A 142,053-nucleotide genomic window follows, 5' to 3' on the forward strand; every position below is an offset into this window, starting at 1 on the left:
TCAGAGGTCTTAGAGAAACTTCCAGCTGCCTTTGAAAGTGCATGTGTAGCGTGAGGTCTCCAGTGAGGCCATTCCGAGTTGAGAGTGGTAAAACGTAAACGTGAGACACCAGGACACACAGCATTCAGCTGCCGCTCCGTGAGACCTCTTCCCAAGTGAATCCCATACTTCAACTTGGGAATATTTGCTAGCAGTATTCTCTGATGAAATTTCTCTCCAGAAGCAACCAGTCAGTGAGCCTAAAGAGCATTTGGCATTTCCTCAGAGGACGTCCTCATCAGCTAGAAACACAGATCAGACTGACCCTTTCAACTACTTATTTTCCTGAAATTGTGGGCTCAGTTTCCAAATGCTGTGGCAACCAGGTAGGTGTGGCACTAGCCACTTTGCTCTGTGTAGTCTGTCATATTTTAAAGTTTCTAACCCCATTTTTTATCTCCATGAATGGGGAAAGTGGAATGTACAGATTGAAGTAGAATACAACGTTGGGATAAAACACTAATCTTTTTTTTTTTTTTTAAGCAGAACACTCAATTTTCTACCTTATTTTCTAATTTTTATTTTATGATTATATTGAACATTGGAAAGTGTATAAGTGTTAAAAACTTCTAATTGCTAAAGAGCACTGAGAAAATGGGAGCTAGCACTTAGAATAATAAAGACAAAGCTATTTTCTTGAAAGCAGACATGTGATTGGGTATTTTAAAAAACCAGCATCATTTATAATCTCCAAAAAATTACACGAGTCAGCTTGTTAAGACAGTAGTCAGTAGGTTCAGTATTTTAATTCACTAATTAGAATTCTAGGTCCTTTATCGCAAGAAGTCCACCTAGTTAGTTTACACGGCACACTACGTATGGAGACGCATAGCAGGTAGTAACTTTGCCTGGCATTAAGCAGCTGTAATGCGTTCCTGTTTGAGCGCAGGCTGACCGAGGCTTATATCTATCCACTCACTGCAGTGTTGCTAGTGAGCACTTGCTGAGCAGGAAGTGGGTTGCGCCCTCCTCGCTCCCTGTCGTCGGTCACTCTTCCTGCTTCTGTGGTGGCTTATTTGATGCCTTGCTAGTTTTACACACTGATAACTGATGGCGTTACATGTTGAAGTCTTAAAGGCTGTAAGGGAAACCCTGACGCTGCTCAGCTCAAACACCCGTCCCAGTGGATGGGCCTGTGGAGCCTGAGCGGGTTGGCCGTCCTTTCCAAAGTGCAGATGACTCCCAAAGAATGAGGCAGGGGACATTTAAAGCCATGGGTTCTGAAGGGGCTCCATTACTGAAAAGCCCCGAGGTTCTGAGTCAAAGTGAGTTATCTTTAATCAACACTCGCAAACTACGTACTGTGCTGGTTGAGGCCAAAGGTCAATGTTACTACACTGTTATTGGAGGGAGGGGCGCGCCTGCCAGGTCACCCCAGTGTTAAGAGGCGCCTCACATGCGTAAAGTTCTTAGATGCACAAAGACAGGCTTTGGTACTGAAACTGAAGACCTCGTGTACACTCAAGAATCTTCACAGCTTCTATTGGACATATTTTCTTTTTAGGAATGAAGGAAAATTCTCCCATTTTTGAGCCATTCTTTTATGTCAATTCTACAAAATTGCATGTAACTTTATAAATATTTTTAAAAGATATAGTTTTGTAAATATTTAATATTCTGCTAATTTGATTTTGAATTGTAAATGTCAAGTATTCTGTTTTTGGGGTTTTTATGTTTTATTATACTTTGTTAAAAAGGAAAAATTGTACATTTTTAGAATGTTTTTATGAGTCAATTTAATGTACTGAAAATAAAAATTAAAAAAAAAGTTTCTTTTTATTAGGTCTTTGTCTCATAGAGTATGAAGCACACACATCCTTTCAAATCACGATCCTCCAAACTAGGGAGTCTGTCCTTTCCGCCTTCTTCCCAGCATTACAAAAGGGACACCTGGTCTTAGATCCATTTTCTATCAAGTTTCCTAGGTTTTTTTAAAATGTCCTTGCTGTGACTAGAAATGTGAATTGATTTGGGGTTGGATTAAAGATGTTCCAGCTCTCAGGTACCCGCGAACAATCAAGGTTATCAGCATTACTAGATCAAGTATCCTTTGGACGTTTCCAAACTCATGATGAATGTGCCCTGCCACCTAAGGCCACGTCCTCTCTGGACTTGGGCTGGTGCTGTGCTCGCCCAGGACTGCGGTGCTGTCCTGAGCAGTGCCAGGCCCCAGAGGGAGAATTCTGGGGCTTTTCCCCCAGCAGGAGTCCCCCATTTTCTCTTGGTCTTGTCGTCAGACCTGTGGTTACCCGGAGGAAAACGTGCACACGGTTCTCGGACTAGTCAGGGCCCCTGTCAGGGAAGTAGCATCAGGAGACACAGCTGGCCACTCCTGGCACCTGCTAGCAGCCCCTCTGGTCACTTCCAGGGCCTCTGAGGGTGGAGGGCATGTGCGCATCTGCTGTTTGCAACGTACGCGGCTCCCGACACGGCCACGTCAGGTACCATGTGCCGCACAAAGCCCCACACACTCTCAGTACTCCTCGTGTTACACTTTTGTTCATTTATATCAGGTTTTCAAGTGCCTGTTCCCAGAAAACACTTAGGTCGCTCCCCCATCCCTTCTCCCCATACTTTGTGGCACATCTGTACCTTTAAGAGAATTGAGTTTTTTGAAGGCAGGGCCTTGACCAATGTGAGCAAGGCGCTTGTGACAAGGCAGAGACCTTCAGAGGTGGGTGTCCCTCCACCCTGGCACAGTGAAGCCAGCCTCAGCACTCCTCGTTAGAAAGGATGTGACCCACTTGGCTTTGGATGGTATAGACTGCAAGGCTCAAATACTAATCCATTAAACTGAACTTTGAGGACAGTTTTTAGTTGTGCCTTTATTCACCTTAGTTCGTTAAAAATGTACTTGTTTTAAAGATCCTATAAATAGGGTAACCACCCACTAATGTGGGATATAAGTAAGTCACCCTTCTCAGCATGGTACTTTTGTCTTTAAAAAGCAGAGTTTCTTAAAGGAATCTTATCGATCACATAGTAGTTACAAGAATGTCAGATATAATGATGTATACAATCTAAACAAGACAGGCTAATTAAGAATTTACATAATGTAAAAATATACATATTAAAAGCCACGTGGACAGATGCATGCATCGGGAAGAGTAGTTGATTGGGGTTGAGGGCCCATATGCAGTAATATTGCTTTTTCTTCCTCAGTTACAATAAATAACCGCCACTAACAGATACAAGTTCTCCACACACATCTAAATACACAAGGGTAAATAAATGGTGACCTGCCACACGTACAGTCTCAAGTGGGCCTGTGATCCTCTGTGATATATTAGCTCTCACGAAAACAGTACATAGTAAACCCCATGCAGGTAGTAGGAAGCACTGGTTACTTATTCTAGTTGGACTCTGAAAATGCTTAACGTTTGACATTAATATCTGTGAAGAACTTGTTTCCTTTTGCTATTTTCAAAACTGACATGCACATGGAGTGGGGGAATTTTGAGGACTGCTTGACCTAACAGTGATAACTGAAATACCCTTAAAGATGCTTTTTAATAACATATTTTAGTCACACACGTAACATAAAACACGGATCATCTACAGCTTTAAGCCAAAAGGTCGAGGAAGTGTATCTGAATTTTAATGCTTTTTGTTTCAGTATCCTGTAGCTTTCTACCTTTGTCCCAAAGAATGAAACCCATGTAACTGCTTGTTTATTTACCAAAGCAGGAACTATTTTGAGCTATTAAGAGAATATTCAAAACAAAAAAAAAATGTCATTCTCTTTCTCTAGGTCTTTTGAGAAACTTGACCAAAATTATAAATTATTCAAGGCTCCTGTTGAGCAGTGGTATTTTTCTGCGTTACTGCCTAGAGAACAAACCAAATGAAAACTTCGTGACAAAAGCACTGATGTGAAATACGCTTATTAGCAATCAGGAACCCTGGACAGCAGCTCAGCTTGCTTATTTCCTATACACCCCCGTCCACCCTGCTTTCTGCCAGCTATTATGGCAAATGGGCTGGGGGTGGGGGGTGGCTATGCCTGACAATTTAGGCTTAAAGATCCTCTTAAGGAGATTTCTCTAGTTGAGCAGAAACCCTTCTATAAAAAGCTGGCAGGTTCTGTGAACCTAGAGAGAAGACTGAATGTCTCTCTGAATGCTCAAATTGCAAGTTCCTTTTGGGGGAAAAACATTAAAATAACTTGAAGGTCTATTTTCTTGGCAACTTAGAATGCAAAGTATTTTATTTTTAAACTTCTAAATTTGAAAACAAGACAGCCTAGGTTAAATAATGAAGTTTCCCAAAGCTGAACGTGCTCATTTGGAGCTCAGTTTTTCTGCCTGAAGTACAAAAAAACAACTTCCTAAAAACTCCTAGGCAGGAACACTACTACTGTTTTGATGATCTGTGATTAGGTGAACTGATCAATCTCAGCTGGTAACATCCCTTTTTTATTCCTTGGTAAGGGTTTAAATTCTAGAACAGACACATATTTTTTTAGTCTTACACAGACAGTTTCATTCCAAAAGTCTCCTGAGAGGCGTATACCATATACAGGAATCCATCTTCATCCTTCTCGCTTTCATACACTTCACAAATTGGCGTGGACACACTCACCATGCTATGTCCATTCACTAACAGGAAGAAGGCTTGATTAGCGTTGAGCTGTAAGCGCCTTCTGTTGAAAGAAAACATGTGAAGAAATATTGATATATCAATACCTAGGGAGAATGTGTAAAAAAATATCACCCACCCTGGATCAATATAAAAGTATAAAGATTTTGTAAACGCTGCTTCTGGCAAAATGAAATATATGCCTTACTGATGATGACCTGAAGATTTCTTCTCATAAAACACAGGATGTTTTCTACGACTATATGCATGGTAAGTATTAATGATAATCCTTGCTAGATCATTCTTACTACTTTCCTGAGGCCAGTTTTATTTATTTATTTTGCTAATTAATTATTTATTTGTTTTTGGCTGCGTTGGGTCTTTGTTGTGGTGCGCGGGGCTTCTCGTTGCGGTGGCTTCTCTTGTTGTGGAGCACAGGCTCTAGGCACGCAGGCTTCAGTAGTCGTGGCTCGTGGGCTCCAGAGCGCGGGCTCAGTAGTTGTGGCTCACGGGCTTAGTTGCTCCGCGGCACGTGGGATCTTCCCAGACCAGGGCTTGAACCCGTGTCCCCTTCAATGGCAGGCGGATTCTTAACCACTGCGTCACCAGAGAAGTCCTGAGGCCAGTTTTAAAACTAGTATGCTATCTGAGTAGTCACCAGTGTCTAATGTGATAAAAATAGTTCAAAATATAATTTACAAACTAAGATCTAAGCTGATGCAACTTATTACCATTGGACCACGTCTACATTCTCTTATTTTCCTATATAAAACTTTTCGATTAAGAGACATCTACATAGATGTTATGATGAAAGGATCAGAAAGGACTTGAGATCCAGCAGGTAAGAAATAGAAAAACTCAGAAATGAAATGTCTTACAGTTTTATTAAGTTGCATAGATTTTTATCAGAGCTAGACTGAAGATTTATCTGTAAGCCTGATAAAGAATGAGAAGTTACCCAAAGCAATAAAGTAAAAAGAGGATTAAATACCTAATTATCTTGATGAGCTCACTCATGTTGACATGATCAGGCACCAGGAACTTTGTTTTATCCAGGACTGGAAGCTGCTTCTCACCTTTGTATCGTTCTATTATTACCTAGAAAAGAAGCCAGAAAAGTGATTTAAAAATAGCCGTTAACAATGAAAAACCAATAAAATAATTCCTATGTTGTAGCTGGCACATGCCAAAATGGGGTTTAAAACAGCACTTTGGTTCCTTCTGAAATATGGTGCACAGGACAACATGGCTGCCATCAGGGAGGGGCAAGGTAGCCCTGAGGTGGGGAGAGAAACTGCTATAAATTCTGTTATTTGGAACCATGAAAATATACTACCTAGTCAGAAAAAGACCCTAAGCCTTATAACAGCAGAGACGCTGGGTACCAGCTTTAAGTGTAAAGATCTGAATCTATGCCAATTCTACTATCACCGTTTCCTGTGACATGACAAGAGTCTTTTAATAAAACTTTTATTAAAAGTGTAAGTAAGATCTTAACTCTGGTAATAGAGTCAAATCCTAAGTAAATATTTGAGAAGGAGAGACCATGAGTAGCTGGTCTGGAGATATATTTTTTTTTTGCATAAGTCTCGAAGATCCTGCCATTTTGATAAAATAGCCTTGATGAACTATGCAGGGAACAAAAATAGTTCCACATTATGACTTGAAATAAATCCATTAGCTCCTTGCCATACATCCTCCTTTCCATAAAGGAAAAAATCTTTTCTAGTTCTAAGCCACTTTATGTAGGCTCTGACAGCAAACTGGTGACTGCCCTTGAGCCTCACTACTACCTATTTACTGAGCACCACAGACATCCTTCTCGACATACAGCAATGCTTTACCCTGTCATGACAATGAGAAGTTGGAAGATAGGAATGGAAAATCTTCAGAAGAGGGAAAAATGCTTATATGTACATTGTTGCACTGCATGGGGCCTACATGAGGTTCTGTGTAAGGCCAAGTCAGGCTGTCATCACCTTCCTTGGTAAGATCAATAGTTTTATCTATGAGGTGTGTTCAGAACGTGGTATCTACAAGTATGAATGTGACTTCTGTAAAAAACTTAAAACTATTAGCGGAAAAGATGACTGTAGATATATGCAGATATTCACATTTCAGAAGGAGGCTATGGAACAAATACTGGCAGACTGTTGGGCTGGCTATTTGTTTCCAGTGACTGATGAGTACCTGCTAGCAAAGAGACACAGCAGGTACTCCAAAGTGAAGAAAAACCTTGAAATTAAGGAAATTACCCAGAAGCCTCATCCCCAGGCCGTATGTTGGCCCTGAGTGTGAAGACAGACTGAAATTTACAACCAGTCCAAGAAACATATCTTCTAACTACAGAACCCTACAGTCATGACACTGCTGAGCAGACCCATCCTATTCTCCCTTCTGTGCACCTCACAACCCCAGCCCCACACATCTTCCCATCTTCTTTTCCCCCACTTTGGTATGAGATGATCAATCAGAAAGCCAACCATGAAAGCTTCTGCAGAATTTAGCAGTGGAGTTTCTTTGGAAGTGGTCTGTAAGAGGTAACAATCATGTCCCCAGAATTATGCAAAATTTTCCAACCACATGGGTGGATTCTCTTCCCATTGTATAGATGAGGATATGGCAGCTCCTCTCAGAATTTTGGTAATTAGCCCAAGATCACTTAGTAACCTTGAACCTAGGGCCTGAACTCAGCCACTGTCTGAAGCCAAAAGCTCCTTGACCATTTCTCTCTAGACCTAGTGCCTCAGCAGAAACCTATTTAAGATCCACCACCAAAGGATCCAGGGCACAGGACACTGTTGGATGAGGTCCCTACATAGGACAGGAGCAGCATCCTTCCTCCATCTCCTGCAAAGAAATAAAATATAAGGAGAGACTTCTTTCTCTGGGGCATCAAAGTCAGGCAGCCTGGAATGTGCAGTCACATTTAAATCTGGAGGGCTACTGATTTTCCCACAGCAGTCGTCTCTGCGTGCTTCAAAAGAGGGTGGATACCAACTTTCACGGATAAAATACCAACAGGTCCAGCCCCTCGATCCCTTCCCCCGCAAGGAAAACACCCTTGATCTGTGAAGTGTGTAACACTAACACAGTAAACTCAGACTTAGGAGGAAACACAATGTGATTAAACTGTAGATTAACGTATCTCCCTTCTAGGTCATGAACCTGACACACCAGTTGCATAGCTGAGGATTCCTATAGAAACCCATCAGGTAGGGACTTCCCTGGTGGTGCAGTGGTTAAGAATCTGCCTGCCAGTGCAGGGGACATGGGTTCGATCCCCGGTCCAGGAAGATCGGTCCAGGAAGATCCCACATGCCACAGAGCAACTAAGCTTGTGCGCCACAACTACTGAGCCTGTGTGCCTAGAGCCTGTGCTCCACGACAAGAGAAGCCACTGCATGAGAAGCCCGCACACCTCAATGAAGAGCAGCGCCCCCCTCGCCGCAACTAGAGAAAGCCTGCGTGCAGCAACAAAGACCCAACGCAGCCAAAAATAAATAAATAATCAAACAAACAAATAAAAAATAAATAAATATAAATTAAAAAAAGAAGCCCGTCAGTCGGTCGCACACAGCAGCGCTGTACTGAAGGCGTACTGAAGCCGTGCTCTCTTCTGCGCACATTAGTAACGACTGAAGCCCAGACCACCTACCGGGATTTTGGTGGGATGCTGCTCTCGGATAAGTCGGACATCTTCTACTCTTTGTTCTGCAAAGGAAAGGAAGAAACACAGGCATTATTAAGGGCCAAACATGCAGCTTCTTTCCTGCATTTTTACTGGTGACTTCCACATCTGAATCCACCTATCCTTAGCTGTGGCAGGGCAAAGCAGTAAAGACATCTTCCCTAGAACTGAGAGAGACCAAACACTAACACTTCCTACCTGGCAAAGGTTGGTACACAAGATTAACATACAGAAATTGGTTGCATTTCTTTACATTAACAATGAGATATCAGAAAGGGAATGTTAAAAAACTACCTCTTAAATCACACCAGGGACTTTCCTGGTGGCTCAGTGGTTAAGAATCTGCCTGCCAGTGCAGGAGACACAGGTTCGAGCCCTGGTCCGGAAAGATCCCACATGCCGCAGTGCACCTAAGCCCGTGAGCCACAACTACCGAGCCCACGTACCTAGAGCCCGTGCTCTGCAACAAGAGAAGCCACCGCAATAAGCCCACGTGCTGCAATGAAGAGTAGCCCCCGCTCGCCACAACTAGAGAAAGCCTGTGCGCAGCAACACAGACCCAACGCAGCCAGAAAAACAACAACAACAACAAGAAAAAAACCCCCACACCTTAGGAATAAAGCTGACCAAGGAGGTGAAAGACTTATACGCTGAGAACTATACAACACTAACAGAAGAAATTAAAGATGATTCAAAGACACAGGAAGATATCCCGTGCCCTTCGATTGGAAGAATAGTGGGTTTTTTGGGGTTTTTTTTTGGCTGCACGGCATGTGGGATCTTAGTTCCCCGACCAGGGATTGAACGTGCACCCCCTGTATTGGAAGGGCAGAGTCTTAACCACTGGACCGCCAGGGAAGTCCCTGGAAAAATACTGTTAAAGTGGCCATACTACACAAAGCGATCTACAGATTTAATGTGATCCCTATCAAGTTACCCATGACATTTTTCACAGAACTAGAACAGGTAATCCTAAAATGTATATGGAACCATAAAAGATCCAGAATTGCCAAAGCAATCCTGGGGAAAAAGAGCAAAGCAGGAGGCATAACCCTCCTAGACTTCAGACAATACTACAAAGCTACAGTAACCAAAAGTGTGGTACTGGCACAAAAACAGACATATGGATCAACGGAACAGAGCAGAGAGCCCAGAAATAAACCCACACACCTATGGTCAATTAATCTTCAACAAAAGAGTCAAGAATATACAATGGAAAAATGACAGTCTCTTCAGCAAGTGGTTCTGGGAAAGTGGGACAGCTGCATGTAAATCAATGAAGTTAGAACACACCCTCACACCATGCACAAAAATAAACTCAAAATGGCTTAAAGACCTAAATGTAAGAGAGGACAACCATAAAACTCCTAGCTAGAAGAGAGCAGAGGTAAAACATTCTTTGACATAAATCACTGCAATGTTTTCATAGGTCAGTCTCCCAAGGCAATAAAAATAAAAGCAAAAATAAACAAACGGGACGTAATCAAACTTACAAGCTTTTGCACAGCAAAGAAAACATTAAAAAAAACCCGAAAAGACAACCTACAGAATGGGAGAAAATACTTGCAAATGATGCGACCAACAAGGGCTTAATTTCCAAAATATACAAACAGGTCATACAACTCAACAAAACGAAGAACCCTATCAAAAAATGGGCAGAAGGCCTAAATAGACATTTCTCCAAAGAAGACATCCACGAAGACATCCAATAGGCACATAAAAAGATGCTCAACATCACTAATTATTAGGGAAATGCAAATCAAAACTACAATGAGGTATCATCTCACACCCGTCAGAATGGCCATCATCAAAAAGTCTACAAGTAGGGCTTCCCTGGTGGTGCAGTGGTTGAGAGTCCGCCTGCCGATGCAGGGGACACGGGTTCGTGCCCCGGTCTGGGAAGATCCCACATGCCGTGGAGCGGCTGGGCCTGTGAGCCATGGCCGCTGAGCCTGTGCTCCACAATGGGAGAGGCCACAGTAGTGAGAGGCCCGTGTACCTCAAAAAAAAAAAAAAAAAAGTCTACAAATAACAAATGCTGGAGAGGGTGTGGAGAAAAGGGAACCCTCCTACACTGTTGGTGGGAATGTTAGCTGGTGCAGCTGCTATGGAGAACAGTATGGAGATTCCTCAAAAAGCTAAAAGTAGAGCTACCATATGATCCAGCAATTCCACTCCTGGGCATATATCCGAAGAAAACTCTAACTCAAAAAGATACGTGTACCCCTATGTTCGCAGCAGCACTATTCACAATAACCAAGGCATGGAAGCAACCTAAATGTCCATCGACAGAGGAATGGATAAAGAAGATGTGTTACATACATACAATGGAATACTACTCAGCCAAAAAGAATGAAATAATGCCATTTGCAGCTACGTGGATGGACCTAGAGATAATCATACAAAGCGAAATAAGTCAGAAAGAGAAAGACAAATACCATATGATATAAATTATACATGGAGTCTAAAATATGACACAAATGAATTTATCTATGAAACAGAAATAGAGTAACAGACGTAGAGAACAGACTTCTGGTTGCCAAGGCAGAGCAGGGTGGGGAGCGCTGGACTGGGAGTTTGGGACTAACAGATGCAAACTACTATATACAGAATGGATAAACAACAAGGTCCTATTTTATAGCACAGGGAACTATATTCAGTATTGTGTAATAAACCATAATAGAAAAGAAAAAAGATTCAGTGAGAATGTTGGTACGTCCCTTGCAAGTATCTGGCACATAGTAAATGCTTAATAAATGCTAGCTGTTATTAAATAAAAAATGAAATAATGCCACTTGCAACAACATGGATGGACCTAGAGATTATCATACTAAGTAAGTCAGACAGAGAAAGAGAAATATCATATATGGTATCACATGTAGAATCTAAAAAATAATACAAACGAACTTATTTACAAAGGGTCTGGAGAGCTTCTAGGTGGCAGGAGAGTGCAATCACCAAACTCCATGGAGACAGAAGCTCCTGTGCTCAGCACTCTTCAGGACCTTACCCCATGTATCTCTTCATTCAGCTGTTCACCGCTATGCTTTAATATCCTTTGCAATAATCTGATAATCTAGTAATTAAAGGCTTTTCCTGAGCTCTGGGAGCCACTCTAGTAATTTAATCAAACACAAGGTGGTCTTGGGAAACTGATTTATAGCTAGTCAGGGCAACGACCTGTACTTGCAATTAGCCTTTGGTGGGGGGCGGGGGGGGTTGTCAGGTGGGACGGAGCCCTTAACCTGCTGGATCTGAGGCTATCACCAGGTAGTGCTAGAACTGAGTTAAACTGTATGACAACTAGCTGAATTGCTTGTCTGGTGTCAGAAGTGAGCTGGCAGTGTTTATGGAGTACTGCAGAGCAGAGGCGACACAAAGGAAGAGTCTTCCTTTCTCTCATCCTTAGAACCCCACTCTATTTCTAGGGGTGTCATGGATACTTCAGCATTTCTCTCAGCTCTAAGACCTGTCCCTGTGTCTGTCCTACCCCAGAAAAGATGCTCTACCATCTACACTTAGCTATCAGCCATCTTCACAACAAATACCTCCATCTTGTCAGAGTAGATTTCACGAGCAAGGGGAAATCACAATTTAATTAATTCACTGTAGCCAATAAATAGTAAGTTTAATATACCCTGAAATGTTTCACATTTAAAAGCTCATCCAAAAAAATTTTAAAGGTTCAAGGAATCATTCAGGCATAAGGGGGAGAGAATTTTTTATGCAAGGAAAACAGGTTTATTTTGTTAAGTGGACCAGGAAAAAACAAAATGGGCTCTAAATGTGGGGCTTCAAAGTCAAACTACAGTGTCAAAAGTTTTCTTTATCTTGATTTATCCCCAAAATATGGTCCAAAAAGGAAGGCAAAAATGATTATTTTCATTAAAGGTGGGACAACAGAGGAAGAAAAGTGACTTCCTTAAGGTGAAAAGAGTAGTACCAAAGTCCTGTAGGAATGTCTTTAGCATCCTGGCCAGTTGTAATGAAAATCCAGTGATGAGCCCAGAGTGATTAAATAAATATGGTATATGCTGACGCCTAACTCTGAATAGAAGGCTGTTTTCAGAAGCCAACAGTATATTTAACAAAAGCATTACCAACGCCACTGGATCAAAGGCACATGAGAGCACTTCTTTTACTCAATTATTTCTTAATCCTGTGATGATCTGTTTATCATTTGCCTTTCTCAACAGACTGCCCCTGGCAGTCAGGGGATCCAGCTCTAGTCATGTCTGTATTCCCCCAGGGCTCAGGCTTGTATATGGATGATATACTTCCCCAGGTTCCTCTTCCTGTCTCTAAGAACGCTTATAAGCCTTACAAAAATAGAGACTAGGAGTCTAAGGTGTCTTATTTGCAAAGATGCTTTGAGATAGATTCCCTAGGGCATTTAAAGTAAGGCTTACATATATTTTCCAGGATTTAGTTCACTGAAGTGGAAGCATAAATATTTTCCCCAATACGCCTATAAATAGAAAACATAAAATCCCACCCATCAGTGAGTGACACAGCTTAAGAGCAGGGAGTGTTACCTAGCTGTTGGCATAAAGCTACTTCTCCAGTCTCCCTGTTACATAGCTGGAGCTATTTATTCTAGACCATCACATGAACTTGCAGACCTTTTGTTATTGATGGTGAAGCTTAAGATCTAGGTTCAACATTGAATCTCAGCAGAATGATGTCTAGGAGACAGATCTGTTATTAGACAAACTAGGGCAACCCTAGAAGAAAATGGGAGTGAGATTATGACATTTGAGAAGACTGAATCCAAAAATATTTGCTCAAATACAACTTCTGAAGTTCATAAAAATTTTCAAAGCATTTAAAAGGAAACACTATTGCCTCTTGGCTCAGTGTTGGTCCACTTCATGTACTGGAAATGATGGCTACCTACTGGAGGACAGAAGAATTCCTATCGGAAGGGTACAAGTCCAGACTCTGCCACTAGGTGGACCATGATTTCCACCTCTCAGGGCCCCACCCAGTTTCTTTGGCCACAAAAGTAAGCGGTTGTTTTGGGCGAGCCCTAAGATTCATCTCAACCCTTTCAACCCTGGTAGAATATATCGCAGCAGAGCTATACTCAATTTTTAATTAACCTAAACTCACTCACTTGGGAAGAGTACTGCTCAAGCTAACTGGGGCTGGTCTTAGTTTCTATAAAAAAGGTATCTCCAGGGCTTCCCTGGTGGCACAGTGGTTGAGAGTCTGCCTGCCGATGCAGGGGATGCGGGTTCGTGCCCCGGTCCGGGAAGATCCCACATGCCGTGGAGCGGTTGGGTCCGTAAGCCATGGCCACTGACCCTGCGCATCCGGAGCCTGTGCTCCGCAACGGGAGAGGCCACAGCAGTGAGAGGCCTGCATACCGCAAAAATAAAAAAATAAATAAATTTTAAAAAGGTATCTCCAAGCAACTTATTTCCCTCATTTACTGTGTTACAAATCTCTGAAAATTGTCCGTGCTGATTACCATAATCAGTAGCAAGGAAAGGCAGTAGCCATTAAATGATGTGATATTTTTCTGCAAAATGACTACTTATTTAAAAATTATTTTAATTTATTTATTTGGCTGCGTTGGGTCTTCATTGCCGTGCGTGGGCTTTTCTAGTTGCAGCGAGCAGGGGCTACTCTTCGTTGAGGTGCGCGGGCTTCTCACTGTGGTGGCTTCTTGTTGTGGAACACAGGCTCTAGGCACGCGGGCCTCAGTAGTTGTGGCACATGAGCTCAGTAGTTGTGGGTCTAGAGCGCAGGCTCAGTAGTTGCGGCACATGGGCTTAGCTGCTCCGCGACATGTGGGATCTTCCTGGACCAGGGCTTGAACCCGTGTCGCCTGCATTGGCAGGCGGATTCTTAACTACTGTGCCACCAGGGAAGCCCTGCAAAATGACTATTAAAGAGCCCTTTTAGAAAAAGGGGGGGAGGGGGGTAATCCTATGAGTTCTCTTCACAAGGAGAAAATTTTCCTTTTTTATTTTATCTGTGAGAAGATGCATGTTAGCTGAACCTATTATGGTAATCATTTCACAATATATGTAAACCAAGCCATCATGCTGAATACCTTAAATTTATACAGTGATGAATGTCATTTCTCAATAAAAGTAGGAAAAAAAGAATCAGAGTCAGGAGACCAGGGAGAAAAAACGGAGAAGTGGGAGTAAAGGTGAACAAAGAGGAAAGCCCACAAATACACTAATGGAGAAAAAAATGAGGCATACCTGCTGGTTTACCCTCAAGGCCACAGGCACCAGGGGAATTCCTTCTAATTCGCTATTTTATTCTCATTTATTCTCACTTTTATTCTAGTTATTCCTCACCTTTCCTACTCTTACCATCTACTCTTATTGAGCGATTTTTTAGATAACCTAAAAATACCCTAAGCAAAAAGAAAGTAAGTATAGTATTGGTCATGAGAAAATGGGCATCTTTCCCTACAAATGTCCCCAGTTAGCTTTCAATGCCAGAGTCTGTAAGGACAGAAGCCAGATACAATGGCAAATCTGCTCTAAATGCTGTTCTCATGGCTGCATAAAAAGTAAGCAATATTCATGAGTATCAACTTGAGTTCATGAAAGTCACTAAAGAGAAAACTTCTTTTAAAAAAAAAGACACGTCTAAGTTTTGCTAACCAACCGCTTCAAGAGGCTAAAATGCTATGCTCCACAGGTCAACGTGAATTTCATCTACTGGAGCTTCCAAGGCACAAGAAACAATTATCAATAACGAGATCTACAAAACCATATCCTAGGTCAAGTGAATGCTCGGCTCTTTCTAGACTCCAGGAAACTAGACAAAAGTAGACGAAAGCGATACTGCTCAAGCTCCTGAAGATTAAGGCAGGAAGGAACGCTGGTCCCGCCGTACTCCACCTGGCCTTCCAGGGCTGAGATAAACAAGCCCTACACAGCGATGTGCAAGGAGGCCGCGTTGTTACTGCGGAACTGTCTTGCTTAAAGCGGGCACCAATCACTTCCTTCCCATCGGTTTTGTGGAGGAGTAAGTATTGTGATGGTGTCACCTCCAGTTTCAACCAAATGCCAGCAAACTAAGTGGGGATTCTCGCCTGAACTGGGAAAGAACGGATTCGCCGCTGCTGTCAAAGAATGCTGTCGCAAGCCAGTTCCAAGAGCCACCCACCCTAGCTCTTGTGCCACAAATAGGGCCAAGACGTCCCGGCCACGCGGGGCTGCAGGGGAAGGGGCAGGCGTGAGGAGGCGCGGCCTCGGAGTCACTCCTCTCCGCGGAGGTCCTGACGCGTAACTGGACCAGGTGTGACCCGGACGGCGCACCAGAAGACGACTGCCTTGCATCCCCGGTGCTAGCACTTCGGAGAACCCGTCCCAGGCCGGCGCCCGGGCCAGCCTCCCCTACAAGGAGGGCACCCCCTGCGCGGCTCCCGCTCGTCTTGTCGGGGGACCCAACGCCCCAGGGCTGCAGGGCTGACGGGCCCCGAACCCACAGCCTGCCCGGCCTCCCGGGGCCAAAAGGTGATTCAGCAGCTCCGCGCCAGTGCGCCCTCGGCCCCGGCCCCCGCACTCCGGCCCCTCGGGCCCGCAGCCCCCTGGGCCCGGCAGCCCTCGGCCCGTCAGGCCCCCGCCTCGGCCCTTCGGCCGCCCGGGCCCGGCCCTCCCGCAGCCCCCGCCTCAGCCCGGCTCAGCCCCTCAGCCCTCGGCGCCTCGGCCCGTCCGCCCTCGCCGGAGCCCGTCCGCCAGGGCCGGCCCCGCCGCCTCGGCCCCTCAGGGCCCCGGCCCTCCGTCAGCGGCCGGCCCCGCGGCACCCACCGAAGGTTCGGCGCTGTTTGAAGGTCTTCTCCGACGGCATGGCGCGGCAGGCTGGGCGGGGGCGGCGAGGTGGAGAGTCCCGGCGGCTCCAGGCGGTGGCTGAGACGGCTCCGACTGTGGCGACAGCGACGGCTCTTGTGTCTTCTCAGCCCGCAGCCGCGTCAGGTGACCGGCGCGGCGTCCCGGGAGGCGGGGCCAGGAGCGGGCCTCCGCCGCCGCCATGGTGGGCGTGGCGGAAGCAGGACGAGCGCAGCGCCCGGGGAGGGGTCAGGGCTGGCGGGGTGGGGGTGGGGGGGCAGCCGGCGACCCGCGTGGGGAGCGCGAGCGCTGGACCAGCCTGTGACCCGCGGAAACGCGCCGCGCAGACACGCACGGTGCTGCCCCCGCGGCCGAGCTGCCGCGGCTCGGCCTCGCTCCTGTTCCGGGTGCCTGTTCTGATGCCTGCTGATGTTTGCACCTGGAAATAAAGGGGTGTTGTGCCCCTGCCTCCTTTGGAGCTGCTGGTGCTTTTCCGCCGGCGGCTTTTTGTGTCTTTGTTTTCGTTGGCTTCCACGTCAAGTACGTCTCAGTTTTCTCTTCTTTTTTAAGGAAACTGTCCACTGGTAACTTCCGGCACGCACTGTCCCAACTAGGAAAAGAACCGCAACTGTGTTATTTCAGGTTATGGTCGGTAGAGTCCGGCCCTGGAGAAAGTCCGTGCCCTGGGCTCGGCATCCGGCCTCAGGTAACTCAGGTGGTCGAATGAGCCCTGGGCATCACCTGCGCTGACAGGGCGCGGGCCTGCCCACACCTGGCAGGGTTCACTGCCTTTCATTCATCTCTGCTGGTCTCAGATACGGAGTCTTACCCGTGTTCAGACCCCTCAGTCTTTCAAATACTAACTAGCTGAGCTACCTTGAATACGTAACCATTTTTCTCAGTCTCCGACTCGTGTGTAAGAGGGCAATACTATTTTAGAACTCCAAGTGCTTTCTGAGGAGCAAATGAAAGGGGCCTGGTAGAATATAGATACTACGCAACGTTTAGTTATCAAATCAGTTATTGCCCAACTCAAACATCTGATAAACATGTATCGGAATGAACACGTGATTCTTTGGCAGTTTTTGCTCTTTAATATTTCATACTTTGAAAGTATTTTCCCCTTTTTGAGTTTGTAAAAGGCTTTCTTAAAATGTCTGTTTCATGAAGTAATTGGATTGTGCTAATATACAGTTATTAAACAAACATACAAAACCTACTAAAATATATATATATATTTCTCAAAGGGGTTCCAATGCACCTGGAATTTCTTTCTTTACAGAGTAGCCAAGTATCTTCTATAATTATCTGCCAGAACAGTGATGTTAGTTAGTTAGTCTGTACTGTGCCACTGTTTACAAAAGAAAAGTGCATTTGTGCATATGTCACTTTCCCAGGTTTTTTTTTTTTTCTCCTTTCTGTCACAGTTCTTTACCTTGAAAAATCTCTAATAGTGTACAGTTAATAAAGATGACTTAAACATTCTGTCTGCTTTCCACTGTTCCAAAGGAAGGTTTTAAGCTCCAAGTGTACTATCTTGGTTGTTTTTTATTTATTCTGTGAAAATTGGGGGGGGAAAATCCAGTAAGTGTACCTACCTTCTGCCACACACAAAATGATCAGTTTCGAAGTCTTAAATGAGAGTGTGGACTGTGTATTGCTTTCTTTTCTGGGTATTTATGATATTGAGTATTGACTGGTGAGTGCTTTTTGGCTTAATTGCTAGTTTGTAAGAAATGGACTTTTTGTTCCCTTGCTGGACAACTGTTCCAAATGCAAGAGGAGTGAAAAAAAAATCAATATCAGGCATCTGGAGCTGGGGGGAGGGGAAGGAGAGTTTCATATTTTCCTAGTCCCTTAGGCATCCATAAAGCTTTACCAAATAACCTCAGGCCTTGGGTTCACTGCCCCAGGGATTACCTCAAGGGCTGTGATAGAGATGGGACAGGATTACTCTTTGTGATTTTCAAGAACTGAAGTCCACATAGTGATTGCTATGCTCTTATCTTCACTTCCTACTTGAATCCAAAACCACACTTCCCTATAGGTGTCTCAGAAAATCATCCAAAGCAGTTGGTGTTAAAGGTGTCTCATGAGCATGTAAGAACAACATATTGAAAAAAATATAAATTATAGTTTACTAATTTAGTCATATGCAAATAAGTATCAATTAAGAAGTACCATAACTTCATGTAAAATTTGAAAACAAGTGTGCTTGAGTGTATGTGAAAAATTTCATGTGCCCCCAGATTGCAGTTTTGTTTTTGTTTATTTTTGGCTGTGCCATGTGGCATGAGGGATCTTAGTTCCCCGACCAGGGATGGAACCCGTGCCCCCTGCAGTGGAACTGCAGAGTCTTAACCACTGGACCACCAGGGAAATCCCCCCAGATTTCAGTTTAATATATGTTCGACATAGTAAATGATATTCAGAGTGGTAAATTAATATCATGATCTATTTTAAGCTAGTTAATATAAGAATAGTACGATTTATTTTTAAAAGATTAACAAATATTACTCTTCTTTGAAATAATCCACATAAAGTAGAAAAGACCGCATCTGCCATGTGAATTTATTCAGTGTTTTCTCCAGAAATCTCATGGTACTTTTAAGCTATTTAATAATCATTCTAGAAAGCCAAGCAGTGTCAGTTTTAAGTAACTCTTGCCTTATTTCTTTCTATAAGGTAACAGCTAGAAATTGAATATGATGTCCCAGCATTAGTGAAGTAACATGCTGTAAATCATGCTGTCTCGCTATTTCTAGGAATCTGTTAAACGAGGCATGAAAAAACACACACACAAAGCATGAAACATTAACTGGCAGTGCAGAACACGTTAGGGTTATTTTGCCACACTCACTATGGAGGGCAGGTCACACTGAGAGTTAGTTGAGCTCTTCAGGCCTGCCCGGCCTGTCCTGCCTCTCTTCTTTCTGATTGGGAAAGATAGTCCACCCTCCTTGTTGTCTGGGCCACTATTGGCCAGTGGTCCAATCAAGCTTGTGTCATCTCTGCTCTTTAGCTAAAGTAAACAAACAAGTATTGCTCAAGAGCAGTGTTCCTGCTGTTCTCAGAAAGGACTCAGCCAGGGGGGGTTTGCAGTTGATGCTCCATAGCTTGCAGTCTTTAGGAGTGTCTTCACCAGGTCCAGGAGGGATTGTCCGAAGCGAGAAAGGCACCATGTGGGAGTGCTTCCTCTCCCAGGACGCTCTGGCTCTGGTGTACAACTTCAGAAACCAGCACACTGGTGCATGCAGGAAAGTGATCTCAAATCACTCCTAAAACCTAACATTGTCTTTTAAGTGAGCGTGTAACAACTAATGGAGCTGGCAGGCATTCCACAGGGTTTTTTCTCTGTTGTAGTTTTTTGCTTGTTTAATTCCAAACAAATTCTGAAGGATTGCTATTTTTCCAGCTTTTTGTCCATGTATGGGACTAAAGGATGTAATCATTGAGACTCTTATTTCGCACCTCAAACCTCTTGTTTAGCCTTTGACTATTTTCCCTTCTTTCCATTCACCTTGACTGTTTCTTCTGAGCAGCAGGCAAGACGCCATTTTTTCACATCTGGATTCTGAGAACCAGCATGGGGAAAGTTAACAGGGTTTTCTTAAGTTCAAGAACTACTACTTTCAGGGGCAACCTGAAAGAACTACTTTTGAGGCAACCAATTGAGAAATGCCTCGTCCTGTACTCTACTAATTTCCTTAGTTGTTATCAGTTCTCACTAACAAAGAGTTCATTTTTATATTCCCGGCATACTGTTAAAACAAATGATCTCTTGGTGCAGCCGCTGTGGAGGACAGTATGGAGGTTTCTCAAAAAATTAAAAATAGAACTACCATATGACCCAGCAGTTCTACTCCTGAATATATGTCTGAAAAAACCCCACTAATTCGAAAAGATATATGTAACCCAATGTTCATAGCAGCATTATTTGCAACTGCCAAGATATGGAAGCAACCTAAATGTCCATCAAGAGATGAATGGATAAAGATGTGAGATACACACACACACACACACACACACACACACACACAAAGTGGAATACTACTCAGCCATAAAAAAGAGCAAAATTTTGCCATTTGCAGCAACATGGATGGATTGGAGGGCATTATGCTAAGTGAAATAAGCCAGACAAAGACAAATACTGTATGATATCACTTATACGTGGTATAAGTAAAAAATACAACAAACGAGGCAGCTACTCACCTGAGTCTGCCCACTCTCCCACTGAAATGGTACTTTCGCTTAGTAAATCCTCACTTTGCTTTCTTGAAAAAAAATAATTAAATTAAAAATACAACAAACTAGTTGAACATAACAAAAGAGAAGCAGACTCACAGATACAGAGAACAAACTAGTGGTTACCACTGGGGGGGGCAATATAGGAGTGGGAGAGAGGGAGGCACAAATGTTTGGGTGTCAGACAGGCTCAAGGATGTATTGTACAACACGGGGAATAGAGCCAAAATTTTGTAATAACTGGAAATAAAAAGTAAGCCTTAAAATTGTATAAAATTTTTAAAAATTTCCATAAAAAAGGGCCTCTTCTATCTAGGTTTTCCTCATTTATGAATGTATCCTCCTTAGCATCTTTATAAGGGATACCGTTCTATATAAGGGATTGTAAAAGTTTCGAGGACACAAAGCTTTCAGGGTTCAATGTGTAATAGTTCTCTGCTACAGCCTAACTCTTCCCCTCTGGTTCTGGTTCCTCTCCACCGATATGGATTACCCAAGCTTTCATGGCCATCCTTTTCTTTCTGTTCTGATGGTCAGCACAAATTCCATCCTTTCACACCTTTGTGGGTTATTGTACACAGCCCTCTGTTGTTCCTGCTGTCAAGAGTATATAGATTTAGAGGTATCTTTTCACTGAATTATGCATTATTCAAATTATGAACATACGTTAACCATTCTTCTAAAGATGGAAATTTTTGTACATTTTAATGTACTCTAAACTGTATTTTATTAATACTGTATTTTATTAATAGGACCTGAGAATACTGTATTTTATTAATAGGAGAATACTGTATTTTATTAATTGTTGAATACTGTATTTTATTAATAGGACCTAGTAGGGAGTAGATAGATTTAAAAAACAAACTGATTGAAATATATAACAGCAAAGCTCATGATTTACAATCCATGGGTCCACACAGAACATAGCATGTAGGTTAGTCAGGCATTCTATAAATATTTATTACATTAGTTAATGCATTTGTTTGCTGTTTGCTGGGAGACTTGCTAGCTTGGATAGTTCAGGTGATAAATCCACTAGTCTTCTCTAAATCTGGTTCATGTTCCTCACTTTTTAGCCTCTAGCCAGTTTATCATTTGTTCCTTTTTCATTGAACAAACACTTAGTCAGTACATATTTGCCGATTACATGATGTGTGTTAGCAGGTCTATCATGTGACAGGAGATACATCTAGTAAGGCTGCTACCAAAGGAAGCAAATGTTTGCAATAAAACAAATGATGGTGCTGTAATAAAGGGACATTCTGAGAAGGGGTGGCTGTTTACTGGCATAGACTGGGGAGAGGGTTCTCCTGGCAGAGGAGACAGCTTGAACAAGGGGCAGACATGGTGAGTTTCAGTAGAGACAGGAGATGATGCCAGACTGGGAGGTTAGGACAGGATTGTGAGGTACTTGGTGTGATGTCATAAGAAGTCAATGGGGCCATTAAATATTTCTAAATAGGTGAGTGAAGTGATGAGTATGCTTTTGTTTATGTGTTGCTATTTGCAGGAAGAGAGTTCTGATAACAGGGTGGAGGACAGTTTGAAAAACCGTTGAGATACAGGGAGGGCAGTTACATGTTTTTCTTTTTTTTTTGAGTGCGGAGTCTTTTTTATTTTAAATTTATTTATTTTTATTTTTGGCTGTGTTGGGTCTTCATTGCTGCATGCGGGCTTTTCTCTAGTTGCGGCGAGCTGGGGCTACCCTTCGTTGCAGTGCGCGGGCTTCTCACTGGGTGGCTTCTCTTGTTGTGGAGCACGGGCTCTAGGCGTGCAGGCTTCAGTAGTTGTGGCACATGGACTCAGTTGTTGTGGCTCACGGGCTCTAGAGCACAGGTTCAGTAGTTGTGGGGCACGGGCTTAGCTGCTCTGTGGCATGTGGGATCTTCCCGGACCAGGGATTGAACCCGTGTCCCCTGCATTGGCAGGCGGATTCTTAACCACTGCACCACCAGGGAAGTCCCTACATGTTGTTTTTCAATTGCCTGGAGGGGAGATGGTCAAGGTTTGAAGTACAGAATGGTTACTTCTGTCAGAAGATGAACTTCCCCGTTTATGGGATTCTGTGGACTGGGGTAGGCAGCCCTCTCTTCCGCTTGGAGACCTCCTTAGGGAGGTAGTGAATGAATAGCCAGGACCTTGTGGAGGCTGGGCCCAGGGAACTGGCGCAGTCACTATTTTCTATTTGAGTAGAAATAGAAACACTGACCAGAAACACTGGGGTGGTCTGTGTATTCTTAACTTCCTTTTGGGCTCTGGTTAGTCTTCCTTTTGGGCTCCTGAAGGGCTCTCCAGCACTTCAGGGCGTTGAAGTCAGTCTTGACCAGAAAGGAGTTGGGCCCACCCAGGCGGAGGCTCCTATAATCCTGTAATCTTGTAATCACATCCATACCCTTGGCCCTCCTCTCTGGACAGTTTCTTGTTATCAGTGCTCCTTAAGGTGAAGCCACTGTCAGGAGAAGGTCTGCACATTCTCCACCCCCGCCCTAGGCCCCAGTCAGCCTCCAGAACCCAGTAAATAAGGTAACTAGGGCACAGCAAGATCAGACAGACTACACACCTAGCGTGAAGTTCTTGGGGTCCTCTGGGGAGTTCTGGTGGGCTCCTCCAAGCCTTCCTGGGAGGTCCTCGGAGCAGTGTCCTCTGGGCTTTCCTGGAGGATTCTTCATGGAAGGGTGCTCAGGGGGGGTTCTTGGGGGGCAACTTTGGGCCTTCCTGGGGGGTTCTGCGGGGGCCCTTCGGGCCTTCCTGGGGCATTCTGGGTTGGGGGGAGGTGCCCCGTAGGGTGTTCGGGGCTGATCTCGGGAAGAGCGCGTCAGCCCCATACTCGGGAGGTGGTTAAGTTCGGCCCTCACACCCGACAGCGCGCCATTTGCTGCCCAGGCGCCGGTCCCCCCGGGGGTCGTGGGGCCACGGGGAGACGGTCCCAATGACACGGGAGGGCGGGGGTAGGCGGGAGGCATTCGGGTTCGGCCCTGGTCTTTGCAGGTCCCTCCTGGTGGGCGGGGCCAAGCCCTAGACCGCGAGGTCGCCTATGCATTGGGGGCGTGGCTTGACAGTCGGGAGGGGTGTGGCTCGAATCCCAGGGGCGTGTCTTGCTTTCCTGGGGCAGGGGCTCGGATCCTTTGGAGGGCGGGGCTAGGCTCTCCAGGGGGTGGGGCTCGACTCTCACCGGGGCGGGGATAGGCTCTCCGGCGGCGCGTGCGCACCGGCTGCGGCGGCGGCGCGGCGGCCGTCAGTCGCCGGCATGGCGGTGTGCGCTCGCCTCTGCGGCGTGGGCCCGTCGCGGGGATGCCGGCGCCGCCAGCAGCGCCGGGGCCCTGCCGAGGCGGCAGCGGCCGACAGCGAGCCGGACACGGACCCCGAGGAAGAGCGCATCGAGGCGGGCGCGGCGGCGCTGGCCGGGGCGGGGGGCGGCCGGAGCGCGGGCCCCTCGTCGCCCCCGCGCTGCTCGCTGCTGGAGCTGCCGCCCGAGCTGCTTGTGGAGATTTTCGCTTCGCTGCCCGGCACCGACCTGCCCAGCTTGGCCCAGGTCTGCACCAAGTTCCGGCGCATCCTGCACACCGACACCATCTGGAGGCGGCGCTGCCGGGAGGGTAAGTGCGTCGGGGCGGGGCCTGGTGGAGGGGGCTTGGCTGGGGGAAGCTCTGGGCGGGGTCACCACGGGCTCTAGAAGGGCACCTGCTTCGGAATGGTGCTCCAGAAGGAGGGTCCTGGCCGCCGGGGCGTGCTGTGACCCCGGGGGGCCCTGCCACAGACCCGGGACCGCGGGTTCCGGGCGCGGTGGAGTTCCGGGTGGGCGGCGGACCGGGTTCTGCCTGCATGGGGTGATCAGAGGGGGCTGAGGGGTCCCCAGCTGCGGGGACCAGGACGCCGAGGGCAGTGACGCGAGCTGGGGCTGGGTTTAGGCCGGGGAGCAAGCTGACGTCTGTCCCTGGTCCTCAGTCCTTGGGGGCGGAGCTGACGGGAACGATGAGGGTGAACTTGAATAGTTAGGGGAGCCCGAGGGTTTGGAGTGTCCTCTGAGGGCGAGGACCTGGTCTGTGGAGCGGTAGGTGGAGCCGGGCAGTGCTGCAGGGGACTGATGCCCCCGTCAGGGATGGTGGTGGCCGAAGTGAGAATAGTGAGTAGTTTTGTAACAAATCCCAGGAAGAAAGCTTTACCTAATCCACAGTTCCAGTCTCTGTTCATTTAAACGTTGATAGATCTTTGATGTTCAGTAAGCTCTCATGTTTTGGTAAAAACAATAGGTAAGAAAAAAAAATCAAACAGTGAAGGACAACAAAGGGAAGAAAGTAAAATATCTTCCGGGACCCCTGCAATCAAAGATAAGCCACTCCTAAAATTTTGGAAAGATTTAGTATAAAAAAGCTTCATAGTGTTCCACTGTCCGTGTATGCCACAGACTAGTCCCTTACTGATAGACTTCTAAGTTCGCAGTTTTTTCTTGTTGTAAACAGTGCTATCAAGACTGCCTTTGTGCATTTTATAGGAGTTCATGGGGCTTACATGTACCTTTCAGAACTTCTGAGATTATCTTCTTGGAGTGTACTTCCCAGAGTGGGGTTGTGGGCAGTAGGGTGTGCACGCTGATAACACCTTAGATACTCATTGCCCAGTTGTTGGTATTTGCACCCCCAGGAAGGCTGCATGAGAAGACCGCTTTCCTGACATCCTTCCCAGCAGGGGGTCAGTCAGTCATCTTCTTTCTGCCATAATGCTCAGTGGTCAAGACTGATTTGTAATCTTTTTATCTGCTCTGAGATCCTGGAGATGCTGCTTCACCTTCCCAAGTGTTATTGGCAAGTGCTGCTCACATAGGGTGACTTTCAGGGTTAAATGGGATGATGCAGGTGAAGCCCTCACCCCCTAAATGGTTATGATGCTTCTTGGCCATTTTAATTTCACCTCTTTTTTTGTGTTTTGTTTTGGTTTTTTTGGTCTCTTTATTTCTTAGGGAGTTTATTTTTTTTTATTTTTATTTTTTTTGTGGTACGCGGGCCTCTCACTGTTGTGGCCTCTCCCATTGCAGAGCACAGGCTCCGGACGCGCAGGCTCAGCGGCCATGGCTCACGGGCCCAGCCGCTCCGCGGCATGTGGGATCTTCCCGGACCAGGGCACGAACCCGTGTCCCCTGCATCGGCAGGCGGACTCTCAACCACTGCGCCACCAGGGAAGCCCCTTAGGGAGTTTATTTTGTCTTACAAATTAGTAAGAGCTTGTTGAATATTAGCAGTATTTTTTTTTATTATTATTTTTTTTGTTGAGGTAGGTTCCCTCTATCCCCACTTACTGGAGAGTTTTTATCATAAATGGGTGTTGAATTTTGTCAAAAGATTTTGCTGCATCTATTGAGATGATCATACGGGTTTTTTGTTTGTTTGTTAATTAATTTATTTTGTTTATTTATTTTGGGCTGCTTTGGGTCTTCGTTGCTGTGTGTGGGCTTTCTCTAGTTGCGGTGAGCGGGGGCTACTCTTTGTTGTGGTGCGTGGGCTTCTCATTGCGGTGGCTTCTCTTGTTGCGGAGCACGGGCTCTACGGCGCGCGCGGGATCAGTAGTTGTAGCTTGCGGGCTCTAGAGTGCAGGCTCAATAGTTGTGGCGCATGGGCTTAGTTGCTCCACAGAATGTTGGATCATCCCAGACCAGGGCTCGAGCCTATGTCCTCTGCATTGGCAGGCGGAGTCTTAACTACTGCGCCACCTGGGAAGCCCGATCATGTGGTTTTCATTTTTCAATTTGTTAATATGGTGTATCACATTGATTGATTTGCGTATATTGAAGAATTCTTGCATCTCTGGGATAAATCCCACTTGATCATGGTGTATGATCCTTTTAATGTGTTGTTGGATTCTGTTTGCTAGTATTTTGTTGAGGATTTTTGCATCTGTACTCATCAGTGATATTGGTCTGTAATTTTCTTTTTTGTAGTATCTTTGTCTGGTTTTGGCATCAGGTGGCCTTGTAGAATGAGTTTGGGAGTGTTCCTTCCTCTGCAGTTTTTTGGAAGAGTTTGAGAAGGATGGGTGTTAGCTCTTCTCTAAATATTTGATAGAATTTACCCGTGAAGCCATCTGGTCCTGGACTTTTGTTTGTTGGAAAATTTTTAATCACAGTTTCAATTTCATTACTTGTGATTGGTCTGTTCATATTTTCTATTTCTTCCTGGTTCAGTCTTGGAAGGTTATACCTTTCTAAGAATTTGTCCGTTTCTCCCAGGTTGTCCATTTTATTGGCATAGAGTTTCCTGTAGTAGTCTCTTATGATGCTTTGTATTTCTGCGGTGTCCGTTGTAACTTCTCCTTTTTCATTCCTAATTTTATTGATTTGAGTCCTCTTCCTCTTTTTCTTGATGAGTCTGACTAAAGGTTTATCAATTTTATTTATCTTTTTAAAGAACCAGCTTTTAGTTTTATTGACCTTTGCTATTGCTTTCTTTGTTTCTATTTCATTTATTTCTGCTCTGATCTTTATGATTTCTTTCCTTCTACTAACTTTGGGTTTTGTTTGTTCTTCTTTCTCTAGTTCCTTTAGGTGTGAGGTTAGATTGTTTATTTGAGATTTTTCTTGTTTCTTGAGGTAAGATTGTATTGCTATAAACTTCCCTCTTAGAACTGCTTTTGCTGTATCCCATAGGTTTTGGATCATCATGTTTTCATTGTCATTTGTCTCGAGGTATTTTTTGATTTCCTCTTTGATTTCTTCAGTGATCTCTTGGTTATTTAGTAGCATATTGTTTAGCCTCCATGTGTTTGTGTTTTTTACATTTTTTCCCTGTAATTTATTTCTAATCTCATAGCATTGTGGTCAGAAAAGATGCTCGATATGATTTAAATTTTCTTAAATTCACTGAGGCTTGATTTGTGACCCAAGATGTGATCTATCCTGGAGAATATTCCGTGTGCACTTGAGAAGAAAGTGTAATCTGCTGTTTTCAGATGGAATGTGCTATAAATATCAATTAAATCTATCTGGCCTATTGTGTCATTTAAAGCTTGTGCTTACTAATTAATTTTCTGTCTGGATGATCTGTCCATTGGTGTAAGTGAGGTGTTAAAGTCCCCTACTATTATTGTATTACTGTCGATTTCCTCTTTGTAGCTGTTAGCATTTGCCTTATGTATTGAGGTGCTCCTTTGTTGGGTGCATATATATTTATAATTGTTATATCTTCTTCTCGGATTGATCCCTTGATCATTATGTACTGTCCTTCCTTGTCTCTTGTAACATTCTTTATTTTAAAGTCTATTTTATTTTATATGAGTATTGCTACTCTAGTTTTCTTTTGATTTCCATTTGCTTGGAATATCTTTTTCCATCCCCTCACTTTCAGTCTGTCTGTGTCCCTAGGTCTGAAGTGGGTCTCTTGTAGACAGCATATATATGGGTCTTGTTTTTGTATCCATTCAGTGAGCCTGTGTCTTCTGGTTGGAGCATTTAATCCATTCACATTTAAGGTAATTATCGATATGTATGTTACTATTACCATTTTCTTAATTATTTTGGGTTTGTTTTTGTAGGTCCTTTTCTTCTCTCTCTTTTTTTTACATTAAAAAAATAGTTATTTATTTATTTTTGGCTACATTGGGTCTTTGTTGCTGTGCGCGGGCTTTCTCTAATTGCGGTGTGTGGGCTTCTCAATGTGGTGGCTTCTGTTGTTGCAGAGCATGGGCTCTAGGCTCGTGGGCTTCAGTAGTTGTAGCATGTGGGCTCAGTAGTTGTGGCTCATGGGCTCTAGAGCACAGGCTCAGTAGTTGTGGCGCACGGGCTTAGTTGCTACATGGCATGTGGGATCTTCCCGGACCAGGGCTCGAACCCGTGTCCCCTGCATTGGCAGGTGGATTCTTAACCACTGCGCCACCAGGGAAGTCCCTTTTCTTCTCTTGTTTCCCACTTAGAGAAGTTCCTTTAGCATTTGTTGTAGAGCTGGTTTGGTGGTGCTGAATTCTCTTAGCTTTTGCTTGTCTGTAAAGCTTGCCGGGTAGAGTAATCTTGGTTGTAGTTTCTTCCGTTTTATCACTTTTAATATATCGTGCCACTCCCTTCTGGCTTGTAGAGTTTCTGCTGAGAAATCAGCTGTTCACCTTATGGGAGTTCCCTTGTGTGTTATTTGTCGTTTTTCCCTTGTTGCTTTTAATAATTTTTCTTTGTCTTAATTTTTGTCCATTTGATTACTATGTGTCTTGGTGTGTTTCTCCTTGGATTTATCCTGCCTGGAACTCTCTGTGCTTCCTGGACCTGGGTGGCTATTTCCTTTCCCATGTTAGGGAAGTTTTCGACTATAATCTCTTCAAATATTTTCTCGGGTCCTTTCTCTGTCTGTACTCCTTTTGGGACTGAATAATGCGAATGTTGTTGCGTTTAATGTTGTCCCAGAGGTGTCTTAGGCTGTCTTCATTTCTTTTCATTCTCTTTTCTTTGAATATTAGCAGTATTAACCTTTTGTCATCTATTTGGCAAGTGAGTTTCTTTTGACTTTTTAAAACAGGCAAAGAGAGTTCCACCTTTTCATTTGCTTTGTTTTGCATTTTGTACACCTGTGAGACTCATGTTCATCACAGATGTTCCTTTGTGCTTTGTGGAGTTTCTCCATCAGTCAGCCAAACCTGTGTGGTGGTCTCCGGGTGTTGTCTCTGGGGAAACTGTAAGGTATGTAGCAAGAGAGAGTAACAGAAGACTTCTGTATAATCAGAAAAGTCGAAGGTATGCCACATAGTAAAATTAACTGGAGGTACAGCTCAGGGCAAGTTCTCAGCATTGCTAGTGGAAGCATAAAAAGTCCTCATGAAGATGTAGAAAGACTTTGGGGGGGCAGACAGAGAAGGACTCTTCAGTCCTTTTTTTCCTGCTTCTGTGCTTCTCAGTTCAGCTTTCCTGGGACAGCAGACACCGTGATGGTAGGATCAAGGTCTCTCCTTCACCAAGGTGGCTTAGCAGCTAGGAGAATTTTCACTTTGAGAAATTAAAAAAATGAAAAACAAACATGGTAAAACAGGCATATTCCTAGTCATCCCCAGTAAATAACAGTTAAGTCTTCTGTCATATTTGCTTTTGAAATCTCTACCTTTTAAATTTTAAAAATTTTTTTAAAATTATTTTTTTCCTTTGTTGTATGTGGGCCTCTCACTGCTGTGGCCTCTCCCGTTGCAGAGCACAGGTTCCGGACGTGCAGGCTCAGCGGCCATGGCTCACGGGCCCAGCCGCTCCGCAGCATGTGGGATCTTCCCGAACTGGGGCACGAACCCGTGTCCCTTGCATTGGCAGGCGGACTCTCAACCACTGCGCCACCAGGGAAGCCCTCTACCTTTTTTAAAAGAAAACCTCTCAGCCAGCATTTAAGTCCCTCCTGATCACCCCTGACCTTCCCACTCCCAAGAAGCAACCACTATTGTGGGCTGAGTTTACTTGTATATACATATTCCTGTAACATCCCCAATGTATAACATTGTTTTATGGTACTTTAATTTTAAGAAATATATCATACCATAAGTATTGTGCATCTGCCTTTTGCCCCTGTCAACTTGTGTTTTTAAATTCTGTCCATGTTAATACATTTAAGTCTGGTTCAGTCTTCTTGAACACTATGTGGTGGTTCATAATTTGAAGAGGCCACACGTGTTCCTTTGCTCATTTTTATTTTTTTCATACAGTGTACACAGTGTTACAGCAAAGAAGCTCTTACGTGTCTTCAGACACAGATAAATTTGTAAATTTCTCTAAGGAATATATCCAGAAGTGGTGTTGCCGGCATAGTGGGCTGTGAGATTTGCAGTTTTACTAGATACTGACCAGTTATTTTTTTGGAGTGATTCTTCACTCCAAATATAACATAGTTGTATTTTCTTCTTTGCACACCTGTCACGAGGGTGTGCACAGGCAAGTCACTGAAAGTGACAGGAATGCTCTGTGTTTATTCACAAAGTAGCTGTCTTTGTGGTCTGGGTCCTTTAAGTTATCTCATTTAATCCAGCGTCCTCTAAATTCTTTCTAGTTTGAATGATTCATTTCTAAAAATCTGTGTCAATCTGGGTGAGAAACAGCATCTCATTTTAATTTGCAGATGGCTGATAACTCGTGAAGATGCACATTTAAGAAATAAAATTATAGGCAATTTGGATTTCTCTTATTCTCGTATCCTTAATCTTTGCCCTTTTTCTCTATCATTATTTTTTCTTATTGATTTGCAGGTTTTATTTATTTAATCTGGGTCAATTTCTGTTTAATATACGCAAAACATTTTCTCGTAGTCAATAGTCCTTTGCTTTTTAACTTCGTTTACAGTGACTTTTGCAAAAGTTACCGCGTTAGTCAAAGTGACTTCTGTAAAAGTTACAGCGTTAATCAAAGTTACGAACTTTTAACTTTGGGTTTAAGTAATCATTGTCCTCCCGAGGTTATGAAGGTCTTCAGTTTCACTAGTTCATTCTGGTAGCTTTCATTTCCAGCTCATCTGGGTCCAACATTGGATGGTTGGCAGTTCCGTGCGTAATTCATAGGCATCTCATAGGGTTAGTCTGGAATATGTATAAGAATAGTCATGTGCGAGACAAGTCTGATCTTATTTCCCTGAGCCCCAAACTTCTTCCATCCTGAACTAGACATTTGGTTATGGTGGGTGTTAAGGCCAAAGTCATGTCCACAGAGGCAAAAACCAAAGTGCTCCCAGCCTTGGTGAGCAGGAGGTGGGTGGTCCTAGCCCAGCAGGTTTCCTGGCCCAGAAGCTCCAGGTCCGGCCCTGACACGGCACGATGGTGCTTCCATTTGTCAGTGTCTTGGGAAGGTGAGTGAGACGTTAGTGAGTCTGCCCGTTTACTACTCAGTGTTTACACGTTTGCTTTCTGTATTTTGATAATTGGGTTTCCCAGAGGAGAAGACAAGCCACAGAAAGGGGCACAGGGAGGAGGGTGCCACGCACCTGTATTTTATTGCTTCAGAGTGTTTTGGGCCGTGATGGACTTCCAGAGCACAGGCAGGGCGAGCATGTCTGTGGCTCTTCGTAAAATGAGAGGATGACTCGGGGTGGGGGGTGCGTATGGACACTACAAACTTAAAGTGAGAAGCTTTAGCGCTTGGTGAGAATCTCACAATTTTCAGTGTCCTCGCAATAATAAGTCAACAATAATAAATCAGTTGTTTTTATAGAATTTGGTCTTTTGAGCCCCCTGCCTGTTGGAGCTATTTGATTAACTATTTTCAGGTGGTATTTCTGTGGGCGGGTGAAAGAAAGTTGAAAAAAGAAAGCCCAATCTGTGCTCCTGTTTTGGGGGCAGATACACCAAATAGGCGCTATTTCCCCTCTTACAGGAAACCAAACCAGAGCAACCCCAGCCTGCAGTGTGGGCACGGGGTCAGGAGCCGAGCAATGTTTTGATGCATTCCTCCTTTGGCTTCAGGCCTCCTGCAGTTACTGGCATGTGGGGCTATAAATATGCCATCATTTCTCAGAGCATAGCGTAGAAGCCGAGTCCGTTCTTTGCCTTTGACCCAGCGGAGGCTTTTTTTGGTTAACACTTCACTGTTTAGTTGGTGAATTTTGAAATGCTGGCTGGTCTACCTGAGGCTAAGTTGTTTAGAAAATTCAGACCATGGTTCTAAATCAGAACATTCAAATAATAACAAAAGAAACATTTAAAAGCAAAGGAAATGCAAAGGAAGTACTCCCACGTGTATTTTCCCTTCTACACCAAACTCTTAAATATTGAGACATAGAGTGAGGTTTTGAATTTATAATATACAATTTGTCCATTTCTCCACTTGATGGTAAGTGTTTTAATGACACCTGGAATAATATTTGTATAATATTTTTATCAGTTGTAAGTCTAAAGTGGGCTTAAATTCCATCATAATTAGAAATACCCTTTTCCCATAATGTATGAGCTTTATGACAGAAATGGGAAGTTAAAAACCACTATGTAATTTTGTATTTGCATGCAGAAGAAAACGCTTTCTATTCTGTTTGATATGCTGATGTGAAATGTGAGAAATGTGGCTTTTGTTAAACATGGCTGAAATTGGAAGGGTCATCTTGGGAAGAGGTGAAATGGGCAAGTTGTTGGCTTTGAAGCCGGCTTGGGCATATTTTATGATTCTTGTTAAGCAGATGCTTGTTGAGCCTTCCTGTTTTGGGGCTGGGGTGGGCGATGTTGAGGTTGTAGAAGCGTACCTGCCTCAACCATGAGAAGAGGAAAGCAGGCCACCTCCTGAACATACAGCAGGATCTCAGAATTGTAGGGAACATTTATCCTTTTCTTCTGCTTTGCTATCGTTGGGACTACAGTCCCTGTATTTTTGGAAGTCGAATCTCATGTGCTGCTTCACAGAGAAACCTAATCCGTCCAGTTAGCGAAGTAGGAAAGGGTAAAGGAAAGCGGTGCCTCTGGAGGGACATTGCTGACCTTATGAAAGCGAGCTGGACAGTGGACCTGGCCCCCAGAAAGCACCGAGTGAAGATTTCCCCTTGGCCATGCTTAATTGGGCAGATATGGTTGCCTTGCCAGGAAGCACTGATGGGCCGTTTTCACTGTTTCTCTGTGTTTACAAAGTGATTACATAATGCATTTGAGGATCTTGGTTTGTCTTTCTGGCTGGAAAGAGTGTGCAAATACAAGGGCGTCTTTGGGACTTTGGAGGAACAGGTGTCCTGTGAGAAACCCAGGCCCGGTCAGGAGGCGGCCTGGGTTCTAACTCATGAGTCAGCATCCTTTGCCAGTGACACCCTCACTCTCCGCCCAGTGGTGATGGACCCGGGAGGAAACCCAGAGTAGCCAAGCCTGTATGAGGAGTTTTAGTGGGGAGTCGGGAAGTATCTGAAATCTGAGAAGGGGTCCGGGGTGAGGTGATGGCAGGGTCAGACTCTGCTTGCCTGGTCTCACGAGTGGGTGGCGAGACTGAGCAGGTGTGCGTGCACCAGGAAGAAGTGTCCGGGCATGACAGGTGGGCCTCAGCTGGAGTGGGGCTCCCTTGGCCAGGGATACCTGTCGTGGAGCTGGACAGGGTCAGCGTCCTCTGGCTGGCAGGGTGAGACTTCTCGAGGCTGCTCTTGGCACCAAAGACTGTTCATCATTGCAGGGGTGGAGCTGGTTGGGAAGAAGTCGCACTGAGTATGTAGGCGCTGTCAGCTGTCCTTGGGAACTATTGGTTAGCATCCCGCATATTCTAGGTGTTGAATAGGAGATGCCTATGGGCTGTATCCAGGTTTTGGTTTTTACATTCTTCCCATCCTGAGATGAGCTGGCTGCACAATGTTCTTCCATATCTGCTACATTATTAAAAAACAAACAGGCATTTCATGCAGTTATAGCAATAGCTAAGGAAAGCAGCGAGCTGGGGGACACTCGGGGCTTTGGAAGCGGCACCCTGCTGTCGCAGGGGTGTCCTCGGAGCAGCTGTGTCAGGAAGCCTGGGGGCCAGTCGCCTGACACCCCTGAGCCTGGCGGAGCCCCCTCCCCACCAGCTCCCACCCCTGCGTCTGCCTCCTTTTTCAGCTTCAGAAGTAAAGTTTTTATTTATTTATTTTCCTTATTTATTTTTTTGGCTGCGTTGGGTCTTAGTTGCGGGGACCTCTCATTTTGGTGCGGGCTCTTCCTTGCGGCGCGAGGGCTTCTCTCTAGTTGTGGCGTGCGGGTTTTCTCTCTCTAGTTGTGGTGCGCAGGCTCCAGGGCGCGTGGGCTCTCTAGTTTGCGGCCTGCGGGCTCTCTCATCGAGGTGCACGAGCTCAGTTGTTGTGGTGCACGGGCTTAGTTGTCCCGTGACATGTGGGATCTTAGTTCCCCCACCAGGGATCAAACCCGAGTCCCCTGCGTTGGAAGGCGTATTCTTTACCACTGGACCACCAGGGAACTCCCTCGGAAGTAAAGTTTTAACCATATTTTATTAAGGGATATAATTATCCCCTAATTTAGTGCAAACAAAAATGCGCTAAATTTGCAATCAATACTGCCTTTTGGTTTGATTTGGAAAACTGTGTGAGTTTACAGCAGGTGGGAAACAAGCCCGCAGCACTCCTCCACTCTTCCTTCTCCCACTCTCTCCTGCCTGCCGGGGGCCACAGCTGGGTTCCAGCTGGGTTCCCCCATCCTTTCCTGCCACCTCTGCCTTACCTGGTGGTGCAGTGGCCTCCTCATGGGACCCCCCCCACCTGCGTCTCCAGGTGTGTCTCCGCTGGCTCCACCCACAGGTTACCCAGTCCAGGCTGCTTTTCTACCTGAGACTCTTCAGCGCTTCTGCGTTTCCTGTGGACTCTGGCTCTGGCAGGACCAGGAGACCACCCCCTTTCCAGCCTTATCTTGTGTGCCCACCAACTTGCTTCAGAGACTGTCTTAGTGCTGTGCCCTTCCAACGTGGCAGGGACCCTCATAAGTGGCATTTATGGGGAGCATGGGGCTAAGTTCCCTCTAATTGCAGGTACCAAGGCTGGTGCAGTGCATAGAATTATGATGTTAACTTCGTCATCTTCCATTCCGATGCAGAGACTGTGCACATCTCAGCCACGGCTGGCACAGGTGCTGCCTCCGTTCATCTCCGTTAATCTTCTCTTCGAGGGAAGGAGCCTCAGGAAGCAGCGTGTGTTCCTTAGGTTCTCCTGTAGGGGCAAGAGAGTGGGAAAGAGGGAGAGAGAAAACTCTTCTCACCCATTCCCACCCGCAGAGACTGGATAGACTTCCTGCACATTCAGACACATGCTCTGGGGGCAGGGGTTTTCGGTAATGACCGTCACACAGTACTGACCTCACTGGACAGGAAGTGTGCCCTGGCAGTCAGGTCACCAGAGGATGGAGCTTCAGTGTCGACTTGGCCCAGATTCCTGGGCTGTTTTTCCGTGTTGGCAAAACATCTGTTCAATAGCTTTCTGGAAATTTTCTGATTGGAGTATTTGAAGTGGCAACTTAATTTTTTATTGTGGTAACATATACACAAAATAAAATTTACCACTTTAACCTTTTTTTTTTTTTTTTTTTCTTTTTGTGGTACGCGGGCCTCTCACTGTTGTGGCCTCTCCTGTTGTGGAGCACAGGCTCCAGACACGCAGGCTCAGCGGCCATGGCTCACGGGCCCAGCAGCTCTGCGGCATGTGGGATCCTCCCAGACCGGGGCACGAACCCGTGTCCCCTGCATTGGCAAGCAGACTCTCAACCACTGCGCCACCAGGGAAGCCCACTTTAACCATTTTTAAGCTACAGTTTAGTGGCATTAAGTATGTTCACATTGTTGTGCAGCCGTCACCACCGTCATCTCCAGAACCTTTCCATCTTATCCAGCTGACACTGAGTCCCCATTAAACACTGACTCCCTGTTTTCCCTTCCTCAGCCCCTGCACTCACCATTCTACTTCCTGTCTCTGTGAAATGTGACTATTCTATAGGGACCTCATATAAGTGGAATCATACAATATTGTCCTTTTGTGACTGCTTATCTCACTCAGCACAACGCCCTCAAGTTCGGCCAGGCTCTAGCAGGTGTCAGACTCTCCTTCCTGTTTAAGGCTGAATAATATTCCATCGTGTGGATGGACCCTGTTTTGCTTACCCGTCATCCATCGATGGGCACTTGGGTGACTTCCCCTTCTTGGCTATTGTGAATAGTGATGCTATAAACATGGGTGTACAAACATCTCGGAGTCTCTGCTTTCATCTCTTTTGGGTATGTACCCAGAAATAGGATATAGCTGTATCATATGGTAATTCCATGGTTAATTTAAATTTCCTCAAGTCCAGCTGACCCACTTCTCTCCGCCTTCCCAACTGTTTTTTACTTGCTGCCATTTTTGGAGTAGACACTTTCAAAACAGACTTTCACAAGCTACTTTATGTCATAGATTAGCAAGGAAAGTATTTGAATCGGCAGCCTGCAACCCAAATTTGGCACTTAGCAAGCAGCTGTGGGCAGCACGGTTTGCTGAGCTAACTTTAACCATCTTGGGCAGGGCGGCGTTGACGCTGGTCTTGGGTGAGGTTTTCTAGGGGGAAGGATCCCTGGTGCTGCATGTACACGGGCCTTAATGCTATTTTAAGGGCACTTTCCCTGATGACTTATGGGAAGGTTTATGGAACAGTCAGAGGATGTGGAATTGTTCTGAGCCACTGTTTAAAAAAAAAAGATTTTTCCATCATGTGAAAAATACTGAACATTTCTTGAAGGAGCAGTTGGGTCAGAATGACGTTGTTCCACTTTGGTGAATTGATTATCTTTTGGGAACATTAAGAAAAACCCACTAAGCGTTGCTGTATTTATTAGCACTGCATCATACTTTTGCTTTTCTTCTGATTGTTAGTGGCGTTTCTGTGGGTGGTTTGTCTGCTCGTGCAGGTTCATCTGTTGTGTGATGTTACCAGCACCTTTTCTTGACACGATGTGCAGAGATTCTTGACAATTTGGTCATCCTGGCTAAAAACCTTAGAATCGCTTGGAAGTCTGAGCGGGTGCGGGGAGGTGGTGCATCGTCTCTAGCAGGTCGGAGGATGACCTGGGCTCAGATGCGAGAATCACCCACTGGGTCGGCAGGTGCTGTGGGGCAGCACTGCTGCTTCAGTGTGCTGCAGGCCGCCGGCGCACACTCGGATGTGCCTTGGGTCTGTGCCCTGCGTCTCACCGGCAGAGTGTCCACATGTATCACAAAAGCGCGCAGTTCAGAGAAGACTACCCCCCGCCCCACCCCTACCCCGGCTCCCAAACCGTCTGGTCAGCGAGGCGGCAAGAGGCGCATCCCGTCTATCCCGTGCGCTGGTCGCTGCTGGAACCGGGAGAGGAGCTGTCCTGTAGCACCATGTAGGAAACAAACCGAGGCACCAGTCTTGTGTGGTGACGGTTTTGGAGCGCCCGGTTGGTGCGAGGGAAGGACGCTGTTTATGGAGAGCACACGACGTGGTGACAGCCGCTGTGGTCGTCAGGAGGGCCGCCTGGCCGTGGTGGACATCCCAGGGCAGACGGGGAATCATGAAGACAGCTCATGGTGGAGCGGAGCTCTTCTCAAGAGCACGGGTAGACCAGCTCCAGCTTGGTCGCCAACCAGGGGGCGGGAGTGGCCCTTCCAGCTGGTCCCTGGCATGGTCTGCAAGGATTTTGACAAACCAGGGCCTCTCAGGTGCTGGTGACTCATGTGACATGCAGGTGTCACCCCGTCCAAGGTCACAAACAAGCACATTTTGTTATCTCGTTCCTCACAAGTTCTTGTAACTTGCGTAACACTCCAGAGTGGAGCCCACATTCTTCCTGGCAGGAGGATAAAACGTGTGTTTTTGTCTGGTGATGAGCAAGGCCATGGTCTGCTCATCAGCCGTGGAAGCAGGGAAAGCGCCCTGTCGGGCAGGCCCATCTCAGGGAGGTTTGCCAGGTGCTAACCCCCTTGGCCCAGCTAGTTTCTCCACCGTCTGCATCTTGAGCTTGGCTTGGATATGGTCAAAATCGTCACAGAAGCGTTGGGTTAGTGTCATCATCCATTCCACTGAAAAGACCAGGCCTTGGGGCCGGGGTGGGGTCTGTGATGTGACGAGGTGGGCAGCCTTTTGCTGGCCATACTGCAGTCCCCCTTCTGGAAGGACTGCTGCGTCACCAACCTCTCCGCGCCTGGGTTTCTCTCCCAGAGGTGGGGGCAGAGTACTGGCCGTGGAGGTGGGCGTCAGGGATGTGCTTCAAGGCCGTCCTGGGCAGCTCCAGCTGTGTCTCCGTTTAACAGAATCAGGAGGGGGTTGGGGGGCCTTTCTGGAACCCTGACACCAGTGATGGTCTCATTTCCAGGGGAACTCGCATTGTCTCCAGTCTCAGTTTCTGCCACACCGTGGTTATAAACCAGGATGTTTGGTTGTGGGTTTGAGCGATTAGGTTTCTAGAGCTTATCAGAATAGACATGGCAGGTTGCTAGTTCATTCGGAGTGGAGTTGCCTAAAAACAGAATCGTGGCTTCCTTGGTGAGTGAGGGTGTTGACTGAATGTGGAGAAGGCCCATGAAATCTCCACAGTGAAAGAAGGGTCAGGCTGAGAAGACAAGGCCAAGGCTGAGGCATGCCTGCTCCACACCCACCCGCATGTCTGTCTATTAATATTTCTGCTGCTTTATGAGTTTTGGACTGTAATTTCCAGCACACGTTTCTTGTTGCAGAGTACGGCGTTTGTGACAACTTGCGGAAGCTGGAGATCACGGGCGTGTCTTGTCGAGACGTCTACGCGAAGCGTAAGTTAATCTGTCACCACCTTCTTTTAACTTGTTCCAGAAGCAGGTGCTCAGTGACATCAGCCATGGAAAGTGAAAGTCCCTGGCCCTCAGCCCACAGGTGTGTTCTCGGATGCCCTTTAAATTCAGTTTTGACATCGTAGAGACAGTGCTGGTAGTAACAGCACTGAGAAGGCCGGGGGCTCTCTCCTCCCTTTTCTGAGTGAATCATGACCCTGATTTTGCAGCGCAGGTGGATGAAGGTGTCTTTCCTCTGGGAAACGTGGCTGCCCTGGAAACGACTCTGGTGTGCTTGGAGGTGCCAGTCTCTCTAGATCCCAGGCCCGCAGCCTGGTTGGAGACGTGGACACCAGGAGCGACTGTGACATGCAGCTGTGACAGCTGCCAGGGCTCCTCCCCGCGACCCTGACCGCACCAGCCCCGGCCCTTCCTTGGCTTGTTTCCTGCAGGCACGTTGAGTCTCCCAGCGCCCCCATTTCCTGTCCCCGCCCCTTTGCTTTCCAGAGTCCGTGATGCTAGAGCCCCCGGCCCCAAGCACCTCTCTGCCGGCCCTTCCTCAGGGCCCTTTGCGTGAGGCTGTGAGGGTGTCCGTTGGCACTGACATCACCCAGGGGCAGTGGGCACACCATCCCGCGGGGAGCAGCCCGCCTGTCCCTGCCCAGCGGCGTGTGGCGTGTGTTGTTAACACTCGGGGCTGGGTAGTAAAGGACGGGGAAAGAAGGATCATGACGGCCCACTGCTCTTTGGCCTGAGGTTGACCTGCTGACCTCGCTGAAAGGGACCTTAAGTGTTCATCTTGACACCATCTTGGTGGATTTTGGCTTACACATTCTTTTGAACTCTGCACCAGCTCTGCACTGAACACTTAGACCAGATGGTGCTTCTTACTTAAACACCCAGAGGCTGGGGACCGGGCTCCTGCTCGGAAAAACCTGTGATTCAGGATGGAGGGACTTCCCGGGGGCCAGGCTGCTGGGTGGGAGCCAGCGTGCTGGAGGCTTCCTTCCAGTGTCAGGGGCTTGCTCGTTGGTGTCGCTTGCTGTGTTCCCTCTTTTCAGTGGATTTGCTGCTCTCAGAGCCCCCCTGGGAGACGCCTCTCCTCCTGTGTCCCGCATCCCCCGCACAGGTAGAGTGTGGACTTCTGCGGAGCATCAGCTCTGTGGGGAGACAGCCCGGGGGGGCGCAGTTGGTCCCTGAATCTGGGCTGATTTCTTCATCCCATCAGACTTCTCTCCACCTCGATCCCGTGGCCATTTGGGATGTTGGATTGGCCAGTGTTCCTGGGTTAGAATTTGCTCACGAGTGGGGAGATCTCCTGTTGGAGGCTCTCAGTTCTTCGTGGGCCTTCCCCGGCTGCCCTGGGCACGTGTGGTTCTCGGTGTTGGCGCTCGGCTGTGCCTTCGAGGCTGTCGCCCCCTCCCACCTTCTCTGGCAGCCCTGTGTGTCCCAGCCCCACTTCTGCCACCTCCCAGTATCCCCTTCTCCCCACTTGCCGAGGGGCTCGGGCTGCATCCTCACCTACCCTCAGACGCCATCCCAAGCCAGCACCCCACTCCACCCCCGTGCCTCTGTCCTTGGTCCTGAAGCCCAGGGCAGGGCTGGTCTGCGCAAGGCCTCCCGCGCCTCCTTCCCTGTGCAGCTTTGCACTTTGGTTCCTTCTCTGGCCTCTGCTTCGTGTCCCACCCACCCAAGAGAATGCGTGTCTCCAGGGGAAGTGGGTCTTGGGTCCCGAGTGGTCACGTCTTGTGAAAATGTAACTCCTTCCTGTCTTGTGGTTTCAGTGGTGAGAACAGTGCCACTTTGAACCCTGCAAAGCCTGGAGTTCCAGGGGTGGAAGGGTGGTTGTGTCCCCTTCCCTCCCCTCCCACCCTCCATTCTGGGGGTGCCCCCAGGGCCCTGCTCCACTCTCGGCTCCAGTGTTGCTCCCCAGTGTCCGTGTCTTAAGTCTCCCAGAGCAGAGAATCCAGGAGGCCCCCCTTGCTATGGGTGTCGTGTCCAAGTCAGAGGCACACTCCCCACAGGAGTCCCTGTGAGCGCACAGAAGCGAGAGGTTCCTGGCTTTTGGGACGGTCAGCTGTTTCCATGAGGATCTAATATGAGAAGTCCTTATCATCTCACTGCTTTTTGAGTTTGTTAGGCCATTTGATGATATCATCTCAAAGCAACTTGAGTTCTGTCTAAGAGTTGTAAGCCCTCAAAATACTCCTGGAGGGAGGCAGGTGCTCATACCTGCTAGGTGGTGGGGGCTGAAGCACCCAGAGGAGAACACGTGTGAGAATGAAGGCCCCCACAGAGCTCATCTCAGCTGTGGGCGGAGGGGTTGCCCGGGCCTTGGGGGCATCTGTCCTGTGGAGGGGACGTCTGGACACAGATGGATGGGCCGGTGAGTAGGAGACGGGGAGGTCCAGGTGGGCCAGGGAGAGGGGACAAGGGCCATGATGAGGTCACAGGCAAAGGAGGACATCTGGAGACTTCTTTGACTGCTGGTTTTCAACTCCTTGAACATGGTTGCCAAATCCAGAGACTGATTCATATTATCTGTTATCAGCGCCCCAGAGCGTTTGATCTGCCCCGGCCAAAGCGAGCTTCAGTTTTCATTTTCACAGTGCAGGAACTGTGTTTTTGTGAATTTGCTTTGAAGGCGTTATCCAGGAGAAAATCACTTAGCTTCTGGAATAGGTGGTAGAAGACAGTCACCCCTAGTTCCTAATTAGATGGTAGAGTCAGCTACCTCAATCCAGGGGTGAAGGGGTCTGATTGAGTTAGGAGGCTGGCAAACACCGTCCTTTGTCAAAAACAAAACACACACGTGCAGCAGGTGAAGGACAGTGCCAGGTGTGCAGCGGGCAAGCTGGGGATCCTAGTTGGAGCACAGGGTTCCCTATATAGTCACTCCAAATATCTGTGAGCTGCGACCTCTGCCCTCCCACCTCGGTGAGCCCCGCTGATAGTGGTGGGTGATGGGGGGAGAGCCCGGAGGGGGTCCCGAGCGGGCCTGCCATCATGAGTTCCTGGTGTGGATCACTGACTGACAGGGACACCTGTCACCACAATTCCTTCTGGCCAGGCCTGCCTCCTTGGCAACCGCTTGCCTCCCAAGGTTCTGGGGGTCGAGGATGTAGGGAAGCGTGTGATGTCGGTGAGGGACAGGTGTTGGGTCCTGTGAAAATGGTTTCTACAGTCGAGGAGGCAGAACCGTCTTCAGCCCTTTCCCTGCTGTGTCTGTTCAGGTATAAACCCTCGTGTGAAGTCGGGCCGTTTCATGAAAATTCTTCCCGATTACGAGCACATGGAATACAGAGATGTTTACACCTGCCGTACGTATCTCCTGCTGGCTTCCGCTTTTGTGGGCGAGCAAGACTGAGAAGCTGCATGGATAGGGCCTCTCACTGACAGCACGAGACAGCTTTGGTCCCGACAGCGAGCTGACCTCCTTGGCTTTTGCTGGTTTTCACTTTGCTGCAGCATCCTCCGTGGCTTGGCACAATCAGGGTCACTCTCGAGCGGCGACTCCAGGGCAGCTGCACAGACGGGCTGGGTGTCCGCGGCAGCTTTGGGTTTTGGGGTTGTGCCAAGCAGGATCACCACGTTGCTGTGCATTTTAGCATTTATCGCTTCTTGAGGCAGAGTAGAAGCCTCAAAACCTCTCTATTCCAGAATGGAACGCAAGCATTCACATCTAGGCTTTATTAGTCAATCACGTTTTCACAGCATTTGTCAATTCAAAAAGTTTACATACACACACACAACAGAAGTGTGTAGAAACAGTTGATTATTTAGGTCCTAATTCCTCCTTTGATTGGCATTACTTGAGCTCTGGAAATTTTCTAAGCCACGTTCCATAGGTGATGAATGCGGTCCCTGCCTTTTTTTTTTTTTTTTTTTTGCGGTATGCGGGCCCCTCACTGCTGCGGCCTCTCCCATTGCGGAGCACAGGCTCCGGACGCGCAGGCTCAGCGGCCATGGCTCACGGGCCCAGCCGCTCCTATCTTCCCAGACCGGGGTACGAACCCACGTCCCCTGCATCGGCAGGCGGACTCTCATCCACTGCGCCACCAGGGAAGCCCGCTGTCCCTGCCTTTTGTTGGGTTGAGCCGAGATGCACTGAAAGCTGTTTTTTTTTCCTTTAAGTTATTAATTTTATTTACTTATTTTTGGCTGCGTTGGGTCTTCGTTGCTGCGCACGGGCTTTCTCTAGTTGCAGCAAGCAGGGGCTGCTCTTCATTGCGGTGCGCGGGCTTCTCATTGCGGTGGCTTCTCTTGTTGTGGAGCACGGACTCTAGGTGTGCAGCTTCAGTAGTTGCGGCACGTGGGCTCAGTAGTTGCAGCCTGTGGGCTCTAGGGTGCACAGGCTTCAGTTGTTGTGGCTCTTGGGCTTAGTTGCTCTGCGGCATGTGGGATCTTCCCGGACCAGGGATCAAACCTGTGTCCCCTGCGTTGGCAGGTGGATTCTTAACCACTGAGCCACCAGGGAAGTCCTGAAAGCTGTTTTTACGTTTCGAGAAGCACAGGGACACCCCTTCTGCTCTTTACTCCACCCCTCTGAGTGCTCCTCATGTCAGCATTGCCACCGTGGAGCAGACCCACTCCTGGGTCTTAGAGGTGCACGGTTTCGGGACTTCCCTGGTGGTCCAGCGGTTAAGACTTCGCCTTCCAATGCAGGGGCTTGGGTTCAATCCCTGGTCAAGGAGCTAAGATCCCACATGCCTAGCGGCCAAAAAAACCGAAACATAAAGCGGAAGCAATATTGTAAGAAAGTCAATAAAGACTTTAAAACTGGTCCACATCAAAAAAGATCTTTTAAAAAAAAAAGAAGTGCCCAGTTTCTAACAAAACCTACTCAGAGTAGAGGGAATAGAGTCGTTTGTGGATTTTCTCCTAACCCCCATCAGACTCCAGCCACCTAGCTGCCATGTGCTGGCTGGCCCCGTTTTACTCAGGGGGTTATCCTGGGGTCCGGACAGGGCTGCCCGGGTGTGGGCAGCATGCTTTGGGGTGGTGTCTGGGCTAACAAACCCACCTTGTGTGTCACCCAGGCCCCGGGGGGATGGGTGTGGGAGCCATCACCACAGGTCTGGGGCTGGGCCGGCTGGCTATGAGGACACAAGTTCTGTTCTTTTCCCTGCCATCTCGGCAGTAGGCTCTCTAGAACATTTTGTCACGGACTGCGCTGCTCTCTCTGCTTAGCAGTCAGTGAGTCCCGGAGCCTTCTCCAGCCCCACGGGAGAGACGGTGATGTAGTGGGTATTGATGAGAACAGCGGATCAATGACACTGGCTGTGCTGACGGGAACTGGGTGCCGGGGGATTTTCGATACAAGCAGACAAGCACTTAGAGGTCCATTATGTCACACCGCTGTCACAGGCTTCTTGTGGAACAACAGCCTATCTGGAACTTAATACCATAGGGCTAATGTGGAATTCTGACCCACCTCTGGCGGTGGCTGGGACCTAGGAAGCACCTAGAGTTGTTTTGGGGGGTGTTCTTTTTGCCCCCAAGCAGTGGGCAGAAACTCCTGCAGCTGATGAGGACAAGTTCTACGTCCAGACTTTCTACCATGCTTCTAGGAGACCACGTCCAGAGTGTCTGGACTAGAGCCACATACCGAGATGCCCCCCAGTTGCTTGTAGCTGTATTGCAGACTTGTTTTAACTGGGGACTACTGTCCCATTGAGGTGTGAGTGTAGTTATAAAAATACAGTAGAAGACTTGAAAGATCTAGAAAACATAATGAAAATAACCAGTTGTCAGCATTGGTTGCCTTTCTCTGTGGACTGGTCTGTTACCTGGATGGTCTCCTAAAACATCAGTGAAAAACTTACATGCATGAACAAAAAACCAGTTTCAACTGAATTTGAAACCTCTGTATGCCCAGGTGTTCTGTGTTCCAGTGTCCTAGTGTGTCCTAACCGAGGGCAGCTTGGAATTCATCCTCTGACACTCGCCAAAGCTCCAGAGACGTGTGCTGTGATGACTGGCTTGTAAGGAACGAGGCCCTGGGGCTGTTCCTCATCCACTTGTGCTCTTCCTAGAGCCGTGGGGCCTCGTGTCCCCTGGTCCCCTGAAGTCCTCTGGGCCACGTTCCCTTGGACCCAAGAGATGATGTCTCCCCACAGCCTTGAGGCCCAGATCAGCTGCTCTTGATGTGTGTATGTAGCTTCCTGATGGTCTTGATAATCCATGTCTGTAAGGCGTCGGGAGTGTCCTAGGGGATTGCCTTTACGACGGGTCTAACACGTGTCTGTGTGTGCTAATCGATGGTGACTGTCTGAGTGCACTTTGAACTTAAAAATAACGTCATGTACCTGTAGGGCTCTGGGTTTTGAGGTTCACACCCAGCATCTGGGCAGTGCTTCAGATTGCTCGAGTAGATACGAGGAATTTGGTGGAAACCCGCCCCCTCCACTGGTGAGGAGATGGACAGACCACTTTTAATCCTCAGGTGCAGATAACACAGGGTAGAGTCTTTGGAGGGGAAGGCCCCTCCAAAGTCCAGTCTGCCAAGTGGAGCCAAGAACACATTGCAGGATGGTTACTGAGGAAGGAAGGAGACCATTGGTAAGAATAAAACAGAAGGGTGCTCCTGGAAAGGGCAGTGGGGCACCAATGGTATCTATGTCTGAGAGAGGAGAGACCCCCTGCTGATTACGTGTCTATGGAATGTTTCCCCTGATTTTGTTCTGTGTATTGATTTTGTATCTTGCAATGTTACTGAATTCTCTTATTAGCTCTAATAGCTTTTTGGTGGTGTCCTTAGGATTTTCTATATATAGTATCATGTCATCTGCATATAGTGACTGTATTACTTCTTCTTTTTCAATTTGAATACCTTTTATTTCTTTTTCTTGCCTAATTGCTCTGGCTAGGACTTCCAATCCTACATTGAATGAAAGTGGGGAGAGTGGTCATCCTTGTCTTTCAAAAGATTTCAGCTTTCCATTTTGAGTGTGATACTGGCTGTAGGTTTGTCATACATGGCCTTTACTGTGTTGAGGTACATTCTCTCCATACCCATTTATCATAAATGGATGTTGAATTTTGTCAAAAGCCTTGTCTGCATATATTGAGATGATCATGTGATTTTTTAGCCTTCATTTTGTAAATGTGGTGTAGTACATTGATTGATTTGTAGATGTTGCACCATCCTTGCATCCCTGGGATAAATCCCACTTGATCATGGTTTATGATCCATTTTTGTTTGCTGATATTTTGTTGAGGATTTTTGCATCTATGTTCATTAGGAATATTGGCCTGTAATTTTTTTTTATCGTGCTGTGTCTGGTTTTAGTATCAGGGTAATGCCGGCCTCATAGAATGAGTTTGGAAGTGTTCCCTCCTCTGATTTTATTCTAATTACTAAAAGCTCCTAGCAAGTGGCAGGAGATACCATTAGTTGCATGTATGATTTTCCTTTGGGCAAGAAACCTCAGTTCTGCAGTGACAGATGTGGTGATTCAAGAATGATGTTATGGCCTTGCTGGGTGGTGGGCCACTGTCCCCAGTGTGGTGGGCAATGGCAGCTGCTGGTAGGACAGCAGGGAAGCGACTGCTCAGTATCAGAGCATGCTATGCAAGGAAAGCTGGATCTTTTGGGTTGGGTGTTGTCCAGTGTATCGGAGTTTCCCACTTGGCTTGTTAAGTGACCCTTCCTGTTGGCAGATGAGAACCCTGACTAGGACTCTTTTCCTGTTAGCTCCTGAGCTGAGCCATCCCTTAGCCATCTTGGACTATTGTTCCTATTTTGGGGAGTAGGAGGGTTGCGTTAGAGTCAGGGATGGTTTTCTGAACACAGCCATGCTGACCTCGGGGATCAATGGTTGGAAGAGTCTCTGAGCTGGTGTTCATTCTGGAAGGCCCACGTCCCGCTTCGTGGGGCCGAGAGCAGGAGTGTTGTTGTTATTCTGACAGAGTTTAAGTGTGCTTCTCTGGTGTTTGGGTCCCCTTGCCCACGAATGCCTGCCTTCTGTGGTCTCCTGAGAGCTGGGCCCTTTGAGCACACCTGTCTCTGACAGGAAAGCACCCGAAGGGTCTGACCCAGTCCACTTGCTGTCTTAGGTCCCAAGCCCGCCGTCTGCACCTGAGCCGGTGTCACTGGGACTTAATCCCATTTACTCTCCTTCATGGTCAGTGGTTGTTTGGAAACAGCGTCAGGAGGGCTTGTTGAGCTGGGATCTTCTTCCAGGCGAGGAGCCCTGGGGTGTGGTCAGTGCCTGGGCCAGGAGGTGCTGTGGGTTCTGTCTTAAGCCTGCAGGCCCCTTGTGTGCCCTAGGCAGGGTCCGGGTGCGGGTCAGAGGAGTGCACAGGGGCCGGTGCCTGAGCTCATCGTGCTCCGTACCTCCTGTGGTGGTGACGCCTTAGAGCTGCCCTGCCCAGCAGGCCCCGGGCACACAAGGTCGCCGTGTGGACAGGCTGCCCTTCCACTCCTGACACCTAGAGTTTCGTGTGACTCAAGTGGACTCCTTCTGTCTGAGTGCTGCCTGGACTTGCTGAGTCTTTCAGGTCACTTCTGCCGGACTAACTCTGAGACTTCTTAAAGAACACGTTATAAAACACAGGTGTTGCGTGGCCTTAGGAAATCCTGTGCCTCACAGTCCACCTGATGGCGTTGGTCTCTGACTTCCCCTCGGACTGTCCTGGGTGGGCCCAGGCTGGGCGAGCCAGCGTCGTGTCAGTGGGAGCAAGGGGCACACCCGAGTCTTCTAATGGGCACAGAGCTTAAAATCCAGAGACAGTTGCTGCTCTAAGCACACATGGGAGGCTGAACTTTTATTTCAAAGAGATGTTGCTTTTAAATCAAAACAAGGAACTCCCCTTTGGGAATTGCTGAGTCTGTGGCATATTCTTTGAACAGTCTTTCCAGGGGCTTCGAGATCAGATTGATTGATCTTGAAAAGAACCAGACGTTGCCAGCAGTCAAGTTGGGAGATGAGGGGAGGGGAGACAAGAGAAGACCATGCTATAGGGTCCCATTTAATTTTTTCTCCACTATTTTATCGTGAAATTTTAAAAACACACAGAAAAGTAGAAAGAATTGTGCAGTGAACACCCCTTTACCCAATTCCATAGCACCCTGCTCCACTTCACTCCCACACACCCATCCATCTGTCCCATCTGTCCATCCTGTTCTGCGATGCATTTCAAGGTAACTGGCAGCCATCAGTCAATTTCACCCCTAAACACCTGAGTGTGTATTGCACTGTCTGAGTTCAGTATTTGTTTATGGCTCCTGACCCTGCTTATTATTGCTTGTTTAACAAACACAAAACCCATCAAGGTATGGCCATAAAATAACCACTGACTTTAATGTGTGTCTTGTAAACCAACTCAGAGGATTGCACTGGGCATGAGTGGCAGGCGCCCTGCAGACCATCAAGGCTCCTTTAGAGAAGTGTGTCTTTAGGCTGAAACCTTGGGGAACAGTTGGTATTTTCCCACCAGCCGTCTGCATGCCTTGCAGGCTTGGGATGGTTCTGGCCTCACATTCCTCTTCTCTGTACCTCAGACCAAGTGGTGGCTAGAGAACTGCTGTCTGGGCTCAGGTCCCTCTGGGCCCTGCTGCTTGGTCTTCCTTCCTGAAGTCTGTTGTGATGATGCAGCTCCAGCACTTGGAGACCGTCCATGGCTCCCACTATTAGCCAGGGTTTTCAGACACAGAACCAATTTCTTCATATATAAAGAGATTATTATAAGGAATTACATCACACAGCTATGGAGGCTGACAAGTCCCAGGATCTCCAGTCAGCAGGCTGGAGACCCACAGGAGCTGATGGGGTAGTTCCAGTCCGAAATCCGGCAGCCTCCAGACCCAGGAAGAGCCCATGTTTCAGTTCGAATCCAGAGGCTGGAAAAGACCAATGTCCCAGCTCAATGCAGTCAGGCAGGAGAAAATTACCCTGTATTTGTGGGAGGGTTAGCCTTTTTGTCCTCTTCAGGAAGAGCCCATGATTTAGTTAGATTTCAAAGTTAGAAAAGACTGATATCCCAGCCTGTAGCCAGGCAGCAGGAGCGTCTCTTTACTGGTGGGAGCACCAGCCTTCTTCTACTCGGGTCTTCAACTGATTGGACAAGGCCCACCACACTAGCGGGGGCAATCTGCTTTCTCTGTCCACAGATTTAAATGTTACTCTCATCTGGGAACACAGACATACCAGAATAATGTTTGATTAAGAATGTCTGGTCCCCCCATGGCCAAGTCCAGTTGACATATAAACTTTACCACCACACACTGGCTGCAGAGAGACCCCAGACCCTGAAGCTGGCCGGCAGGGCCCCGCATGAGCTGGTTGTCTTCTCTGTGCAGTTTGCTCATTCTTTCACTTGTTCACTGTTCACTCAACAGATACACATGCAGAGGAAATGGAAGCAAAGGACTCTTCCCCAGGGCATTTACTGTGCTGGCCATGGCTGTGCAGTGGGGTCTCAGGTCGGCATCAGGTGCCCTTTTCTCCCGTTGCCGTCAGTGAATATACATGCACTGCTTTTGAAATAAGGGGGAAGGTGTGTGTTTGTGTGTGTGTGTGTGTGTGTTTAAAAGAAAGACAGATGACCCAGTTAAATCTTACTCTACAGCCCCATGATGTTTTGGACTCTGCCCCTGGTAAAGAATCCCACATCTCCTCCGTTGTGTAGACTGATGGGAGGGGAGGTTCATTGCTTCACAAGGGCGCCCACTGCACGTTCTTCAAGGCAGCAGTTCCTTGTCATTGGAGCTGATACGCAGAGGCTGGGTTTCAAAATGACCCAGTTGTTTGTTACATTTTTACTCTTAGAATGATTTAGACACTTGTAAGATTTGCTTGAATCCACATTTGTTTGCAAGGCTCTGTTACGAGCCTTCGTGAGGGATTTCTTCACACGTCCCTCCTCCTCTTTCTCACGCCCTTTCCTCCAATTATTGACTGTAAAGTGAAGATCAGCTGGCTCTACAATGAAGTCCTGTCCTCTCTCTCTCCCTGTAGTGCTTCACCGATACAGACACATTCTGGGACTGTGGCAGCCGGATATCGGGCCGTATGGAGGACTGCTGAATGTGGTGGTAAGTCCCAGAGCGTCTGGCCTGCGTTCTTGCGGATGGGACTGTGTTCTCACTCCAAGGGGCAGGCCAGTCGTTCACAAAGGCTCATTGGGCCAGATTTTATTTTCTAAATGAGCAGAGATTTATTTTAAGTAGCCCTTGGCTTCTGCCACACCCACGAACTTCGTGATGACGGGATGCCTTCCCCGGTCCCTGCCTCTTGGACACTGAGGGCCATCGGCCTTCACACCTCCAGGACACTCCAGTGTTGGTTTGTGCACTGGTTCATTGCCCTAAATCGGGTCTGCAGGCTAAAAGAAAAGGATGCCGTGTGGGGCCCTTGGAGGCTGGCCCTAGACAGAAAGCCCACGCCAGGCCCGCTCCACCCGGTTACCAAGTGGCGCAGGCTTGGTGTCATGGCAAATGTCTGTCCCTTCTCTTCAGGCTTGCCCCCTGAGGTCTACAAGCAGCATTTTAACTTTACTTTATTCAGTCTTTATAGCTGGTCTCAGCAGGAGGGGCTGTTTGATACAAGCTCCTTGGTCGTAGCCAGGAGAAGAGTCTTCTGGTTTTAATTTTTATATGCTTCTTGGTCACTTGCTTAGCAGCATATAATAGCTGCTCATTTTGGGGTCCATTTGAGAAACTCAGATCTGACTTTTCTTGGGCTTAACTGGTGTCAGTGTCTAGCAGGATGCAGCCCTCGCTGGTGCTCTTGCCAGGCACGAGTGGTGCCTCTGGGACAGAAGCCGGGACCTGAGTGGGGCCATTGTACTTGCTGAGCTCTGGGCAGGGGCCTGGCCTCGATGTTGCCGCAGCTGATGATGCAGGGAAAACACAGCCAGGTGCCCTTTGGCCGGCGCTGCACATGCGCTCGGCAGGCCAGAAGCCAAGTCCAGGGGACTGGCCGCAGCTCGTGTCACGGCTAGCGGGTCTGCCTCTCTGTGGCCTTTGGGGCCCCCAGGGAGCCTCATTGTGGCCTCCCCCGAGCCTGGTTCACGTAGGCCACGGGGTGACTGGTTACTTCGTCACTCTGTATTTTGCTCACCAGGTGGGATTTGGGCAGGGATAAATATTGCTTCATATTCTTTATAATTTGTTGGAAACATCTGTTAAGAAACTTGCTTTACATTTGTTCTGTTTAATATCACTGGGGAAGCCTTGCTTTTAGAACATTCTCACAGGGGCCAAGACAGACAGCTCCCAGCGTGGGCAGGTTCTTTCCTTTCTTTTAGTCGGGGAGGGTGATAATTGTTTGTCTTACTGGCAGTGAGTAATAGAGTTAAAAAAAAAAAAAAGCCTTCTGAAAGCAGGGGATAATTAGGGGAAAACAGAGCCCATGACAGAACACCACCAGTTGGCTATTGTCTCAGACGGTAAGCGATTAAGTTCTCTCCTCTGTCGCTAGAGCTGGAAGCTGTGGACCCAGGCTCCCCCAGGAAGGCAGGAGCGGCTGCTGGGGCATCCCAAGTGGGCTCCAGAGGCCACCCCCTCCCCCCCACTGAGAATGTGCCTGGAGACTGCCCCCTCCTTTGACCTGATCACCACTTCTATCATTTGCCATTTTGAACACATACAAGGGTAGTGGGAATGGCAGGGTGAACGCCCACAGACGCCCACCTCCTGGACCCAGAGGTTGGCCGTAGCGCGCCAGGTTCACAGTGTCTGTCTCTGCCCCATTGCCTTTTCTTCTCAGTATTTTAAAGCAAATCCCAGGCCCGTGTCAGTTCATGTTTGTACTTCAGTGTGGATCTCTAACCACGTGGGTATTTCCCACGTTCCCACACATGTGAGGTCCTGACCACACCTCACAGCAGTGGTAGTAATTCCTGGATTACCTGAGACCCAGTCCATGCTTGAGGCTCCCTGACCGTCTCAGAACTGCCTTCGACAGCTGGCTTGTTCACGTGAGGATCTAACCAGACCCTCGTGCTGCCTGGTTTGTTTTGCCTCCTGAGTCTCTTCTGTGGAAAGCAGCACCCCCATATTCCTCCGGTCAGTTGCCCTATTGGGTGTCGCACTTTCTGGATCATTCCTGCTTCTTTCTGATGTCTTTTAGCTTGTGCTTCCGGCACCTACCCACCCCCACTTCATAGCTGGAAGTTCTCTCTAAAAGGTTTGCTCGGATTTGGGGCTAACCACTATATTTTCTATTAAAACATTTAGTTACTTTTTCAGCTTTATTTAAGTATAATTGACAAAACTGTAAGATATATAAAACGTACCTTGTGGTGATCTGATTTGATGTACAAGTACACACCGTGGAAGGATTCTCCCGTCTAGTTAATTAACGTACCCATCACCTCACATTTTTATGTTTTTTGAGGGGTGGGGAGAGCACTGAGTTCTATTTCTGAGTAGATTTCAGTGGTATAGCAGTGTTATCAACTTTAGTCACCGTGTTTCATGTTGCATAAACCACTTTTCGATTAACACACACTGGTGGGCGGGGCCGTGCTCGTCCTGCTGCGCTAGATGGGACCCTAAGGTCCCCGCGGGACCAGAGTGTGGAGACGGGAATGGTCCTCGAGGTGATCTGGGGGGTGCGGATGCTGAGCCTCCGCCTCCCCCTCACCCGTGTGTGGACCTCTGCACAGGTGGATGGCTTGTTCATCATTGGCTGGATGTACCTGCCTCCCCACGACCCTCATGTGGACGACCCGATGCGGTTCAAGCCCTTGTTCCGAATCCACCTGATGGAGAGGAAGTCGGCCACGGTGGAGTGCATGTACGGCCACAGGGGGCCCCACAATGGCCACGTCCAGGTGAGCACGCGGGGCAGCGTGTGCAGGTAAGGGGCTGGGTCTCCTCACTTTCTCCCGGGCCTGCTGCCAGCTGTTTGCCAGGGTCTTCCCAGCTGTGCACCGCGCCCATGCCGGTCAGCAGGAACGGGAAGCGGGCCCTGGCCCGGCCCTTCTGTGCGCTGTTTATGCCGCTGTCGCTCCTCAGGGATTCACTTGCCGGAGCCTCCCCTGATTCTGCCTCTGGTTAGAACCAGTTGTCTTTCCAAGCGAGATTCCTCACTGTTCCTTTTTCTCCTCTTCGCAAGGGCATCAGCTTGGAACCAGACGTTCTGCTCTCGGATGTGGGCCTGGCAGGTGGCCAGCCTGAGAGCAAGCCTGTTCTCTGTCTCAGTAGGAGAGCGCCAGCCCCTTTGTGCTGCTCTCAGACGCCCCGGGGGACAGCGACGCCTGGCCCCCTGGGAGGGAAGCGTGTGCTCAGGGGGGTTCCAACCTTCCTTCTTAGACCAGCCGCGATCTGGCAGCCTCTTGGGCTCCTGTAGATGAGTGGGATGCATGGGTGCAGGAGGGACTGGTGCACGCCTGCTCTGGTGGGGGTCAGGGGCTGACTCGTTACCCTTTCTCCTTGTTGTGGACCCTCAAGATTGTGAAGAAGGACGAGTTCTCCACCAAGTGCAACCAGACGGACCACCACAGGATGTCTGGTGGGAGGCAGGAGGTGAGGCTGGACCCTCCTGTCCTGCGGGACAGCCGAGAGGGTGGGTGGTTTGAAGGGAGGGTCACCTCCCGGGCTCATGCTGGCGCTGTGGGCGTGTGTGCTGGGCCCAGCTTCTGAGTCCCCACCACCCCCAGGATGAACGGGCCGAGTAGAAATAGTTCTCTACCTGGTTCTCTGTTGCCCCTTTGACAAGAGGCCCGTGGGCGGTGGGGTCTCTTCCTGGATGTGAATTGCAGGGAGACCAGAGGCCTTTATTGGCGTGAACCCCGTGGTGGAGGTTCCCAGGTCACAGCCATGTGGTGGGTGAGCCTGCGTGAGTGTCTTCGGATTTCCTTTCGACACGAATGATCTCACATCGCCTTTGAGTGTTAGTTACACCACCATCTTGAAGCAGTCTTAGGAAAACCTCGGACCTTTAAATACAGGATGCTCGTTGCAGCTTGCATTTATTTGTCGGGTGCATCTCTGAGCGTTTCTGAGTCTGCTGGGTCCCTGGTAGCCAGGGGTCTGCGGGGAGACAGTGCAGATGGACAGTACACACGTGCTGCTTGGAATCTGTTGAGGGTAAACGAGGCCCTTGTTTTCCCAAACGCATGGTATGCGGAGGTGATGGTAATGACGTGCTTCCTTCCCTAATGACACCGTCATTCACGGTCTCACATACAACCACATACCCATCAGTGGCTGCTCCAAGTCCACATTTAAGTGAAAGACGTCAACAACATATTTTCCAAGAATAGAACCTCCTCAGCTGTCGAGACCTTAAAAGGGCCATGTAATGGATTTCTGGAAATGTGCACTCTGGGATCAGAGAAAGTTCCTGTGAGCCAGCTACCGTGTGTGGCCTCACCAATTTGGAGACGGAATGGTATTTTTTCTCATTATGAAGGTAATAACATGCTCCTTGTGGAAACTAGAAAAACACCTAGAAGTTAAGGTGAGAATAAAATGCTTTGTTGGAATCCTGACTTTGGTGGTTACTTTGCATTTCTCTTATGTCTGAGGCTAAGATTAGTGTCCTGTGGTTCCTTTTCTGTGAAATCTGTGTTCATATCCTTTGCCTGGTCCTGTTTGGTGTTGTTATGTTTCTAACTGATTTGTAGGAGCTTTCATCCTGTGAGGAAGTGAACCCTTCAAGATACGAGATGCAAATATTTTTTCCTCCTTCATTCTTTCGTCTTTTGGTTTGATATGAGGTATGTTTTCACTTGTAGAATTTAGTTTTTAATTTTTATATTTGCAGTTGTATCTGTCTTTTCCTTTTTTTTTTGGCCACACTGTGTGGCTTGCAGGATCTTAGCTCCCCGACCAGGGATCAAACCTGGGCTCTCGACAGTGAAAGCGCAGAGTCCTAACCACTGGACCGCCAGGGAGTTCGCCTTCCTTAATAGCTTCTTAGTTTGATGTCATCTTAAAATCCTTTCCCCACTTTGAAATTATACTTACAGACGAGCTCATGTTTTCATTTTCATGTGTTTCCCACATTTATCGCTGGTTCTGTGGGTTTATTCTGTAGAGTGAGCTTCAGCCTGCCTTGGCTATAGTGCAGGTACCCCTCAGTCACCCCATCACTGGTGCTGAGTGATCCAGATTTTCTCTACGATTCAAAATGCCATCTTTGTCCTGTGCTGCCATTTGAATTTGATTTTCTTCAGGTAGATCTTGCACGTTTGTTGTAAAGTTTCTGGTCTTTTGTTGCTGTTGTAAATGGACTCTTGGCTCTCGTATCTTTCAGCTGGTGATTTTATATATAAAAGCTGTTGCATATTAATTTTGTACCCACCCATCTTACTGCCTTCTCTTTCCTTTATGAGCATCTTTGAGTTGATTACCTTGAGTTTTCCAGGATAATACTGATTATCTGCAAATAATGACATTTCCTTCTTCCTCGACCCCTTGTGGTGAGGACAACACCCTTGTCTAGTGGTGGGTGTGGTTCACATGGTCCTATCACGAGGCAGCAAGGTGGCCTCGGGTCAAGATATACATTATTATGCTAGGGATAGAGCTGTTTATTCGTGTCTTATTAAGAGGGCTTTGTTTGTTTTAATTGAGAAATGATGTTGAATTTTCCAGTTTTTTTGAGCATCTGTGGAAACCATCAGGTGATTTTTTTCCCCTTAATCTAGTAATGAGCTGACTTATGTTAATAGATTTCTAACCACATTGAAGTCGTGAGAAGAGATCTCGTTTGATCGTGGGGTACAGTTCTCTCTGCTCCTGGATGCTCTTTGGTCCTGTTTCATTTAGGACTTCTGCATTGACGAACGGGCTTGGTCTAACGTTTTTTGTGCCGTCTTTGGCTTTAGGAGCAGTCTTTCGCTGGCTTCTAGAACTGGGGAGCCTTTCTTTTGTCTCTAGGCCTCGGAATCATTTAATAGTGGACTTGGGACTCCTGCTGGGCTGGGGTGGGGAGATGCCGCACACCTGCAGGCAGAGCAGGGTCTGGGCTGCCTGAGGTGCCGAGAGACCGTCCTAGAGTCGTGGGGGCAGGGGGGCCTGCTGTCTGAGGCACAGTCTGTCTGTCCATCTCAGTTGCCCGGGGCCGCTTTGCCGGCTCCTCGTGTTGTCTCCCGTCTCCCTCCCTCTCGCCCTCCAAGGGGGGAGCTGGGGGACTGGGGGACGGGTTCTCCCATGGATTCCTGTGTCAGCCTGAAACATCTTCACTCTCTAGCTGAGTCTTTCAGACCCAGAGCCTGGCTTCAGGCTCCAGGGAGAGAGGAGGAGCTGTGAGGTGGGCACTGCCGTGTGTCCTGACAGCTCTGAAGAAGAGGTGAAAGTCAGCCCCGGGTTCCAGGCTGCTCTGTGCTCTGATGGTTGATAGTCACTTAAAATTCTGGGCCACAAGGGTGCCTCCCAAGGGAATGGAGGACTCCTGGTGGCCTAGGAGGGTAGGAAGGTGAACGGGCCTTGCTTATCACTGTCTCCAGGCAGAAGGCTGTCCTTGGTACCGTGGAGAGATGTGGAGATGCCCGCCCCAGCCCCTGCAGGCCGTGCTGGCTGTGATCCCTTCGTCAACACCCAAGGCCAGCTCTGCATAAGCTGCATCCTGAGGCTTGCCAACCACCCCACTCCCTGTCCCAGTCCCCAGTTCTGGGACTTCTGCCAGCTCTGTGCACCTTCTAAGGCCACGTCCTGCGGCAGGATCTGGCCCCTCAGGACTGGGGTGTCCTGCTTGCTCCTACGTGCCCCTCCAGGGGGCCCTCCCTGTGCTGCTCAAACTGCAGCTTCATCTCCTGGGCCTCTGAGAGCAGCTCAGGCCTTCGCCCGCCCAGACCCCAGCAGTGCGTCTGCTCTTTGGCTCCCGCTGCAGACGCTGCCTGCTCTTCTTCCTGGATGATGGCGTGGCTGAGCCACCATCTTCCCTCCCTGCCCGTGCCCGTCCAGGCCCTGCAGCCTGACGCTTCTGGAAATCGGGGCCGGGGCGGGGGGCGCTGTGAGGAGGAGCAGAGATAAGGAAGGGCGTGTGGCCTGGCCCTACCTGCAGTGTGCTCGGCCCTGCAGAGAGGCTCTGGCGCTGGACTCCCCTCAGTTGCACACAAGTGGCTTTTATTTTGCTTTCCTTTGTCTTATGTACTTTCTTGCCACATTCCTAAAGTGATACCTCGTCATCATCAGATACGAAATCCCCAGAATTGGGAGGGAAAAGAGTGCTGACACAGCCCCACGAGGAGCGGCCTCCATGCCCGTCCTCCATCATCCCTTCAAGTTTCCTTCAGCCTTCGTGATGTAATTGCAGTCTAACTATCTAATTTGGATAGTTTTTCTTTTTTTTTTTTTAGCTTAACCGTTATTCCAGAAACATTTCCCAGTCTCATTAGAATTCTTTACAAACTTTTTTTTTTTTTTTTTTGGCTATGCTGTGCAGCATACTGGATCTTAGTTCCCTGACCAGGGATTGAACCCATGCCCCCTGCAGTGGAAGTGTGGAATCTTAACCCCTGGGCCACCAGGAAAGTCCCTACAAACTTTATTTTTAATGCAGCGTTCCATCTGTCATCTGCTGCGCTCTAATGACTGTAGGTGTGTAGGTGTGTGACCGTCCTGCAGTTGGACTTGGGGTTTGTGGTCAGATATTCCCCTGTTACCCTCCTGACCATGTGCCTCAGTGACTTAGCCTCTGGGAGCCTCAGCCCTTGTCTGTAAAATGGGGCCATGAGATTACCTGCGGTGCCGAGTGATTCTGGAGGGTTGAGTAAGACGCTGCAGGTGAATGACTTAGTGCCAGGCCTGGTTGGAGCCACCCAGGAGAGATGCCGGGCATTATTACTGTGACCCGTTGCCTGAACTCTGGAAAAACGTTGTGGTTTTGGATTGTACAGAAATGGAATTGGGTAAAAGGCCCTGAAGATGTTCCAAATTCTCTTTACATGCTGTCAGTTTGCTGGTCCCTATTTACAGCCCACCAGGGCACATGAGCCCCCTGCCTCACCATGTTCCTGCCAGCCTTGGCATTGGCCCTGGCAGAGATGAGACCGGTTAGCACGTGGCCTTTGGTTAGGTTTAATTCTGCCACCTGCTAGCTGGGTGGCTCTGGAAAGGTCTGTTGACTTTTCCAAGCCCCAAACCTCTGTAGAACAGGGAAGATGTTAGCACCCAGCTCCTAGGCCGCTGTGCAGAGTGAAGCAGTGATGGGGCTGTGTTGGCCGTGGTGGACGAGCCCTGGGTCCATAGTGGACTTACTCTTGTCTGATATGTTCTAGGCCCCTGTGTTTTTCCTTGTGGATACATATCTGGTAAGATAATTTCATAGTAAGCATATTTGTTCTGAGTAATTGGGTCTGCTTGGTATTCTTAATGACTGACCTTCTCATGCAAAGTAAATAAGATTATGATTGTTCACAGGCCAGCTTCATGGTATTTAGCTCAAGTCTGATTATGCACCATGGCAACACTGAAATCACTACATTCTTTTACTTCCATTTTTATCTGTTATTTCTCTATTTGATTTTTTTTTAAGGGACTACCCTCATGAGTTAAGCCACTTAAGTGGAAGATTTTGGTTTGGGTGAAGTCTAATTTGTCAAGGTTTTTCCTTAGGGGTTATTGTTTTCTGTCTTAAAACACTTTGCTTACCCTCCAGTTGCAAAGAGAGTGTCTCTCTCTCTCTCTCTTCCTTTTAGAAGTTTGGTAGCTTCACTTTACTTTTCGATCTGTGACCCATCTTGAATGGTCCCTGTGTGTGGTGTGAGGTGGCATCGGGGCTCCTTTGCTCCCTGTGGTTGTGCAGTTGTTCGAGCACCATTTGTGTAAAAGACTTTCTTTCCCTGGGGGGTGGCTTGGACACTGTGATCGAAAGTCCACTCCTGAGACACACGTGGGTGTTTCCAGGCTCGCTCTCTTTCTCTCTTTTTTTTTTTTTTTGGCCACACGGCTTGCGGCATCTCAGTTCCCCGACCAGGGATCGAACCCAGGCCATGGCAGCAAAAGCCCGGAATCGTAACCACTAGGCCACCAGGGAACTCCCTCCAGGTTCTGTCTTTAGCTCTGCCCTCTTGCTCAGGTACCATCTTGGTTACTGTCGTCTTGTAGTGGGTCACAGTGCACGCTAGTGTACATCCTCCAACCTTGTTCTTTTGCAAGATTGCTCTGGATGTTCCAAACAAATTCCAGAATCAGCTTGTCAGTTTCTACAGAAAGCATGGTGGGATTACGATTGGCCTGATGTTGAGTCTGTAGATCAGTTTGGAGACAGTTGCTGACCTAATACCAAGTCTCCCGGTTCGCAGGTGCCTCTGCTCTGTAGGCCTCTTCCCCCGCCTTTCAGCAGCATCTAGTGGTTTTCGGAGTAGAGGTATCACACATGTTCTGTAATGTTTATTCCTAAGTCCTATGTCTTTTGAGGCTGTTGTAAGCAGGATTTTTAAGTTTTTTTTTACTTTCCGGTTTTGTGCTGCTAGTATACAAAAATTCAGTTAATTTTATATGTTGACCTTGTAGTTCTAATAGTTGTTTATTTCAGTCACTCGTAATTTCTCTTCTTTGCCAGGGTTTGGGCAGTAACATATTAAAGCAATTGACAGATTGTAGCTTTTTTTTTGTAAATTGCTTTTGCTTCTGTTTGTAGAGCTAATTCTAAATATTCATTAGAAATGCTGTGTTGAGTCAGGATCTCAGAGCTGTGGATTAGTTATGTTAAGTGTACAGAATGAAACTGTTAAGCACTAACGATCCTTCATTGTTCCATTCCATAATGAATTATTGGGCTTTGCGGATGAGGTGTTTATGAAAGTTTTCTTTTTACAAATATACTTACTGAACATAACTGTGAAGGCACATTTTATTTTATTTTATTAAAAAAATTTTTATTGAAGTATAGTTGATTTACAATGTGGTGTTATTTCCTGCTGTACAAAGTGAATCAGTTATACATATGCATATATAGCCACACTTTTAAAAATTCTTTTCCCATATAAGTCATTACAGAGTACTGAGTAGAGTTCCCTGTGCTATACAACTAGGTCCTTATTAGTTATCTGTTTTATATATAGTAGTGTGTATATGTCGATCCCAGTGAAGGAGCATTTTAAAAAGGAAAATCCGCCCACACTCTCCGCCCCGCGTGTCCCTATCCTGTTCCTCATTGGTGGCTGCAGAAAGCAGTTCTGCTGACTTGGCCGGCACGGGCGTCTGCTGTGCCCACTCCCCCAGAAACCTGAGAACCAGGCTCAGTGTAGATGCCACCTGTGTGGGTGGCACAGAAGTGAGGCTTGCACAGCTGCCTCCTAGGTGCTCTCGACACGGGCTGCGGCCCCATCCTCCCCGAAGGACCCCCATGGTCCCCGCGCTTCCTTCCTGTTGAAGTCGGGGAAAGCGGGGACCAGAGCCCCTGGCGCCACGCCTCAACAGGAAGGGAGGCCAGGAGCTGGGAGACCAAACACACAGCAGCTCCCCTCCCTCCTGCCCAGCCTCTGTCTTCATCCCATGCACTCAGCATCACAGCCTCTCCGAGCCCTAGCGTTGTGGCGGTTTTCGTGACCTGTGTTCTCTCGAAGGAATTCCGCACGTGGCTGAGGGAAGAATGGGGGCGGACGCTGGAGGACATTTTCCACGAGCACATGCAGGAGCTCATCCTGATGAAGTTCATCTACACCAGTCAGTACGAGTAAGTGCGGCCCCTCTCTGGGTGTGAGCAGCCTCTGTCTCAGGTACTGTGAACACGGTCTCCTGGTGGGTGCTGTGTGCACAGTCCCTCTCTCCGCATACTGTGAACACGGTCCTTTTCTCAGGGTACTATGAGCACACTCCCTGCCTCCTGGCCCACCCCGGTGTCTGTTTTCTGTCCGTTGGACTATCATCACCCACCAGCGTGTGCTGTCACGGGCCTGGCCTGTGTGTTAGAGCCTCATAGTTGCTTTCCCACATCCACCTGGGGGGCCTCTTAGCCTCCCTGCTGCTGTGCCCTCTGCCCCCGGACCCTGTCCCATGGCCCCTGTTTAGCCCCTTTGCAGTCTCAGGGGTCCCTGCCCCAGGGTGATGGAGAAGGTGTGAGGTGTGCTGTGCACATGTGCGTTGGGGGGAGCGTAGCTCAGGAACGAGGGGTGCCCCTAGTGGGGAGCTAACCCTGGCTGCCCTGGGCCACCCTGTGCAGCATGGCCGGAGGTGCATGAGCTCTGTACTCCTGCCCCTGCTCCCATGCGGCTCTGTGGCCGAGCTCTCATGCTGCCTGCTCCCCCTGCAGCAACTGCCTGACCTACCGCCGCATCTACCTCCCGCCCAGCCACCCGGACGACCTGATCAGGCCTGGCCTCTTCAAGGGCACCTACGGCAGCCACGGCCTGGAGATCGTCATGCTCAGCTTCCACGGGAAGCACGCCAGGGGCACGAAGATCACGGTGAGTCCAGGGGCTGCCCTGGCAGGCCCAGCACCATGTGGACTCCATCACATCGGCGTGGCGTAGTGTGACTCGGGCCGCACCCTGGCTGCTCAGTGTGGGCTCCGGACCGTGGCACCGCTTTCCCGGGGAGCTTGCTGGGAACGCAGGCCCCACCCAGACCTGATCCAGGGCCCGCCTTCCACAAGATCCCCCGGCGATTCTGAACGTTTCCAAGGCAGCCTTACCACACGGCTCTCAGCCCTGGCCACACCCTGGATCCCTGGGGAGGTGGAGGAGACACTGATGATGGGGCCCCATCCCAGAGATTCTGATTTAATGGGGGTGGGCCGGGTGAGGGGCTCCAGGAGCTCCCTGGGTGACCCTGAGGTGTGGCCATGGTGGACACCCTCTGCATTAGCACTCCGGCCCCCGTGGCCCGTCCTGGCCTCAGCAGCTGGGGAACGCACTGGGAGGATTTCTGAGCTGAGTGGGGTTCTCGGATGACAGGCCCTCTGTCACCCGCTCTAGGGGCTGCTATTCACGTGCTTGCCTGTCGCTGTGCAGGTGTTGGGGGAATCTCTGTGGAGGCGCAGAGCAGGCCTCTTCCTGGTCCTCACAGGGCACTGCTCGCAGCTCCGGCGGCCGGGCTCCCTGTGGACGAGGGCCTGGGACCAGGCCGCGGGGCCTGGGCGTTCTCCCAGGTCCATGCTGGGGAGCTTTCGTGTTCCAGGCAGACGGTCTGGGCTGGTGTTTCCGGCCTGCCCCCATCTGACCGGGGAGGGTCCGTGGACCTCTCTAGGCCGCGCATCTCTTCAGCCGTCACGCAGGCTAGCTCCCACCTGAGGTCTTCGGGTGCAGATGTGCCTGCGGGCCCTCCCAGGGTCACTCGTGGGTGCTGCTGTTCCCTGTCCTCAGAGGTCCTTCACAGAAGGCTGCCTGCGCCGGGTGCTGCTTTTTAAGGGCTTCTAGGATCTTCTGACTTGTAAGGGGTCGCCACCCAATCAGTAGGAAGGCTGAGCGAGCGCCCTCGGCCGGAGGTGTGACCGGGGCTGGAGGCCGCGGTCTCTGAGCCTGCTGACCGCCGCCCGCTGGCTCCGCAGGGTGACCCCAACATCCCTGCCGGGCAGCAGACGGTAGAGATCGACCTCAGGCGCCGCATCCATCTGCCCGACCTTGAGCGCCTCCGCGACTTTAACGAGCTCTCGCGCGTCGTCCTGGAGGTGCGCGAGCAGCTGCGCCAGGAGCAGCCGCAGGAAGGCGGGGACGCCGTGGGCCTTGGCCGGCAGAGCCCCCCGTCCTGCGCGGAGCCGCCCGCCGAGCAGGCCGAGGGGCCCGGGGATGGAGGGGCCCAGGCCGCGGCTGAGCCGCCCGCCCAGTCGGGGCAGGGGCAGCCGTTTGTGCTGCCGGTGGGCGTGAGCTCGAGGAACGAGGACTATCCCCGGACCTGCAGGATGTGGTAAGGATGCCGCGGGGCGGGCAAGACGGGGCTTCGCGGAGGGGGGCTCTGCCCGGCCAGCAGGGAGGTGGCCTGGGGTGGGGCCGACCCCGCGTTGGGGGCCCTGCACCGGTGGGGAAGCTCTGCCTACTTGGGCCGGGTCCCAGCCCGGGCCGAGCAGACTGTGAGGCTCCTGTCCCCTCACCTCTCTGGGGGCCTCAGCTGCCAGGCAGTGGGCCTCCTCCCCAATGCCTCTCCCCGCACAGCCACTAAGGTCAAAGGTAGACAGGCAGACAGGTGAGACGTCGGGCAGCGCTGAAAGCAGGCCGTGGCGTCCCTCCCTGCGCCTCCCCTGGAAAGCCTGCTCGCAGCGTCCTGGATGGCCTTGCAGGGAAGGCCTGTCCTGGGGTCTCCCCGCCTCCTCATTGCTTCGTGTGGTTTCTCCCCGGCTCTAACAGCCTCCCCACAGAGGCCGTGGGCCCCGGTCTGGGACAGAGCCTGCCCGCTGCTGCCAGCCCCTCCCTTGGCGTGCTGTTTGCACGGTCCTGTCTTAGAGATGCACGCCCTGCCCTGGTCCCCTGCACTCCAGGGCTGTTTAGTTTAATTACAGAGAATAAAATGAAAAATTCAGGTCCTCAGGCACACTGGTCACATTTCACGTGCTCAGTGGTCACTCGTGTGTTGGACAGTGCAGGTCTAGAACATTCCATTGCCATAGAGAGTTCTCATGGACAGTCACCTCGGGGTTCATTGAGGGAGGAACCTGTCAGTCTCCTGGCAGATTATCACAGCCGACTTGTCTCTGCCTTTGTCACGTTACGTGTGAAGGTTTCTTTCTTTACCTCTGGGCCATCTGCTACCTCTCGTGTGCCCGCAGTGGTCTCCTTGGCTTTTCACATGTAGGCGGGTGCACGCCAAGCTCCCCAAAGGGAATTTAGGCGTCTGCATGGACTTGATGGAAAAAATTCATTACATTTTCTTCATGTTAATACTGTTGTGATAAAAGAGGCTGAATTTGGGTTTTTCTGGAGGGAGATGTACACATAGTGAATGTGTGAATTTTTGAAAGGTCATAAAGGAAAAGGCTTTGTCATCCCTGGGAAACTTGACAACTTGCAGCATCTCAGGGCCAGCTCAGAGCCCTCTGGCAGCGCCGGCCTGAGAGCTCTGGCCCAGCCCCCAGCTGTGTCATGGGATGGTCCTCCACCCGGTGCTAAACATCAGGGGCTCGGCTAGGAGGGGCTCATCGTTCTCTGGCACTGCCACAGTGCCTGTGCAACACACGTCTCTGTGTATCTAAGCTTGGTGCCCCACCCCCCCGAAACTCTCTGAGCCACGGGCCCTCAGGCGCAGGGCTACTGTCCCCCTCCCGCCAGGCAGAGCCTCAGCATGGTGGGCGGAGGTGGGCGTCCCAGTCACCATTCCACTTATTGGGAGGTTCAGGCCAGCCCCTAACTCCTTGTCACCTGTTCTTTGCAGGAAAGAAATAAACATATTACAGCCTGAGTCTCAAAACTTGGCTGTAATGGGTATTTGAAAGTTCTGCTTCTGGTTAATGTCAGTTGCATGCCAATAAATCATTATTGATTACATTTGAGTTGTTCATACGTGGACCTAACTGTCCCAGGGATTGAGATTTCTGTTACCTGGGTCTGCACCATAAAGACGTGTACTTTGGGATAGAGATACGAGGTGGGGCTGCCTGGGACCCTCGTGCTTTGGGTGAGCTGGTAGAGAGAGAGCAGTGGTTGGTGGGGTGAGCCCGACCGTGTGGGGTGAGCGCCGGCCTCCCCGAAGGCACAGGGCCCCACCTCTGTGCAGAGCAGCCGGCAGATGGTGGAAGTGGCCTGGAGGTGGAATGGAGAATGTTCCAGAACGTCCAGGACCACAGGTGATGGGCTTGGGACAGCACGCGCCTTCGAGGCCCCGCTCATCCCCTCTCCCCGTGCTTTCCCTCTTGTCCTTGTTCAGTTTCTACGGGACGGGCCTCATCGCCGGCCACGGCTTCACCAGCCCCGAGCGCACCCCTGGGGTCTTCGTCCTGTTCGACGAGGATCGCTTTGGGTTCATCTGGCTGGAGCTGAAGTCCTTCAGCCTGTACAGCAGGGTCCAGGCCGCCTTCCGGAACGCGGACGCCCCGTCCCCACAGGCCTTCGAGGAAATGCTCAAGAACATCCAGTCCCTTGCCTCCTGATGGCCCGCTCCCCCGTGGCGGGCGGCCCGGGCTGGGAGGGCAGCAGTGTGCGCTCAGGAGACGCGGCCTCTGACCGGAACACCCACCTCCTCATAGGAGCCTCAGCGCGGCCTCCCCAGCTGCTTTCCATGGATGCCCACATATCTGCCAGTAGCAATGGGAAAGCTGAGCATGTCTGAAACAAACAACAGAACCAGAACAAACCGACCTAGAGGACGGGCTGCAGGGCATGTAGGTGACTGAACCAGAGAAATTGGCCATTTTCTAGGGAAAACAAAATCCTCCAGGGAGGTTCACAACGCAACAGAGTCTGTTGCCTCCAGCCGATGGAAGGGATCATGGGTGAGGTGTGCGGGCTCCACCGTCCCCTCTGCAGGAAGTGAGCCAGAGGGCCTTGGTTACTTCGACACAGCCTGGGCAGGTGGGGGCACTGTGTGTGGAATAAGAGCTCCAGGAAGTCGGGCTTGGGACCCACTTCTCTACCGACTTGCTTGGATTTTGGACAAAGGCGTATCACCCTGATCTCAGTTTCCAAATCAGTGAAATGGGCCAATGATACGGGTCACTAGGGAACGCCACTGCAGGCCTTCCAGCAGCTCGGATGCCCTGCAAGCACCACCCGACCCTGGTCCCTGCGGTGCCGTGTGCCTGCCCGGCCTCTCTCAGGCTTTAGAACCTAGACCTTCACTGCAGCTGTTCAGACAGGCATTCACTTAGTTCACGCCCTGCCCCTGCCCCGCACCCACTGGTGTCAGACCTTGAGCTGCAGCCGCTGGTCTCAGAACCAGGACAGGGCACCCTCTGAGATGACCTGCGTCTGTTCCTCCTGCTTGGTTTACACAGGTGCCGCTCTTGAGAGAGGCAAAGCAGCAGAAGGGGTTGTGCCAGGTGAGCGTGACGTCCCTTTGTGGGGGTCCGGGGGCTTTCTGGACGCTGCACGTAGGGAGCGCACCTTGGAGACCAGGACCCTCGGGGAGCCTCCAGCATGCAGACCCTCAGCGCTGACCCTTCTGCTGGCATTGTCCCTGTGTCATGTTGACCCCTGCATTTGGGGACCCCTGTGAGCTCTGATCTTGCTGTCTCCTGAAGAGCGGAGCCCCACGTGCCTGTGCACAGACCTGCTGGAGTTCTGTTCAGCCCTCCCTCCAGGCTGCAGTTGCCTACCAGGGCGTGTGGCTTCCCGAGGTGGACGGACTCTGTTCCTTCCCAGTTGCTCGTCCTTGTCGGCTGGACTGCGCTGAGCCCTCACACTGGGGGTGGGGGCCCCAGGGAAGGGGCAGCTTTGTGGTGCCTTCATGTAGAGACCAACCTGAGGTGTCCCACGAAACGTGGCCTGTGTCTCGTGATAGCGTTCTCCCTGACTGGCCCTTTTCTAAAATAACACCCCCGTACCGCCCCGCTTCAGCACATTTGGCGACTCTGGCCTCCCCTTGCTCCCAGAATCACAGAAGCAGCAAGCTCTGGGCATGCCCTAGAAACGCAGACTGGGCCTCCCCGGAAGCTCCATGGGGCTGCCCTGGGCACGCCGGGCACTGTCGGCCGTCTCGTCCGAGACACGTAGGCCCACCTCCCAGACCCTTCCACCAGGACCCGGGGTTGGGTGGGAACGTGGTCCCAGCTCCTGCGTCTCTCGAAGGACTGAGCCTCAGAGCCTGAGGCTGCTCCCTCCCTCTCACAACGTGGCTGTTCTTATCTCGTGCCAAGCATGGCCTTCCTCAACGGTGACAACTGGCCGCAAAGCCTTGAGGACCGTGAAAACAGAGGACAGCTGGGCTAGGCTGTTCCTCTCTAGGTTTCATCATTGTTTAAATAAAATCAAGAAAATGCGTATTTTACCCAGAGCTAAGGGACCGTCTCCGTCTGAGGCCCCTAGCGTTGCAAAGCGCACACAGATCGAAGATGAGCACTTCTGATTAAAAACCAGTCTCAAACTAAATGCTGTTCTGCCTCTAGTGTCTGGCCTATGCATGCTTTCCACTAACAGTGACTAAAATAACCCTGGTTTCTTGGCCACGTTCACGTTGGCCTCTGTGTCTGGTGTCAGGCGGGGCCCCCGGGCCTTTGGGTGGGGTCTGTCTAGCTGGCAGTGGCCTGGGTGACGCCAGGCAGGTCAGCAGCCGTGAAGGGTGAGGGCTTGTCATCCGCACAGCCGGTCGTGCAGAGGTCTCCCAGTCTGACCCGTGCTCAGCCAGCTCTTGATGTCAGTAGGTGAGGTGTAGGGACAGTGGCGGTTCTGTGTGCAAAGCCGGCAGTGGCCGCTCCCCTTCCTGGCAGACGGTGAACCAGATCAGGAGGGGAACTTCCAACCATTTAACTTGTAGGCGAGGATTCAAAAAGGCTGACGCCATTGTCCGAGGCCTAAAGGCAACCGGGCTTTGGAAAAAGCAGGTTCCAGTGGTGCACTCGACCCAGGTTAGGGACTGGCAGCGTCCACGTGGGGCTTGATCTGGGGGTGGTGGGTGGACCTCGGAGGGTCTTTGGATGTTTCCCATGGTTGGCACAGCCTTCACTGCCACTTTGCTGCCGTGAGGTTGGGGAAGGAAGCTCAGGTGCACCTCTGCGTACCTGGGCGGGCTCCACGCTCTGCTAGTCGATTGGAAATGATGTGATTGGAGATTTCAGACACGGGTCACTGGCGATTTTCCCTGTTGGGGCTGAGCGTTTTTTGGTGTGAAGCTGTGGGAAATGACCTTATTTTTTGGCCGTGGGACGTGGGCCTGGCCCCTGCTCCAGTACAGTCCAGCTCACTGTGGGTGATGCTCACAGCCACAGCTGCCCTGCTCCACCCCTTGCCCCCTCCTGCCCCTGACACCAGGCTGCTCAGTGCCAGGTGCCTGCGTCCCTGGCCAACGCGGAGGGCGGGAGAGTGCACAGTGGTCTAACTAGCTACATTCCCGCTTCCTGCAGAACAAGCGCAGGGGTGCAGTTGTCCTGCCAGACTTTCTTACTGAGTTGTTTCTAGATGGCCAGACCCCTCCCTTAGCCAGCTGCCCTCTCAGCCCGACACCTTCAGGGCTGGTTGCAGTTTGCGGCTTGCCCAGGTTGCACAGCTGCTGCTGTGAGGTCACTTCAGTGCTTGTGAGCTGAGCTGACGAGGATCAGAAACCTGCTCAGCCCTTTGTCAGTCGGGGAATTTCCTAAGTTCCTTGTGACCACGGTGTCTCCAGTGTAGACTGGGAGCACCTGACTGTGACTCAGTAGCCATGTTCTTTTGGATACTTTCAAGAATGCCTACGGGAATGTTGTCATATAACCCTCACCTGCCTTGAGGATAAGATGACCCAATTCATGGTCCATCCCGGTGTTAACGTAGGCCAACTTCTCTGTCTTTCCTTTTGGGAGATCTGAAGTGTAATTTGTATGTTCTCGGAACAATTTAGAGACAGAAGAAAGCCACAATGCCGTCCGTTTGCCTGATGCTGTGCATGGGAGCCATACGGAGCGGTGTCATTTACAGTTCGGTGGCCTGCAGGCCACCATGGGGCCAAGGTGACCAGCAGTGGCACCTGAGGCTCAGACAGAAAGGCAGCCCCTCTTCTGGGTCCTTTCTGGGCTTGCCGGGAGACCAGCCAGAACATGTGAAGGGATCAGAACATGTTGCTTTTTAGCTTTAATTCAGTACTTTTGGTTGTTGTTTGAGATCATATAGCCCGCGTGGAGAAGAAAAACATTCATCCTGTGTGATCTTGAAACCCCACCCCCTGAGTGAGAAAGACAACAGTGCAGATGGAGAGAGTTGTGGTCGCCCTCAGGCATCCGCTGGGGCTTGCTGGGTGCGGCGGGGGCAGGGCCGGGACCCGAGGAAGCAGCTGCCGCGAGCCTGGGTCCCGGCTTGTGACCCGGACACGACAACCATGCGGGGTTGTTTCTCCATAAAGCAGCTTCTGAAATCTTGTCGTGTGCTTTGTAATTTGTTTCTTTTGGAATGTGGTTCAGATGGAGGCTGGAGCCGTAAGCAACATGACCTATGGATGTGGACAGGGGACGGTCGTGGGAGGGGACTGGGGCATGGGTGGGGGCCTCCCCAGGGGCCTGTGCTTTTCACACTGGATCTTGACAAAAGTTTGATTTTCCCAGTTATGGAACGGAGTGGTGAGTGACCCCCAGGGAACCCAGACAACCCTGGGTCCCTGGATCCCTCCCTTTGACCCAGCAGACATGTGTCCCCCTCCCCAGCAAGGCAGCCCTGAGGGCAGGGCCGAAGTGGGTTTTCTTAGTCCGAAGTCTAAGTAAGTTGCTGTTTCTGAGAACAGAAGGGCAGGACAGATAGGGCAGGGGATGTGCTCAGCGGCTGGGCATACAGCTGAGGAGCTCATTTACGTGTTATTTTAACCTGTTTATAAAAGTAATCTTGTGAAAAATTCAAATATTTTATGTAGGAAGTAAAAGTACCTCATGTTCCCATCCAGCTGGGCCTGGAGCCCTGAGAAGGGTTGGGGCTAGGTCCCCTCCCCGATCTGGGGCGCCGCATCACCCCCATCCCTGAAGGCACCGTGCTCGCCCTTCCCTGCGGCAGGAGACTGCATTGGTGGCCCTGGGGAGTGTGCTCCCCTCCAGTCCGGCGTCCCTGTGACCGGGTCCCTTTGTAGCCCGGCCTCTAGTGGGCACGTAGAGTCACTACATGCTGCGTGACCCCAGCCAGCAAGGTGAAAACAACAAAGAGAGATACGCCACTTGGGTAAAGTGTTCAGACCTTTCCCCCCACTTTGACTTGAAACTCCATGAGGGATGGAAGGCTGCCTTTCAGAACACTTGGGGGAGGGGGAGCTGGCAGCTCTGCCCCGCCCTGGGGTGAACAGGTGCTTCCCGGGGAGCGGACTCGCAAGCAGGCAGCAGGTCACCCGGGACACCCGCGGGGGCCCCAGAGGCGGACCTGAGCAGCGGGCCGGAGGTCCACCCGACGGTCCTGCTCTCGGGGCGCGCACACACCCCCGCAGCCTAGGCCGAGCCCCAGACACAAGACCGTTTAGGGGAAACCAGCCCCGCTGCGGCCTCGGCCCCTAGAGCTGCTCAGTCCCCAAGCCCGGCTGCTTGCTTGGGGCGGGGCTTCTCCACCAGGCATGAGGTCTCCACGTTGGGGGCCAGGTGATTCTGTGCTGGGCCACCCCGCTTGCTGTAGCGGCTGAGCCGCATCCCTGGCCTCCCCCATCGTGACAACCAAAAAAGCCTCCAGATGCGGCCAGAGTCCCCTGGGGACTGTCACCTGGTGGAGAAACACTGGGTAAGTACCTGCACCTCCATGCCCCAAACAGGGTGCCAAGTGTTGGGGACACAGCAGTGAACGGGTGGCAGGGTCTCAGTCCTGCACAGGTCACAGAACAGAACATCCCCCAAGTGGGCTCAGGTAGCCTCCCCTTGATGCTTGGGTGCCCTATCAGGTGATGATCTGTCTCCAGTGCAATGAGGGGTCAAGGCTGAGATGGAAGCTGGTGCAGGTGGTCATGTGGTACCTGGCCTGCAGGGCCCAGACGGTGGGCGAGGTGCTGTGTCCTCACCTGTCTCCCTCTACCCAGGAGGATGTCACTCCCAGAACCTCAGCAGGGGCCCAGGAACGGGGTGTCCGCAAAGCTCCAGAGCCATGGGCTCCTCCCTGGTACCGGCACCGTCCTTGGCACATTTCCCCGGCTCCTGGTGGGCAGGAGGGGGCAATGGCTGTTGTGTCAACAGCAGCACTGCCTGCCACTCGAGCTGGTGGCTTGGCTTCCCGAAGGGTGGGTGGGTGTGAAGCTCAGCGTCACTAGGTCCTCAGCAGGAGGGAGATGCCTGCTCAGCCCTGGCATGCTGAACTGTGATCTCTGGGGAGAGGGGTTGAGCAGTCTAGTTTTGCAAACCCCCCAAAGGATTCTGATGTTGCACAAATACCTCCTTTTCCAAAATCTTTTGGGAAGAGGATTCCAGAGAAAATACCTCAAGGAACATGATTTTAAACACATAGCTGTTCTTGGCACTGTAGTGGGAATCACTGGACTGTCCTTTTTTATTTCATGGTTAGGTTTTTTGAGATATAAATTATGTCAATTTTTAGTGTAAGTATATTTTTCAGTGGACCAACACATAGAGCTGTGAACAGGCACCACAGTCGAGATACAGAATGTTCCATCTTCCTCAAAATCCCTGGTGTTGCCCCTTCCTGGCCAGCACCCTGCTCCAAAACCACTCATCTGTTCTCCATCCCTAGTTTTGCCTTTTTTAGAATGTCAAACTGAATTGCATAGTATGTAGCTTTTTTAGTCTGGTTTCTTTCATCAGCAGTTTCTCAGCCTTTTATTCATTATCATTGCCCTCCAAGGAGCCTTTTTAGACATTTTTTCCCCTAATACTCCCCATGACAATTTAACACCACAGATATAGTTTATATGTACTGTATGCATTTGTGTGGGTCTGTGTGCTTGTGTGAGCCCAGGTGGATGGCCCCACTGCCATGGAATGTCTCTTCTGTTCCCAGCGTTCCACAGTTCTATTGGAAGGCAAGCTCCCACGGGGCGCCGTGGGTGCAGGGAACGTGGTGCCGAGCCCTCTCCTAGAGGACGCTTCAGTGATTTCGGGGAAAGCACTAGGATGGGGCCCTTGGTACCTTGGAGGTGGGGGTGAGACAGTGACAGAGGCACCTGAAAACGAACAGACTCTCCTAGCCTGGTGGCCTGGCTTGGCTGTGCCGTTTCACAGTGCTCTGACAACAGTGAGGAGGAGGATGACAGTGGTCCTGTGTCCCCCAGCAGATTGCAGGAGCTCGCAGTGAAGAAGGGAAGGGAAGCCAAGACGCTGATGTCACAGCCACCGAAGAGAGAAGTCTAGGTGTCTCGGTCAGTGAGGGTGACGATGAAGCCTATGGTCCCACGAGGAAAAGGTGAGGTTTGGGGCAGCAGAGTTGACATCATGCTGTCCACCGGTGGGAACCTGTCACCTCATGCAGGGCCCCCATCCGTGTAAAAAGTGAGTCCTATGTCCAGGGCCGTGGCGACAGTGGCACCTGGTGTGATCTTGACCAAAACCGCTGTGCGGCTTGGGCTGGGAAGGGACTTGAGTACTCAACATCGGAGAGACCCAAAAAGTCATGAGACATGAGAACTGAAGAATTACAGTTCCTATTTAGATTTTATTTGAAAATCATGATGTCACTTAACCCGTAGGATTCAGGTTTGTGGAACTCCTATGCCTGTCACAGGTCAGTTAGGCAAGGCTATCCTGAATATACATTTTAACTATTTTTGGTGGGGATGGGGACGGTGATGAGTCACTCTTGACATGAGATGGCAAGTCCCAGGGGTGAGGGCCAGAGTTTCTAGCGGGGGCACAAACCTGTCTTCTATGCTACCACGATGTTCCAGTGGGCTCAGGAGGAGAATGGAGAGTGCAAGGAAGCCAAGGGCCCTCCAAGGCTGGCAGAGACGAGCCAGCCATAAATAAAATGCTAGGCTAATGGTGAGATTCCTGGATAATTTTGTCATTAGCTATTAAGAGACCAGTGGTGACATTATTTATAGACACACATGCGGTGGGGGGTGGTGTCTGAAATAATTAGCAGCCAACATGGTGGGGTGCTGCCCAATCAGCGTCGGTACTGGCCCGGAGAGCCTGCGTGGGGGTACTGGCTGGAAGCTCAGCCCTGTTTACACGTCATGAACTTACCAGTTTAATAAAGGAGCTAAGAATCCTGAGCAGTGCCTGGGAACTCCTGTTTGTCCATGGCTAGAACGCAGCACGTGGAGATGTGCCCCCCCCCACAAAAAAAAAAAGAAAAAAAGAAAAACAAACACTGAGAAGTCTGTTTCCAAGAAATACTTTTTTTTTTTTTTGCCCCACGGTGTGGCTTGCAGGATCTCAGTTCCCCGATCAGGGATTGAAGCCGGGCCAAGGCACTGAAAGCTCGGAATCCTAACTACTAGGTCAGCAGGGAACTCCCATGCTTCCAAGAAATACAAATACGATCTTGTGATAAAGATCACAGGCAGAAAACATTCAATTTTACTAAAATGTGAAGACAAACATCGTGTCTTCATTTCGGAAACTGCCCAGAGCGCACACGTGCGAGGGGGAGGAAGGAGAGACCAACGGGTAGAGAAACGGGCCGAGCGTTCAGAACCGCACGGCATCTCTGGATATCAGTTGTTTTGAATTCCACAGCCTTCGAACCGCCAGGTTGCTTAAGAAACACACATTCTCTAAAGTCGCAATTTGAGCCCGATTCAGCCAGTGACATGCGGGGCGCCCGATTAAATCTGAACGTCAGAAAAACAACGACTTCAACTACAAGTACGTCCCGGGCCCTGCGTGGGACACACTCCTACCGAGATGCTCCCCGGTACCCGGAATCGGCCCTGGGCCGGCACCGCGCCCCTGCGGCCTCGGGGGGCGCGTCCCACCTCTTTCTCTCCTTCCAGGGGACAGAGGCCCTGGCTGGTGCGCACCGCAACCCCGCAGGCCCATCCATCGGAAATGGTGAGTGGGCATTCCCGGGAGTGGGGGGGGTGTCTTCCGGGGCCGATGCCCATCCAGGCCAGGCCGGGGCCACAACCGAAACGCGGTCAACCGCGTCCTGCCCGACCTCCGCTCCGTCCCCGAGCCCCGCCCCGCCCCGCCCCGCCCCGCCCCGCCCCGCCCCGCTGACCCCGAGGCCCGTGGCGCCAGGGCCCAATCAGCTGCCAGGTAAGTGCCTAGAAGGCAGCGTCTGATTGGCTGAACGAGGGCCAGTCAACGGCTTGCGCAGAGGGCCGTCGCCGGAAGAGCCTGGCCTCTGAGGGGCGGGGGGGCGGAAGAGGAGGGGCCTTGGGGGTCGGAGGAGGCCCCTGGGAGGGACAGGGCGCAGAGAGGAGGACGGTCTGTGGGAGGAGTGACACGCGTGGGCCAGTCCCCGCTTTCGTCACCGCCGTCATCTTGAGCTTCGTCAACTCCCTCACCACGACTTAGAGTCGCGGCGGGCACTTCCGGGAGCCCTCGGGTGTCCGTTCGGTCTGTCAGCGCGCACTCACCCCGAGCGCGTCATGACAGGCAAGTGCCCCCTCAGTCCTAAACTCTGGGCCACCACTCCACACCTGGGGGCCCGGCACCCGAGTCACCTGAGGGAAGCCGGACCCCGAGTCACCTGGGGAAGCCGGACCCCGAGTCACCTGAGGGAACCCAGACCCCGAGTCACCCGGGGAAGCCGGACCCCGAGTCACCTGAGGGAACCCGGACCCCGAGTCACCTGAGGGAACCCGGACCCCGAGTCACCCGGGGAAGCCGGACCCCGAGTCACCTGAGGGAAGCCGGACCCCGAGTCACCTGAGGGAAGTCGGACCCCGAGTCACCTGAGGGAACCCGGACCCCGAGTCACCCGGGGAAGCCGGACCCCGAGTCACCTGAGGGAACCCAGACCCCGAGTCACCTGAGGGAACCCGGACCCCGAGTCACCCGGGGAAGCCGGACCCCGAGTCACCTGAGGGAACCCGGACCCCGAGTCACCCGGGGAAGCCGGACCCCGAGTCACCTGAGGGAACCCAGACCCCGAGTCACCTGAGGGAAGCCGGACCCCGAGTCACCTGAGGGAACCCAGACCCCGAGTCACCTGAGGGAACCCGGACCCCGAGTCACCCGGGGAAGCCGGACCCCGAGTCACCTGAGGGAAGCCGGACCCCGAGTCACCCGGGGAAGCCAGGCCCCGAGTCACCTGAGGGAAGCCGGACCCCGAGTCACCTGAGGGAACTCGGACCCCGAGTCACCTGAGGGAAGCCCCAGGACCCCGAGTCACCCGGGGAAGCCGGACCCCGAGTCACCCGGGGAAGCCGGACCCCGAGTCACCTGAGGGAACCCAGACCCCGAGTCACCTGAGGGAAGCCGGACCCCGAGTCACCTGGGGAACCCAGACCCCGAGTCACCTGAGGGAACCCAGACCCCGAGTCACCCGGGGAAGCCGGACCCTGAGTCACCTGAGGGAAGCCGGACCCTGAGTCACCTGAGGGAACCCGGACCCCGAGTCACCTGAGGGAAGCCGGACCCTGAGTCACCTGAGGGAAGCCGGACCCCGAGTCACCTGAGGGAAGCCGGACCCTGAGTCACCTGAGGGAACCCGGACCCCGAGTCACCCGGGGAAGCCGGACCCTGAGTCACCCGGGGAAGCCGGACCCCGAGTCACCTGAGGGAAGCCGGACCCCGAGTCACCTGAGGGAAGCCGGACCCTGAGTCACCTGGGGAAGCCGGACCCCGAGTCACCTGAGGGAAGCCGGACCCCGAGTCACCCGGGGAAGCCGGACCCTGAGTCACCTGAGGGAACCCAGACCCCGAGTCACCTGAGGGAAGCCGGACCCTGAGTCACCTGAGGGAAGCCGGACCCCGAGTCACCTGAGGGAAGCCGGACCCTGAGTCACCTGAGGGAAGCCGGACCCCGAGTCACCTGAGGGAAGCCGGACCCTGAGTCACCTGAGGGAACCCAGACCCCGAGTCACCCGGGGAAGCCGGACCCTGAGTCACCCGGGGAAGCCGGACCCCGAGTCACCTGAGGGAACCCGGACCCCGAGTCACCCGGGGAAGCCGGACCCCGAGTCACCCGGGGAAGCCGGACCCCGAGTCACCTGAGGGAAGCCGGACCCCGAGTCACCCGGGGAAGCCGGACCCTGAGTCACCTGAGGGAAGCCGGACCCTGAGTCACCTGAGGGAAGCCGGACCCCGAGTCACCCGGGGAAGCCGGACCCCGAGTCACCTGGGGAAGCCGGACCCCGAGTCACCTGAGGGAAGTCGGACCCCGAGTCACCCGGGGAAGCCGGACCCCGAGTCACCTGAGGGAAGTCGGACCCCGAGTCACCCGGGGAAGCCGGACCCCGAGTCACCTGAGGGAAGCCGGACCCTGAGTCACCTGAGGGAACCCAGACCCCGAGTCACCCGGGGAAGCCGGACCCTGAGTCACCTGAGGGAAGCCGGACCCCGAGTCACCTGAGGGAAGCCGGACCCCGAGTCACCCGGGGAAGCCGGACCCTGAGTCACCTGAGGGAAGCCGGACCCTGAGTCACCTGAGGGAAGCCAGACCCCGAGTCACCCGGGGAAGCCGGACCCCGAGTCACCCGGGGAAGCCGGACCCTGAGTCACCCGGGGAAGCCGGACCCCGAGTCACCTGAGGGAAGTCGGACCCCGAGTCACCTGGGGAAGCCGGACCCCGAGTCACCCGGGGAAGCCGGACCCCGAGTCACCTGAGGGAAGCCGGACCCCGAGTCACCTGGGGAAGCCGGACCCCGAGTCACCCGGGGAAGCCGGACCCCGAGTCACCTGAGGGAACCCAGACCCCGAGTCACCCGGGGAAGCCGGACCCTGAGTCACCTGAGGGAACCCAGACCCCGAGTCACCCGGGGAAGCCCCGGACCCCGAGTCACCCGGGGAAGCCGGACCCCGAGTCACCTGAGGGAAGCCGGACCCCGAGTCACCCGGGGAAGCCGGACCCCGAGTCACCTGAGGGAAGCCGGACCCCGAGTCACCTGGGGAAGCCGGACCCCGAGTCACCCGGGGAAGCCCCGGACCCCGAGTCACCTGGGGAAGCCGGACCCCGAGTCACCCGGGGAAGCCCCAGGACCCCCAAATCACCCTGTCCCCTGGAAGCTTGTGCCAGGTAGGCAGGACAGATACCATACCTACGTCATGTGAGCCCAGAAGGGCACTTCATTGTGTCTCCTGAGGGTGTCAGGAGTAGGTCGTCAGGAATGGGTGTATCCAGATGCTCAAGACGGTGGCCAAGGGCTGTTTGTCTCCATCTTCGGCTTTGCTTTCTTCCCCTCCTGGAGGCCAAATGACCACCAAGGCCTCCGGAGGCTTACAGCCTCGACAGAAAAGGACATGCCCTTTCCCAGTGATTTTAACGAGGTCCCAGGATGGGTTTCACTGGGTTGACTTGGGTTCTAACACACTTCTGAGCCAGCCTTGGAAACTAGCTGGGGTTGCGGCCCCCCGCAAGGAAACAGCAATGCTGTGCAGGGCAGCGTCCCCCGTCCTGTGTGGCCACGGGTCAGCTGGGGGACTTGAGCTCCGTGGCCTGCAGCTCTTGCTGCAGTGAGGCAGCCATAACAGTGGGTATTAAGATGGCATCGCGGTTACCATTTCCATGTTACACGTCGCTCTCAGGGAAGCTGGTCTCTGCTTTGTGTTGGTGTCATGCCCACCGGACACTCTCCATACCGTGGCCAACGTTCTAGCAGCTTGTCTGGGGGAGAATGGGACGAGTGACAGAGTCTGTGCAGCCCCAGGTGCTGTGTCATCCCAGGGACAAAGCACCCAGGTGTTTCTACTGCCAGGACTTTCATTAGATGTGGAGCTTTGATGACGTTTTCCTTCAGTATTCCAAGTGTGCTCAGGGTGTCTGTTAAAGCATCGCATATGTTGTGGTTGGCAGCTCCGCGTCTTGGAAGATGCTCACCAGGTTGGAAAGTTCCTGTCTTTCCCAAAGGGCCTAGCACGGGTTTAGCTAGAGTGTGCCTGAAGCATGTAGGTTTGGGGATGCAGGATTCCCAAATAGCTTGACACCTGGGAACCCCCAGACCTTAGCATGTGAGTGTGCACATACCTGCTTCTGTTGTCACCCCCTGCCCCCTCTTAGGCTCAGAATGATAACCCCTTCCACTCTTGGGGTTTAATGGTATGAGCCAAGCTGGCCCAGGCCCTCACCCTAGTGCTCCGGCTCCCACTTTACACAAAGCCCAGAACTTTCTAAGCCTTCCTGTTCTTTTCTAGGGAAAGAAGCACATTTCAAACTTTTGGGGAAGAAGTGTGTCCCATAGATGATTCGGTAAGGAAAGCAAATCTCAACTACTTTGCCCCAACTCTGACACACCCCTGTGGGGTGGGGAGAGCAGAGAATGTGGGTCCAGAAGCAGCATCTCATGAGAGGGTGTGTCAGACAGGGGAGTCCGTGGTTTCAGGGACCATGCCAGCCCCCAGATCTCTATGTAGGGTTACCCACCGCCTCCCCCACCGCTCCGTTCTTCATGACAGGGATTCAGGAGGCCTGGGAGAACCAATGTTGCCCCTTGAAGTATCTGCTCTGGGCATCAGCTCCATCTGCCCCTGGAGAGGATGACTTTTCCTCTCCTCCTGCCTGTGGGTGTGGTGGGATCACATGGGATGGTTGTGGAAGCCTTTGCAAACATAAAGCACGGTATGCAGATTGACATGGATTACCACAAAAAGAGCAATCATTCCCCCCCCAACCCCTGCTAGAGTTGGTTGTACTTCCTCATTTTTAGGGGGGAAATCCAAGACTTGCTCATGGTAATGTGGCTGTAAGTGGTCGCACATCCCAGCATACCTGGTCTGCAGGCTCTGGTGGTCCCCCTCTAAGTGACTTTGGAGGGCCTCAGGGCAGGCCGAGATAGCCTGCCTCTTTGTGAGCTTCGGGAGCTGCGGCTCCTGTCCCTGCACCTGCCCCTGGGTGCCCTGTCTTAACCTTGCTCCCTCTGAGCATGGATTTACTATTTCACAGAGTACCTTGACTCACATCACTAATGCAGCATCACATTCAATTCTCTTTTTTCTGCCTCTTGTTCAGATGTGCCCTGTCCCAGCTCTGTTCGCCGAGAGCCCATCTGCTGTGAGTGCCAGGCCAAATTTGGGGGCCGCCTGCTGGTGCACAGGGCTGAGGCAGTGCTGCCTTACTGGGTCCCTCTGTCCTTGAGACCCCGAAAGCAGGTAGGTGACTGGGATCAGGGGTTCAGATTTATGGAGATACGATTGGCATATGATAAATGGCACATATGTAAAACGTAGTGTTTGATAAATCGTGACATATGCACACACCTGTGAAACCACCACTACAATTGTGACAATGTACAGTCATCTCTAGGCATTCAAAGGTGATTGGTTCCAGGAGCCCTGTGGATATCAAAATCCAGGGCGCTCAAGTCCCTTGTATAAAATGGAGTAGTGTAGTACATGTACGCAACCCTAAAAGGTTTCCTTGTGCCCTTTTGAAATTCCACTCAACCCTCTCTGCCCCGCGGTCCTCAGGTGACCGTGCATCTGTTTCTGTCACTATAGATTCATTTGCATTTCCTTGAATGTTATATAAATGGAAGGCAGCTATGCTCACCACTGTCCACCAACTCATACTATATAAATGGAATCATCTAATATGTACTCTTTTTGTCTGGCTTCTTTTACTCAGCATGATTATTTTCAGATTCATCCACGTGGTTGTGTGCATTGATAGTTCATTACTTTTTACTGCTGAGTAGTGTATCGTTATATGGGTAAACCACAGTTTATCCATTCATCCAATGAAGGATGTGTGGATCATTTCCAGCTTTTTCTATTTTGTCCAACAAATAAAGCTGCTGTGAACATTTGTGTACAAGTCTTTGTGTGAACAAGCCTTCATTTTTCTTGGGCAAGTACCTAGGAAAGGCATTGCTGCATCATATGGTAGGTATCTGTTCAACTTTTTAAGAAACTGTCAACTGTTTTCCAAAGTGGTTGTACCATTTCACAATCTCTCCAACAATGTATAAAGTTCCAGTTTCTTCACATCTTCACTAACGCTTGGTTTGGTCAGTCTTTTAAATTTTGGCCATCTTATTAGGTGTGTATCTCATTGTGTGTGTGTGTTTTTTTTTTTTTTTTTTTTTGGCCGCACAGCTTGTGGGGTCTCAGTTCCCAGAGCAGGGATTGAACCCATACCCTTGGCAGTGAAAACGTGGAGTCCCAACAACTGGGCCACCAGGGAATTCCCTCTCATTGAGGTTTTAACTTGTATTTCCACAATGACTCATGATGTTGAGCATCTCGTCATATATTTTTGCCATCTGCATATCTTACTTGATTTGTGTCTTTTTTGCCCCTTTAAAAAACTTGGGCTGCTTTTTTTAGATTAGTGAGTTTTGAGAGTTTTTTATATATCTGAATACAAGTTCTTTACCAGATATTTAATTTGCAAGTGTTTTTTCCACGTCTTTGGCTCGTCTTTTAATCCTCTTATCACTGTCTTTCAAAGGGCAGAAGTTTTAAATTTTGATGAAGTCCAATTTATCAATTTAATCTTTTCTGGATCTTATTTAGGCATGCCTGTCCCCAGCACAACAATGGATCATGCTTTCTATGCATTTCTAAGAAAACCTTTGCCAACCCAAGGTCAGAAAGGTTTCCTCTATGCTTTCTTCTGGAATTTTTGTAGTTTACTGTTTATATTTAGGTCTGTGGTCCATTTTAAGTCAGTTTTTGTATATGGCATGAGGTATGGACTGAAGTTCATTTTTTGCACATGGATGTCCAGTTGTTCAAATACCACATATTATAAAGCTCATCCTTTCTCCGCTGACTTGCCTTTACACCTTTGTCAAAAACCAATTGTCCATATACACGTGGGTCTGTTTCTGTTGCGGTATTCTGTTTGCTGATCTGATTGTCTATCCTCGTACCGGTACTACACTAACTTGATTACTGTGGCTTTATAATTATAAAAAGTCTGGAAATCAGGTAGTGTTAGCTCTCCAGCATTGTTTTTCAAAGTTGATTATTGTAGGCTCTTGGCATTTCCACCTGAATTTTAGAATCAGTTTGTCAATTTTTTACAAAAATGTCCTACTGGGATTTTGATTGGGATTGTGTGTAGATCAATTTGAAGAAATTGTCTTCTTAGCCATATTGAGTCTTCTGATCCATGAACATGGTAATTTCTATATTTATTTAGGTTTCTTTAATATTTCTCAGCAGTATTCTGCAGTTCTTAGTGTACAGGTCTTGCACATCTTTTGTCAGTTTTATTTATAAGTATTTCATATTTTGATGACATTGTTCTTAAAAGTCAGTTTATGTTTACGCATTGCTAATATTTAGAAATACCATTTATTTTTGTATTTTGATCTTGTATCCCACAATATTGTTAAACTCATTCTGGTAGCTGTTTTCTGATTCCATCAGAATTTCTGCATGGATGATTATGTTATCTCCAGATTGAGATGGTTTTATTTCTTCCTTTCCAATCTGTATGCCTTTTATTTATTTTTCTTGTCTGATACGTGGATAGAACTTCTAGTAAACTATTGAAGTGGAGTGGGGAAGACAGACATCCTTTTTTCCCCCGATCTTAGAGGATACGTTTGAGTTTTCACCATTAAGTATGATGTTAGCTGTAAGTTTGGATGCCCTTTATCAGGCTGAGGAAGTTCCCTTCTATTGCTAGTTTGCTGAGAGCTTTTATCAGAAATGAGCATTGGATTTTGCCTGTGTCTATTGAAATCATTTTATAGTTTTTCTTTTATGGTTTGTTAATGTGATGAATTATATTGATTGGTTTTCAAAAGTTAAACCAACCTTTCAAACCCATTTAATTATGATGTATTAATCCTGGCATCGTAGAATCAGTCGGGAAGCATTCTTTCATTTTCAGGAAGACTTTGTGTAGAATTGGTATTATTTCTTCATTGAGTGTTTGGTAGAATTTGCTGGTGAAGCCATGTGGGCCTATAGCTTCCTTTGTGGGAAGGTTTTCAACTACAAATGTAATTTCTTTCATAGATACAGAGCTATTTAGTTTATCTATTTCTTCATGAGTGAGCTTTAATAGTTTATACCTTTCAAGGACTTTGTCTATTATTATCAGTGTTGTTGAATTTATTGGCATAATGTTGCTGATCCCTGGGGCCTGGCCACTTTGCCCCATGAACAAAATTGGTTTCTTTTAAATTTATTTATATTTTATTCATTTATTTTTGGCTGCATTGGGTCTTCGTTGCTGCACACGGGCTTTCTCTAGTTGCGGCAAGCAGGGGCTACTCTTTGTTGCGGTGCATGGGCTTCTCATTGCAGTGGCTTCTCTTGTTGTGGAGCACGGACTCTAGGTGCACCGGCTTCAGTAGTTGTGGCACGTGGGCTTCAGTAGTTGTGGCTCATGGGCTCTAGAGCTCAGGCTCAGTAGTTGTGGCGCACGGGCTTAGTTGCTCCGCGGCATGTGGGATCTTCCCAGACCAGGGCTCGAACCCGTGTCCCCTGCATTGGCAAGCGTATCCTTAACCACTGCACCACCAGGAAAGCCCCCCTCCCTTTAAAAAAATGTAAATGGTAGCATACAGTGCTGCATTTCCCACTTAATATCACGTCTCTATGCTCATTCTGTGTCAGGACAGACAGGTCTGCCTCGTTCTTTCCAGAGGCCACCCATTCTGTCTGTTCCCACGTCCATTATTTATTGTCCCTTATTATAGGCATTCAGGCTATTTGGTCACTACAGCCAGTACTGTACTGAGTGTTCTTGAGCAAATGCACATGTGTCCTCCTGGGATACAGTCCCAGGAGTGCAATTGCTGGACCAAAGACTATCCATTTTAGACTCTGACCAATGTTGTCAAGATTCTGGCAGAGCCCTCTCTCTAGCCGAGAATTCTGAGGCTCAGAGAGGCTAAACGTTGTGCCCAAGGGTTGTTCCTGGAGGCCGCCAGGCTCAGGACAGAGCCAGGCCTCCCAGCTCCCACCCATGTGTCCCGCCACAGTACCTCGCAGATGCCCCACTGCAGAGGTGCAGGTGGTGGGTCGTGAGGGTGCCGGCCACTCCTGGGAATATCGTGAAGTGGGGACCTGCTCCCTCCGCTGGGTTGTAGGGGTGTGTGGGTGGGGCATAGGAGAGGCACTCTCCAGGGCCCTGTCCCCGAGGCTGAGGTTGTCTGGGGTGTGGCTCTACCCCACTTTGGACCTTCTCTTCCCTTCCTCTGTTAGATCCAAAAGATGGTCCAGTTTTATGTCCCCAAAACCACCAAGGCATGCCCCTGCCCATGCCACCACTTTGGGGGCCGCCTCCCGATGCCTAGGGATCAGGCCGTGATGCCCTACTGGGTGCCCCAGGTCCTGAGGTCTCACAAGAAGGTAAGAGGGAGGCTCGCATGGCAGCGAGGCCTGAAAGTGAGGGGCGGGCTAAGGAGGGACCCAGAGATGAGGGGAAAGGGTGCTGGGTTCTTTCCCCACAGTGGCCTCCATTGATGCCTGGGGGCCTTCTGGAAGCTGTGGCCCAGGGCAGCAGAGTGCAGGAGGCAAGTGGTACTCAGGGCAGGCCCAGGCCAGGTGTCCCGGTGGTGTTGGGAAGGGTGGGGTGTACTGCTTTCTGATGAGGGTGCCCACCGCTGCTGTCACCTGTCTGGCCATCTCTTCTGTCCCCTCTCCTCTCCTGCCTTCTCCTCCCTCTTGCCTCTTCTTCTCCACCTCCCTCACCTCCCTCCCTCTTCCTTCCCACCCCTCCTCCCTCTCCTTGCCTCCTCTCCCCCTCAGCTCTCTCTGCCTGTCTGAGCATTCTGCACTTGTAGCCCCAGCCTGGCAGGCCTGGAGGGAGGGTGCTGGGGAAGGACCACTGCTCGAGTGTCTGTCCTTGCTCTTTGGCTCTGTCTGGTACCTCCACAGCTCTGGGTTCCAGGTCAGCAACTGTGGTGGGAGATGGTCAGCCAGGCCCAGCCCAACTCAGCTCCAGGGCCACTTCTCTCCCTTGCTTTCTGAGTGTCCTGGAGTTAGAGGCTTCCTTCTGCCTTCACCCACATTCCAGCTGCTGGTTTTCTGTCATCAAGTAGCATAATGCCCCCAGAATTAAGACCCAGAGGCTTTTTAAAAGGAGAACACAACTTGCATTCTGAGCTGGCCATGGACCCCTTCCAGGGGGTTTCCAGGCCAAATCACTGGGACCCCTTCTTGGTGGATCACTGGGGCTGACACGCTTGCCCATATCCTTATCTTTTATCTTAGGTGGTGAAAAGGCAGCAGAGTTTTAAAGGCATCCCAGGTAACTCAGTGCTCATGTGTCTCATCCCTTCCCTGTCCCCAAGGAAGGCAGGGGTCTCATGAACATCATGATGGGGTGGGGGAGACTTCTGTCATCCTCAGATGGGTGTAACACAAAGAAGACCACAGACTGGCACACTCACCACTTCTCCCACACCTACCCTCACCAGGCATCACTAATCATCCCCCATGTTTTCCCAATGAACCCAGAGAAGACTCAGACTCTACCAGTTATCAACATTGGCTCTCAGGATGAAACCAATTTGCAACCTGGGGTTAGGTGGTATCTGAAGTGTTTTTTAAGCTCTAATCTTCTATAATTCATGATATGGTATGTGTATGTATGTGTTGTATATAAATATGTATTTATGACATAGTATATATGTTTGTATGTTGATGTATTCCTACTTTCATATATTCATGACACGTTATATGTTCATGGCACCACATTTATGCATATATTCATCATACAGTATATTCATACATTCATATGTTCATGACAGGCATAGCACATACTCTCATGTTCAGATGTTCACAGTGCAGTGCGTAGTCGTGACAAGGTGTGTTCGCATATCCATATACCTGCGGCCTGATGTATGCATGTACTCACGTGCTCAGTCATGGTGCACCAGGAGGTGGTGTCTCCACCCACACCTTTACTTTCTTTGTCTCTAAAATGCGTGGAGGTGCTTTCCCTTGCAGATGGCTGACACGTCTGCTTTCTCTGCATTGCATGTGAGCAAAGGAGTGGACGTTTTGTTGGCTCAGATCACACCCTCCCCTTTTTGTGCTGGGGCCAGAGGGCATAGTGAGTCCCCTTGATGGACTCTATGAAGGAGGGACTGGACGGGTACCGAGAGGTTGGATGTCTGACATGGGGTTCCTGTGATGTGCAGGTGATTTGAGAGGCCCGCCCAGGGGCACTCAGCTAAGGGGGAGAGTGCTTGGGAAACGAGCAGCCACAACCCCACACGCCTACCTCTTCGTGCAGAAGATACCTAACTCTTACCTGATTTTAAAAGTAGCACAGTTAGGAGGAGCACGATTTGTCACAGCCTTTCGCGGCAGGTTTGGAGGTATCTATCAAATTTTATAACGTGCACAATCTTTAATCCAACAGGCCCACATCTGGGTAATACATGTAGACATTCCATGCACGTCTGTCTGCAGCAGTGATTTCCTTGGCAAAGAACTGGAAGCAACTTAAGTGTCTCTCAGTGGGAGGATGGACATGAATGGGGGTGCATTTGAAATGTGGCACCAGCTGCCTAGAGTTCACAACTGTTAGGGACGATGAAATGGACTCCCACACACATTGCAGTGTAGGAAAAGATGTCATTGTAGCCCAGGCAATAGGACTCCATTAATGTCAGTTTTAAAAAGGAAAGCTCTGTTTGTGCGTAGATGAAGGCTGGTATCATTTGTCTCAGCTGACAGTCACAGGTAACTCCTGTGGGTGGGGCAGGGGGCAGGTCAGGCCCAGCAAAGAGAGGCTGTTGGTGGGGTGCATGATGAGCAAAACAGGTAGCAATACGTTGCCTCAAGCTGCAGGTGGAAGAGCCAGAGATCACTTTATCAAAAACAAAAACCAAAAACTCAAAACCAAAAAACAAAAAACAGGCAGTAGAACGAGAACCACCTGAGAAAGTACTCTTCTCACCCTATAATCACCGATTTATGGGCTTATTTTTATTGGTTGTTTTTGGCTTTGAACACTCTGCATCTTTAAGAAAGTCTAAAAGCTCAGTCAGTTTATTGTTGAATAATGCATCCACTGATACGTTGTTAAAAACCAGTATTAATTTTTACTCCAGCCATTGTTTCATAGTTCAGGTGATTTATGTTAATGTTTCAAGCCTCAAACCCATTCAAGCCAGAAGGTGTTCACAGGACAGGAGTGAGAGTGCGAGTCTCACTGCTGCCAGGAGGATAGGGATCCTTCTCTCCTTGAGCTGAGCTTTGTACAGAGTGACTTAAAAATATGGGATGGTTCCCTTGGCCTCAAATCCAGCTGATTTCCATTTTAAAGAGAAAATCTGTGTTTCTGATCTTGTATTTTCCTTGTAAATAGAGGGCTCATGTGCTTTTCTTCTTTATGCTTTTGTGGTAGAATTTTTTATAAGGAAAATATACTTTATATTGAGCATATTTTATATTAGTATAATTAGAGTGTACATTTTATAGTAGTAACATTAATAGTGTAATAAAGTAAATAAGAGATATAACATCAAGAAGGTCACATGTGACAAAAGCAGGTCTTGAAAAAGCTAAAGAGCATCAAGGAGATGGAGATGTTTGAATTCTGTTTGTGGATGTGGTGGTTGTTAACTTCTTATTATGGGAAATTTCAAATACTCCACTAAAGCCCAAGTTCCCGTCACTCATCTATAGCCATGATCAGCTCCTGGTAGATCTGGTTTCATATGTGCTTCACCCACTCCATCCCCAACTCCAAAAAAAAAAAAGAAAAAAGAAAAAAATGAAAAAGATTAATGTGGAGCATATCCCAGCTAACTATCATATCATTTCATTCATAAATATTTCAGTAGGCAGCTCTAAAAGATAAAGACTCAGCAAACACAGCCACGAGGCCCCGCAATCACCCTAGTAACAAACAAACAGCAGTGCTCTCTTCATCTCCGTGGGTGCCGGGTCAGCGCCCACACCCCTGGGCTGTGACCTGCCTTGTTGGGACACCTGGTTTCCTTGCCCTGGCTTCCAGAGGGCTCTCTCATGGGTGCAGACTTGAGAGCATCCTGTCCGCACACCCCACCGAGGCCTGACTCGCTTCCTCTGCCTAGAAGTCCCCCTGGACGTGCGCTCTGGGTACCACCACTGGCAAATGTGTGACGGCGAAGGGCACCGTCTCCTCAAGTGGCAGCAGCTCCAGGCCCTTCACCAGCCTGAGCCGGTGTCCCCGGGGCAGCCAGCAAGCCTCCCGGCCTCCCTCCTGCCCCTTAGCCTCAGCCTCCTGACCCTCCTCCAGGCCCTACTGAATGTCATCATGGTCATCTGGTGAGCAGGTGCGGGTGGGGCAGTGGTGGCCTTGGGCTCATCTCACTCCCAGGGTTTAGTTGAGTTGAGGATGTGGGAGAACTTGGTTGTTGCTCAGCAGAGGGTGAGAGATGAGCACAGCCATGATTACTGTTATGTTGTTACCATTGTCTGGACTCTTGCTCACACCTGACACAGGTATCTTCTTCCAGAAAATGCAAGGAAGAGCAATCCAGATACGCCAGGGCCAGGGCTGATAGTGGGGAGGTGGGGCATCTTGGGACCACCCACTTTTCTTTCCTCACCTCTTCCCCGTTCCCAAGTTCCCAAATTCCCCTGCCCCCAAAATACCATTGGTTCCAGTTTCTGCAGATTTGTGTTGTGTTGGGGTTGGAAGTGGATTTTAAGCCAGCTCGACCAGCCAGCCTTCTGAGGTCTGAGCGCACCGCACCCTTGGGGTACCTGCTGCCTCTCCCCCAGCCCAGCCCCAACCATCAAGGCTCCATATTGAAAAGCCCTTTCTCTGGCCTCGGACCCACTGTCCTTGCCCAGGCCTGTGTTTCTCACCTGGAACCCCACTTAGTCCCCCACCACCACCCAGGAAGCCTCTAGGGTGACTTCAGTTTCAAGACAGGATGTCCCCTTACCTGGTTGTTTGCTTTAGTTTTCTTGGAAAACACTCTCCTCCTCCTTCTCCTCTAAACTCCGCTGCCCCAGTTTACCCATCTCCCCAACCATTACCCCCATCCACCCCCTTCTTCCTGTTTCTTTTATCACACCTATATGTAAATACGTGCAAACACACACACAAATATGTAAATATGCAAATACATATCAACAGGTAAATGTGCACAATTAGAATTTACATATATTGACTTGTTTGCTTTCTGTCTGTCTCCTCCACACAGTTGTAAGGGGAGTATTTTAGAAAATGTCCAGTATCTGAAAACAGTTTCAGATGTCTTCTGCCCAGTTTTCTAGTTGTTCAGACGGGAAGGTAGCCCTGTCTTTGTCCCACCATCTTGTCTGGAAGTGGAAGTTCCTCTCCCAGCATACTGCTTGTCCACTCTCCTAGTATTGGGCACTCCCTGCGGTCACATATGATGTTGTGATGCACATCTGCATACAAGTGCCTCTACGGACCTGCGTTGCAACTTCTCTAGGGCGAGTGCCCCCAGGAAGGGGCTGGGCGGGGGTCCGTCAGCTTTGCGTGACCTGTGAACCTTAGTGGGGCAGCATTGTGAGATTTCCTTCTTTTTTTTTAAATTTTTTTTTTTAAGTTTCATCTTTCTGTCTGTGTTTGCCATCTCAATGTCAAATTTAGTTGGACTCCCTGGTTCCCACTCTGGGAAGAGCAAAGAAAGAAACTTGTCTGTAGATGGTCTGTGTTAAGTAGTTGGTCCAGGTGGGCCAAAGGAAAATTGCTAACGCTTTTATAAGAGGTGTTTGCTTCAGAGCCAGGATTTTAGGGCAGAGGTCAGGCACCAGTCACCTGTTTAGGAGAAATATCTTACCTGCCTGAGGTGTATGTGGGGTGCCCTGTGAGATCCCCCAAAGCACATGCCCAGCTTATCTCAGGAGAAGCTGCTGGCCCATCTGCTGGCCTGGCAGAGACTTGCTAGAACTTCAGAGGCCTCAGGAGATTAGGTGAGCTCTGAACTGCCCGACAGGGATCCCTGAAGAGTAGTGATGAGTCAAGCACTTGCCTTCTTGGCTGGACTTGCCATAGCCTTCGTTTTATTTGATTCTTTCCACAGTTCTGCAAAGCTGGGATTCTCCTCGGAGTTCCAGAAGGGGAGAGTAGGCTCAGGGGGTTGAGTGCGTCGCCTCAGGTCCCACAGCTGGAAAGTGAGCCAACCAAGGCTGCACCCTGTTTTCTGCCTGGGCTCCTCAGGGACCAATTGTACATCCCGCTCTGTGGTGGGGTTTCCTTCACCCTCCACCCCTCGGAGGTTCCCCAAACAGGCCCTGCAAGGGCAGTGTGGTTTCAGTTTGGGGGGCAGTTCCTAGTAATTGCCTTTCTCTTTGCTTTCTAGCCAGTATTTTGGGGTTTGAAGTTGGAATCAACAGCTACTGTCAAGAACATCAACACAAATGTCAGTCATACTCAAGGTCTTTAACGAAAGCCATCACATCAGGAAGAGTCTGTAACAGCCACTGTTTTCTCAGATCATATAATTCACACCCAAGAGTCAATCCAAATTATTTATCATCAGGTGATTCTTGGTTGTAGTGGAGTTGTGTGAATGCGGGTGGGATTCCATTATGAATACGGTCAATAAATGTTATTTGTGAAACTCTTAAAATGGCTACTTTTAAAATGATAACCTCTGATTTTCCTTTGTGAAGGTGGGACTTGTTCTTCACCTCTGTGTCCCTGTGGGAGGGGGGCCATCTCTGAGTCTCTCTTCCCTTTGCAAGGACAGCAGATCCTCTGGACGAGGATCTTGAAATGGTTTTAGCACCTGTTTCATGTGGGTCTCACTTTAAGTAACATAAAATTGCATGTAATTTGAATTTTTAAAAACTGAAATATCATTCATATACCATAAAATGCACCTTTTTACTGTGTATGATTTAGTGGTTTTTGCTCTATTTACAAGGTTGTGCAATCATCACTACTATCTAATTCCAGACCTTTTTTGCCCCCAAAAGAAACCCTATACCTATTAAGCACTCACTCCCCCTTCCCTTCTTTCCCCACACCTGGAAACCACTAACCTACTTTCTCACTTTTCCGACTCTGGACATTTCATATAAATGGAATCATATAATATGTGTCCTTTGTGTCTGGCTTTTTTTTGTTTGGCATAATGTTTTCAAGGCTCACCCACATTGTAGCATGTGTCAGTGCTTCATCATTCCTTTTTGTTTTTGGCTGCGTTGCGGCATGTGGGATCTTAGTTTCCCGACCAGGGATTGAACCAACACCCCCTGCAGTGGAAGCGCAGAGTTTTAACCACTGGACCACCCAGGAAGTCTGCTTCATTCCTTTTTATGGCTGAATAATATTGTATTGTAGGGACACGCCACATCTTGTTTATCCATTCATCAGTTGGTGGACATTGTTTTGTTTCTACTTTTTTGGCTATTATGAATAATGCTGCTGTGAACATTTGTTTACAGATTTTTGTGTCAACACGTTTTCATTCCTCTCGGGTATGTACCTAGGAGTGCTGAGCCATAGGTAACTCTCTTTAATGTTTTGAAGAGCTGCCTCAATTTTCCACGGTGGAAAACTGTACACCATTTTGTATTTCATATCCCCACCAGCAAGGTATGAACTTTCTGATTTCTCTGTGTCCTTGCCAACACTTGTTATTATACGTTGTTTTGATTTTAGCCATCCTTGTGAAATGGTATCTCATTGTGATTTTGATTTGCATTTCCCTAATGACTAATGACACTGAACATATTTTCATGTGCTTATTGGCCATTTGTATAGCTTCTTTGGAGAAATGTCTGTTCAAACCAATTGTGTATATTTTGATTGGTTATCTATTTCTTTGTGTCACTGTTGAGTTTGTGTTCTGTATATATTCTGGATACTAGATCTTTATCAGATAGATCCTCTGCAAATATTTTCTCCTCCTCTGCTGGTTGCCTTTTCACTTGCTTGATGATATCCTTTGAAGTACAAAAGGTTTTAATTTTGGTGAAATCCGATTTTCAGTTATTTCTTAGGTTGCTTGTGCTTTAGGATATATGGTCATATCTAAGAAATCATTGCCTAATCCAAGGTCACAAAGATTTACTCATGTTTTCTCCCTAAAGATTTATAGTTTAGCTCTGACATTTAGGTCTTTGACGTATTTTGAGTTAATTTTTGTATATGGCGTGAGGGTAGGGGTCGGGGTTCATTCTTTTGCATGTGGATATCCAGTTGTCCTATATAACATTCCTGAAGTGATAAAATTATAGAAATAGAGAACAGATAAGTGGTTACCAGGGATTCAGGAGAGGGTGAGGTGGGAGGGATGTGGGTGTGACTATACAAGAGCAACATGAAGCATCCTCGAGATGAAAGAAATATCCTCTATCTTGACTTTATCAATGTTCTGCTGTGAAATTGTATTATAGTTTTGCAAGACTATAATTGGGGCAAACTGGAAAGGGTAACATGGGATCTCTCTTTTATGTAAATCTACAAATATCTCAAAATAAGTTTAATTTAAAAAGCAGTACAGTTTGCTTTGGAAAATTCTGAGAATAGAGAAACGTGTGATATACAGATTTTAAAAGTACTAAATTATGTACTTTTATTCCTGGGACCTCATTTTTTTAAATTTATTTTTATTTTTATTTTTTTGCTTTATAACAAATTTAATCAGTTATACATATACATATGTTCCCATATCCCCTCCCTTTTGCGTCTCCCTCCCACCCTCCCTACCCCACCCCTCTAGGTGGTCACAAAGCACTGAGCTGATCTCCCTGTGCTCTGCGGCTGCTTCCCACTAGCTATCTACCTTACGTTTGGTAGTGTATATATGTCCATGCCGCTCTTTCACTTTGTCACAGCTTACCCTTCCCCCTCCCCATATCCTCAAGTCCATTCTCTAGTAGGTCTGTGTCTTTATTCCTGTCTTACCCCTATGTTCTTCATGACATTTTTTTCCTTAAATTCCATATATATGTGTCAGCATACAATATTTGTCTTTCTCTTTCTGACTTACTTCACTCTGTATGACAGGCTCTAGGTCCATCCACCTCATTACAAATAGCTCAATTTCGTTTCTTTTTATGGCTGAGTAATATTCCATTGTATATATGTGCCACATCTTCTTTATCCATTCATCCGATGATGGACACTTAGGTTGTTTCCATCTCCGGGCTATTGTAAATAGGGCTGCTATGAACATTTTGGTACATGTCTCTTTTTGAATTATGGTTTTCTCAGGGTATATGCCCAGTAGTGGGATTGCTGGGTCATATGGTAGTTCTATTTGTAGTTTTTTAAGGAACCTCCATACCGTTCTCCATAGTGGCTGTACCAATTCACATTCCCACCAGCAGTGCAAGAGTGTTCCCTTTTTTCCACACCCTCTCCAGCATTTATTGTTTCTAGATTTTTTGATGACGGCCATTCTGACTGGTGTGAGGTGATATCTCATTGTAGTTTTGATTTGCATTTCTCTAATGAGTAAAGATGTTGAGCATCCTTTCATGTGTTTGTTGGCAGTCTGTATATCTTCTGTGGAGAAATGTCTATTTAGGTCTTCTGCCCATTTTTGGATTGGGTTGTTTGTTTTTTTGTTATTGAGCTGCATGATCTGCTTATAAATTTTGGAGATTAATCCTTTGTCAGTTGCTTCATTTGCAAATATTTTCTCCCATTCTGAGGGTTGTCTTTTGGTCTTGTTTATGGTTTCCTTTGCTGTGCAAAAGCTTTTAAGTTTCATTAGGCTGGGACCTCATTTAATTCTTACAATTCTCACATTTAATTCTTGGAAGCTGAGATAATTATTGTTATCCTGTTTTTGAAAAAGGGGAAACTGTTGCCCCAGAGAGGGTCTTTTGTGGCTGCACAGACCACCCGTGGCCACATGGGGTCACATGGGACTACAAGGGACCACACAAGACCACACAGAACCAGGATCTGTCCCATAACCCTGTTTCTTTTAAATGCTGATACCTTCCTAGCCTATATCTCAGCGTCACTATTGCTGGAAATTTTCCAGATAGCAGTTCTTTCCAAAATGCATTCCACGGAACATTCACTGTGTTTGGTGCTCTTAGAGGGTTCCACTGTCAAATACATTTGGGAGTGTGTACTGTAGACGTGTGTCTGAAGAGGCCTGTGCACACAGGGCATTGCCATGAGTGCTGGTTGTGCGGTGACTCCTGTCTGCTAGTTCTGTGACACAGGTGTATCGATGTTTCCCAGAGTGCCTCTATGATGTGACCCTTCCACACAGCAGTGAAAGGGCCTCCCTTCCCCATACCTGCGCCGGGCATTCCTCCTCTTTTGAATCTCTGCCAGCCTGAGAGGTGAAGCATGCTGTTGCTGTGTCATTTTAATTGGCATTGTTTAATTGAGGCGTGAGCAGCTCCTCACAAGTTTGCTGGTGTTTGCACTGCCTCTGCTGGAAGTGGTCTGTCCATAGCCTTTGTTATCCCATGTGGTTCCAGCTGAGAACAGCTGACAACGCCAGTCAACATACTAAAAACAAAACAAGACAAAAGAGCGAGGCATCTTTAACTGGAGTGTCCTTGGACTTGCAGCAGTAATGGGGGCTGAGGTCATGGCCAAGGGCATGTGTGAAGCATGGAAAATTAGCCAGGCATAAAACTCAGCACATGCTGACTTGTGTGGGTCCCTGAGTCACTAACATTTATGAGCTGGGACGGCAATGCCTAAACCCTCGTGGGCCTCCAGTTGTCATCAGTGGACAAAATTGGGGACCAAGATGTGCCATTTCATAGACATTGCTTTCTTCTCAAGCAGGTCTGACTCAACAGAAAGTGAAAGACAATGAAATATACGTAAGCAAAGAGATGGTCAGGTGGTGACGGTGCTAGGAAGAAAGGCACAGCAGAAAAAGGATGGGTGGTGATTGGGTTGGGGGCCTCTCTAAAGAGGAGACCCTGGGCAGAGAATTGAATGGGGCGAGTGTGGGGACAGAGTGCCAGACAGAGGGGTGGCAGGTGCGAAGGCTCTGAGGGTGGACATGCAGGGAGTGTGAAGAAGTTCAGGAGCCCAGTGTGGCTAGAGTGGAGAATGAAGTGGACTGTGGTCAGGAATGGAGGTCTGGAGGTCAGCTCAGGTCCAGTCCCGAAGCCTTGGCATCATGGGAGGGACTTCGGGTTTATTCTGACTTGGGAAAACCCTTTGGAAGCTCCTGGACTGAGTGGCCCCAGGCTGGATTCTAACTCGCTCCCTCTGGTGGCCATGCTGAGAACTGGCTGAGGAGAGGTGGCCTCGCGACCTGGGATGGTGGGAATGAGCCTGAGATACTGGTGGATTGGCTGGGGTGGGAGAGCAGGGGGGAAGGAGTGGGAGTGGTGGGCACTGCAGAGGAGCCACGTGGAGGTGCTGGCGTGGCTGTTAGAACCGAGTCTGCGTGGAAGGGTGAGGTCTGGGCTAGACGTGTAAATCCGAGTTACCAGCTGGCTTGTTTTGGAGCCCTGTGGCTGGATGCAATCACCTGGGGAGTGGGTGTTGGTGTGGGTGGGGAGGATGGAGACTGAAGCAGAAGGGGGGCTGGCTGCAGTGGGTCCTGCCACCTGCATGTTCCAGGTCATCCAGGGCACCAGCAAACGGGACGTTCTCTACCACTGGGATTTTTGGATGGCAGAAAGTTGAGAATACACACCATGCAGGAAGACTGTGATCTGGTCACTAAAACGATACTTAGGTATTCCTACATGATTGAACATGTGCTATAGCAATAAAAATGGGTTCTGGTGTCATTACCACCACCACCCCCCTAGCCACCACTTCCTCCCTCTTCTCCTCTCGCATTTCCTCATTTCCTCTCCTTCCTTCTCCTGCCCCCCTCTTACCCACCTTTCTCCTCCCCGCTCCCCTGACTCTTGTCTCCGGGTCATCTTCTGCCATCAGTGATCATGTACTAGAGGCTCTCTACAGCCTAGGAGGGCCAGCTTTGGGATCCCACAGTCTGTGTTCTTCTGGTGCAGAACCTTGGAGGACCTCCTCCTCGCCACTCCCACCACTGAGGAGTTGTCAGGGTGCTCTGTGGCTCCATCGTCTAAACATACTAAATTCAAACCCAGCCTTTATCTCTCACTAATGGTGTGGCCCTGGGCAAGTTTCCTAAGTGTGTGTACCTCAGTTTCCCAGGGGAAAGATGGGTTTACAAATATCTACATCATACAGTTTGGGGAAGGATTAGGTAATGTGGTAAGTCTAAAGTGTCTGTGATATGATAAATATTCAACCTGCTGACCTCTCTTCTGCTTCCTGGTCATTTCAAACATGGACTCTGAGCTGGGTGGTCTGGTTTGAATCCTAGTTCTACAGCTTACTGTGTGTTTGGTCTGTGCCTTGGTTTCCTCATCTATAAAATGGAGATAACAATAGTTCCTACCTCATAAGGTTGCTGTGGCCGTTAAATGAATTAATAATTATAAAGCAGTTTCAACAGTTCCTGACAGATAAGTGCCAAGGAATTATTTGTTAAATAAAAACAACTGTCATGATAAAAATGCTCAACAAATGAGGAATAGAAGGAAACTAACTCAACGTAGTAAAATCCATATATAAAAACCCCACAGCTAACACCATACTCAGTGGTGAAAGATTGAAAGCTTTTTCTCTAAGATCAGGAGCAAGGCAAGGATGCCCGCTTTCACCACTTTATTCAACGTTGTACTAGAAGTGGTAGCCAGAGCAACTAGGCAAGAAAGAGAAATAAAAGCCATTCAAATTGGAAAGGAAGAATTAAAATGATCTCTCTTCACAGATGATATGATCTTATATGTAGGAAATCCTAAAGATTTCACAAAATTGTTAGAATTAATAAATGATTTCAGCAAAGTAGCAAGATGCAAAGTCAATACACAAAAATCACTTGCATTTCTGTACACTAACTATGAACAATCCCCAAAGGAAAGTAATAAAACAGTTCCATTTACAGTACCATCAAAAAATAAAATAGTTAGAAATAAAGCTAACCAAGGAGGTGAAAGACATGTATACTGAAAACTAAAGCCATTGGTGAAAGAAGTTAAAGAAGACACAAGTAATTGGAAAGATATCCCATGTTCATGGATTGGAAGGCTTCATATTCTTTAGATGTCAACACTACCCAAAGTGATCTACAGATCCAACATAACCCCTATCAAAATGCCAATGATGTCTTTTGCAGAAATGGAAAAACACATCCTAAATTTCATATGGAATCTCAAGGGTCCTCAAATAGTTTCAGCTGGTGAAGTTGAACGTGGTCTTGATATAGATGGTGGTGATAATATCACATTACGCATGTATTTAATACCAGTGAAGTATATACTTAAAGGTGGTAAATTTTGTTTGTGCATTTTACCGCAATAAAAAAATAAATGAAAACAAAACCTGAATCATTGGTATTTATCATTGGTGTAGATCATTTGCTTTTTGTGCTCACAGCTGTTCTTAACTCCGAGTGCTGTGGTTTGTGTCTCATGCAGCCTTGGGGACCTGTGGGCTGGGATCCAAGACAGAGCATGTTGGTGGAATCAGCTAATCTCCAGGGCAGGGGGATCCTGTTGACTTGCTCTCTGTGTTTTACAAGGTGCCTACTATGTGCTGGGGGATGTGCCAGTCACTCGTGTGGTTCCAGCGCCTAGTGTGAGGCCTCTTAATTGGCTTCAAATGTAGCTTGCGGTGTTCCTGAGCCGCTTAACGACCTTGGGTAATGAGGTGTCTCAGGCTCAATATTTGTTTAATGCTTTATTCATGGGCACAAAACAGTGGTAACATTAACTTCAGGGGAACTTTAATGATGTATGTGTTTGGGTAAAGTCCCCAGCTCCTGACCCTTAAGGTGCTAGATCTGTTTGGGGCCATGTAAAATGTTTTACCTCACTTACAAGAAAGAGAAACGAGGTGCTGTTTTTCCTCAGGAAAAGATGAAGTATTTCACAGCCAAACCTTGTTCTCCTGTGGAACATTTTCAAAGACTGCAGAAAGCAAACACATGGAAATTTCCAATACTTCTTCTAAGGGAAGGAGTTGGACTTGTCACAACCAGTACAGTGGGCCTATTCCTCCATTTGCTAATCCATTCATCAATCCACCCATCCACCCATCTACCCACCTATCACAGGCTGAGGCCTGCTCTATTCTACCAGTCCTGGGGTCAGTGTGTGTGTCCAGCCAGCCAGTGGGTGAGGCCAGTGATTTCACCTTTCTGAGTTCCCTTTTCTTCACTTGCCAAGTGAGGCTGTGTTGGTGACAGGTTTAGCCCAATGCCTGGCCTAGAGCAAGCAAGTCTTCAATACATGTAGCCAAGTTACAGCCATGATCAATAATAATAATAATAATAATAATAATAATAATAATAATAATAATATACTCTGAAATAGACAATTTTCACCCCATTTTACATAGGAGGAAACTGAGGTAGAGTGCTCTGGTTCTGTCCCCTCTCAGAGCACAGATGTGAAATGTGCAGGAGCCTCACCAGGCTGGACCCCTGGAACTGCTACTTGAGTGGTTGTGACTTCTAGATTCCTGGGCGTCCCTGAGGGCCTGGGTTCCAAGGGCTCACCTGAGAGGAAGCCACAGGTTGTAATTTCCTACCTCTGGACACAGTGAAAAGATTAAAAACAAAAAGATTAATTACCACTTCATTTATTTTCCTATTAAAATAGCTGCTTTCCTTCCCACTCTTCTCAAAGCACTCCAAACAAAGTTTGCTCGGGGTTTTCAAGCTTCTCTCTGGTTTCTGTACTCCCAGGTGAGAGAGAAGCTGATTACGACCCGGTCGGTCGGGCACAGGTGGCCGCTGTTTATGCAATCCCAAATTCTTCCTTCTTAAATAAAATTTAAGACCACTGAAAACGAGCTGCAGGGGTGACCTCTTGGCTTTGATTCTTGGTTGAGTTTCTGAAATGCATATGAGGCCGAGCCTGCTAATGTGCTGAAATAATTACCCTCCGCTCGAGGGAGGTGTTAATGCCTAAGGTATACGCCTGCCAGTTGTGTTGCAGCTAGTGAGAAGCAGTGTCAACCTCTCCCATTTACTGTCAAGTCGCAGCCTTCTCATCCTTTTCAGGATTGGTTTCCGTCCTAATTGATGGCAGCCACTTGACCATGCCCCGGAGGATGACGTAGGCACCCCCATTTGTGCTCCCAGACGTTGTCCTTGGGAACAAACCTCAGGTCGTGACAGCCAGCCTCCATGATGCCCAGTGGTTCCACCTCCTGGAATTCACAGCCTTGTGAATCCGCCCCCCCCCCCCGCCCTTCTTCCTCCGTCTCTCTGTCTCTTTGTCTCTCTATCTTTCTGTCTGTCTCTCTGTCTCTCTCCCTGCCCTCTCCCCTTCTCTCTTGGATCCTTTCCTTTGTGGAAGCTGGCGGCCATGTCCTGAGCACCCCTATGGAGAGGCCACATGGTAAGGAACCTCAACCTCAAAAGCCACTTGAGTGAACCTGGCTGAAGATCCTTCTGCTCCTGTAGAGCCTTCATGACTGCAGCCTTGGCAATCTACTTGGTTGATTCTTCCTGCAGGAAAGTATCTTGGATCTAGTAAGAGTTGGAGATGTTCACTCAGTTAATACCCGCCTGTCAGGTGGGAAGATGATCATGAATGTGCTCAGGAATGTAGGATGTGAGAAGATGCTTCTATGAAATGAGCTAGACAGCCTTCTTTGCTGCAGTTACTAATGATTACATCAGAACGTTTTGCTTTTCTGTGATGGGAAAGGGGAAGGGAAGTGAACTGATGTTTTTTGAGTGCCAACAATGGTGATAGCTACTATTCACTGTTTCCCACCTCTACCTGCTCCACAGAGTTTTTACATGCATGGTCTTAATTCAGCCTTCAACAGGTGAGGTAATGGAGGTGCTCAGAGAGGTATAGTGATTTACCCAAGGTCACACAGCTGGTCACTGAGTGAGTGGGGGTTCAACCCAGGGATGTCTCCTTCCAAAGGGGTGAGTAGTGAATGGAACAGATGTGAAGAGACAGAGCCTCAGAGCTTGAAGGCACTGAGGATCTATAGACTGTGTTCATGTTATCAAACAAAGAAAAATTGAGACCTACAGACTGACAAAATTTTTTTTCTCAGATGTATGAATTTATGAGAAAAAAATCTTAAAAGATAGTCAAATAAGTTGTTTGTTTTGAAGAGTATTCCATGAAGGGAAACCAAAGATTATACAGGAAGTTTTATACCTATCAGTGTTAGTCAGTATCATATCTGAATATTGGAAATTGGGAAGATCCTAGAAAATCGGGCACTTACGGTTGTCATGGTTACATGACATGGTTATTCCAGGTTAGCTCTGGGGATTGAAGCTTTGGTCACCTTGTCTTCCAGGTGAAGCAGCTAGCTGGGTTTCAGGTCCTGGCTATTCCTGTGTCAGACTAATTTTTTTTGTTTGTTTTTGACGTACGTGGGCCTCCCACCGCTGTGGCCTCGCCCGCTGTGGAGCACAGGCTCTGGACGCGCAGGCTCAGCGGCCATGGCTCATGGGCCCAGCTGCTCCGCGGCATGTGGGATCTTCCTGGACTGGGGCACGAACCCGTGTCCCCTGCATCGGCAGGCAGACTCTCAACCACTGTGCCACCAGGGAAGCCCAGTCAGACTAATTTTTAAGTAAAGTTTTAATTTTGTAATAACTTTAGATTTGCCAAAACTAAGGAACATTGCTCTTAAGTAAACTGTAGATGGTATTCAAATTTCACCAACTTTCCCATTAATGTCCTGGGACTCAATTCAGGATACCTTACTGCATTTCTCACACTTTTTGAGTGAACCTGGATTTGCTTTTAAAACCTTGGACCCTGAGCTAAAGTTCTGCTGGCTAATCAGGAATCCATTCAGCCTGTCCCTTAACAGATGGCAGCCCAATTACTTCTTGCAATTTAAGCCCATTGCCTCTAGTGGCATGGACGTCTCAGTGGGTAGATATGTTTCATCTCCTGGGCCACTTCTGATCTGTTGGTGGGTCTGAGTGGTGTGTCAAGAATGAGGATGAGACTGCATCTGAGCTCTGTGATCAACTAGCAATGTCTGTTGAAGGCATGGAGTAGAGAGGGGTGATGCATGCTGAGTATCTGCCTTCAGTCCCAGAATGTTTCACATTTGAGCATTTCTACCCCCATGTCCAGGAGGGGAACCTGTATTTGAATGTTGCTACCATCTAGGCACACTTAGCTATAGGGTGGTCCTAGTGGTGATGGTGATGATGATGATGTAAACATAGCTAGGTACCATTTATTGAATGCTTCATATGTCTCAGGCACTATATTAACTGTGCCACATGAATATTTCACTTATTCCTTAGAACAGCTCTGAGGTAGGTCACAGTTGTCATTCCCATTTTACAGGTGACAAAACTAAGATAAGGGACTTTTTCTCGCTCCCGCAGCTGTAAGTTTCCTTTAAAAAAATTTAATTAATTTATTTATTTTTGGCTGCGTTGGGTCTTCGTTGCTGCGCACGGGCTTTCTCTAGTTGCGGCAAGTGGGGGCTACTCTGTTGCAGTGCGCTGGCTTCTCATTGCGGTGGCTTCTCATTGCGGTGGCTTCTCGTGGAGCACGGGCTCTAGGCACACGGGCTTCATTTCAGTAGTTGTGGCATGCGGGCTCAGTAGTCGTGGCTCATGGGTTCTAGAGCACAGGCTCAGTAGTTGTGGCGCACGGACTTAGTTGCTCCGCAGCATGTGGGATCCTCCCGGACCAGGGCTCGAACTCTCCCCTGCATTGGCAGGCAGATTCTTAACCACTGCGCCACCAGGGAAGTCTCTGTAAGTTTCCTTTTAGAGGAGTCATTGTTTTTCACCAAGGCAGGGGTTTGCCAAGTGCTCTCCACTCAGGTTCACTGTCTCATGCCACACATCACACCCTTCTCCTAATGTGCTGGTCTTCACCAGATCAAGTAATCCGTATTGGGTTCTGGCAACCACAGCATTCTGTGAGATTTATTCAAAGGCGTTTGGGGCTAGAGCAGGATTGAGTGCAATTTCACAGAGGTGACAAATAGGGAGGACCAAGATCTACATGCCCAGGAGAATTTCTGCAGGATTCAGGAGTTCAGAAACTATTTCCTTAAATGGGTAATGTATATCCGTGCCAGTGATGCAAATTAAAATTTGGAGTTTCAAAGGAAAAATTTCCATCCCCCTAAAGGAAGTCTTTCATTGATTGCAAGAATAGATTTTTTTTCTGTTGGTAGGTAAAGTCCTCAGTCATCTGAGCCCTATGACCTGTGAAACCCCATCTGCCACAGGCTTTTCCGGCCCCCACCCCAGCCAGACTGGTCCCCTAGTTTTTATTTCCAGCTTCCTTTACTTTGCTCCTCTCACTCTCTCTGCCAGGAGAGCCCTCCCTACCTGCGCTTCTCCCTTTCAGAGTCCCTTTCTTGTGGATGCTGCTCCTCTTCCCTGTGCCCCTCTCCCTGCTGTGTCCTGGCTGGAAGCCTCTGGAGGGCAGTATTGTGTGTGATGTTCTCAGTGCTTTTGGCCCAGGGCTTGGGGAAGAGGTGGTGCAGGAAGGTTCATACACGAATCAGTGTCTCTTAAAAAGTGACCACATCTGTAGCCAAGAGGAATCTTCTGTCTTCCAGCTACGTCTTCAGAATTGCAGGAGCTCCTTAGGCAATATTTGTGGCCAGAGCAATGACTAAAGCATCCCATGTTTATCATACTCTTGCTGCACTGTGGGCTGAACACATGCCGTCTTATCTCACCCTCACTGAAGTCCTCTGGCTGGGGTGGGGGTGGGGACTTTCCCCCTTTTATCGAGGAGGTTATGGAAACTGAAGTTATTTACCCAAGGCCCCACAGCTGTCAGGAATTGTTGCTGATACTTAAACCCGGCAGCCGCCCAGAGCGCAGGCTCCCAACCTGGAAGGATCGTTAGGGTTGAGGAAGATGGTGGGTCCAGGATGCAGGGTTTGGGGCAGCCTCCTCCCCACCACCTCACTCTGTCTCCTACTGCCCGCCTGGGATCATCAGCCCAGGCTGTTCTGTGTGCTCGTCTCCTGGTTACCTTCTCCTTCTTGCTGGAGAGTTGCAGCTGCATGTTCCTTAAAATGCTATCATGAAGACAAAATAAATTAGCTACCTAAAGCTTTGCAGAATCTTCAAAATGTATTAACAGTGTTCCACCCAATACAAATCACTTTAAATGTTATAAAGAAATAAACAAAATTTTGGTAAATTGTTAAATTTGGTAAATTCTGAAAGTTAAGTTGGTCATTGAGCAAACCGATTCTTTGGGGGAAGAGGCGTGAGGCGGTTTGAGCCCGGTCAGGGCTGCTGCTAACCCATGCAGTGGGCGATTGGGCTTGATTCTGTCGGGGCTTTCTGAGGAAGTATGTAGAATGAGCTTAGAGATTGTCCACTGAGCCTGAAGGGGTGAGTGTTTACCCACTGGCTCTGATCTCTCATTGGTGGAGGGCAGTCCCACAGGGTGGTACGTCTTTGGCTCTTCCATGACAGGACGGGCTTCTGGAGGCAGTAGGCAGAGAAGCTGGGCAGAAAGCAGGGCACGCACAGTGCAGTGAAGTGTGCTGCTGCTGGACTGCATCTGTGCACACAGCTGGCTGCTGCAGAAGAGTGGTGCAGAATGGTGGGCTGGGAAGAGTAGCCTACGGGGCATGAAACTTCCAATATGCCAGCCTCAAAGATATGCTGGCTCCACCCAGACATGCCCTGGGCTTTCACATCACCTCCTTTCCTCAAGCAGTTCCCCTTCTAAGTTGAGTCACGTTTCTCCCATGCAAAATGGAAAATGGGTAATTCCTTTGACCAACATCCCGTTTAGATATCATTCTGTAGGCTTTATTTGCTGCTCTTAGCCTAGGATTTGGACACAAAACCTAATGGAAATTGTTATTCCATTAGTGATTTATTAGATTCACAGCAGTATTATCTAATATTAGATTCATAGTAATATTTACATGTCAAGGGCAGATTGGAGAATGTTTTGGCTGGTTTGCTGTGGAGTTTGTGTGTGGTTTATACATTCATCTTCAAACCAGCCAGACTTCTTAGGGTCTTCCCAAGGTCAGACACAGAAGTGCCGATGCCCATCACAAGGTAAATGTGCATTACAGATGTCGGGGGGATTACAGAATTCCTTTTCTCAGCATAAGCTGTTTGTGGTTCTCTCTGTCCCTTTCTCTAGGTAAGTTTATTTTTCCTGACTGCCATTACTGACTAAACTCTGTCTGCCTCACTTACAAGCTCCTGGGAGGTGGGGAGTTTCTGGAGGTGGAATTGATTATAGATTATATTACAGACCAGGACTTGAAGACACAGAGCTGGCTGGCAGTTAACCCACTTCCTTGTGAGCCCCAAATAGGAAGTCTACATTCAGCTTTTTGGGGGTCTCTGCTTTGGCAGAAATCCTGACTCTGTCGTGTAATGAATGGGATATATGCTACTGAACATTCACGCATTCATTCAACACTTACTACACGTCAGGGCTGGGCTCCATACTGCACACATGTAATCTCATTTAGGTCTCTTCATAGCCCTGTGAGGTGGGCAGTGTCCTCATTTTATAGGTGTGGTTGGTTTGGTCAAAGAGATGTGAGTAAAAATTTCCTGCAACCCCAACCGTGGTGTTAGTTTTCTCATACATTTTATTCTACAGATGTTATGAACTCTACAATACATTGTTATTATATCATTAAACAGTTAATGATATTTTATTAGCTGTCCTAGGGTTTAGAGTATACATCTTTAATTTTTCACAGTCTACTTTCAAATAATATATCACTTCATGTCTAGTGTGAGAATTTTGTAACAGTTTACTCCCAGTTTCTCCCATCTTTTGTGCTATTCTTATCACCTATTACTTTTACATAGGCTATAAGTCCACAATCCTTTGCTTCTATTTTAGCTTTAAACAATCTTAAAAAGTTACTTAAAAGGTCTTTTATATTTACCTTCATTTATACAGTTTCCATTTCTCTCTGTAGATCTATGTTTCTGTCTTGTTTCATATTCCTTCCACCTGAAAAACTGAACTTTAATATCTTGTAGCACAAGTCTACTGATAATTCATTATCTCAGATTTTGTTTTTCTGAAAAAATTTTAAATTTTTCTTTCAATTATGAAAGGTATTTTTTCCTGGGGGTAGAATTCTGTGTTGATAGTTATTTTTTTTCTCAGCACTTTTATGACGCCACTTCACTGTTCTCTGTGTTGTATAGTTTCTGATGAGAAGTTTGCTGTTGTTCTTACATTTCCTTAATTCCTTAATTTCTCTGGCCTGCCTTTAAGATTTTCTCTTTGTCTTTCAGTATTTTGAATACGATGTGTCTGTTTTTATTAATTTATTTTTAATAATCCTGCTTGGGGTCCTGTGATCTTTTTGGATTTGTGACGATATATTTTATTACTTTTGTAAAATTCTCAGCCGTTACTTCTTCAGATATATCTTCTACACCATCACGTCTCTCTTTTTCCCTCTGGGATTTCAGTTACATGTATATTAGGTTATTTACCTTGTCCCAAGTGTATTTAAAGCCCCTCATTGTCATCACCCTCTTCCTCCCTCTCTTTTTCTTTCTCCCTTTCTCCCCCTTCTCTTCCTGCTCCTTTTTCTCCTCCTTCCTCTTTGTTTTACAGTTTGGATAATATCTATTGACCTAGCTTCAGGGATCCTTTCCTCAGCTGTATTGCATCTACTGATGGTCTCAGTGAGGGCATTCTCTGTCTCTATTACCATGTGTGTTCTCTCATGAAACTCACCTCTGTTTTCATGCTCCCAGGCATGACTCTCTTGAACTGAGATTGCTTGCATATTTCTTCTCTTTTGTGTATAAGGTAGGAGGATAAATCTGGTGCTTATTACTCTGTCCTTGCCAGAACCATCCTTTTACTTCAGATATGTCCATGTCTTTAAAGTTTATTTCTTGTAGACAGCATGTCACTAGTTTCCTACTTACTTGGATCAGCAGATCGAGTGTGGTTTTTCTGAATCTAGGCCAACACTGAGAATAATATCAGGTATAGTCTGTGTCCATGTAGTCACAGGGATGAGGACTTGATGTCCTTGTCTCTAGGGGGTGATATATGGGTAGCACCCTGACTATAGACTTTGGGATCATACACACCTGGCTTCACATCCCAGTTGGCCAGATTCCTTAGCCTCTCTGAGCCCTGGTTTCCTCATGTATAAAGAGGAATAACAGATGATTGTACTAGGGACTAAGTGCAATGGCCCTGTCTCTCTCTCTGTCCCCTTTACCACAAGGCCTGGTACGCAGTAGGTGCTTATTAAATGCTTTTGAATGAATGGGTGCTTTCTTGAGTTCTGCTGGCTCATTAAAATAAATAAATAAATAACTGCAAACCGTTCATTCCATTCCTTAAGATCCTATATCTGGAAAATGATTCTTGCCCTGACCACCAATTTCACTGCCTCCCCTCATTCAATACAATGTTTGCTTTCTCCAAGAAGATTTTCCAAATTAATTGGAATACATTGATTTATGCAGTTGCCATCCCACAAAATGCCATTTGTACTTCGATTTTTCTCTCAATATAAACATTCAATTTAAGAGACCTATTAGAAAGGAGCTTGATTTAGGAGTCAGGAACACAAACATTTCTTGTCAGCTTGGTTGCCATATGACCTTGGACAAACCCTTTAACCTTTTCTGAGCCTTAGTTTCCTTGTCTGTAAAAGAGGGATAAGTGGCTGAAGATAAGTGTGAGAACCAGACATAGAATTGGTCTCAGATATTAAGTATCCTCCATTTTCTCTCTTACCTTTTACTCCCCCATCACCTGTTCCCTCCTGTGACTTCACTAGATGTAGGCAGGGGCTCCAGCCGACTTTAAAGGGTACCCAGTGAGGACAGGTAGGGTGATGTGAAGGATTCTTTTTCTGGTCCTCACTTGGCACTAGCTGTTGCTTTTGGTCTCCTCCTTCATGCCCAGCTAAACCTTTAAGTCAGTTTTTCTGTTTGCCCTGAATCCTGAAAAGAGTAGAATATCAGCTTTGGAATACACAAGAATTGCAAAGTTTTGCCTCTCCATAAGACAGTCTCTTTTTAGAGATGAGCTCTTGGGGTGGGGAAAGGACTTTGCCAGTGGTCCATGGGCCCCTCCTCTGCCCCATCTCCAAGTTCTAGGTCAAGTGGACAAGCCCCATCTACCTGGCACTGCCTTCAGAGGGAGGCAGCCCTTCCCAAGGCCCTGGGCAGTGCGGGGAAGGGAGTGGCAGAGGCGAGGAGGACTTCTTGTCCATTTCTTGATACAGTGAACAGGTCTTCTGTTACCTTGTGACTCAAAGTGTGGTCCATGGGCCAGAGCAGTGGCATCCCTGGTGCTTCTTAGAAACACAGAAACAACCTCACCCCGACCCATGGAATCAGAATCTGCAACTTAACAGGCCCAGGTGATTCGTATGCACGTTAAAGTTTGAGATGCACTGTCTACATGATCAATGAGGAAAAGTCGGGGCAGCAGAAGCATCAGGTGTGTGCAGTAAGCAACATTTGGTGCAGACGATGGAGCTGTCAGATGGAAAGGGCAGGAGGTTCATGGGGGCCTGTGGAGAGGCGGCTTGAGCTGGGGATGTCTCCATACCCTACACGGCTTCAGTCCAGAAGAGGGCCACCTCCTATGGCTCCCCTAGGTATGGGGTTGTCTCTTCACTCCTTGATAGTGTATTTTGAAACTTTAAAATTTTAATCAAGTCCAATTTATCTAATTTTTTTCTTTTATTGCTTGTGCTTTTGGTGTCACATCTAAGAACCCACTGGAAATTCCAGTGTCATGAAGATTTAGCCCTATGTTTTCTTTTAAGAGCTTAAAGTTTAGCTCTTACATTGAGCTTCTTGATCCATTTGGGTTAATTTTTGTGTGTGGTGTGAGGTAGGGGTCCAGCTTCATTCTTTTGCATGTGAACAGGCTTTGATTTCCTTGTTCAAAGGATCTCTCTAGCTACTGTGTGGAGAAAAGCTGGGGGCAAGAAGGAATCAGGGAGACTAATTTCCCACTGTTACGTGGTAATCTGTCTCTGAGAAAAGGTATGCTGCAGTGCCAACCAATAAAGTTAGAGGAAATGGTTAGAAACTCACCACTGGACAGCCATCATAGCCATAATTGATTCAGGCAAGAATCATTACTGGATGCTAGTGTAAAGTTTTCTTGAGTAACAGAGTATCTATGTGGTCTCAAAGGACCTCCCCATGAGAAACTAATCACAAAGGGTAAAGAATGAACTTCATAGTGAAGAAGCCTGGCAGACACCATCTTAATTAATCCATGGCCTGGGGGTTGGGAACCCCTGCCTTATACAGCCTTTCTTTCTGAACTACTCATACAAACAGCCACTTCTCTTGGGTGTGTCCCGGGTGCCAGGTATTCTTAAATCTTCACATCGGCCCTACTCTTATTTCCATTTTACAGATGAGGAAACTGAGGTTCAGAAAGAGGAAATCAGAGCCAAGTTTGAAAGTGGGTCTGTCCAGCTCTGCTCTTGAGCAGTTTGTCTCCCTCAGCCCCCTGCATCTCATTCTCTTGTTCGCTTGCTTATCATCTGTCTTCCCAGGCTCAGCTCCTTGAGGGAAGGGCACTTGTTCTGTTCTGCTCACTGATGTATCCTGAGGAACTGGCTCAATGCCTTCCCCATGACAGGAACTCAGTAAATATCTCGTGAATGAAGGACCATCATGGGGCTTAGCACACTTAATACTTGGGCATTGGGCTTGAACTTCAGCTCAAATCTGCTACTGAGAAGCTGTGTGATCTTGGAAAAATTAATTAACTTCTCTGGAACACAGTTTCTGAATCTATGAAATACAGATTCTGCTCCTGCCTCATAGGGGTTGTGGTGAAGATCTAATGCACCAAAGTGCTTATTGCAGTACCTGGCATTGTGTAGATGCTCAGTCCATATTTACTGAACGAACGAATGAGTGGAAGTTTCAAGTGGCCTCTGTCTCTGGGGGACCCGTCTCCTCCTACAGCAGTGTTTGTTGGGAGCAATATGGAGGGCCTTACCTGGAGACTTTAACTTACTGTAACAAACCACGTGGGACTGTTATCTATGTATTTATTTGTGTGTTTCCAGGGTCTCCTTCTACCATGTGTGTGCTGGGCTGGCGGGGACCCTGTCTGCCTTGTTCAGGCTGTACCCCTTGTCCAGGCTGTACCCCCAGCATGCCCACAGCTGTGGCTCAGGGCAGGCAGGCCTGCTTGCTGATTGACTCAGCTCGTTTTGCTTCCTGACGTATTTACTGGGGCTCCCCCTGTTCCAGGTCCTGTACTGGACGCTAAGCACTTGCCTTCCTGCCCTCGATTTGTTCCCTGGGGCCCTCAACCTGGCTCATGGTCGGGGCTCGCTTGGCCTGGTTGCCTTCCCCCAAAGCCTGCCTTTGGCTGCTCTCCCAGTCCCGGGAACCCCTGTGTCCTCTGGCTTATGTGCCCGTTTGGTACTTGACCTTTGAAATAGGCTGCTGGGCAGTCCTGGAAGCTCCTGTGTTATCGCAGCTCCTGCAGCAGATAAGCGAGTGCACGGAGGCCAATACAATTTCCCTCCCACACCTCGTTTCCATGTTTATTTCCTCTCCTGATTGGGACTGAAGAGGCTAAACTGCTCAGGAGATCACAAGGACGGCCTGCTCGCTGGACACCTCGGCTGGACGCCTGCTGTCCTGTACCCTCTGGCCAGCAGGTGGCGCTGTCCCACATTTTATAGGTTGGGAGGTGAAGGAGAGCAGAGAAATCCCCGTTTTTGTCCCCCAAGTGGGACTTTAAGATCAAGGGAAAATCATGGGCATTTGGACTAGTTTTCTGGAAGAAAAAAAATTCCGAAAATAAAATGATGAGTTAAGGCTTCCATTCAGGTTCTGTGTCTGAGTTTTGAGTTCTGCTCACAGGAGGACCCATCTTAAGTCAGAAGAGATTTTTTTAGCTCTGCCTAGAAATCCTGCAGGAAGGGCTGGTGGGGCTGAGAACCCAATTTTGTTTTTCTAAGTGCCGGAGAAGGTGGGCTCTGGGCTGTGCCCCTTTCTCTGTGTCCCTGGGCAAGTTGCAAGAGAGAAGTGGAGATGAAAGTCCCGACGTCCATGGGTGGTTGTGGTTGTGAGTTGGTGACTATAAAGCGCTTGCCCGATGCCCACTGTGTAGAAAGCAGCACTGCGTCTGGGCTGGTGGGTCTTGGTGCTGAAGTTAAGATGGTGGGCGCCTCTGACACACTACTTTGACCGAGGGGTTTTGTTGGGGAATGCAGCCCTCCTTATTGTTGTAGAGAGGTGGAGCTGGCACTTCAGAGCACCGTCTGTGCACAGGGAGCTGGGGGGACACAGGTGAGAACCCCCAACCCCGCCTCGTGGGCCTCAGAGGGGAAAGTGAGTGATAGTCGTTCTGGAGATTCTGACCAAGGTGCTCGGGGGACAGGGACGGAGAGGGACCTGGTCTGCCCGGGTGAGTTGGCATAGGGCGTCACAGAGGAGGTGACAGTGGGATTTCTTCAGGAGAGGACATATGGGAAGGGTGTTTAGAGCAGAGAGCACAGTCCAGGCAAAGCCATGGCTATGGAAAAGCTTCAGGCTTGGCGGAGGGCGGGCCAGGGGTGCAAGGTGGACCCATGTGGGTGTGGACTTCACTCCCACAGGCCCATGGGTTCTGGGTGGGGCCTTCGGAGGTGACTTTTAAATTACCGTCTGCTCTCCTGAAACGTGGTGAGATGTGCACCGTGCAGCTGCCCAGTGGCTTTCCTCAGAGCCCAAATTTCAGCCTTAAGCTGTATAAAAGGGAGAGTGATGGATTCACAGTTCTCCTATCTCCTGCTCCTTACCCGATGGCTCCCTTCCTTCTCAAGGCCGGGCGCCTCCTCAACACGCTCGCTGTCCAGCTGCTCACTTGGGCAGAGGCCTTGCCGTGCCTGCCTTCGCCTTTTATCTCCAGGACGCAGAGCTCACAGAGCTGGGTCCTTATGCCTCACTTCCAGCCTCCCGGGCTCCCACCCGGCAAGGTTACGTTTGAGTGTCCAAGGGTTTTATCTGGAGGACCATTCAACTGAAGTTTCAAAGACTGTTGGCTGAACTCAATAAACAAATGCAGGGACTCTACTTCCTCTGCCATTTCTCCCCAGAGTGTGAACGCCTGCAGTGCCCGCCATCCTCAGGGGCTCTTTCACTGGAACCAGCACACGGTCCAGTCTGGAGCCCCTCCTGGTTGATCCTTTGTGCTGCATTTGGCTTTCTGTGGAGGGGGCCGCTTGGGCTGAGGCCACGTTGGATCTACTGTGGCAGGGACGGTGCCAGGGGAGTTGGGCTCAAGACCGGGGGCATCACAGCTGCCTGTCTGTGTCCAGATGGGGATGGGGGGATCCCACTGGTGGAAGCACCCTTGTATTTCAGTGTTTTGAGGTGAAGAACAAGCCAGATGCATCTGCCCCAGCCATGGAACCGTGTCACTGGAGCTGGGGGCAGGGTAGGGGCCCAGCGTTGGGCCGCAGAACATTTTCGTTTTCACCCTTGGCACTGAACAGCCGTTAAATGGAAAGGGGGCCTGTGTCCCTCCCTCAGCAGCCACGCCGGCCGCCATCCTGGCACCTCACAGAGCAGCTTTTGTTTGGGGTCCGGAGGGTAAAATTGGAGTGGCAGGTTGTCGGTGCGCACATTTTGAATTTCCTGGCTTTTATCAGCTGCACCACTCAAAACGACAATATTTAATCCCAAATGTTTCCTTCCCTTCCCCTCCCCCTCCTGTTTCATAAACAAGGGGGCTTCCCCCCTTTTCTGCCCAGTAGACTTTGCTGCCATTTCTTCAATCACAGTGAAAAGTATATTTGTGATTCTTCTCTCATGTATTTTCAATTACACATACCAGGGGGCTTTAGGAGAACCTGACTTCCTGGGACCTGGTTTAATGTAACCTTCTTGCTGAGCCCTCCAACCCCAAAAGCCACCTCATGAGGGAGAGCCGAACACATTTTACTTCCAGGGGTCAGATGGTGTAGCAACAACTCCATGCCATTTTATCCTCCTGGGTGTGGCTGGGGTCACATTGCCCATTGGTTTTTCCGTTACAGGGATTTTTCGTAGTAGTCATTTTATTAAATAATTCTCCTAGGTGGGAGAATTAGCCCCCTGAAATTTAAAACTTGAAGTTTCTTTTTTGTTGCTTAGTAATTTTGAGAAGCAATTGCTGAGCAAGACAGCTCTTGTGAGACAACCAAAAGATTCTGGCAACATCCTGTCTGGATTTTCTACGTGGGTAGATACCCACGTGTGTGTAAAGTCACTGTTTGCGTCTTGCATGGTGCGCTAGAGTATCCCAAATCATGTTTCATGTAGAGAAACAGCATGCTGTCCTAAGATGAAGCGTTTTGGAGTGAGAAGGAGCAGGTGTGACACCTGCTTGTGTCTCAACTATGGCTTCTTGGCGTGTGCAGCCGTGGGTGGGTCTGAGGTCTCGGTGGGGTCTGACACCTGAGCAGGATCTGCCACCTGGCTGAGACCCCCATGGGCCATGGGTTGGTCAGTTTTGTGTGTAGACGTGGTCAGGCTCTAGGACCCAATTATCTGATCAAGTGCTAATCTAGGGGTTGCCGAGAAGGCTTTTGGTAGCTGTGGCCAATCAGTAGGCTGTGTGAGTAACCTGGAGAATCTGGGTGGGCCTCATCCAATCCCGTGAAAGGCTTACGAGCAAAAGCCGAGTTTTCTCTGCGATGAAGAATTCTGCCTCAGGACGGCAGTATCAGATCCTGCCTGACTTTTCAGCCTGCAGCTGCCCTTATGGATTCTGGGCTTGCCCTGCCCCACAGCCACGAGAGCCACTTCCTTAGGACGAGTCTCATCATATACACACATCTCCTGTTGGTTCTCTTTCTCAGGGGGGGCCCTGACTGCTAACTGGCTGAGCTACGTAAGAGAAGAGCAGTCCCAGGCTGCCGGCCGAGGGTCTAGAAACGAGCTTCTCTGTGCCTCTCTAGGACCTTCTAGGAATCTCGAGTTGTTTTCCAACGAGCGTGTGTGTCGTGGTGGGGGCGCGCAGTGATGCGAACACGCAGGACCCGCATCAGTGTATGTGTGCTCTGCTGGCAGGTGTGCCCACTTCACTGGAAACCAGCCACCACAGCTGAATTCACGGCCACGGGCAGAGGGTTCTGGGAGAGGGTGCTGCAGGTGGTGAACTTCTGGGGTGGACCACGGAGCTTATGGGCAAGGGGTGAATAAATATTGATGAGGTATACCAAGAGGTATAGTAGAGGCATGTGGCATCATGTCATGCAAAGAAACGCAGAAGGCATTCAGGTGGATTGTGCCATCCTGTTGCCCACCCCAGCTCATCCACCAGCTGGCAGTGGAGCAAGCAGGTTAGCCCTTCTGGGCTACAGGTGTAAAAGGGTGTCAACTTAGTACCTGCCTTTAGGGTTCTGAGGCACAGATGTGTTGATGCAGGTGAGGCCTTCAGAAAAGTTTCCCCACTTTGGGACACTAGGTAAGGACAGATACTTTCATTATTAAGATAAGCTCCTGCTCAGTGACCATTTGGCATTGAGCCCAAGCCCCAGTGCTGCCGCACACAAGCTCTGTGGCTTTAGGTAAGTTCCTTAACCTCTCTGAGCCTGGTGTGTAGAGGAAGGGAGAGCTGTCTCAGGCTTGCTGCTGTGATTAACTTGAAGGTATAAAGCTCTCTGTGGTATGCTGCCCAGTCTCAAACACCAGGAAGCCCTGGAACATCAGCCTGCCCACTGTGCTGGCTGCACGATTTATGTCCTGTCAGGACTGGACCAGGTGAGGGGAGTGAGGCCCAGCGTGCAAAGTTTAAGGTGGTGCCCACCCAACCCTGCATGTACACCTCCCTGAGAGTGACCGACCACCGCCTTGAATTATGCACCCTGGGCGCCTTGCTCCCCTCGCCCGAATCCTGGCTCTCATTTTGTCATACAAATGCCATGCCAACTTCGCCAGGTAAGGGGATGGGCCCATGTCGCAGAGCAGGACAGAGGCCTTGCCCCAGCCCCCCTGGGCTATGTGAGCTCTTGGAAGGCAGTGGCTGCCCCTTGTTCATCTCATGTGCTGGCATACAGCACCTGGCACACAGTTGGTGCCACATAAATGCTTACAATGGAATGAAGGAAGGAGAAGACAGAGGATTCAAACTCCGACAGGGTTTCCCATGATCAAGGCCGTCCACTCCAGCTTCGGTGAGCAAGCGGTTCATTGTGAGGAGAGGACTGAAAGCCGCTTTTATCATCCTCCCATGGAGTGCTTTGTCAGAAGGAAGGAAGCCATCTCCCACTGAGGGCAAGTGCTGCTTCAGGACCACCCGAAAGCCAGATTCGGACAAAAGGTCCCATGTTGTATGAGTCCATTTATATGGAATGTCCAGAGTAGATAAGCCTATGGAGACAGAAAGCCAGGGGCTGCCAGGGCCTGGGAGGAAAGGGGATGGGGAGTGACTGCTAATGGGTACAGGGCTTCCTTTTGGGGTGATGAAAGCACCTTGGAACTAGACAGAGGTGGTAGTTGTAGAGTCCTATGAATGTACTAAATGCCACTCAGTTGTACACTTTAAAAATTGTCATAGTGGTAAATTTTATGTTACGTGTATTTTAACACACACAAACACACAAGCTGATTTTGGCAGGACTCTTTGGGTGTATATGACAGAGACAAGATTCAAATGAAAGGTCAGTTACTGCTCATGGGATGGAGTGGAGGTTGGTTGCCGGGTGGCTGGACGCCAGGTCTGCACTGTCTCTTGGAGTAAATGTTGCTCAGTCACACCACAGCTCTCCATGGGCTCTCTGTCTGTGTCTTCTTCAGGGTCATGTAGAGTAACTCCCCTTTCCTCCCCGCCAAGGCCTCCTGGGTGCATATGGAAGCCTGGACCAGAGCCCCGACATGGTTGTTTGGGGAGGGAGGAGGCAGACAGGGAGCGGCACACCTGGGAAAGCTGTCATGATGGCAAATTTGGGAAGGGGTCGTGGGGGTGCTTCTGAGATTAAGGCCGAACAGGGCGATGGACTAGGTCCCACAGGCCAGCCTCCACCACCCAGTGGGTTCCCCGGAGAACTGGGCAATTAACGGGTATCTCGGTGCCACGTAGACTTGCAGTTCTGACCACCTGAGTCAACGTGACACCACAAGTGTGGGCATGAGTGTCGGGGTGCATGTTCTGTGGGTTTGCAAGTTCATAAGCCGCGACCAAATAATGGGTCTTGGTGGCTGGTTCTGTAGTTGATGGAACATCTGTTCAGCTTTTGACTAAAAGCCAGTGGGAGATCTCTTTGTCTGATCCCTAAAGATAGTTTCACCTACTGTTCAGGAAAGAGACTGTGATAGCTCTAAAACAAATAAACAAAACCCAGCTTCAAACATGATTGGTGTCCTGGGGGAGTTTCCTTTCCTAACCTTAATTTTGGGATTAATTTGTTTTAGAAGTTCCTTGGCTGCTTATGTGTGTACACGTGTGTGCATGTAAGAAAAGAAACACTAAGAAGAAAACGTGTCATGTTCCTCTGAAACCTCCTCCGGCTGGGTTCCCTCTCTGTACCTTGAGGATAGCCTGGCCTGGGGCCTCTCTCATGTCCACAGTCTTCTTTGAATCTGGCTTTGAAAGAATGAAAGGAAATCAGGCCACTCCGAGCCTTGCTCCCATAGTGGCTCCATGCCAGAACTGTCCTCACCTGTGTATTTTGAGTGTTTTATTATAAACCCAAAGTGATCTTGGTTAATAAAAATACAGAGGCAAAAGCTGGGTGCTCTCTGGTTTCCAGTTTTGGTCCTTTATCATGCTCATTAAGGTAAAATAGCTCGCTACTTTGATCCCCCCCACCCCCGTTCCTGCTCCTGGAGGTTGGGGTCAATGCTGAGCAACTCTCTCCCCTGAGCTTACAGATTTGAATTGCAAATTATGGGGCTCCAAAGACTCGTTCTGTAATGGTTCCTGAATTCTTGTCATCCAGTAGGAGGTATTAGTTATAAATGAGTTTCGTTTTTGTTTTTCTTTATTACTTTTTAGAGTATCCAAGCTATGCAAGAGTATATTTTCAGGGTTAAATATTCAAATGATTCTGAAGTTCAGGGCAAAAGGTGCTGCCCCTTCCCTCCCCAGGGAATCACTCTCCATGTAACAGAGTATCTCAGTTTCAGATCCTCCTTCCAGGTTCCTTCCCAGGCACTTATATATGTGTATAGATAGTAACACTTCTGTCATTTAATACCACATTCAATGGTAACCAATATATTCAATGTATAGAATAATTCTATACATATTTATTGGTTCAGCTAATATTTCTGAGCACCTGCTATGTGCCAGGTATGATACTGGGAGCTGCAGATTCAATAGTGAGCCGTCACACAGCTCACAGGCTGCAGGCATGTTGTGCTGGGACTTAGTTTCCCTTCCATTTAACAGAGTATCTAGGCATTCTCTCCATGGTCATCCTTATATGTCTGTCCTGTACTCTTCAATGTTGAGAGAGGACACTGACTTTTGATGGACAGCAAATTGAGTTCCAAATGATTTTCCATTATAAAAAAGGAAGCAGTGAAGGTCTCGTTGAGCACCTCGGTGTTTTATAAGATTTAAAGATTTTGGGACGTCCCTGGCAATCCACTGGTTGAGACTTCGCTTTCCGATGTAGGGAATGTGAGTTCGATCCCTGATCGGGGAGCTAAGGTCCCAAATGCCTCCCGGCCAAAAAACCAAAATGTAAAACAGAAGCAATATTGTAACAAATTCAATAAAGACTTTAAAAATGGTCGACATAAAAAAAATTAAAAAAAAGAAAAGATTCTTAGGGCAGCAAGACACAACACACCAAGCCTTTTCTAGAGGAGACTCCCTCCCGTTTGCATACCATAGTATTGCAAATTACAGTTTTCAAAACAGAGTCTTCAAGTACAAGTTCTCACTGAGTCTTCACTACCAGCCTGGGAAGCAGATACTGATAGTTCTACAATTATACAGGTGAGGAAACTGAGGCTGAGAGAAGTCATGAAACTGCCCCAGGGTCCCAGAAGCGGCAGAGCCTTGAGTTCAGACTTTGTGATGCTTACCCAAGAACTTTCCATTTCAACTCCAACTGGAGTCTGGCTGCTATGCTCAAGGTTTGATCTCTGCCCATGTGAGTGTCTCTGGGAGTTGTCAGAAATCTGAAGAGGAAGCACATAGCCATCTCCAACCTCTGACAGAAAGCCAGGCCTTTTCTCTTCCATATGATGGTCCATTTCATACCTGGAACAAGGAGATTTTCCTGTTCCAGGGGTGCTAAGCCATGACTCCCTTGGAACATTATAATATCAGAGTATGAACAGTTCCCAAACGTTGCTTGTCACCATCTCCACAGCCCTGACACCTGGAGAATGGAAGACCATTCCAGAGGAAGAGAGATGCCCTTTGAATCATTTTTTCAGGTACATGTCACTCTGCTTAAATTATTTTTCTTGAAGGAGAACATATTTCAATAGTCCAAAGCAGGGACCCGTCATTTGTGAGAGCTCTTTGACGTGTTGCTGTTTTAAAAATTAAGTATGTGGAGTTTGCAGAATGGACATGGCCTTTCAGTTTTTTAATTTAAGGTTTAAAAAGTGCTTTCACGCTATAATCCTTGGGGGACAGGAAAGGCTGTTTGTTCTGTCCCGGGCCTCCAGGAAATCTGGTCCAGACCACCTACGGGAAATTAGCCTGAGACCTCAGCCTAGCTGGGAGGCAACAGCAGCTTCTCGGCACTGTGGCTGTAGTTCTCACTACATAATCTAATCTTTCAAGGATAGTTTCATCTGGAGAGGCAGTGAGCTGAATAACTAAGCAGACACAAGGCTGCTAATCCCTCTTCCTGAGGCTGAAGGGTTTAACTCCTTGCCTTCTGTTTTAAGGCAGTGAGCTCAAAGTGGGCTGTTGGGATCAACATCAGAATTTCATAAAAAGCATTTGGTTTTGTATGCTGTGCTGACACTATGCAGTGTCCCTGGTTCTACTATGTGTCTGGCACTGCTCTAAGGGCTTCAAATAGAGTAACTTGGTTACTCCTACCGGAGGAAGTGGGTACTGTTATTATGCACAGAGATGTTAAGTAATTTGCTCAAGGTCACATAGTACGGAGGGGGTGTGGGTTGGGATTCAAACCCAGACCAGCTGCTTCAGAGTCCATGCTCTTGATGCCTGTGCTCCTTGTTAAAGAGGAAGGCTCTGAACGACTCTGAAACGTCTGCCTAGTCAATTTTCATTCATTCAGTTATTTGTTCATTCATTCATACACTTCTTCATTTGCATTCAGCACCTGTGCTGTGTGAATGCCAAGGTGATTTAGATAGAGGCACTCATAGGCCTCCCATTGGGTTGGCAGCCAGACACGGAAATGAATAAACCTAGAAATAATTATGATGCAGAGAGTAGAGGGCAGCAATAGCTGTGCAGGGACCAGAGTGGCCAATGGAGTGAGGGGAACACTGAACTCAGAAGCAGGAGAAAGTCAGGAAGCCTCCTCCAGGGGTTCAGGAGGAGGAGGGTGGGGCGTTTGGCATGAAGAGGTGATGATGCAGTGCCTTTGGGGAAACTCCCGGGGCCTGTGGTCGGCGTGGAGGGCTGTGAGAGGGAGCAGAGCAGAGGCAGGGAGGAGCCTGGACTTGGTTAGCTTGGCCTAGGCAGGGTTTTAATGAGAATCGTCTGAAAAAGCAGGCAGGTGAGTAATTCCATTAGACCTGGTCCTTCAGCAGCTTAGGAACCAGCATTTCCAGGTGGCATATGGGGTGCGAGGGAACGGTCCTTGCTGAAACCAACAGGATGTAGGACTTTACTTCTGCAAAACCAGAGTCTCTCACCTGGTCATCAGAATATCCACAGAATACCACTGACAATGGCCTCTCAGTGGCTCAGGAGCTGTTGCCATGTGGCTCAGCCAGCTTCAGCCCCCTCCGCCCAGAAGACCCAGGAGCTCTAAGCAAAGTCCAGCCCCCCAGGAACACAGGTCAGGGGCAGGTTCTTGACCCTCATCCATCACAGCGTGACTACCGTCTGGTGCAGGATGTGAGTGGGTTCCAGCTGGTTCCATCCCAGTGGCGGCAGACAAACCATCCTTGCATTTTTGCTCTGCAGCCCCGGCCCTAGGGCAGCACACAGACCCCAGCAGAATGCCCCTCTCTCCAAGCCCAGCTTGGCAGAGCCGATGTTCAAAGTGCTGCTCAGTCAGCCGGGTTCAGAGTGGCTTTGCAGTGGGGAATGTCGCAAAGATAATTGGAGCTGGAAATTGCCCTTCGCTCTTTTGAAAGGTGCAAAATGATTCAGTAATTACTTCAAACGTGGGGGCCTCCTTCCTCGCCTCACCTGAGCTCCCTGTCAGTTTCCGCCTGTCAGACTTGTGTTGGTTTGAGCTGGGTGTTCCTTTCCCCATCTTCCCCCCACCTCCCCGTTTCCACTGCCCTTTGCAGCACTCCTCTGCCCGCCTCCCCTCCCACCCCCAAACTGGAGCTTGGAGTGAGTTCTAAGGGCACCTCATTAACGACTTAGATTTCTCGTGACTGCCTCTTTCTTCATTTGTTTGTTTTCAAGCTTTCTCTTAAATAACCTCATAGAGAGGGGCCCCGTTTATTTTTCTTGCTTAGTGTCTCCCTGCCAATCAGTTCTTCACCAAACAAAGGTCGCTAGGACTAAAGAGAAGTGGGGAGCTTTTCACTGAGGGAGAGGATTCCAGCAGACACACCTGCTCCCGGGAAAGTGGCCCACTTGGAAGGGCTGTTTGCCAGGTGATGCACATTAAAACAGCTCACCTTTATGTGCCAGAATGACGGCCATTTCATAGATTAGGAACCTGGCACAGTTAGTTGCTCAAGGTCACACAGTACATTATGCAAATGGAATTCACATTCATGGTCTGTCTAAACCAGTGCCATCCAGTGGAAATATAAATGAACTCATGTATGATTCTAAATTTTCTGATAGGCCCATTATAAAGAGTGAAAGTGAAATTAATTTTAATAATATACCTTATTTAACTCAATATATCAAAAATATTATCAATATTATAAATATCAGTGAGTGTTTGGGCAGAATGTTTATGTCCCCCCAAATCCAGTGCAGTGATACTTGGAGTTGGTGGCTCTGGGAGGGTTAGGGTTAGATGAGGTCGTGAAGGTGGGCCCCCAAGATGGAGTCAGTGTCCTTAGAAGAAGAGGAAGAGGCCAGAGCTCTCTCCTCAACGTGAGGGTACAGTGGGCAGTCGACAAATGCCCCTGTACAGGGCTCCCTGATTTAGAAGCGATGTTGGATGTTTACCTGCACATCGCGGTGTCTCTGCAGAGGAGGATGAGCTGAGTCTCTTCGTTTTGAGGAAAGGAAGCTGAAGTAGTGTGATGGGTTCAAGCCTGTCTATGACCATTTCCATATGTTTTTGTAATCCAGGTGGTGAAGTTAATTTCAGATCCTTCCCTTGTCAAAGACAAAGGGAAAAGTGGATCTGTAAGCCCTTAGTCTTCTGCTTTTACTTGGTTAGAGTGACACTTTTTTCTTCTCTAGAACGTTATTATGTATTTTTTACCTTTTTTTTTTTTTTTTTTCCGGCGTTACGCGGGCCTCTCACCATTGTGGCCTCCCCCGCCGTGGAGCACAGGCTCCGGACATGCAGGCTCAGCGGCCATGGCTCACGGGTCCAGCCGCTCCACAGCACGTGGGATCCTCCCGGACCAGGGCACGAACCCGTGTCCCCTGCATCGGCAGGCGGACTCCCAACCACTGCGCCACCAGGGAGGCCCTATTATGTATTTTAATAGCAAAAAAAAATTACATTGGAACAATGGGGAAATAATGAAAGCATATTGTGCAAATACTAAGTGGTCCTCAGAGGCAGATTTGCACACATGTGGATTAGTAGTTTGAATAAAACGTATAATGTAGCTATTTTGTTTTCCATGCTAATGAAATACATCAGTCACTGAAAAACTTTTTTCAAAAATAGCTTAGTCCTTTATGTGAGCTCATTTTACCTCAGTTTATAAATTTGGAAAGCAAGGAAGTGGGGAAATGTAGAAGAGGAAAAAAGAGTTAAAACACACTGGAATGCTGTTGAGTGTAACATCACCTTTGGAACGGGAGAATTCTACTTGCACATTTAGTTTTCTTTCTGTTCATTTATTAATTTGTTCAACAAATATTTGAGTCAGATCCTGAGCTGGGACCTGGGGAAACCGCAGAGAATAAGACCAATGAGGTCCCTGCTCACATGGGGCTCCGAGTTCAGTGGGGGAGACAAGTAAATACTGAAGAACCACAGTGTGGTTGGGATTGCAAGGGGAGTGCAGGTGTATCGGGGTTTGTACAGAGGGCCCTAAGCTGGAAGGGGGTGGCGTCTGGCCAGCGGAGGTGGTCCCTGGGAATTGATGCTTGCTCTGAGACCTGAAGGGGGAGGACTTGGCCAGGTGAAGAGCAGACAGGGGCCAGGGTGCTGCACGCAGAGGGAACATCATGTGCAAAGGCCCTGAGACTAGAAGGAGCCTGGGGATTTTGACCCCAGTCTGCGCCACAGGCGTAAACTGGCAGAGGAGACCTTCTGTGGGAGACCCTGACTGTGAAAGGAGCTCTGTCCCCACCCAACTGCCCAGCAGCAGGCACAGTGCCCACCATTGCCCATGTTGTTAGGAGCCAAGTGGGAGTTTCCGTCCCAGAAAGCAGACCTGACTGGGGTGTGCTGGGGAATCCCAAGGGTGGAATGGAGCAAGGAACACCGTGCACTTGGGGCAGAGCTTGTCTTCTGTTCTGCAGTGCCCCCAGCTCTTCCTTTGTGTTGCACTTTGTAGCCCCTGATACATAGATTTAGCTTAGTGATGACAGCACATTCTGTTTCTTTTCTACCCAGTATCCACCCTTCCTTTTCCTCTTACCAGAACTCTGACCTAGTCCAGGGCACCCAACCCCAGCCCCATCTATGTCAGGGGTCAGCAAACTACAACCCAAGGGCACCACCTCTCTGTGTAAATAAAGTTTTATTGGCACACAGACACATCACTCATTGACGGCTCCTCCGTGAGTACTGTTGCGTTGCAATGACAGTCGAGTAGTTGTGACAGAGACTGTGTGGCTCACAAAGCTCAAGATGCCTACTACCTGGTCCTTTACAGAAACAATTTGCCAACCCAGGTCTAAGCCAATGGCTCACCTCCCAGCTTCCATTACAGCTGGTTTGGGGACTAGGCTATGGAGTGTCAGGCAAGGCATGCAGCTTCTCTGAATCTCAGTTCCTGATCTGTACACACTTTATGTACATTATTTCACTTAATCTTCACAGCAGCCCATGAGGTAGGTTCTATTGTTATCTTGAAACTGAGGAAAAGGAGGAACAGAGAGGTCCAGTAGCCCACCCAAGATCACACAGCTTGCAAATGGTGGAGTCAAGACTGGAATCCTTAACCTTAGAATCCTGGAGTTGAGGGCTGGTGGGAGTGGGCAGGAGGAGGGAGCTGTTTGGATTCCTATGGATCGCTGATCCTAGTTAGCATTCGCATGTGGAGAGTGAGGTCACCCACACCTGTGTTCCTGTTCCCCCTCACGTGTAGCATGGAGAGGGGTGAAGCATGTGGGCTTGGAGCCCAATTGTCTGGGTTGAAATCCTAGTTCTCTTACTGAGCCTCAGCTCCCACCATCTGTCTAATGGGAAAATGAGGTTAGTAACTCCTAGGGCTCTTGGTGGAGTTATGTGGGTAGTACTAATGTGGTCGTAACCTGGTACACAGTAAGTGCTCAGTAAAAGTAACCATTATCATTTGCTCAAAACCAGCCTTTGCCAAAGGGAAAAAATACAAGGTTCAACTCAGTCATTTGGTGAATCAATTATTAAAGAAGAATTGGGAGGAGGAAGTGGAAACCATTGCATGGGACCCCTTGACACATGAGTCCCGGTTTTATTTTGTTCACTCTTGATGCGAGGGGTGCTTTTGTTATTCTTTCAGATGAGGAAAATGAGGCTCGGAGAGGAACATTCTCTAGCGGGCAAGTGGCAGGTGGGTACTCTCTGTGGAGCCCAGAGGGGTTTGCAGCCCACACTGTGGCTAGACCCAGGCTCACTAGCCAACAACCAACGTTGCAGAATCCACAGTGATTTTTAACTTTCTCTGCTAAGAAGTGGCAAGCCAGGCCTGAGTACCTTGCCCAGACCACAGGGGGAGTTTAGACTGGGCCCGGATTAGAGCTCAGAGCAGCCAGGTTTACGGTCTGAGGCGGGGGTTACTAGCTCAGACCTCAGTTTTTTGGCCTATGAATTTCTACTGAGTCAGTTAAAAACCAAATGAATCTATTTAAGTGAAAATGTTTAGAGGCAGGGAATTTAATTATTCAATGACTTGTTTCTTTCCTTTTTTTTTTACTATTGAAATTAATTAAAAAATAATTTTGAAAATGTATGGCTGACACTCTGCCAGGAACATGTCATGTGTAAAATTATTCCTCTCTGCATCGTGTATTCCTGAATCCCGGCTGGTCATCTATTTTCATAAGACCGTTTGGAGCCCACCTTTAGGGGTTTTTTTTCCAAACAAATTAAGATTTATAACTTTTCCTTGGGAAAGAAAATCCTGATGGATATATATACACACGCACAAACACACATACACACACACATATATGTGTGTAGGTATAAATATATACATGTGGATATATATGCGTATTATCTTAGCACAGGTTTTAGGCTAGCTAGTAGTGAGTGATCAGAAATAGCTAAATGTCAAATGCAGTAATACTGGTTTAAATATTGACTTTTAAATCATAGCCTCTGACTGACATCAGAACTGATTTGAACTTTTGGGTCATTTCTTTGTTTAAAACTTCTTCCCACCTACTGTATACGGTGTATGTACTCATTAAAGAGATGCACCTCCATCTCTTCAGCTGCTAAATACAACGCCTGTTAAATGTGATGTGTTTCTTTCCAGTGTGTATTTTTTTTATGTACTCCTAGTTAGTACACGTAGTACAATTTTGTATTCTAGTACAACCCTTGTTAAATGTGATGTGTTTCTTTCCAGTGTGTGTGTGTGTATATATATATATATATTTTTTTTAATTTTATAAATTTATTTATTTATTTTTGGCTACATCGGGTCTTCGTTGCTGTGCGTGGGCTTTCTGTAGTTGCAGCGAGCGGGGGCTACTCTTAGTTGCAGTGCACAGGCTTCTTATTGCGGTGGCTTCTCTTGTGCAGCATGGGCTCTAGGGGCGTGGGCTTCAGTAGTTGTGGCATGCGGGCTCACTAGTTGTGGCTCGCGGGGTCTAGAGTGCAGGCTCAGTAGTTGTGGTGCATGGGCTTAGTTGCTCCACGGCATGTGGGATCTTCCCAGACCAGGGCTTGAACCCGTGTCCCCTGCATTGGCAGGCAGATTCTTAACCACTGTGCCACCAGGGAAGTCCTCCAGTGTATATATATATATTTTAAGTGCTCCTAGTTGGTACATGTGAGTGCAGTTTTGTATTCTGCTTTTTTTTTCACTTCAAATTATGTTGTAGGCATTTCCCCAGGCATTACGCAGTCTTTAAATTATTTTTGGTGGCTACGTAGTATTTCATTCATTGGGTACTGAGGCTAATTAACTACACTCCTGTATTTAAACCTTGAGGCTGTTTCTAACTTTTCAATATCACCAATAAAAGCCAGCCACGAATAGCACTATGTAAAAGTTTTGCTCCTGAGCACCTGGTTGGAGCAGGCTCCCCCTTCAGTGTCTGTCACACAGTCCTGGTTATCCCCTTTGTCATACACTCATTAGCAGTAGCTCCTCTCGCCTACTTGTCTGCACTCCCTCTAGAATCAAAGTGTCGGGGAGTGGGTCCTCTTGGCTGGGCCCATTGGGGTGTCCCCACTCCCACGGCGGCCTCGGTCACAGCTGGTCGCCTGCCTCACGTGGGACATCAGCTGGCGGCCACGGCCTGGGCAGGAGCCCGCCTCCTGGGCGTGTGGCAACTCTGCTCAATTTTCTGTAAATCCCAGACTGCTCTAAAAACTAAAGTCTGTTAATTAAAAAAAAAATCTTTCCTGGTCTGTTCAGGAAAATTGCCCCTTAAACAAAGGGGGCATTAACAAAAGAAAAACTTATCTAGGATATTTGGGACAGATGGGCCCAGGAGAAACTGGGTGAATGTGTAGAACCCTCACCCCCTGAGGTATCTTGGGGTGCACGCTGTTTGCAGCTCCAGGGCGAGGAAGGGGAGCGAGAGGGCTGGGGGTGGCTATGTCTGCCTTTAACTCGACTCTTCAAGGCTCCGCCCTCCCCCCCCCGCATGCTCCGCCCTCCCTCCCTCCCCCCTCCCCCCTCCCCCCCGCACCTCAGTTTGAAGAGTCCTGCCTCTACACAGCTCGCCGGCCTTGTCTCTGGCTTGTTTTCCCGTGTAGATGAAATGCCTTGCACCAAAGGAAAATTATACAGTGTAAACATTTATTCAGAAAAATGGTTTGCAGCGTTACCTTCCCGGAGTGCTTGGCTGAGAATGAAAGCCTGGTATGAACGCCTGCTGGCATGGACAGGAAATGGAACCCTCTGCTCAATATATTTCCAGCTTTTATGAGGCAGCTTTAGTGGAGACGTGTCAGCCTCTTGCCCAAAGTGCAGGCTGGACAGAGCCCTGCCCCCATGCCCGACGTATGCCCGGGTGTGGAGCGGGGTCGAGAGTGTTGCCACCAGAGGCTTGGTGACCAAATGATGCTGTTGGTGACTTTCACCTCAGCTTCGAGGGGGCAAGTGAGAAGAAAAGGGGGTACAGTGACCTCAGAATCCTGAGGGTCTGAAGGGGATGGTCTCACTCGTGTCCTGGACACCAAGACCACGAACTCTGAAGATGTCCCCATTTGGAGACACAGGCACACATTGCCCCCGACTTTGGCACTTCTTTTTTTCTGCTTGATTTTCTCCAAGCACAACTGCAGATTGAATTGTTTCCTTTGAAAAAATATGTTCAAGTTCTAACCCCTGGTACCTTTGACAGTGACCTTATTTGGAAATAGGGTCTTTGCACGTGATCCAGTTAAGATGAGGTCATTAGGGTGGGCCCTGATCCAGTGACTGTGTCCTTATAAGAAGAGGGAGACACAGAGATACAGGGAGAGGCCATGTGACTATGGGGTAGGCAGAGATTCGAGGGGTGTATCTACAAGCCAATGAATGCCAAGGACCTCCGGCAACACCAGAAGCTGAGAGAGGGGCATAGGACAGATTTTTCCCACAAGTGTCAGAGGGTGTGGCCCTGCCAACACCTTGGTTTTGGACTCTGGCCTTCAGAACTGTGAGAGAATAGATTTCTGCATTTTAAGTGCCCCAGTTTGTGCAGTTTTGTTACAGCAGCCACGTGACACTCATACATACTGGATAATTTATTGCTGATGTTTAGGGCCTGCCTTCTCACCCCATCTCTGGGCAAACAGAGATCAAGGGGGAGCACCTCGTTTTTCACCCACAAAGGCAGTGATGCTCACCTGATGCTCAGGTACCAGCCAGGCTGGGAGCTCCCTGTGGGCAGGAGGGACCCTTCCCCACTCACAGAGTGTCTCCTGCTGGACAGAGCCTCAACCTTGAAAACAGATGTCCAGGGTTTCGGCCAGGGTGAGCTTTCCTCCTCCCATGTGCTCTGGAAAACGGGGGACACCCCAGAACCAGGGGGAAAGCGGGACAAGCCTGGGCCCTGGAGGCTGGACCCTCATGCCCGGGCTGGATATGGTCAGCTACATGGAGCAAAGTCCCGGTCCTCTTCTGCCAGGGGCTGTGACCTCCAGTCCTCGCCTGCCAGGCTTGGGGGCCTCTCCCAGAAACTCCTGCCACGTGCAGGGTTTAGGGGAAGCCAGGGAGCAGCTCCTGCTTCTCCTCTCTCTCTCACGGCCTGAGGTGGATGGGAACAAGGCAGAGTATGGCTGGGCTTGAGGGGCCGAGTGCAGGATCAGATCCCTTTGGTGCTCAGGGAAGTGATAGAGTCTCGTTGAGTTGGCACTGGGACCCAGGAGACCTAATATTTTTTGCATAATCCACTTGTCTGACTTTTATTTATTGAGCACCTACTGTGGCCAGGCATCATCATTAGTACTGAGTGAATGAGCCCAGATCCCCGCCCTCCTGGGGCTGATGTTCTGGTGATTAATGACGACTCTACTGAGACGGTGCTTAGGCGTACACTCACTCATTTGTCCTTGCGCAAAGCTTGGTGAACGCCAGAAAAGGGGGTGGGAGAAGCACTGGCAGCGTTTGGGGTGGGGGGGTGGGGCCTCCTGGTGAACAGCTGAGGAGGGGCGTGGGCAGTCAGACCAGCAGAGCTGCAGGGAAGGAGACCTGCCCTGCCCCGCCCCCACAGGGGAGCTGGCTGTAACTGGATCACGCATCTTTTTGTTCTGGACTCGTTTTGCTTACACGTTTACGGCTTCTGAAGTTATGATTTCATGATTGGGGGTCATGGCTGAGGACTGGGAATGGGTCCTCATTCTCTGCTTGACCCTCTGCTCTGAGCAGTGGAGTTCCCACTGTCTCAGCTCACTCCGGACCTGTGTCCTCAGGCATGGGACTTGTGTCCTCTTTACTATCTTGCCTATTTCTCCATATGTCTGTGTTCAGATGCCCCTTTCACCATGTTGTGGGCAGGAGGGCAATTGACTTAACTTTTCTGCTCATCAGCTTACCCCAAAATGGGGGAGTGTTGCTGCCTGGTGCCTGGCCTCCAGAGGGTGCTCAGCAGAAGCTCACTGTCTTTCATCCAGGAGGCCTTGGATGTCCAGCCCAGAAGGATGGAAGGCTTCCTGGGGGTGTTGTTCCCCCGAATCAAAGGGTACTGTTCTCATTCTGTGTTCCTCGTGGGAATTCCAGGGGGCTTGAAATTCGTCTTAGCACGGTGTAGTGTGAAGACTGAAAGAAGAACTAAGGGAAGTTGAATGGAGAAGACAAGAGCATCTCAAGGTGAAGGTGGCCCCTGGCTGCGTGATGCACAGGTGCACGAGTGAGGATTAGGTGGCCTGACCTAAGACTCCATGGATGAGCCGTTGTCCTCCTGTCTGTGCAGCTGATTGTATCAATAGGCGGAGGGCAATTAGCTGTGCCCGTTCCCTGCACCAAGGCAACGGGGCTGTTTTAATCTCCCACAGCTCTTGACTAAAGAGGAGGCTTCATTGCCTTATTTCTGAAAAACGAATAAGAAAGCAGTGGTTGGAGTTGCTTTTCCTCTTGCGATTTTCAAGTAAAATCAGAGACTAATCCCTTGTCTAATACCAATTTATTAAGGGCTGAGTTAGAACATAGTCAACTCCATTTATGAACACCGGTTAATATTTCTTTATAGAAAGCTATACTATTTTCAGAAGCATTTCAGACAGACATCCTAAGAAGACTTAGCAGGCTCAAGATGTTTACTTTGGACCCAAATCTTGTTTTTAATTAACCGAGTCTTCAACAGTCCATCAGAGAATGCAGTTACCTGCCAAACTTCACACCTAAGGGGAAAAAATATTCCCAATAAAATTTTCCTTAAAAAAATCCACTCGCTTTTACCACGAAGACGTCCTCAACATATTTAAATCAATCCCTCTCCATGAACACACAGAAAACTAATGTTCTAGATCCCAAGCCTGTCTCTGTGTGTCCCAGATTTCGGGAAAGCCATTTAATTCGACATTAAGTTTTCAGCAGACACTAAAGCAGGGATTCTGCGAAGATGGAGGGGCTGACTGTGTGGGCGCAGTGAGTCTAAGTTTTCCAGGCTGCAAACACACATTCCTGCGATACCACACATTCTGTGGGGAAAGTTTAAATGATCGTATTGTCTCAATTCACCTTACAGGAGCAGCTGCTTATGGAAAGTAAATCTCTCCTTCTCTCTGTTCAAAAAGAGACTGGTTTCATAGAGAGGCTGTGGGTTTCTCGCACGCTTCAACATCCAGCAGTTTGGAGTTTATTTCGAGGTACTGGGTTGGACAGAGTGTATTTTCTCAGACGTAAGTTCCTTGGGAATAAGGATGTGGAGGTCCATAGAGTTTGAACCTTTCTGTTCTGTTTACTGCTGCCCTCCCCTCCATGGTGCTGGGTACCTAAGAGGCTCTTGTTAAATATTTATTGAATAGGGCTTCCCTGGTGGTGCAGTGGTTAAGAATCCGCCTGCCAATGCAGGGGACACGGGTTCGAGCCCTGGTCCAGGAAGATCTCACATGCCGCAGAGCAGCTAAGCCCGTGTGCCACAACTACTGAGCCTGCGCTCTAGAGCCTGCAAGTCACAACTACTGAGCTCACGAGCCTAAAGCCTGTTCTCCGCAACAAGAGAAGCCACTGCAATGAGAAGCCCGTGCACCGCAATGAAGAGTAGCCCCCGCTCACCGCAACTAGAGAAAACTCGCGTGCAACAACGAATACCCAACGCAGCCAAAAATAAATAAATAAATAATATTTATTGAATAAAAAAGTGCTCCTTGAATAAGTGTGACAACTTGTTTTACAAATAATTTCCTAAATTTTACCTACAAAGATTCTTGGAATTTTAGATCATCTGTCCTACCCCAACAAAGGTACTTGGACACACACACACACACACACACACACACACACACACACACACACACCTTGTTGATTGTCATAGATTGGTGAGTAGAAACTTAGCCTTTTTTCTTCTGATTTAGCTTTTAGCTTGTCCTGAAAACAACAACAGCTACAAAACCCTATGTCAGTGAATGAAATTCTTAAGTGTGTCTCATGTGGTTTAGTGGAACCAGGCTGGTTTGTGAAGGAGGATGTGATATTGTAGAAAACCCCCAGATCTTGACTTCACCACTTCCAAGCTGTGTGGCCTTGGAAAAGTTACTTACCTTCTCTGGGCCTCATTCTCCTTATCTGTTAATTGTGGAATTGAATTGATAGTCTCAGCAGTCCTGCCAGTTCTGACAACCTGGGCAACTAGAGGAAGAATGAATCCTCAGGTTTAAGATTCAGAATTACAGATGTGATTCACTCACTGCTTCTGCATGGCAGTTAATAGAGTAGGACAAGAGCCTTACAGTGAAAACTCTGTGTTTCTGAAAGGTTGACCAGTAACATACTGGTTTTCTTTCGCTGGCTTTTTGGGGAAAATCCTTTTTATAGTTACTTTTGTGTTTCTCTTGCACACTTCTTTCTGTCACAGAGTAATTTTATTACTTATTTTGGTTTGAGATCTGAGAGAGCAAGTATTTATTTATTTTAATATTTATTCTTAACCCATTTCAGAAGAAATTTAGAATGACTTAAACTAAAATACAAAGCATAAAAATCATTAATCCAGAATAAAAGGCAAGATTGAGGAGAATAAAGGTGCAGAGATAGACAGAAATTATATTACAAAATCTAGACTGAGGGAATTAAGCATGCAACTTAGCTCTGAGCTTCCTAGCAGCCAAGGAAAAAGGCAAAACTAGGAGAGTGTTGTTAATGTTAAAGGTTAGGGAGGCAGAAATTCAGAAGGGGCTGACGGTCTTCAGTTGTCTCCTTAAAGTTCCTGGAACATTCTTGATCCTGGTCTAAAAGGAAGATTTTGTGAGAGTGTGGAATCTCTTGCTTAAGTTCAAATCCAAGAAGCTGAAAGTTACTGACCTTCAGTTTCAGGTACTCAAAAAATGTTAAAGTTTGCTGGCAAAAGTATAGATGATATTTTTTCCCAGGAGTTAAGAACTGATAAAAATAAGCAAATCTTACCGAAAGAGGATGTGTGATATGGAAAAAAACCAAAACAAACCCCAAAACCACTGGGTGGAGGTAAAGAGACCTGGGTTTGAATTGCAGCTCTGCCAATAATCTCTGTGTTTTAGGGAAGGTCCCACAGCCTCTCTGGGCCTCAGTTTCCTCATCAGTAAAATACGAGGGTTAAACCAGGCTCCTTTGAGTGAGTTCTGCTCCTGTGATTATAATGGTATGGGGGGATTATTCTTTTGTTGTCCACAATCAGACCTGCTTAAGGCACAAAGCTTGCATCTCAGAAATCGCTTTGAGACTGCCTTGTTGGACTCCCTAGAAAGTAAAATGGCCCCCTTCTAATATAACCTCTTGAAAGAAAAGATCTCATCTCATCATGTGGAATTTTTCCAACCGAAGCACATTTCTGTGATCCAAGTTGTACACATTTGGCTGCAGGTGAAATACATCGGCACAGACAACGGTGTCAGGCCTTCTCGGGCTCAAACAGGGCTATCACGAGGCTGAAAAACTGCAAAGAGGTTTTTTCAAGAAGTCGTCCCTGAGCAAAAACATCGCCACTTTCATTGGGGAAAAAAATGGTTTCAAATATTGCCTTTTGTTTTTATGGAAAATGGTGAAAAGTTTCAGGGAAAACCACAAAATCCTTTGCTTTTATTGAAACCACAAAAATTGATTAATTTTTTTTTTTAAAGAACAGTTTTTGCTGAGGGCTGAACTTTCTTCTTTGAAAGGCTCTACTTTTCTTTTTTTGAAATATCTCCTGAGAGCCCCATGAAAGGTCTTTCTGTTAGCTTGGCTGAGCCGAGCCCAGGCATCCTGAAGCTCTACACAGAAGCATATTTTTTGTGCCCAAACACTGCCTTCTGCGGATGTCTTCATGCTCCGATCTCCAGATACTGGCTTACCTCTTCCCAAATCTCCAGGAAGGCATGGTGCCCATGAAGCTGGTTAGTGCAGCCCCGGCCTCAATAAAATCATTGAACCTGACTTTACTTCCAGGCTCATCTCTCTTCATCGCTGCCGCTTCCTGCACAAATGGAAAACTGTGTGCATAGGATGCTGCCTTTGCCACTGGGGGTCTTGAAAGTTGATTTCATGAGCTAATCGGTCCCCCACCTGGTGGCTGGCGTGGGCTGTCCCTGGGCAGGAGAAGCTGTCTGTCCCAGCTGAAATCTGTCTTGCAGTCTGCCCACAGCAGACACTCTGCCAGCTGGGCCAGGGTGCTGCTCCTTCATGCGTGTTTCTTGACAAAGGCAGCTGGGGGATTCTCCTGTGCCACGAAGAGGCAGTTGGCTTCTGGCCGCCAGAACAGGTTCAGTCTTAATGCAAGTTGGAAGGTGCAGGGAACTAGGGCCTTCAGGGCATCTTTGAGGGACCCCCTAACTCAGCTCAGAGGCACATTCAGGCCTGGTGTGCCGAAGGCCTGCTGTCGGCCAAGAGGCTCGGTCTGTGCTGGCCTCCACCTTCCCTGTCTCTCCTGGCTGGAGTGTCTTCTCCGCAGACGGGCCCCTGCATTCCTGGAGCTGGACTGCTGGGTACATATTCCACTTGCCACCTCCTGGCAGTTTTCTTAGCCCTTCTGGGCCTTGGCTTCTCCCCTTTGTTAAATGGGAACGGTGATAACACCAACTACGTAGATTAGTTGTGAGGCTTAAATAGAACAGTGCTGGGCACACAGTAAGTGCTACTAATTATTATTTACATATTCTAGAAATAAATCCTGGTGAATCCAAGACTTCATTTTACAAATGAAAAGACTGCAATGTGACAAAACTCAAGACAAATTTAAAGAAACGATTATTAGCAATCTCCCACTATCCTAATGCAACGATGGTATCCAGCTTGTGTGTTTTACTTTACTATTCCTGCAACTACTCACCATCAACATCATGAAGTTCAGCCGCCACTGAGTAAGCGTCCAGTGTAAGCCAAGCACCATGCGAAGTGCTCTCCAGTCACGGGCCCCCAGTGGACCCAGCTCTGGGGGACGTTAACCCCCTTTACAGACAAGGGACCTGAGGGTCTGAAAGGTGAGCCCACCCAAGGTCAACAAGCAGAAGCTGAAAGAATTTGAGCCCTGACTTCAAAATCTCTGGGGTCGACCAAAATGCTGTACTCCTCTGATCCCCATGTGAGTCTTAGACCAAGAGAGTCACATTATTTAAAAGAAAAAAACAGGAGGTTTCAGTCTGAAGCATTGTTCTGGTCTGTGGTCATAGTAGATGAAACCAGTGGAAGGTTCAGTTCCTTGTCCATCTAGGAAAATCTCTTCCAACCTCACAGAGGTACTGAGGGAATGGAGCAAAAAGCCCACTCTAGTTGGGTGGATGTCCCTTCCCTGCCCTGCAAAGCAAGTGACACAGTGTGTGACAGTCTGGGCAATCAGTGTCCCAGAGCCCAAACCCCAAGTGCTGCTGAAGTCCAGGAAAAGGACTCCGGGTGCTTCCCTTCTGTTCCTCGTTGAGGTCACCTTCACCCCGAGAAGACCTAGCCCTTAGAGGCTGGATCTTCTCCCCAAAGCTCACCCCTTCTTGGTGCTATCTGGGTTATTATTATTCAAAATACAGCCTGCCTGCCCATTTGTCCCCAGGTAGGAAGAGTGGGTTAACAGGCAAACACTGCTTTCCTGATCACTGACCTGTAATTTCATTAGCTTTTAAATTCAATGTAAATATTGTCTGATCATGGGCTTGGGTGCAGTTTGGAACAAGTCTCTTTTTTGCTCTCTTATCTGATTATCTAAGAAAACATCTCATTGTTCAGATTCAAGAATAACAAGTTTCTCCACATCCAGTCCCCTCAGCTCTTCATTTTTCTTCATTCTTTCTGTCCTGTTTAGCATCACATAATTACAGAAATATGTCTGTAAGCTGTTTGCACATCTGATAATCAGATTTTCTCTTGTTCCCAACTCTTTCTCCATCTGCTCCCCACCCCCACCCCATTCTGCCACATCTGGAGCAGTCCCCTGCCACTCCATGCCCAACTGACTGATGAACTGTTTCCAACTCACATCTCTTTTCCAGTCCTGGCTGCCTGATACGCTCAGTCATAATATACTCAGGCCCTGAATTCTGGTCATCTCTCATTCCTCTCTACTCAGATGATAACTGGGGGGCATAGCCACTGTCTCATTTCTTCCATTCTGACCTGGTCATGTTAAAATATAGTTTTCAAAAGGTAAAATCATGTCTCTCGTGCAAATACAAAATGAACACAGATTAGAGATTTTATTTAGGTCACTAATAAGTTGATATGATGTTACAGCCGGTTCAAAGGAGAGTGTGAAGAACAAACATGTCTGTAGGCAATCAGGCAAATGGAAGTGAATTTCCTAGTAGGTGCACACCTAGTTTTTATCTCTGGGGTGGAATATGTGTGTTTGGAATCATCTTTTCTACGGGGTGAATGAATTGTATCTCTACAGGACAGAATTTATTTGCACTTCTGGGGCAAGTCATTTGCATTAGTCTGTGTTCTATGATACACACTTGTCTTGTAGTGTGTACAATACATACTTGAAGACCAGGGCAACTCCAGAGGCTTTGTAAGACAATTCCCAGCATTCAAATGAAGTGTCCATTACTATTTCAATTCAGTCAGTTGATTTCATTGATTCCAGTGATATCCTTTGTCTGTTTCAGAGTGTTTCACGATTTTTCTTAACAGCCACTTTAAATTAATTAATTAATTATTTTTTTATAGGTAACTTTATTTTTCCAAACTGAGATCATATTCTTTTTTAAAAAATATTTATTTATTTATTTTTGGCTGTGTTGGGTCTTTGTTGCTACACGCGGGCTTTCTCTAGTTGCTGCGAGCAGGGGCTACTCCTCGTTGCAGTGTGCAGGCTTCTCATTGTGGTGGCTTCTCTCGTTGTGGAGTACGTGCTCTAGGGCACGCAGGCTTCAGTAGTTCAGGCATGCAGGCTCAGTAGTTGTGGCACACAGGCTCTAGAGCGCAGGCTCAGTAGTTGTGGTGCATGGGCTTAGTTGCTCTGTGGCATGTGGGATCTTCCCGGACCAGGGCTCGAACCAGTGTCCCCTGCATTGGCAGGAGGATTCTTAACCACTGAGCCACCAGGGAGGCCCACTTTTTATTTAAATCTACTGTGAATATTCACATGGAAGGACTGTAATTTCCAAGCCTCATTTTAGGAGAAGCTCAGGAGAACACAGTCAGGCAAGGAGCAAAGGCACCACTAGGTCAAGGTAAATCTTCTAAAAATGACACTTTAGTCCGGGGAATTCTTGGCTCAAAGACCTTCCATGGCTCCTTATCACTAGTGTGATAGTTTCCAGATACTCCCATGTGGCATTTAAGCTTTTCCACAACCTGGCCATGATATATGTTTAAATCTTCAAAACCATTTGTTAAAATAATAGATGGCAATGGCAAAAAATTCAGAGATTACAAAACCATATCAAATACAGACTAAGAGCTTCTTCTACCTCCTAAATCTTTAGCATGGACACAAGAAAAAAAGAATAACTGGTTGACAATCATTGGTTGCTGACTGAGGGTGAACTTGAAGTTTATTTGAAAATTGCTTTAGCATTTATCAGGAATGCCAGTTTCTTCCCAAAAAGAGGTTGTTAATGACATCATGGAAGAAGGTTCTGTCTGAGACCAAGTTGGGGGTGATTTTTCATTATCATCTCTCTAGAAATTTTCTTGATATAGAAAATCATATTTACTTTTACATCCATAGCCGTATAGTTTTAATCATAAATGGTATCATTCTACCCATACCACTTTTTCAATACTATATATTTTTTTACAATTACCCGTGTGTCCCAGATACTGTTGGGAATAGGTTATGTTTAATATATCTTAGATCTCTTTCTGTATCAGCGCAGACATATCTACTCACTCTGGCCCATGATACAGACTGTCCCATCATCTAGATGCACAGTGGTTTATTTAACCACTACAGATTCATCCAGTTTACTTTCCTCCTACATGATTTCTCTCATTGGAGCCAGAATAATTCAGTCTCTTTCCTTAAAAATATCTTACCCATTCCTGCTAACATGTCTTTCCGTCTGATGTAACATTCAAAATAGATGCACCATCCAAGTAGAAAAGGAGGACCAGTGTGGGTGGGGCTGGCCCCCTGGGGCCTGGTGAGGACTGTCCTGCCTCTGCCTGATGTGCCAGTGCCACCCACGTACCCAGGCCATCCTGCAGGTCTAGTTCATCTTTGATCTTCCTCCGGAAGCCATCCTTGATGACAGTTATTAAAGTCTCCTTTTCAAACAATTGAAACTATATCAAATATCTATTGACCAACTCGTCAGAGAGAGAGGCAGTAGGAAGGCACGTGCTGTGTCGGTGCTGGTGGACGCTGTGCGCTCCTGGGCCACTGGGGTCTCACCTCCCCCTTTCTCTTCCTCCTTCTCTCCCTCCCTCTCCCGCACTTCTATCCATAAATAATCCTATGCTCTAAGCCGTGCAATGGATGCTGAGAATTCAGCAGTGGGCAGAACAGAAACAGTCTCTGCGTGTTGCAAGTTCCAAGTCCCATCACAGAATTAAGCACACGTGTAAGTGTAACCTTCCAGATGGAGATCCACGCTCTAAGGGAAGAGCACAGGGTGCTGTGAGGGAGAGGAGCAGGGTGTTCTTTGTCCATGAGCTTCAGTAGGAGGTTTAGAGGGTGGGTGTGGATGCCTGGCCACGTGGCAGGAAGGAGCCAGTGTGGGCAGGATGGGCGGGGCTTGGTCCTGCAGGCCCTGCCTCAGTCTCGAGTATGAATTTGACTGCAGGTTCGATGGGAACATAATTAACAAAACACAACCTAGCTTATCTGGTCTGTATTCATGGAGTCCCTTGTAGGAGGCAGTCGTCTGTAGTGTGAAAAGTGGGGACCCTGGAGCCCCATCATGCCTTCAAAACTGGCTTCACCGCCTGCTGGTGACCATGGACGAGAAGCTCCACTTCTCTGTGCCTTTGCTTTCTCATCAACAGAATGGGCGAGATAACAGTACCTGCTGCATCGGGATGTGTGGCCAAGCCAGTGCTGTGGCAGCTCCTGGCCTGTGGTGCACACTGTCTGAGCTGTTCTCACACCACCCGCTATCACACAGCTTTCCTTGGACAGGCTCAAAGATTCAGGCTTGAAGTTGCGTCTTAACAGGCAAAGAGAAAGCGGGGAGTCATGGGTGTCTTGTGATGGTTTGCCTAGCACCCCTCCTTCACCCCGATTCTGTGGTTGAGGGCTGCCAGCTGTGGCAGCCTGCTGTCCCATAGTCTGTGTGCTGAGTCTGTGTTTCCCTGTGGCGTGGGGATGGGATGTTAGTCATCCGGTGGAGATGTGGCTAAATATAAGGTAAATATTTTTCTCCATGTTGGTGAGTTTCCCAGGGCTGAGGGTGGGAAAGCCAGAGGTGGCGCTGAGAGTCAGGAAGACCGTTGGGCACTCTACGGTAGAGTTCTGGGTAGATGATGGAAGTTAAGAGCCGAGACTGAGAATGGAGACCTGGGGAGTTAAACTCACAGGAATTGGACTCAGGTGGGCTCCTCATAGCCTCACCTGAAGCTGAGCTGCGCTCTGAGTTCCCATCCACACCTGACTTGCTTCTCGGTCCAAAGCCTTCCAGTGGCTGCTGTTGTTTCTATGGGGAATCAGATTCTGCCCGTGCCTTGGCAGCACCGCAGGCACCCGTCCCGCCCCCCTAGCTGCACCCATGCCCTGCCTGCTCCCCAGGTCCCCCTCCTCACTCAGCCAGTCACCCTCACCCTTCCCATCTATGGGCCTTGCCTGCACTTTCCTCTGCATGGGGGCTCTTTTTCCATCATTTGCCTGGTTACCTTCTAAAGAATTTAGATTTTAACTCATGTGTCACTTTAGATCCTAGGCCAACTCCCCACCCTCCCCCGCCATGACAAGTTATTTTCACTGTGACCCTCTCCTCTCCATTGGTGTGCTTATTAAATTCCTATCTGCACACCCCGCCCCTCCCCATCAAGATAGCAACATCCTGAGGGCAGGGACAAGGTCTCTTTTGCTCATCATGGCACCCCTCTTGCCCCCCAGCACCAGGCCGGCACACAGTAGGTGCTCAATGTGTTATTTGTTGACTGACTGGACATGAGAATGGCTTCCAGGTGACTTTTTATGTGAGCCCCCTGGCCACGATGACTTGGGCAGGGGGTGGACATTTGAATGCAGTTTGGCCAGTCCAGTTCTTTCATGTAGAAGTTTGGGATTTGGAAACTGCTCTCAGAGGTGGCTTGAAGTGTGGGTGTACTGCTGGGAGCTGTGGGGCGTTCATTTTCCACCATGCACACAGAGAACCAGAGAAAGTGGGTCTGAAGTCAGGAAGAGACAGAAAATGCCCATGCAAGAACATGGGACACATATATGAGTAACCTAGTGACGGGGGCCCCAATTTCTGAAGGCCTTTTGTTTCCATTCCAGCCCTCTGAGACCTGAGTCTCATGAACCACCCATATCACCTTACAACAAATCCCTCTCTTGAGTTGGCTTGAGCCAACTCAAGTCAGTTTCAGTCCCCTGTGACTCCCAGGTGCTTTACCAAGATAATAAAGGGAGCAAGCAAAAAGGGAGGCCAGAAGCCCAGATAGCCTCGCATGTGGGATGTGGGACGAGCCTCCTTCGGTCTTAGAGTGAATTGCCTCTCCTCACGCACCGCACGGGGTCCAGAAGTGAAAGGGGCTGCTTTCTCTCTGACACATGCCCTGGGCTCCAGAAAGATATTTGCAGAATCCATAAAGAGACAGAGCCGCCCCAGTGGGCAGGGTCTTGACACACGTTCCACCCAGGAATGGTAGGGACTCCGTGGAGCTGGACAGGCCTCCTTCCTGGTCCCTCCGGGGCCAGGACGCCAGACCGGCCCCAGGAGCTTTTATTGGCACAGACTTCTCTTTGGACTGTGTGGCTGCACCAAGCTTCGCTTGGATGGCACTGGCTCCCCCTACATTTACACCTTATAAACCACCACTGTGACCAACTGGGGCTGCTTCTGTGAGGCGATGCACGGCCCCTGGTAACAGAGAGTAAATAACTCAGCAACGTTTCCTTATGCTTTTCCAGCTTTCGTTCAGTCTCAGAAGAAATAAAACAACGAACTTAATGGCGTTCTTTAATCTTCTGCACCAGTGGCTTTCTTTATAAGGTGTTATACAGAGTCCGTGTAAATCCAAGCTCCGCAGTGGGATCAGTGTTTCTCAACAGGTGCTGGGTGGGTTTGGGGTAAGATGTGCCCACCCCCCACCCCAGCCTCCTGAACAAATACAGAAGGAGGAACTTTCTTTGCAACACAGCTCTCATTCACAAGCCAGATAGCTGCTCGTGGCCAGCTGCTAGGACCCTTTCTTCCCCCACATCGTGTTCCCACGCCAGCTCAATGGAAATTAGGTACAAATGGGGATTTACTGAAAGGATGAAATCCAGGCCATGGGGAGGGCAGGTGTGGACCTGGGTCTCTGTGTCAGCTCAGCCAGGGGAGCAAGAGAAATGTCTGCCTCTCCCATATCCATTTCTGTCAGCATGTCACTCTCCACTCACTCTCCAAAACAGATTCCTCCACATGAGGGCAGAAAGACAGCACCTGAGCTGTTGTCTCCTGGCTCATAAGGCCGCAGGGGAGAGGGACTGCTCCTGCTCCTTCTCCCAGTTGCTGAGAAAAATCTCAGGAAGCACTCTGACTGGCTCATAGGTTCTCCCCTGGGCCAATCAGCTGTGGCCACAGAGACGAAGCCATGGCAGAGTATGGCCACCCCCACTAGAAGAAGGGGTTGGGGAGAGATAGTGTGTGTATCAGGAGGAGGGGTCATATGGAAGGTAGGAGGGACGCCCTAGTGACAAGACTAGACTCTACTGCATGCCCCTGACATGGCCCTGCTATTACCTGGATCCCAGGGCCTCGAGGGAGGCTGGAGCCCACAGCACCTCTGGTGGCCCTCACAGGGGCTCAGGGATCCTAGTGCCCCCTGACAATGAGGGCATGGACAAAGAGACCAAGGGTAAAGACCTTGTCCCCACCCTCATCTCAGCCTTCCTGGACCCCATTACTGTCTGACCCTCCCCACAGTCCAGAGGATTATCCAAGCTTGGGCTCTTGGGATTCTTATTTGTGAAAGGGCCTGGGGGTCTTCAAGGCCCCTTATTGGCCTGATGTTCCTGTCACCAGGTCCTGACATATGAATCACTCTTGCTGCCCACTGCACCCCATGTGTGGTCTCTCTGATGTTTATACTGTCGGCCCACTTGCCTCTCTCTGCAGTGCCAAAATCTCAGAATATCAGGACACTGAAATGTTTTTCTGAAGTTTGCCCCAAACTGATTGGGTGGTAAAACTTAACCTGAACTGATGTGAGTCGATTTGGGTCTTTGTTTATCCCAATCAGTGGAGGAATGTTCATATGTTTTGCTGTCAGGGTGTCAACATGCTTGATCCCAGAGGCTGCCCCAGACCCTGCTGGAGTGTGAAGACCATACGGGATGAATGCCTCATTGCCTTTTTAAATCCCCAAAACTCTGAACTCTGAACCACACCTGGCCCCAGAGATTTTAGATAAGGGATTGTGGACCGGCTAAAGTCCTGCATCCTTGGCAGAGTTCTAGAAACCTTACACGGGGTAAAAATTGACCAGTTCTCCCAGGGCACTGGTGACACTAAATGCGGTAAGACAGACAAAGCCTGGAACTAGGTGCTTGGAGCAAAGTCATCCTCCCATGAGCATTGGCTCTTAGCATTACATGCTTTAGGTTATCAAATCTTTACAGCACCCTATGAGGCTAGGGTTTCATCACCACCCCATTTTACAGATACTAAAACTGAGGCTGGGAGAGGTGAAGTAACTTGCCCAAGGTTGAAAAGGTAGGAAGTAGCACCACCATGATTGGCTGATTTCATAACAAAACAGTTGTCACCACTGTGCTACCTGCCATGCGATGCCCCAGGATCTGCTAATCCATCGTGGGCTCACTGGGCTCCGTCCCTACCTGCTTCAGGTCATGGAATATAAGCTAGCGTCTGATGTACCAGCATGGTTTCAGCAGCTTTTACATATTCCCTAATCCAGGTCTCGCTACCACCCTAGAAAGTGGGTGACCTTGTTATCCCCATACATATCCCCATATATAACAGCAGGGAAACTGAGGCACAGAGAGGGTAGGAACTCGCCCTGGGTCATACAACCAGAAAGTGAGGAAGCCTTGAGTAGGGTACATTGAGTTAATTGTACTGTTCTTTCTATTTTTGCATATGTTTTATTATTCCATAACAGAAAGTAAAGAAAGAACATATTTACTTACCTAAAGCAATACCATGTTTGGAAACCATTCAATCAATATAAAAACTGAGTAAAACACAAAAGTTTCTCATTCTTCCACCTTGTTCCCCGTCCAGGTAACAACTGGTTGAGAGTTTGATGTATATCCTTCTAGACTTTCCAACGTCTATATAAACAATCACATATATTTATACTATTTTACACAAATGGGATTATGCTATGCATACAGGTCTGCAACCTGCTTTTTCACTCAACAATATATCATGGCCAGTTTTTCAAGTTATACTCCATTTCTTTCTTTTAATCACACAGTATTCCTTTGTATGGATGTACCATAATTTATTTAACCATTCCCTTTGGGTAAACTTTTAGGTTGATTTGAGTCTTTTGCCATTACAAGTCGTGCTCCACTGAATGTCCTTGTGCGTGTATCTTGGAGCATTTGTGTCAGGATTTATATCGAGTGAATTCCTAGAAGGAGAATTGCTGGACTGGGATGTGTGCTGCCAGAATGCCCTCCACAAAGATGCTTCTCTGCCAGCAGGAATGACGTGACCTGTGTCCCTGCTTTGCCTTAAAAACATTATTGATTTTTCCCCTGATCCTGTAGGCAGCACATGCATTTTGAAGTAATTTGGAAAATGCAGAAAAATGAAAGAAGAAAGTAAACATCACCATGTTTCCACACTCCATTCCTATTGCTGTTTATTTAGATTGTTTCCGAGTTTTTGCTGTTGGAAGTCATGTGCAGTGACTGTCATTGTGTATAAATCATGACCCACATTTTGCTCATATCCTTAAGAGAGATTTGGACAGCAGGAGTCACAGAGTAAAATCTTTTGGCTGATTTTAGGTTTCTTGCACTACACTGCCAAAACAAATCCGAGAATGTGTGTATGGATTTTGACTCTCACAAGCAATGTGATGGAGGTCCTGTCTCAGTATGTCTTGTCCAGTGTGGGGTATCCCCACTGGAGAGCTGTCCTTTTCTCTACTGCTTATTTGCAGGAAAAAGTTAGATTGTGCTCTTCCGCTTTTTCTCCTTTTGTCCTATAATGCTCAGTTAGGGTTGTGGGTTAATTACTAACGTGGTTAACAACAGAGATCCTGACCTCAGGCTACCTGGGCTCACATCCCAGCTACGCCTTATGGGGCACATTTTTGGAGCCCGGGTTTCTCCTTTGCCGAATGGGGATATCAGTGTATTTATTATGAAATGAGGTAATCCTGGGAAGTGCTGGGGATAGGGTCTGAATGTGGGGTGTGTGATGACAATGATGCCATCTGCAAGAACATGAGGTTGGAATTTGGAGCGTAGGATTTGGCTGAGAAGATGAGCCTTAAAAAGAGAAATTAGATGAGAGACAGGAACTCAGGGTTATATGAGAGGCACCAATGAGGATATGGTAGGTGAAGATGAGGGAGTGTTCCCTGAGGACTTCCTGGCAGAGGTGGCAGTTGAACTGAGCCTTGAAGGATGAGCACAGAGAAGCAGGAGAATGGGGCCAGGCAGGAACATGAAGGATGGGGGGGCATGGTGTGCTTCTCTTCCCCTCTTCAGCCTGTCGTGGCACACACCGGGCATCCATCACCCTAATGAGGGCCTCGGGGAGAGCAGGGTGGGGGCGGGAACCACCACACAACAGGAATAAAAACACTTGACCCTCTGGTGGTATGAATTCAGTCTCACTGGGCAGTTTTGTTTTGAATAATTAACTAACATAGCTGGGGAGATTTCATAACAAAGAGAAAAATACGGAAAAGTACTTTCCAGCAGGGAAAAGAAAATGAGAAAATTTTTTCCAGTTCCATTAGCACCAGCAGGAATAAAGCTCATAAATGTTATACAACATCTCCGTTCCTCGGAGGAACTTGAGGAGTGAGTGTGTAAAACATGAAGAGCGGGCAGTGAGAAAACCGCATGACGGCTCTCCCACTCAGGCTGGCTTGGGGTCCAGGATCAACAATGCCATCCTGAGAAGTCTCCCAGCAGCTAAATATACCCACAGAGCTCGTCATGTGGCCGGGCGGCTTTCCCAGGACGGTGCTTGGGCAGGGGGCAGGGTGGGGGCTCCGAAAGTGAGGGAGGCTACACCCAGGACAGCGGTGGGCTTGCTGGTTCTAATAGCACCGGGGATGTTCACCCAGGGCCAAGACCCCTAGTGGGCAGAATGGGAAGGTTGACAAGGTCATGAGCAGAAATCACGGGGCACACAGCTGTTTTCTGGAGACATTAAATGATTTGGTGAAGGGTGGGGGTCTGAGAGGGAGGGCCTGAGAGGAGCTTTCGGGTTCTTCTGTAAGTTATGATGGTTTAGGGTGTCAGAGGACCAGCGGAGCTGGTCTCCAGGATTTAGTGTGGTTTTGGACAAATGTGTTAATCTCTTGAGTCTGTAAAATGGGTATAATAACGCCCACCTCACAGCAATAATGAATACAGAAGGGGACTTATATGAGGTGCTGTTCTGGTTGTCTAGTGCTGCGTAACGAACCGTCCTCACGCCTAGGGGCTCAAGACAACAGCCTTCGGGTGAGCCTCGTGATTCCACAGCCTCTCTCCACATGGTGTCTCGTTCTCCAGGTCTCTTCGCACAGCTGTTCTCTCCAACAGGGTGGCCTGGATTTCCTAAGAGGAGACGCAGGCCTCCAAGGGCCAGGTCTTCCTGATACCTGGGCTCGAATGACCCCAGACATCACTTCCGCTGGCCAAGCAGTCACAGGCCCTCTTGAGTCCTGGGAAGAGGGCCTGTGCATACGAGGTGGGCAGAATTGTTGGGGGCCATTTGGAGATCCCCTTGCACAGGTGCTTCTCAGCGGGGCTAACACTCAGGGACAAGGCTTTGGGAGCACAGCTGTGGTTAAATGCTGCAGTTTTGCCATACTCATTCATAAATAACTGCTGCCCCCGCCATGCCCCTAGGGCTGCCCCCTCCAAACCTCATGACCCAGCAACTGAAGAGTAGCATTTGGCAGAGTGGGGGGCTTCTGAGGCCCGTTCCAGTGCTTTCCATAGCCGGTGCCTATGGCTTAGTGGTGGGCAAACATTTTGCATATCACTCTACTCTCTCTAGTAATGCTCAGTAAATGGGCACTTCTTTCATTACTACGAATGTTGTTTTGTTCTTATTTTAAGAAGGGGACCCAGAGATTGTGCCTTGGAAAATAAGAAGTGCTAGCATTCTCCAGAAAGTCAGCAGGATTCATCTTCCCTTTTGGAAAAAGCCCTCCTGGTCAAATAAGAGAATCAGCGCTTCCTACTGGGTTTTCTACTTGGTCAAGGAAGTTAGGGCCTCATGCTGCAAACCGAGAGAAGGCAGGACGGCATCAACACAGAAGGGACGCCTGTACTGGCGGCATCCCTCGGTTTCCCCCTCCCCGATGGCATGC

General features: G+C 48.7%; 3 protein-coding genes across 6 annotated transcripts; 2 read left to right on the forward strand and 1 right to left on the reverse strand.

The window, feature by feature from the left end:
• Positions 1-2,844: 2,844 nt before the first annotated feature.
• MAP1LC3B (microtubule associated protein 1 light chain 3 beta) lies at positions 2,845-16,267 on the reverse strand. Its single transcript, XM_082607566.1, has 4 exons — positions 16,090-16,267; positions 8,276-8,331; positions 5,609-5,715; positions 2,845-4,681 (listed from the first exon to the last, which is right to left on the reverse strand). The coding sequence occupies exons 1-4, from the start codon at positions 16,127-16,129 to the stop codon at positions 4,507-4,509; spliced, it is 378 nt and encodes a 125-aa protein (XP_082463692.1). The 5' UTR covers positions 16,130-16,267; the 3' UTR covers positions 2,845-4,506.
• A 7,296-nt stretch (positions 16,268-23,563) lies between these two features.
• On the forward strand, positions 23,564-66,374 carry FBXO31 (F-box protein 31). Of its 4 annotated transcripts, none has more exons than XM_082607662.1 (10): positions 23,564-23,948; positions 38,448-38,519; positions 41,750-41,836; positions 49,478-49,554; positions 52,131-52,298; positions 52,918-52,992; positions 59,988-60,097; positions 60,674-60,827; positions 61,910-62,265; positions 64,216-66,374. In XM_082607662.1, exons 1-10 carry the CDS (start codon positions 23,600-23,602, stop codon positions 64,436-64,438), a joined length of 1,671 nt encoding a protein of 556 aa, XP_082463788.1. In that variant the 5' UTR covers positions 23,564-23,599; the 3' UTR covers positions 64,439-66,374. The 4 variants fall into 4 exon arrangements, with proteins under 4 accessions (XP_082463788.1, XP_082463789.1, XP_082463790.1 ...); XM_082607665.1 differs by lacking the exon at positions 23,564-23,948 and adding an exon at positions 24,096-24,147; XM_082607663.1 differs by lacking the exon at positions 52,918-52,992.
• An 11,522-nt stretch (positions 66,375-77,896) lies between these two features.
• LOC309794352 (uncharacterized protein C16orf95 homolog) lies at positions 77,897-137,450 on the forward strand (the record flags this gene model as incomplete). The annotated part of the gene is made up of 4 exons (XM_082605755.1): positions 77,897-78,079; positions 82,097-82,343; positions 85,945-86,158; positions 137,339-137,450. Coding segments are annotated over 4 exons (756 nt in total), but the record flags the coding sequence as incomplete, so codon positions are not given.
• Between the last annotated feature and the right edge of the window lie 4,603 nt (positions 137,451-142,053).

This window comes from Mesoplodon mirus (assembly GCF_964341445.2).
Source record: "Mesoplodon mirus genome assembly, chromosome: 19".
NCBI classification, from domain to species: domain Eukaryota; kingdom Metazoa; phylum Chordata; class Mammalia; order Artiodactyla; family Ziphiidae; genus Mesoplodon; species Mesoplodon mirus.

What these genes read in the sequence shown, in the direction of transcription:
- FBXO31 (XM_082607662.1), top strand. Translation starts at nt 23,600, where the DNA reads ATGGCGGTGTGCGCTCGCCTCTGCGGCGTGGGCCCGTCGCGGGGATGC. An exon ending in GAGGACTGCTGAATGTGGTG is followed by an intron (nt 49,555 to 52,130) that starts GTAAGTCCCAGA and finishes ACCTCTGCACAG; the next exon opens with GTGGATGGCTTGTTCATCAT. An exon ending in CCCACAATGGCCACGTCCAG is followed by an intron (nt 52,299 to 52,917) that starts GTGAGCACGCGG and finishes TGGACCCTCAAG; the next exon opens with ATTGTGAAGAAGGACGAGTT.
- MAP1LC3B (XM_082607566.1), bottom strand. Translation starts at nt 16,129, where the DNA reads ATGCCGTCGGAGAAGACCTTCAAACAGCGCCGAACCTTCG. An exon ending in CAAACAGCGCCGAACCTTCG is followed by an intron (nt 8,332 to 16,089) that starts GTGGGTGCCGCG and finishes TTTCCTTTGCAG; the next exon opens with AACAAAGAGTAGAAGATGTC. An exon ending in GAGCTCATCAAGATAATTAG is followed by an intron (nt 4,682 to 5,608) that starts GTATTTAATCCT and finishes TTCTTTCAACAG; the next exon opens with AAGGCGCTTACAGCTCAACG.